Source organism: Anguilla anguilla, chromosome 6, assembly GCF_013347855.1.
Source record: "Anguilla anguilla isolate fAngAng1 chromosome 6, fAngAng1.pri, whole genome shotgun sequence".
Lineage (NCBI taxonomy): Eukaryota > Metazoa > Chordata > Actinopteri > Anguilliformes > Anguillidae > Anguilla > Anguilla anguilla.
The window spans coordinates 21,446,328-21,590,506 of record NC_049206.1 but is presented as its reverse complement, the minus strand read 5'-3'; the positions used below and the strand labels follow the sequence as shown (position 1 = coordinate 21,590,506).

Sequence of the window (144,179 nt, the reverse complement as noted above, 5' to 3'; positions counted from 1 at the left end):
ATAATCAGGCTCCATCAAGTGCACTTCCATGTAGGGACATAATATTTTGGCTTCGCCAAAAAGATAACCGTTGGTGCTAAAAAAAAAAAGGCCTATTAAGCATTTATGAGAAAAAAAATTGTAAATAAAAACCTCACAGGACAAATCTTCTGGGGACCATATTGCCAAGTAATGTCTGGGCATATATTTATTGTTGGTTGCGGTTAAGAGTCACATCTTAATCTAAGAAAGACTGACACTGGAACACAATTGAGAAAAGCCCATATTATACAGAATATGATCTGTTTTGGATGTACTATCCTTTTCTTTAATCCAGTGTGTACAGAAAGCTGCAAGACGGTTTGAAAAATGGGATGCAATCTGAACTTTGTACAGCATGGATTCTCTGCAATTGCTCATTAATGAATTCTGTACCAGAGGTGACCCTGTTTCTCCCTCGATGTTTGTGGTGGCACCAAATCCTGATACAAGGAAACGCATTGTCCCAGGAACATTTTTTTTTTAAACAAAGTGAGTCTTTCAGGATGTGGACAATGTCTGTTTCCAGGGATGTGGTTTGGCTCACAGTGTTTTATGGGGAAGGTTCCAGCAGTTTCTGAACTGATTAAAACTAGATTGACCACTGGATACTCAAAACACAGTCTGTGAATGTAGTTATGCATGCAGTCGGGAATAGCCGTGTTTCACCACACGGCATTGATCCTAAATGACAAGACTTACAGGACCGGGCTGTTTAGGGTTACTATCCTGAGTAAACCTAATGCCATTTCTGGCTGGCCTTCTGAAACAACAGGGCTATCCCTCATTGGACTTGCGAGCAGGGTTCCCCCTGGTGGAGAGGACAAATAATGGCACTCACAAGATGGGAGATAATGGCTTCTGTGGCTTGAAGAGCCTTTGCACTCAGAAGTGTTAATAGATCCTAGACCCTTAGACCCTGGGTTGTCCAACACAGAGAGAGAGAGACAGTGAGAGAGAGAGAGAGAGAGAGAGAGAGAGAGAGAGAGAGAGAGGAATATAGAGACACTGAGAGAATGCGGTTATCATTACAACTGAACAGCACTACAGCATTTTTATTTTACGACTATATACTTCAACAGTATTGCATTTGTACACCACTACAGAATCATTATATCACTGAAATGTATTTCTATCATCATTATACCTTCAGATAGAACCCTGTAAATTCCAAGGTCTCAATCTCATGAAATGGCCCTCTTCACAAGCAAGATACAGATGCCCGGCTTTACCGGCTCACTGACTGATGAGGAAGCTTGGCTTCCTTTCAATAACAGATCAATACAAATACACTCAGATCAAAGCATTGTTTTCCTCTGGAGATTGCACCTGTGCACTCATTGTTCTGTCCGGGGACTCCAGCCTCTATCAAAGCTGGCCAAACGACAGCTGTGAATCTTTGTTTGCTCTTTTAGGCAAATTTGGATTCAATCATCGACAGTCCTTAATGTTGACTTTTTCTCATCACAAACACTTTTGGAGAGTTAATTTTGGTGATTGCTGTAGTCCCCAAACAGTGAAGTTGAATGAGAAGCAGTACAACAATTGCATCTCATTGTATCTCAGGATGCCAAAGATAAATGTTGACTGAATTGAGCGTTTCAACCCGGTGTCATTCTCAACTTGTCATATATTAACACTTGGACAGAAGCCCTTAATGTAACTATAGCAACACAGAAGGAGTCCTTTGGCGTCAATGTTTGATGCCCTAGCTATCCCCATAGACTTCAGTTGTAATCCTCAGCGTCTTGTGTTGATGCCAGGGGTAGGGTGACAGTTTGCACAAAATCCCTTGTTCAGTTTTATAAAATCATTACTTTTGCATTATATAGTAATTTCAGTTACGAATAAGATCTCGCAGGACACACCGTTCCATTTTACCCTGAACGTTGATATAACATGTTTGCATTTAGCATCAACACAAGATGGGATTTCTAGGGTTCCTGAGGGTTCCTACTGAAGTATATGGAATGCCTAGGGCATCAAGAATTGACGCCAAAGGACTCCTTCTGTGTCGGTATAGTGATGCTGAAGGCTTCAGCCCAGGCGTCAATATATGACAAGTTGGGTATTAGACCACGTTGAGCACTTTGCCTCTCCTCAGCATCAGTAATTGCCTTGCTCCCATGGATGAAGGTCCCTGGAGTGACTCCTAAGACAGTCGGCTTTCCTCGTAAGAGTAATGATGCATTGGAAAAGGTCTCTGACATTTCAATGATCTGGCAAAAGCCATTCCTAATCAGACGCAGAGCTCAGACCTCGGGGCATTCCTTTGTTTCCTAAACACCGTGCGCTTGGCCCGGTGTCATGTTTCTGCTGCTCCGCTTTAGCGAGGCCCCGAGTTGATTAATATGGCCGTCAGCGCGCGTCACGGCGATTGCAGGAGCAGGGCCGAGATCCGTCCGCTCCGGTACCACCTGACCCCCCCACCCCGCCCCCGCCGCAGACTTCCCCCTGTCACTCAGTTCTCCGCGACACTCAGCCACATTTGGAATACTTCGAGTGATTGCCCCGACAGGTCAGACTCCCAAGAGACAAGCTGCCACCTGCCGAGCGTGACCAGAAGATGTAATCATATGAATTCTCTGATGTTTTTTTATTGGACTGAGCATAGATAGAAAGCGAACTTAACGTGCTGGTATTCGCCATCTGAATGTGTAAATTTGATTTCTCAAGATTCAAAAAAGTATTACATTCAAAATCTGCTCTCATTGTCGCCCACCATGCACTTTTAATCACAGCTAATTGCGGTACTGTTGAAAAAGCAGGTCTGCAGCTAGCTAAAATGGGCAATCTCAAAAGATCTCTTGTGAGGAATTCAAACATGTCATGATTAGTCTGTCTGGAGTGCTCCAGTCCTGATGTTTTCATAAATAAGTGCTAACATTACCGACTAAATCAAGTAATCAAAGGCAGTAATATATGCATTGTCCTTCAGCCCGACATTGAAGGCTATTATTTAAAGGACTGCTTTACAATTAAGCATTCTCTGGAACTCGTGTGTGTGTGTGTGTGTGCGCGCGCACACCCGCTTGCGTTCCTGTGTGCATGTGTATATATGCATAAAATTATGTGCACTTGTGTGTGCGCGGTGTAACTGAGCAAAAGTATGCGTATGTGTGTGCGTGTGTGTGTGTGTGAAAGAAGAATCGCTGTTCGATGTGTGCTGTCTCTTCATTGGAGGGTTTGCGAGGGCGCAGAATGAACAGCAAATGGGCAGATTATGCAGAGGAGATTCCTGCTAAATCAGATCTGATACGCTGCCTCACGCTGTCCACTCCAATACATCGGCTCTTGTCAAGCCTGCAGCCTGTTATTGCACCTCCTTTTCTACCCGAGCAGCGGGCTTATTCTCTCGCACACAGCAGCCGGAGAAGCACTCATTTAAACCTCGACAGCGAGGCCCGCGCTGCATATTTAAAAGACCTTGTTGCATACAGATAAGGTCAGACATCAAGTCCTCATTCCAGAGACCGAAAACACAATTTTCACCGTTAAGCTGATGTCATTACTTCATTACAATTTCATCAGACTGTTCTACATAGCAGTATTGCAAATCTTCGTTTCTTTCTGTTTTGCTTTGCTTGTTCTATTTGTCATTGATTTCATTGATTGTTATCGATTAAATGTAATAGATGTAGACTATTTAGAATATTTGGAATTTGTGTGTTAGTTTTTGGTTTGTGTTGTTAGCTTGCATTTGCGTTTTTGTGTTGTTGCATCTTTACTTGCTGGTCAGGGAGTCTGTTGTTAGCCAGGTGACTATTGGTCATATTAATAAGGTGAATGCATGTATGATTCTCCCACATTGTACATCACTATAGATAAGAATGCCTGCTAAATGTATGCAATGTAGCGTAATGGGAAATCAAGGCCTTGTTGAAACACAAAATGTGAGAACTCATTGCACGCCTAATAGATTTAAACCAATCATTGTGATTCGTTGCAAAGAGAAAATGATTTTTATTGGTTCAAATAAGTGTGATTTAACAGGTCATTGGAGCCCAATCCCATCACGGCGTTCAAGAGACCTCAGTCTCGCCGTCTCATCACTGCATTTTATCTTGTTGGACCGGCGGCTGCTGGAGTCACTTTCTTGGCAAAGCGTCGGTCCTTATGCTGACGTCTCCGAAGCGCCTTTGTAGCTGCAGCACGTTCTGCGCAGCGCCACTCCCTGCGACCACCTGCAGGCTCAGACATCTGTGCGCTCGGCTCCCTCGCTCATTTTCTTCTTAGCATTTACCCACGCCGCTCCTAAATGGCGCGCGGCTCGAATACGCTTATATCTCTGGAAAAGATCCGGTCCCCGTCACGCGAATTTCAATTCGGCTGTTTGCAAAAACAATAACGGCTATTTCGTTAACCACGCAACGATCTATGGCAAGAAGTTTTTTCCGGTGCTATCTCGGACTGCGGCTGCCAAAAACCCTTTAAGTCTTCTTACGGCGAGCGAGCCGGCCTGAGTGAAACCCGAAGCAGAAGCGTACTTATATTAGCATGTTGACATTAATAATAAAAGCACGGTGGAGCAGGGCGGAAATGAAATGGGATATATCCCGATCGTTATCGGCGTTCGAGCTACGCCGATGGGCGAGGCTGTGACCTGCCTCTTGGGAAAACGGTGTTCGGAGGTCCCTCGGGCGGGGTGCCAAATTAAACCCTGATCCTTTAATTTGTTCGCAATGTGAGAATGATTCCTATGAGCTATTGCGCGTCATGCGTTTGATTAAATTCTCATTAGCCCGCGCTTCCCCGCCCCCGGGATACCAGCGCGTCCCGGCGTTCCTTTCCCTGCCCGTCACAGACGTAAAATCATAAAGGAAATACTTTTTAAGCCGATTGGGAACGTAGCCTTAACCGTTCGCTCGTTGCAGTGGTCGAGTGTCGAGAGAGACGTATGGTGGTTTTTGCACGAGAAATCAAGAAAACAAAAATGACCAGGCCTATTTTTTATGATTCGCTCATTAAAATTCAATTCTCTTTCATTTCTTTGCATATATTGCATAACCGTTAAATTGCTGAAATATTCGATGGCCTACATTTATATCATCCCGTGTTCCCTACTACAGAAGTAAAGTACATGAAGCTATAATCGAGTCTGTATTCTGGATAATGTGAGCTCCTTACTTTTCCAGCAAACAATTGCGCCACTACATTTTTGGCAGAAACACATCCGCATCCACAATGGCTAATTAAGACAGCTTGCGCGACTTTCATTCTCTGTTCTTTGTCTATCCAGGGAAGTTGACAACCGGCCATATGGCGTGAAGCTGAAATATTTGGACTCGTTCCAGGTAGCAACAGCTACCGAAGTGTCTGTCCATGTGTATGTGTGAGTGTAGGTGTTTCTGTGTAATTGTGTCTGCGTGTACACTGGGTGTGTGTTAATAGGAGTGTTCACGCGTGTGTGTCTTTACAGTATGTGTGCCTGTGTGTCACTACGTCTCTATGTGTGACTGTGTGTGTAGTGTTTGAGTGCATGTAGTGTAATTGTGCATATGTATTTTAATTTTGTGTGAGAGTGCATATAAGTATGTATATGCATTTGCATGCAGGTCTCTCTGTGTGTATGTATGTAAATGGGGGTGTGGGGGGGGAGTGAGAGAGAGAGAAAGAGAGAGAGAGAGAGAGAGAGAGAGAGAGAGGGAGGGAGAAAGAGAGGGAAGGAGGGAGAAAGAAAGAGAGAGAGAGTGTGCGCTGCGGTAGAGGATCTTTTCTCCATTCTGGATAAATATGCAAATTCAGATCCCCATCTGCCCGGCAGCTGTACAGATCTGGCGACGCAAACAGCGGTGAGCAGACGGACATCCTCAGAACAGAGGCGAGGCACAAAGGCGAAACGTGGGCCTCGTGCGGGGGGCCCTGCCAAAACAATCCAAAACAGATCCAACCGAGATAAGCCGTCTGTCACTGCCTCTACCCCCCCCCCCCCCCGCCCCCCTCCCCGATTATATCACACAAACAACACTTCCAATTATCTCGGAGGCGTAGAAAGAGATCAATAAAATTGATCTGCGAGATTTTTTATAATTGCTAAAAGGTCAGAGGTTAATTAAGTTAACCTGCTACGTTAAGATGTCATTAACGCTAAGAGCGAGGCTTCCTCGTCTCTATTTGCAAGGGTAATTGAGTGGAGACTTTATTTTAGTCATTTAACTCGCTGGCGATATGTAAAAATAAAATTAAATATTTCTGTATATATCATGGCTATTATGGGCAAAGTGTGGAGCCTCAAATTGATCACATTTAAAGACATTTTAGATTGTTTATCTAAATTTAATAAAGAAATGTTGAAATGGCTGAGATTATCTGAAACTGTCTGAGGGCAAAAGAGGCACCATAGAGTGCAATGCTTCTGCACTAGATTGCTCCCTGGTATCTGTCAGAGATAAGTGGCTTAACTTTGATGGCCCTGATGAAAAGAAACAGCATTTCTGATGTCATCTCTATTTGTAGAAAGTCTTGCTAATGCGATTCTCCACTCCATTTTCGACAAAATGTTCCCGGTACCTACAAAGTTCTAAAAGAAAAGTTTCAAAAATGTGTCAGCTGACGAGACACTTTTACTCACATTTAAGCCACACAAACTGGCTTTTAGGGAAAATATATATATATATTGGCTGGGCTGCCACTGTAAATTCATGTTTGATTTAAATAAAACTGCACAAATTCACTGGAGTTTTATCAAAAAGTAATTTTATTTTGTTAAATTGCACACCAACATTATTTACATGTAAAAGGTTTTCTCCCGCCTTGATTTTATGCCCCTCCCCCACCCCCACCCCCTACTTATTGCCATATTTTCTTTGTTTTCACCTGGCGATTTAAAATTGGAGCACTTTATATGTATGTTAAAATAAATATATGCTAGCCTTTAGTACGTTTAATATTACATTTCTGTTCTTTAACAATGAATGATAATTGGCAAATGGAAATGATATTTGGAGCATATTGTTTCAGAAGGCTTATGTGCCCAGACTTGAGGTTTAACAGTTGCTTTTATAATACCACGTGCATTTACATTATTTGTATTTCAATTAGCAGCTATTTTAAGCCTCATCTCCTTCACCTTTCACTTCTAGGCTGTGCCTATATTAGAGTAAATACCACTGCATGCAAATGCATGGGGATAAGTGGGGGTAGAACTTTTAATATCAATCTGAAGTTTTAAACTGCCATTTTTAAACAGCCAGGGCATTTCATTGCAGAGGGACGAGGTGTGCCAGTCTGGGCACCTGAGGTGTCACACGGAAATTACGGTGTTTTTCACAGCTATGAATGATGCGCGCAGTCTCCGTACTGTGAATTCCTCCTGCACAGTACCAGCTGGGAGATTAGGCACTTGAGAACCGCTGAGAAGACGTGGCAAACGGTGATTGAGGACTGGTTTGACACACGGCACTTCTGTATCGCTGCTTGGCCTCGGTACAGCACCTGTTTTCAAGCCTCGTCTACATGTAAAATAGGAAATGCGTGCGTGCGTGCGTGCGTGCACGTGATTGAATTACTACCAAGAATCTGATTATTACTAGGTGATATTTTTGAATGTCGTACAACCCGGTAACCCATGCTTAGGGGAAAAACAATCAGTATGTTTTAACTATAATAGGCATGATATATTAAACTCCATTTCTATTTAAAAAATTTTAACATTGGACGACAGTGCCAGGGAAGTCATGTGCCATGTAGGGGCCCAAGAATCCTTGCCCGTGCAAATGTCTCTCTGTCCCCTCTGCAGAATTTGTGCTTTACGTATTCTCTCGCTGACCTACCTCGGGGGAGCACGCCCATTCAATCCTACCCTGCGGGCCCCTAGGGCACCCAGCTCAGTTAGGGAGAGGAGCTAATGTCTGCAGAGCAGGGATTTGTTCAGTCTCTAAAGCTGCGGCATGAGGGAGGGCTTACCAGGCTGTTGGTTTGCGCCGACCGTCTCGCGATCCCAAATGAAGCTCTAAGGAGATTAGGCACATTGTGTTCTCACAATTAAATACACCGGGATGAAATTAAAATGTTCCTTTGCTGTTGTTGCCGTTATTGACTAAAACCACGGCTGGGATTCAGGTCTTTACCCCATTTCTCAGGGGGAAAGACGCTCAGTTATAAGGGAACTTAATGTTCTGAATCATTAAGTACCAGGAAAAAAAAAGAGTATGAGATTTATGAAAAATACAAAAAAATATTACAGCGTGCATGATCTTTCCCAGGATAGCTCTAGAAAGCAAGTCTGAGGAATTAGGCAGCAACCAAGAAAGTTACTTACTGAAAGGCTGCAAAACGTGTAGAACGTAAAGGCATTAAAAGGATAAGTACTTAGGGTGTCCAACTTTCCCAAGGCTTCTGTGCCTCACTCTGGCAAACCTTCAGGCAGAATTAGTTCATATCCTGCATTTCACACCCGTTTTGTTTCAATTTGTTTAAAAAGGGAAAAGGCCATGAAGGTGATGTTGAAAGCGGACATTGCCTTAAATTGGTTATTGATTGAAATTTTAAAAGCCTTAACTTGCGCTACGATTGATTTGCCTCGGTGTCAAGCGGGCGTTCATGCTATACACTGTCGGCAGAGGTTGTTTTGGGGGATACATTTAATTTTTTGCAACCTAATCACGTTCGCGTCTGGAGCATTGCTCCTGTTCTGCTCTGATTTAATGTCTTGTATCAGACCCACAGATTAACATTAAAAGTACAAGTGGCAAGCAGGGAATACATTATAAGCACAGCCCACATTAAAGCCAGAAAGACTGCATTACAGCTAGGGATGCAGCCCACATTACTACTAAGAACACAGATCACATAGCTAGGTATGCGGCCCACATTACAACTAGGTTCACAGATCACATTACAGCTAGCGATGGACCGCACATTACAATTAGAATCACAGATCACCTTATAGCTAGGAACCCAGCCCACATTACAACTACGATCACAGATCATATTGTAATTAGGAACACCAACCACCATACAGTTAGGAACACAAACTACATTGCAGCTAACACACACAGTCAAAAATGCAACTAAGAGACACAAGCCTTATTAGGGACAGAAACACAGAGAGCATGACATGCAAATGATGTATTTGTCTTCTTTATTGTTTCCTTTATGAAGTGAAAAGTGGAGGAGTTCTAAGGACACCGCACCATACTTGAGTAGAGAGTGGGATTGGCAAGCGGCCAAGGCTCACGATCACAGTGGCAGAACCACATGGGCAGGAAATCGCCCGGCAACAGGGGCCTGCTCTCCGAGCATTAGACTGGGGCCCGCGGGTCACAGGGCACAGGTGGACGCACAGAACCGAGCGACCTGGGACGCCATTACGGCTCCTCCTCCAGGCGCTGACTAGACACTGGCCTGCGGGCCCCAGCGGTCCAGGGGCGCGGGAGCAGGTGGGGGAGTGGAAGTGGTTGCAAACACTAGCCCAGTGGGCCTAGGCTGGGGCGCATTTACCCAGAGGCAGATTCCCCTCTTTCGACCAGCTTTCCTAGAACCCTGAAGGTATCGGTTGTCGCTCGCTAGCGACCCGCGATGGAACGAGAGGCCAAGAGGAAACGCTGTCAATCACAGCAGCGCCGTCGCCCCAGAGCGATGGAGGGGCGGGCCCAGGCTGTGCGCAGGTGCTGAAGACTTGAAATCCCTCACCGTGCCTGTTTGAATGCAGTGGGCTCCCTGGGCTGTTATGGGCAGGCAGGGGAAACTGACACGCATTGATCCAAAGCGTCTCTTCCCATTTCACACTATGCCTGCCCACTTGCTCTTGCTCTGGGGCAGATTTAAGTGTAGAGCAGCTGGGTTTTTTTCCCGCACTTTAGGATGAATTGCATTAAACCTTACTGTATTTCTGCATTTCCATGTATGTACTATTATCACTGCAAACCCGTCTGCATGCTGTTTTAACTATAAATTTATAGTGCTCCGGTTTTATAGTGCTTCGTTCAGTGCAGTTGAATTTTACTGGACTGACCATGGGTGACCGACGATCAGAACAGTGTGAAACGAATCGGAAGAATCGTACTGCCATCGTTAAAGAAATATGTAGAGCAATAAAGTTTTACTGTACGTGTTGTGTTAGGTGCTGTTTTTATTTCAGGTGCTAAATTTTCCATAAAAGCGTGCCGCATCGAATCTCCCTAATGCTGATTCTTGCTCCCTTGTTAGACCTCCAGCCAAGAGTGGAAGATCTGCTCTCAGTCCATTGTTGGGCATATAGGACCGGGGGGCATTCACAGTACGGTCAGCTTTGTGTGTTCCTCTCCACTAGCATCTGTGGCAACTGCTTCTCATGCCTTCAAATTAGTCAGATTTACTGTGTTGTTTCCCGGCAACCAAGACCAAACCATCAAACAAACAAAGAGATGAATGTGGCTGTGTATAGGAGCCGTAACTCCATGTTGCCTAAAACAATAAATGGATAGGCTGGTGTTTTTCTGTAGTTTTTTTTTTTTTTTTCAAAGTGCCCCCAGTCCGATATTTCTAATGGGGGGGAAAATTGTGCCCACGTAATTTTTAACACATGTGTGGATTGCTATGGCCTGACTTGAAGCAGCTGCGGTCTGATTTTTCTGTGTGTGTGTGTGTGTGTGTGTGTGTGTGTGTGTGTGCATTTATGTGTGCGTGGGTGTGTGCATTTATGTGTGTGTGGGTGTGTGCATGTGTGTGTGTGTGCGTTTATGTGTGTGGGTGTGTGCATGTGTGTGTGTGTGGGTGTGTGTTTGTGCATGCGTGTGTGTGCTTGTTTGTGTGTGTGTGCGTTTATGTGTGTGGGTGTGTGCATGTGTGTGTGTGTGTGTGTGTGTGTGTTTGTGCATGCGTGTGTGTGTGTGTGTGTGTGTGCTTGTTTGTGTGTGTGTGTGCACGTGTGTGTGGTACAACCTGCATTATGCCGCTAGTGCTAAGTGACACACATGTAGAAAGAGGGCTGAGTTGGCTCCGTGACCAAACACAAGACTCTATGCAAGCCCAAAATCACATGTCCACTGATGTCATGCATGGTAATCTGTGAGGAATTGTGCTTTGCAGCAAATGGAAAAAATATGATCCAATGCAGAATGGCCCAGAGAAAAGAAAAAATAAGGCAAGAAATGATCTGAACCCAAAAATGGACTGTCATAAATCATACAAATAATGTTAAAAATAAATGTGCAGCAAAACAATCTATAAAAATGTACTCTTGCGTGTATAATTTGAATAATAAATCTTACTGCATTAGCAGATAATGAACTCTATTTTATAAATCTTAGCATAAGCATAGCAACGTTTTCAGTTTTAAACTGATTTTGGAGAGAAACTCCCCCATTCCCTCAGACCCCTCTGACAAAAAAAGCCTTCACCCTCATTAACATAAATAATAACAACTGCAAACCTTCACTCTTTCATGCCATCTATTTCCAGACTCTCTCCCCTTTCCATTCTCCACCTTAAACTTTCACATACAATTGCATTATAAAAATTATTTATTTTTATTGATGTTCAACAGTGACAGATTGCGAGTGTAATCTCGATCCCAGATTTAAACGATCAGATTTAAATGCATCAATTGTGTAAATGGAGTCTATTGAAAGTTTCAATTAATCCCTTTGTAGAGCATTTCTTTTATGTGGAAGTTATTTGTACTGACATACTAATCAAACAATGTGGATAGTTCCCCCCCCAGTTGTGTGTAAATGACAGTGAGCTTTCTGTTTTTGTCGAAAGAACACAATAGCTTGAATTGTCCCAGTGTTGTGGTCATGGAAACAACCAAACAACAACAGTCACAACATTCATTAGCAGATGTTTTCCGCGTTTTCACCGAAGATTTCTCTTTAAATTTTGGTTCATGGTACTTGTGCTTAATCTGAATTATGTCAGATTAATGAACTCAGAGGCTATGCATAAATAATGACTTCATATGTAGTACTCGGTATTTCTTTGTTCTTTTTGTAACCTCTCTCAACTGGTCCTTCGACCGACCCTCAATTTCATAAATCCCCAGACCCTCTCTGCTTCTCATTGCTCTGATTGAACCTTGGTGGCCACCAGAGGCACTGTGGAGTTCATGTCATTGGTAACTATGATCCCCTAGTCTGCAAGAGGAATATGGCTCCAGGCAATGTGGACCAGTGAAATTTTAAATGAGCCGCAGAATTTCTGATTTGGGCATGTGTCTTATATTCTTTCATACATTCGCCAAAGCTAATGCTGCTCCCTCTGGACATCTGTCAAGGGCCAGAGTTTGAATTTCTCCGTGAAACTGCTCCCTTCCTGGTTCACTGACTTACCTTTATTTCTGGAGCATGGTCTAGCATGAGGAAGGGGCTCAAGGGAAATCAAGGTTGTTCTGTCCATACCACGGTGAATGTGTGTAACATTATATTATATAAGCATTTATGCCATCATTTAGCTGCTTCTACAATGACTATGTGAACATCGTCCTATCATCATCATCATTATCATCGGTGCCATCATCACCAGTGTCATCATCATAGTCAACTGTAAATACTTAGTCATCATTTTTTCCCTTTATTATAAAAATAATTTAATTGTAATCATAATTAATAGGGCTTGTATGTTCACAAGGACTTTCCCTGAGAGATGGATCATGACTGTCATCATCATCGTCAACTGTACAGCATCACTGTGAGTATTCAATCAGATTTTTTTTTCCATTATAATTATCTCAATCTTCCTGATTTGTAAACATAATGACTAGGCTCTGAGTGTTCTCAAGGACTTTGCCAAACAGTCCTGTTAAAATTGGCTCATGGCTAGTATGACTGAATGGAGAAACACAGTCTTTAAATCTTGTGTTTGCTGCCTTTCCTTTTTTTCACTTAAGTACTACTGCACTCCATAAGTCTAATTCTGGCTTCACTTTTACTTTGCCCAAAGAAAACAAACAAGTGCTCACCAAGTACGGCATCTAGCATAATGATTAAGGCTGTTTAAAGTCTTGTTGAGGATTTGGCATAGAGTAAAAAGCTAAGCCCCTCAAACCACAATAGGGGAAGTGACTCATGGTCAATTTCAGCAAAAAAAAAAGCAATGCGCATAGATTTACTCTGTCAACATCTGGTACCCGAGCAGCCACTTTTGCCCCAATTTTTCAACTGACTCAGTGATAAATTATATCAACATAATAAGCAGCCTGTTAGGCCCTCAGAGCTGCCAAACAGATCAATGAAATTATTTAGACGGTTTTCGATAATTTTGTATTCAAGAGGCAAAATGGCGTATGGGCCTGTCCGATTTTTTTCCTTCCTTCCCAAAGTCTGAGCATCGTCATACATCGGACATGCTTCTGTGACCCAATATCCCAAACTCTCCCTGCATGTTGCACACATCTACGTCCTACACTGCAAGGGTGCCCAACTCTTGGAGATATACCGTCCTGTAGGTTTTCACTCCAACCCTAACAAAGCACAACTCATTCAACAGCTAGAGATTTTGAGCTGCTAATTAGTAGAATCAGGTGTGCCAAATTAGGGTTGAAATGAAAACTCAAAGGGTTGGTCAGCCCTGCTCTCCAGCTTTAACCTTCAACAAGCTCACGCAAGACCAAGCCTTGTTCTTGTGTTGGAAGTATTTCAGTGTTCCCCAGAGAGCCAAAGGTTCTGCTGATTTTTGTTTTCCCCTCAAAATCAGCAACTGATTTAGACCAAACTAGCCAGGTGAGGTGAGCTAATTGTGTAATCAACTACCTGAAGGTGCCCAACCTTAGTTCTGGAGAGCTGCAGAATCTGCTGGCTTTTGTAGCTACTTGTTGGCACTTTCTGGCAGTTTGTGACTGACGGGTGGTGAATGATGAAAATGTTCTGGAGGACAGTGGGGTGACAGCAGTGTGAAATCCAGCTAAGTTCCCAGGGGGTGTCTTTCGTGATTGTTTTTCTTCTGCCCCTTTCAAGATAATGAGCTGTAATTTGGTGCTACAGAAAGCTGGCATGGCACAGATGTCTGGATAATCAGATAATAGCCTACAAGAAGAAGTTCTTGAAGGTCAGCTGTGGTGGACTAACAGTTTTTGAAAATAATATTTTTTTAAATCTCTTTTCTGCTGGGCTTTTTTTTTAGTCCCTCTTCTGCCATGACATGTCAAGTGCTCATTCACAAAGACCCAAAGATGCCGTCCAGCCAATCTCTGCCCACTTGCATCTCAATCCTTTGTCCTGCCTTCTCTCTTCAGTGTTGTTTTCAACTTTATTTTGTTGTAATTTCATGCCCATAACAATGGCGTCTTTAGTGATGACATCAGTTTCTCAAACTGATCTAGATATGCGATCAAATGCATTTTGATCAAAGCCATTAGATAAACACCTCAGTTAACATGAGGTGAAACAACCTAATTTATTCCTGTAGCTGATAGAATATTACAATAGTGTATTATGCATACAGGTAGGCTATGTAGTTATTTCCATGAATCAAATCTGTCAAATGTCATGAGACATGATGTCACAGTTTCACATCATAAAGGTTACTATTAAATGCCAATGTGTCCATGATTGAGTGATCAATCAAGTTCAGATCATGAAGTGAAATCTGATTGAGTTTAGGCAGTGCACATTATAAATACAGAACTGCAGCTGGATTTGAGAAAGGCAGATTAAAGTTTATTCCTCAACCAATGCATATACTGTACATATGTGCAATACTACAGTACTACAGTTTACAAAGTGGGGAGGGGTGCTATACCTTTCCCAGATACAAACACAAGTAATAGTCTTTTAATTGGACAGGTAGATTTGAAGGAGTCAATATAAGGACAAATTTTATTTATGTGTTGCACAGGGATAGAGAATAGACTAGACTAGAGAGTTGTTAATATCCTAAATTCACCTACAGAGCTTGTATACAGTATTTCTGTATACAATGGCAGTAACGTATGTTAACATTTAAAATATTAAAAGCAATGAAAGCACTGCAAAAAAATTGTCTTAAGTGTTGTGAAAATCTTATTTCTTACTTTTTATTAGAAAATATATTATTATATTGCTTGACAAGTGAAATTCTTACCCCACTGGCAAATCCTGAAATGAATTTCACCTCATTGGCAATTTTTGTTATCTTATTTAGCAGAAATAAGGTTTTAAATCTAAATATGAGACTAAAATGCTGGTTAAGGTGACTTTTTTGCAGTGTAGATTATATATATAATATATAAAGTATATATTTTGGATAAATGTCATATTCTGCTAAAACTTGCCATGTATCACTTTCACATCAGGAAAGAAAGTCAGAAAGTGAAAACTGTTTTTTAGTGTGCATTAGTATGGGGTACTAGCTTGTCTATCATTGGAGGAACTTAATGGGGCTATTTCTATACATCAATGTACAGAGATCGTGAAAGTGGTCCAATTAAATGTCATTTTATACCTCAGGCCAACAAGAAAAGCTCATTGGTCCCTCCTATGCAACTCTCAGTAATGACTTGGAAATCAGGGTCAAAGGTTAGCATGGAGAGCCTGAAATGGTAGCAGATGTGTGTGTGTGTGTGTGTGTGTGTGTGTGTGTAAGAGAGAGAGAGAGAGAAAGAGAGAGTGAGAGAGAGAGAGAGAGAGAGAGAGAGAGAACAAGAGAGCAAGCGTTTGTGAGAGTTTGTGAGGGGATAAAGGTGCCCTATGCAAGCAGACGTAGAGGTTCTGTTCAGATTAAAACAAGAAAACATGGTGGAGGACCTGATTTTAAAGAAGGTCTTTATCCTGGAACAATTGACAGAATTGGAAGGGCCGGGGCAGCTCCTCACTGGATTGAAATCGATTGGTCAGGCGCAATCCAGTTCTGGAGTGGGAATTGAGCGTGGATAGGCCAATAGAAGACTCCAGAAATGGAATTGACCTGGGTGGCTGGAGCCCGACGGATTTGATTTGCATTGTGAGCACAATAGAAGAATATGGCTGACATTGCTCATCCCCTCCCAAAGTAATGCTGTAATGCTTTGGAAATATTGATTCCCAACATGTAGGGTCAGAGATCTATTTGAGCGTGTAAACACCAAGCACTGTCCAATGTGGAAGTTCCCGTCCAGTGTTTTTTCCTATTTTTTTATCAGTGTGCCAGCCTATTAGAACCAGAATATTTAAAACACGTTCCTTTCTCAAATTGTCATATCCCAACCTGGAATTCAAACTCGCTACCCTCACGGGATTCGGCAAGTTCCCTTGGTAGCGTGTTCGCCGCTCAAGAATTCAGCCACGATGGGGCGGGCGATTCAGAAGGAAGCCATCGACAGACAAATCCACATCCCTTGTTTACCATGTGGGCAACTGGGGAGCCAGAGGGGATTTGGGTGAAGGGGGGACGCAGGAATGGGGGCGGCGTTGGCGAGAGACGAAGGCTGTGATGAGGCCCAGACAGCATTCTGCCACACAGCGCTGCGACGGGAAAGCTTCCAGCTGCAGTAGGCCCCACACCAAGCCTGGGATTGTGCCACCACTTCCTTTAAGTAAGTGGCCAGTTGATTCGAATCAACAGCAGCACACTATTTGCACAAGCCCCTGAGGCCCACACAAACAGCCACAGCCCCTCTTATTCCTCCATCCGCTATTACATGGTTGTGAAGGGGACCACTGTCTACATGGCTCGCTGACTCAGCGACATGCTGGAAAACTTGTGTGTGTGTGTGTGTGTGTGTGTGTGTGTGTGTGTGTGGGAGGGCGGGGGGGGGGGGGGGGGGTCTGAGGTTTGTCCAAGGAAAACAGTGACCACAAATTGTTTTTTTCCTTTTACATCTCTTTTTTCTCTGTTGCTCGTAATCATTCATAAGAGTTTGGGCTCCCTGACTGGGCTCCCTCAGTCGTACACAATGTGTCCTTTCAGCTCGGCCTGCCCAGGAGAATCACAGATGGCATGTGGAGAAAACCCTGTCCTCCTCTAGTGCCAGTCCAGAGCACCGGGCCAAATCCCATAAGTCCTGAAACTGGTGCCTGGCCATTTTCTCTGCTGACAGACTCTCCACACCCAGACAAACTGCAACATGCACACAAGCATAATGAGGAAATTCACACCTGTACGTGTACACATACATGCACACTCAGAGGTATTCACGCACACGCGCGCACACACACACACACACACACACACCATAAAACTTGCAACCAAAGTGAACTTTGGTTTACTTTGCCCAGCATTCATGCATCTACCCTAGTTGTTAACATTGACTTCAGCTGATTTTCTAACTAGTTTTATTTCTTCTTGCCTTGATGCATGGGAGAGAAAAGGGACTAGACTCACTCAGATTTTTTAACAATAAATTGACAATGGACCTCAGTCAGCATCTTAAACAAAAGCTTTGCTATTCAATGGCTCTCAGACAGTATCTTATCCTCCTTACTTTATATTTACATTTGTAGTTACATTGGGAAACAAATGCTCTAAATCCCCTTGAGATAAAATTAAATTCTGTGTTTATGCAATTCAATGTGTTTTATGGAGAGTATACCTAATGGCATCTAACTTTGGCTAGTGCCAGAGTCTTCCAACATTTTAATTCAGTCACATGGCACAGTAGCTACTACAGCCTAAAGTGCCACACAGTCCTGCTTTCTGGCACCGACTTCATTACAAGGATGAATTCACACATTTCTGCTTGACTGACAATGAAAAAGCACCTGGAACCCACATCCCATGGCTCCTCCTAGTTCCAGCTCTGACAACCCAAAGGCCTCTTACAGAATGTGTTCTTTGGGTGTCGGTAAGCGATAGTCACTAAACCTTCAGAGAGACGCACTAAACTTTGTTTACTGTGTAGAAACGCAGCGTTCAGAGTCTCCTGTCTCCTCTCCTCTGCCGTTGTAAAATGTGGACCCAGAATGAATTTCCCCGAGGCATTCCTCCCGGCCCCGTGTCAACAGTATCGAGCGTGCGACATCGTCGCTGCCCGTCCAAACTGGGGAGGCCAGATCCAAACCATGCATGTAATGCAATTTAAATCTCAGCGCTCACTTTCAAATTGAATAAGGAACTTTGATGCCTGATGAAAAATTTGAAGCAGGAAATGCTTTGATAGGCAATACAAATTCCTAAAGGGAGAGGGGGGGAAAAATCAGTCTCAGGAAAAAGAAAAACAGCACAAAATTTTTCAAAGGAAGCCATGTGTTTGATTAAAATAAGAGGAAAACAGCCGAAACAAAAGGAGAGGCCTGGGGTTTGATGTGTATCAGAAATGAAAGGGAATGAGGTCGGGTTTCATAATGTCACAAGCAACATTTATTTCATTATATAAACTTGGCAGAAGGAAGGCAGTGTGCACCAAAATGGTAAAATTCAAGGCTGAGCTTGCATTCACTTATGAATTTTTAAATCCAGTAAGTATAAATAATAAAAATAACATTTCAGAATCTATCCTGGAGGACTGACTACGAGGAGGAGCACATGGACTTTCCTCTGGGCTGACGATCTGAGCTCATTAGAACTTAATGACTGTCAAACACTGATCAAGCTGGAAGCTCTACACTACCCCTTTCATCACTTAGTGAGCTGAGTTACAGTACTTACAGTATGTATTTACAGTATCTACTTACAGTATCTGTTAATTTTCTCATATATATGAAGGTGTCCTTTACAATGAACTATAATATTATAGATTTAACAAGTGGATCTGGTTTAAACAGGAACATACAAATTTGTCAATTATACTACAACTCCTACAATTCCCCTCTCATCTCCTCCACTGTTGCCAGCATGGTGATGTTGTTACTACAGTACATTCAGCAAGTTTTCAGAGCCATTTAGTGACATTGTTTCTCAAAAACGACTAATGATGAATGAAGGTATTTTTTTCTACACTACACAATAAAGATATGTACGTAATTACTGGCACATGAATGATAGAGGGTAGAAAAGGTAATGAGACCTGTCACTCACTAATGCAAATTTACGTATAGTGACCTAGCAACATTCTAGTGACTACTCTGAAGCTCAGCAGCTACTTTTGCAGAGAAAGAGTTGGTCTTCAGACTCTTCTCCTTTCTGTTTGCGTTTCTCCACTTTCCTCTCTACTCTCGTCAACTGCTCTACTGTAGATACTCTCTTCAACTGAAGTAAACATCTGCACAGTAACCTTTGACTTTGAGCCACCTGAAACTAGCTAGCTTTACAGCAAAATATTGTGTTTGCATGAATGTGTTATCTGCGCCAGGTTTTCAACTACAAGTTACATACCTATAGAGCTACCAATAGCTTGCTTGTACATGTGTGCCAGGCCCAGAGGGACTTTGTAAATACTAGCAGGTATTTCATGGTGTAAACAGAAACATTGACAGTCGCACATTATGATTTTTTTAAAAATGATAAAATTGCACAGGGGAATCCAATGGAAATGACTGGGATTGTGTCTGGGATTGCTATCCCATTTCCACCCCTGGCCAAAGACTACCCTATACACCAGCAAGTTTGGTATGCAATAATTATGGGACACTTATGGGAAAAATCAAAAGTACCAGTACTCCATACTGCTGAGTACTGGCCCAATTCAAGCATTGTTAAGCAGGAAAGAATGAACTACAAATACATGTTGGTCCTTAATATGAACTGGCAGCAGTAGGTATTGTGTGAAGGAACTGTTTCCAGGACCCCAGCACATTTATATGTCAGTGCACCATTCTGAATATGAAACTTCGAGAGCACTCTCCTTTCAGTAGAGAGCTGAGGTCTGGGCCAATTCTCTCATTGAGGAAAACACAATAATGCAGCTGGGCTGATGGTCATGTTGAATTGACTGGATCAGAAAATGACAACATATTCTTTCAGCTAAAGCCAACAGGAGCTCTTCCACAGCAACAAAGCTTCTGATTCCATGAACTCAAGACACACACAGATGCAAATGCACACACACACACACACACACACACACACACACACTCTCACACGCACATACATACACCATAGAGCATACATAGGAATTGGAGAGGATAGGAGGGGCCAGGAAGTGAAACCCAGGAAGTAACGGGAAACAGCCTCTCCTGCACATGCTTGAGGGCAAAAGCGCTTGCTGCCCATTGAATTCAATGTAGGCGTCCAAGGTGATTTAACAACCAAAAAAAAGACCTCATCCATTCCATTTTTTGTGAACACAAATTTCATTATGTGCAGCAGTTTCTGAAACAATGGTTATTTGATCCAGAAGTCTTGGGGAAATATTTATTAAAATGTGCATATTTTTATTACATAATGCATTTTTTAAATCTGCTTTTCATATGAAATGTAACGGTCGTCAATTGAGTTTCAAAATACCATAGGGAGGTTTATTTTGCCTTCAAAAGTCTGATATTCCCCATTCACTTTAGTGGGAGCTCCAATGTTTTGCCCTCAACACAAGCAGTACAGGCTTACTTTCGGGACTTCACAAGCTTAGGTTAGCTGAAGTCATGCTTGCCTGTCAAGTTAAATATGCATGTCTATGACATATTCGCGCACTCTCACACACACACACAGGCATGCAAACACACATGAACTTATGCAAACAGGCAGTATGTACACACAGTTTCCATTCCCATATGCACAAATAGTCATAGAACACTACATGTTGTTAAAAACATGTTGCAATTACATTCATGCAAAATAAAAGCCTGAAACCTCTCCATTTATATAGACAGTCATGCATGAATCCAACATACATGCTGAAACACAGGTTTACACACACACACACACACACACATACAGGGACATGAACACATGCATACACAGATGATGTTAAAATAGGGAAGCATATCTATTCGGAAGTCCTAGTCTGATAGAACAAGTAGTGCATGTTGTCAGTCCACAGTTCATTCTACCTCAAAAAATGTCTTTGCATCTGCAGTGAGAGCCATTCAACCTTTAACCGTGCTAGAAAGACACGGGGAGGTTGGGAGATGGAGAGGGATGCCCCTCCCCTGAGGTACCCTGTGAGTATGCTGTGGTGGTGTATGCCAGGCTGAAAATGCCATCACTAATTAGGTAACATCAGATTACAAATTAACAAGAGTCCCCCGAGCCATTCCGATACCCTTTTTCTGTTTCCTGTGCTTCAGGGCAGAAGCTCGAGTTTCACTTGAATACAGAAAAAAATCTGACTTAACAGCCACAAGCAATGTTATCACTATCATCATCAGTAGTTTACTGTATAGTTAGCATTCAACATGTATGTCTAATTGGTATTTGAACAGTTTTGTGAAAATAAATGACCAGGAATGTCTAGTTGGACTGTACAGTAAGTGGCACTGGCAAGGCTTATTCGCAAGTTTTCAAAAATGCTTTACGACTCTATTGCCTTTTCAGCACAAGATGCCATTTTCAGGTAATTTCAATGGCTGGAAGCCCTTTTGTATTGAAGCTCTCCAACAGAACATGGCCTTCTGTCAGAAAAAGGAGTTAAAAAATTAATAATTTATTCAGTTTATTCAGTTAGTCTGCCATTTTTTCTGGTAGGATCAACTGACCTGGGTCTTGAGTGCTGATCTGAGATACAGTTTCCCCTGTCTTTATCCTAATATTATCCATTATGAGCTAAAAGGCAAAACTGATCCTAGATCAGCACTCCTTTGCATATACTGGAGAGCGAGGCCCTTGCCAAACAAATGATCAAAAGGCCATTACCCTGGACTTGAAATGTACTGGCCCTCACAATATAATATTCCCCACCCCATCAGCCGTTCAGCATGATCTGTTATACACAATGAGAGAGAGGGGGAGTAATGTATCCTTTAATGTCAGAGAGGATTTTGTATATTTAAAAAGGCTTTATCCTGGGTACCACAGGTTATGGATTCACTTAAAAATGTAAATTGACCTCATCTGGGAAAAGTTATAAATGCATTAATAACACTCCAAGGACTGAGATTGATTGATGGAGTCCTGTGAGTCACGGATATGTGTACACACATCAACATAAACACACACACGCACACACACGCACACACACTCACATGCACACACACACTACTCTCCCATCTCCTTTGGGGGGGGGGGGGGGGGGGGGGGGTCCTCTGGCCTAATTGCCCCTATCACTCATTCCCACTGTCATCTTGACACAGTTAGGGCTTGAGTGTCCTTTAATGGGGGGGCAGTGAGATTTAAAACAACGCCAGAGCATGTCCTGCTATAAATCTGCCGTGGCCTTAGGAGGCAGGACGACTCAGGTGAATATTAAAATATATTTTCAAGTGCTAAAAGAGTGGATTAGCGCACTATAGACATTGTCCACACAGTAACACAACCTTTGTGCTTTTATTTCTCTTATACAGATTTTAGTTATTCTATTTATTTTTTTCCATAACATATAGAGTGATTTCAGTAAATTAAAGTGAAATGGTGTTCATCTGTCTTCACTTTAATCAGTTAATATGCTTCTTGTCAATTTGGGAAACATCCCTCTCTGAATCTGCATCACGCAGAAAACCGTCTGCCACATACATGGGTAGTGCTTTTAGCCTTACAGCTGTTTATCTTCTAATACCTGACATTTCTAAAGGAAGAACATTTAATCTGCTTTGTATGTCCAACCAAGCACTTTCTCTTGGTCTTTATTAGGCTTCGAAATTCCCTGTATTTGGATTTAAACCTAGTGTATGATCACTTCTGTGCCTGATCCCTTTGACAGCATGTTCTCTTGACAATGGACATTGTCGCGAGAACATTTCAGTTTGTCTGTGGACATGGCTGGTTCATGTGAAATGGTAACTGTGAATAAGGCCAGAACCCTCCACTTCTTTACAATTGCAATTTTATACAGATACTCTCACTGAACAGTGACCCACTAAAAGAGCAAAGGAAGAAGAACAGACGTGGGATTTGAAATAATGGACATTACATAGACTGGCAGCGGTAGTAGGAGTGCATTAAATAGGGTTAGGAAAACCAGGGGGTCAGCGACCCTCCTCCCTAGAAGAGGATTATAGCCACCACAGGGGAATATTCCACTGCTTCCTGCTCTTACTAGGAAGCCTGTTTGCAAGAGAGGATTAGCGAGGTGGGCACTGCACCACAGCATTGATACGTTTTCATTACTGACAGCCTGCAACAGCGGCTCGCCTCAAGACCATGACATTACTGCGCCCATAACACCTTCACACTGTAGCAACATGGTTTACACTGGAAGCAGGATGACAGGGCTAAACTCTATGAGTATATTATGTATGGCAGTGTATCATTTCCGCAATTAAGATGAACACTATATAAATCACCCATACACAAACACAATGAAGGGTGAATTTATAGCTGCGTGAGCTGGAATGAAACTGAACCGGAACAAAAGGCTGAGACACAGAACCGATGCCATTAATGTGTCTATGTGTATATGATTGTATTCTTGTACATGTTCTTTTTGTTAAGAGGCCTCCAAACGAGGAAGAAAATGTGGCTCTTATGATGACTCCTCGTGCTGACATGTTCCGTTTCATTTTTCTCATTAAATTTTTCTCAACTTTCATTTTCAAAATGTTCCATGTTGCTCCACAGCACGCACAGTCAGCCCCCCAGCCTGCTGAAATGGTGTTCTCTGCAGGACAGGCCTTATCCGGACTCTACTCCACTGCCCCCCCCCCGCAGATCGCCGCAGTCCCTCTCTCCTCCAATGGGAGCCGGCGTCGTCCGCGACCCAGACGCTGGCGGCCCAACGGACCGCGCGGGCGGCTCCCCGACTCGAGATCGTGCCGTCGTCGATAAATTCATTACGGACGGAAGCCCGTTGGCAGGCATCATTTGTCTTCTTTCTTTTTTAAAGCGATGCCAATACCCCCGCGGTAGAAACCACTTAGAGGGGCTTGCGCTGCCAGCTCTTTGATGCGGGGGTCATCCTTGTGGGATTTCGAGAGGCTGAAGCGGCCCACGTCACTCCCCAGACCAACAGGTGATATTTACATTTTCCTTGCGGTCGATTTTCTTTTCCGCGCAGATTTCCGCTGTAGTGACGGGAGACCGAGGCTTTATTAAAAAATAATGAAAGAGCTACCATCTGCTATCAATGACTCACTGACTTTAATGGATTACAGTGCTGCGGAGAGCCTTTTTGATTGGCTCTCGGGAGGCAGTGTTGATAGCAGTGTATGGGAGCTCGACCCATTGCAGGGTTCATGAAGCTTCATTCTCATATTACTAACTTACTCAGGCAACATAAATCCTTCCGTTGTTGTGATTGGCTGGTTAGTTCTAGTTTTGATTTAGATTTTCATCATTTTAATTTCACTGATGGCTTATCTCATGCTTGGCCCAGTGTCCACCATCCTAATGATATGTTAAACCATACCATCTCTCATCTTCCAACAAGCCATTGACTATTGAATGCGCTCCCAGTTAAACACATATAAGAAATCGAGGGTTTGCATTCATTACTGACAAAAAGAATATAGTTAAATGACTGAACGTTTGAAACGCAGGTTCAGACAGGATATGATGCAATCCTATGCTCTTCCCCTCCGTGCACACGGGCCAGCCTCTGAGCACGGCCAGGAATGATGTGTGTGACCAGGTGTGATCAAAGAGCAGAACATAGTCATAACAGCTCTGACAATCTTTCACTTACATCACCGAGAGCCTTCCTTTGCACTGCTGAATTTGCTATAAAGTAATTTGGAGTGCCCGGTCATGCGGCCAAGCAAGCTCTGTTGTCAGTTCAGGAGAGAGCAACCAAGCATGTGTCTCTTCTGAAGCATGTGACGTCACCTGGACTCACAGCCACGAGCTGGAGGAAGACACTTCACGTGTGGCTCAGTAGACAAGCTCGCGGGCACCCAGTCAAACAAAAGGGTTGCTGAGGGTGAGACGCCACCCTCCGGCTGACTGAAACCCTTGGTTGTGCTTGAGCCAATCAGCAGGGCTGCCGGCCACAGTCGGCGCTAGGATAGTCCGGGTTCGATAACAAAACGTACGCTAGAACAGTGCCTTAACAGGATGAGTCATCCAGCAACCCAGTTGCCCAACGACTGGGGCCATATTTTCACCACTGGATCTTAGTTCAGACGTTTCCTTCCCTACAATCTGAACCCCGGAGGACTGCGACTGCGTTGTTTGCAGGTTTAATTCAACTCGTATGCTGCACTGTCTGCTACGAATGGCCATGGGAAGTCACTTAATCAGAACTGTTGTTGCATAGACCAAGGAGGCAGCATCTGGGGTTTATGAATCCAATTTCATATATAATAAATAAGCAACATTCCCTACCCGGGATAACAGTGCCTGAGAAGCAGTGAAACATTCATAACTCATCGTATTGTGGCCATTCTCTGTATCCAGTCGAAGAAAATGTGAGACACCAGGCTGTCATGCGAAAATTAAAAGTATTACCATGTTTATAGATGCAAGATGAATTTCAGAATGTGCACACCCATAACAGGCTCATTTAATCTAGCAGTCAAGTCAAGTAACGGCCACAGGGTTCACTGAATAAGGGAATAAACTCAAAGAAATCCACTCAACTGAAGGTGAGGGGTCATTTTCTTTACTTCTTTACTTAACGGACATTTCATGCAAAAAAAGAGATTTACCGAAGAGATACAAGCGATTTAATCACACATATTGCACATTTGCTGGGTTGCCAACCTCGTACTGAAATTTTAATGTGTACTGACCTCGCATACCGCCAGCTGTTGCGTTGAAAGAAGTGTGGTTTGGCTCTCTTGATGCCTCTTCTGTGGCTGTAAAACTTGAAGCAAATTGCACATCTACTGGATGGACGAGGTTATGTGTGATAGGCTATACAGGCAACAGCCTCGCTTCCCCGTGTCGTTATTACCCTGCTGACATGAAGTGCTGAAGCAGTAATTCTCTGACCTGCCAATCGCTGTCTGCTTCGACTAAAGAGGAGGGTGTTTTTACAGCATCCAGGCCAGACTTGTTTCATTGTGCTGCTTTGAAGATTCATCTAGAAGTCCATGGAAAATCCCGAACAGATGATTTTTTAAAATAGATTTAATTCACAATGCAGAATCTAAATATTGTGTTATTATAGAGTTCCACATTCCATGATGTCCAAAAATGCTTTTCACATAGTTGTTTTACTGCAGTGAGCTGCAGGTATGGTGCCTTGGCTAAGCATTTCAAAGTTTCAAATGACTGGGATAAAATTATATAATCCAGGGGTAACAAACCCTAGGTCCTGGAGTGCTAGAGTAAGGCTGGAGTGAGATTTCTGCTCCTTCTAAACCACTAACAACATAATTGTTTTAAGCATTAGGCTTCATGAAAGCAGGTGACCACACACGGGAGGCACTCAGAATTTCACCCTTTAGACCTAGTTCCCTGTCACTGAGAAGGTGTAATTGTCAAACCCTAGAAGTAACAGAGGTTGCAAAATTAAGTGCGTCCACCTTAATTCCATGATAATAGACTCTTAATTATCCATCAAAATGTGCAATCAAGCTTGGATTAAACAGAAACAGAGTATATCTGTGAAATTCCAGGACCAGTGTTTCTTAGTGCTGTTCTGACAACACTCACCTATCATTCTTTCACATTGGTTTCTTCTTCACAGCAAGAAGGTCCTTTGCCAGGGCCTTTCTATCTGTTGTTCCAATGACCTTGGGTATGCACTTATTGTATGTCGCTTTGGATAAAATTGTCTGCCAAATAAATGTAATGTAATGTGTGGAGTTTGCATGTTCTCCCTGTGTCTGTGTGGGTTCCCTCCGGGTACTTCAGTTGCCTCCCGCAGTCCAAAGACAGGTTAGGTTAATTGGAGAGTTTAAATTTCCCCTAGGTATGAGTGTGTGAGTGAATAGTGTGTGCGCCCTACGATGGACTGACGAACTGTCCAGGGTTTATTCCTGCTTCTTGCCCAATGCATGCTGGGATAGGCTCCAACACCTCCCGCAACCCTGACCAGGAATTAGCGGGTATAGATAATGGATGGATGGATGGTTTCTGTAATAGCATTGTCTCCATTGAACTGGATGTTACCCATTAACTATGATAACTGAATGCAAGTTTGAGGATGCTCAAGAGAGTCTTAATTAAAATGAATGCACATTAAATATGAATCCTACTATTGCTGTCAAAACAAAATGAGCACAAGTGGCTCTGTGTAACTTTTAGGAACACGAGTGGTTTGCAGACTTAGTGTGTTTCTTTTTTCTCCACATGTTTTTGTGGACCCATTAACTATGGGAAGAATAAATCTTGTAGATCAATGTTTACTAGCGTTCTAAAAGCCTGAAAAAGTAATATTGTGACTTGCATCAAATGCATTTTGCATTTTAAATGAGCCTTCTGCTGTTTTTGCTTGAAAAATCAAGGGTATGAAAATATAAACGCACGCTTCAGTAATTCTGCAATTTAGGAAAGTTCACAACATATTAGCAGAACAGGGAGAAAACGTGCATCGCATATTCAATAGGCAAGGGACTTGTTCTAATAAATAATCTGGACATATAAATATGTTATTAATGTGAAAATAAGTCCGCTGCACAGGTGCTTGCTTGCTATTTTCTATGAGAGAAATGCATGTTTGAGCAAATAATAATTATAATTACCCTCCACCATCATCATAATTATCTGAAATATATCTTTAATTGGTTCTTTTCTCATTTAATTTTCTTAGCAGGGAGGGAAAGGCATACTGGTGAGCAGGTGGAAAAAGCCATGGAATTGGATTTTCTGATTCCCGCCTCTGAGGGTAACACAGCAAGCAGCGCAGTTGGAATTCAGGAGTTGTGCCATCCACATCAAATCTTGGGCCCAGATGTAACTCTGAGAGGCCAAACAATCTATGGCTTGGCTCGGCCTATATTGGCTTCCTCCTGTGATATGCGTTTAAAGCACGAGTGCCTAACCCTGGTCCCGGAGAGTGACATGGTCTGCTGGATAAAAGGAAAAGGAAAGAAGACCTGCATCTGCCACCCATAATACAAGCCTGGAATGAACTGAAGCCTCACAGCGCCCCCTGTGTACTGGAGGTGTTAATGCTGTTTTACACGTATGGTGCACACATTCCCCTTTGTACGACCCCTGTCTGAGAAGCACCACGTTCACATTTTACCTTTGTGACTGGACAGAACCCATTTGATGTACACATTGGGCCTCATTCGCAAAATCTTTCTGAAATTATTCTTACTTTTGTTGTTTAAAATGTTGCTATGACAAACCAAACATGGGATTTATGGCACTTGCAGGCCTTTGTTTTTGTGCATATCCCAGGTGTATGATGGAATTCCAACTGTTTGTAAATTTTATACGCAATCCTGTTCATGTAATTAGCATAAGAAAAAAGCCATGAACAAATACATACAAGAAAAAAAAAAATCACTTTTGAACACGAAATGTTCTTGGAAACGTTCTTACACACAGTTAACGATCCAATATGATCGTACACTTCTTTCATGAATGAGGCCCATTGTTTGGAACTGAAACAACGGCATTAATGGCCAGTGTTGGTCATCATACGAGCGAACAAGCGCACCACCTGTGCCTGTCAGCTTCTCTCGAACGGTGACTGTTGCTCAGGCATCGGCGTTAGAAGTAAGAACAGTCTCATCACAAAAGTGCTTTCACTTCAGTTTCCTTTTATTTAGTCACATTGTTTTCCCTGTAGGCATTCGACACAAAGCCATCGAACCGCCCCCCCCCCCCCTCCCCCTTCCCCTTCCCCCCCTCCCCCTCGGTCCAGCAGCCGTGGCCCAGGAAGAAAGAACCACCACAACGGAGTACATGGCACATTTTTCTGAACAAATATACATTCTATTTCGCAAAGCTTAGCCCACTCACTTCGTCTTCATTTATACTAACACTGCACTGTAGGGATATCACATCGTCTCCGGAGCGCTCTTGACATTTTTACACCGTTTTTGCTGAACTTCAGTCTGCACCTCCCTCATGCGTCTGCCATTGGGAAGAACATTAAGTACACTGCAGCTTGTTGAAGCCATTGTAAAATAACATGTCTTGGGCTTGTTATCCTGGGATCCCGATAATGACCTCTGTATGCCAGTGTTACCATATTGGGTATCTGGATGTATAACTCAGGAATTTCGAAATTGGTTTGTTTGAAACTCCAAGTCATAGGATATATACTAAATTCTATATTTTAGTTTACTTTTGGTGATTGGAAAAACCTGAGATAATCATCTGGAACAGCATAACAAACCCCAGAAATGTCATTTTGTGAAGGCTTTAATGAGCCACCATACTAAGTTAAACTAAAGAAGGTTTGCATTCTCATGGCCGCTGTCCATTGTTCACTGAATGACTGCTCTGCCTTTCCAACGAAATTGTAGAAAGACAGACAATACACATGCATCTAGCTGACAGACACGAGCAGGGTGTGGTCTGATGACACAGCCAATCAGAGACGAGGGAGACTGACAGGCATCACCCACTAGTAAGTTCTTGTGACTGTTCTCTCGTATAGCTGCACGGGGCTCTCACTGATACAAAGTTATACAACACTCTGATATGTACAGTAGAATCCTTTAACAAGGACATAGGGGAGGATGGCTATACATACATGAAGGTAAATCAACACGGTCGCTCTTCTGAGACCGAAGATAGCGACCAGGGAAGAAACGGTACACATCAATGCCCTGAAAACACGTGGGATTTAAAGAGCAGCTAACCGTATGCCCCAAAGTGAGTAAGGTCAGATATTCACAGCATATCCACATATGCTACCGGTCATACGTTTGCGCAACGTCGGCCTTCTAGAACAGATCGGAGGGGATATGGATGGAGATTTGGTCGTGGAACTACAGGGCACTTGGTAAACACCACTCTGGACAAAGAGATTCTTCTTACTTCCGAGGTGGAGAGAAAAAATTATATATATCAAGAATAAAACTGAACTGAATGGCTGTACATTAAACTCCACAAACAGTGATAATTCATATGTTGTTGTCGTTGTTTTCTTTTCCCCCAGATGCGTTAGTGGTGACCTAATGTAGATCAGTCTCTAGTTCTCCTTTTCAGTTTCAGTGGCGTTGCAGGTGCACGGACGGACGCCGAAGTGCTTACGGTACGATAACATTCAGGTCAGTTTGAATGGTGAAGCTGTTGGTTGGTAACGAGCTCTCTTTTAATTTCTCTTCCTCTCTCTCTCTCTCTCTCTCTCTCTCGTTCTCAGTCTCTCTCGCCCCTCCCTCTGTCTGAGAGGAGCGTGTTATACTTGTACGTGAGTCCCTTGTGTCTGCAGACTCTGTATACTGGTGAGGATCTTCTTTTGGTGTCCCACCAGAGTCACGCCCATGTTCCCCAGGTCACTGTGGCGATAAACAGGAGGAGAGATGGGGTCAGAGGTCAAATTCGAGGCAGAGAATGCGAAAAAAAAAAAGTATGCAATGTTGAAAGAATGAAAAAGAGGTCTGCCTCAACATTCCTTTTGAGGCAATATTTCATGTCTAGTTTAAAAAAAATGATATTCTTTTAAGGAAATAAGCACATAAGCACTTCAGAATGTTCTGTAATATCCTGCTGAAGAGCTGATCAGAGATCAGGAACATTACACATCAAAGTGTGGGATCTTGGGTGGCATATCCAGCTAAAGCACTGGTTCTTAGTGGCACACCTCATGGTCTGGAACCAAATCCTGACTTTGCCATTGGGGCCTAGGAGTCAAATGGGGTGGTTTGTACATATTATTGCCTGGGGAGGAAGGTTTTAAGTATACTCAAGGCAGGCTGTTCCCCATCTAATCTACAACTGTAGTTGGGCAGGGTCCTGCAGTCTGCCTACACAAGGAGCACGAGACGTGTTGAGCAATGTATCTCCAAATACTCAAAGGTCATTGGTAATGGAAAATGCTGAGTATTATTAAATATACATGAGTGTTGTTCGACTGCATGGTATAAGTCCCACCTTTTATATAGTCTTAAGGCAAACTACTACTGCTACGACGACCACTACTACTACTACTACTAATACTACTACTATTACTACTGCTCCTAATATTCATTCTACAACTACTCCTACTACAACTGTCTCCAGCTGCTACTACTGCTACTTCTACTACTTACTCTACTACTACTCCTACTGCTACTACTGCTACTCCTGAAACTACATTACATTACATTTATTTGGCATATGCTTTTATCCAAACTGATGTACAATAAGTGAGCTACTTATTACTATTACTACAACTTCTAATAATGATAATAATAATAATAATTCTGCTGTCTGACCTGCTGTTGATGTAAATGACTGAGTCCAGCGTGACGTAGCCCGCGTTGGAGAAATGCTCCTTGTACTGGCCCATCTTGATGGCCTCCAGCCACTCCTCCACCGTCCCGCTGCTGAGCTCGGGGGTAACGGGGTCCTCCCTGGGGGGGAGAGAGAGAGAGAGAGAGAGAGAGAGGGACAGCATGCCCGATTAATTTTCGCCACACGCGTCGCAGAGAACTCCGCCCGCTGCACGTTTCAGCGCCGGACGTCAGTCTCATTATGCGCATAGATAATTGATTTTCTTTTGTGCGAAGAACTAAGTCTCAAAGCACAAAGGCAAACCGAGGCAGGAACTTATTAAACGGTGTCGCAGGAAGTCCTCGGACTGATCCTGATTTGTTAGCCTGTTGCCCGGCGGCTCAGGGGATCGGTGCCGCAGTGAGTGACAGCACACGGCTATATCTGATAAAGCCTCCTTTGAGCTGAGAGCACACATCTGACAGCTTTTCCTGAAAAAGCCCCATAAAGCCGCGGTTTAAGACGCTAATCTGGATTTCGGCCTTTCTCTCTTTCTCTCCAGATAAAAAAAGCAGAAGGTCTTGTCAGCCTCGCTCACGGGTCCGGAGGGAGAAAGGCCACCTGCCGATACGATATTTCAGAAATCCAATCGTAGGGGGCTTCGGTGTGAAGAATGGCACTACCACCTCAGTCTCCAGTCTGCATTTCTACATCCCCTCTATCCCCCCTCTCTCTCTCTCTCTCACTCTCTCCCTCTCTCACTGTCTCTCTCCCTCTCCCCCCCCCTTTCTCTGTCTCTCTCTCTGCTTTAATTGCGGTGTAGTTAAAGCTCATGGCTGAGGCGTTGTTCTGGTCTCACCAGACGGAGCTGTTGGCCAGCTGCTTCAGGCTCCCCGGGTTACGAATCAGCTTGTCCAGGGTGTTGACGATCTGGCCGAATTTGGGCCGGTCGCTGCGCCCCTTCTCCCAGCAGTCCAGCATGAGCTGGTGGAGCACCACGGGGCAGTCCATGGGGGCGGGCAGGCGGTACCCCTCGTCTATCGCCTTAATGACCTGCAGGGCGGCGACACATGAGGGACTGCATTGACACAGAGTGTAAACACTAGCAATATGGGATAAATTAGAGAGCAAAGTGAACACAGAGAGCGAAGAACAGTGAAAAAGAGAGAGAGCGAGAGAGAGAGAGAGAGAGAGAGAGAGAGAGAGAACAAGAGAGAGAGAAACACAGAGAGCAAGAAAGTGAGCCTGAGAAGATAATGTGATGTCTATTCATCATGCTCTTTGAATGTGGAAATAATGAGAGAGATACTCAATTTATGCAAAACACATTCCTGGAAAGACAATAAAGCTAATTCATTCATGCAAACAAAAAAAAAAACAGTAAATAGTGTGCAGTCGCTCCATGTATTCTGTATATGTGCTGTTTTTTTTGTGGCCCTGACAAAGACTATCTAAAGGATTCATTTCTATGTGCCTGAAAAGGAGTGGGTTGTAAATCTATGCGATGTTGAACATTAGCCTTGGGGACTTCTTTGGTTCTTTGCATTGGAGGCTGACGTCTCCATCGGCAATAAAAAATAAAATAAAATAAAATAACTCGGGAAACGGGAGCGCGCCGCTGCCCTGAGGGACTCGGGCGCTTCAGTACCCTTGCGCTCCATTACCTCGGTGATGAACAGCTGCAAGCTTTTACCTCGCAACGTATTTAAAATTGCCTTGGCCGAGCCCGACGCGGAGGATATTTTTCCTCAATGAGGGGAGAGACTCCCGCCTATTAGCATTTCACCATTTGTGTGCGGCCATTTTGACTGCCGCGTGTCGTTTGGCTGCGTTCCCCGTAGCGCCGGCTCTGGCTGCGGACGGGCTCCCCGGCAGACGAGAGAAACGTCGAGAGCCTTCCGCAGCGGCTGGGGGACGGCGGCCTGGAAACGCGGCCGCTCCGGCGCGCGGCTAATCGCTTCGCCTCGAACGTCTGAGCGCATCTGTATTCCCTCTGCTTCGTTTCCCCGAGCGCCCGGCGTACCTCGCCGCCGCCGCTAAGTTTTTCAATTATGGCCATCTTGTGAAGGAGAGGAGGCTAAATGCGGAAGGTGGATTTGCATATATATATGTGCTGATGGGAAACGAAGTCCTCTGGAGAAGAATAATCTTGCGCTGCTGGAAATTCATGTTTCAATCGCAGTGTAATGGAAAATGCATTGTGGGAGAGAAAATGCAATGTCTCAATGCTATTTAAGAAATTAATTAAAATGTCCTGTAGAAACTCTGTATACAGCTACTTGATAAAAATGTCAGTTTTACTAAAACATTATCAGTCATGGTTAGGGCCGTGAGCTTGACCTAATGTATTCTTTAACCTGTAGCTCCAACCTGCAACGCCAACATGCTTATACAGGACTTTCTGAAGTTGCATGTTTAAGCAAGGAAGGTGTTTCCATGAAGAGAACAGGTGATGGGTATTTATGTGCACTGTACTCACGTCTTGGTTTGACATCTCCCAATATGGCCGCTCTCCATATGACATCACCTCCCACATGACGATGCCGTAGCTCCACACGTCAGAGGCGGAGGTGAACTTCCTGTAGGCAATGGCCTCCGGGGATGTCCATCGGATAGGGATCTTTCCTCCCTGAAGGAAACGATTTTTTTGTTTTGTTATGGTTCTGGTTTCATGTACCTTGCTTTTTTATGTTCCTTGCTGCCACGCTCAAAGGAGAGAACAATCATTACAATTTTAAGATCCTTCCACAATAAATATGAAGACCTACTCATACGCAACGTGTTACACACAAACACACACACTTTCCAAAGCCACACATAAACTGACTGTCTAAAGATTAGACATGTATTTTCATGAAACTTAACTAGTTCTAGGTTCAGTGCTTGGGGTAGATTCTGTCCACTCAAACAGCAGATGCAAACCCCCATTTCCTGTTGAGCAAGTGACCCTACAGTTTCCAAGTGCCTCCCCGCTCAGCAGCGATAATTGGGACTCCTGCTGATGGTGCACTTTACACATCTGAGTGCACAGGCATGTACATGCTTATCAGCCATCCCAGAATGCACTGCCCTCTCTTGTTCAGGGGGCAAATTAATGGCGGTGCTCATGGTAGTGGGTTCGGTGGGGAGGGGGGAAATGGTGCTCAAGAGGACTGTAATTATGTCATACTGTGAGTATGGGGATTCGAGGCGAGCCGCTAACCGAACATTCCCGCTCCCGCTGCCTAGCACGCGCGCGGAAATGCACGCGCAACATGCTTCCGTCCCCACATACATACAAACACAAACGGCTACGCGCGTACACAGCCGCTAACAAGAGAAATGCAGCCTGGTAGCCTTTCCCTGGTCAACCGTGTGAATGGCACGCCTGCAACAGCACTGTCTGCCTTTCCTTCAGGGGGTTGCGATGAGAAAGCCCAAAGAGCTAACGACAAAAACGCTTCTCAAAGACTAGACCGCGCTAGCCTTTCTGAGGCTTCAATAGAAAAACAACACACTGGGCAAACGGGAAGGAGCTGGACCCTGAGAGGGCACGGTTTGACTGTCGAGAGGACGGCGGGGACTGAGGTCCTACCCTGGTGGTGTAGGCCGCCTCGGGGTCGTCCTCCAGCACCCGCGACAGGCCGAAGTCGGACACCTTGCACACCAGGTTGCTGTTGACCAGGATGTTGCGGGCGGCCAGGTCCCGGTGGACGTAGCTCATGTCGGAGAGGTACTTCATGCCCGAGGCGATGCCCCGGAGCATCCCCACCAGCTGGATCACCGTGAACTGGCCGTCGTGCTTCTGCGCAGGACAAGGGGGATCGTAATGAGGACGGATCATTCGGACCGAGACAGGTCCTGTCTTTATAGCCTGAAAATGATCTGTCACTCTGCGGTGCTCGGGTTCCAAGTGTACAGTATACAACTTCATTACAACTCCCAGGACTTACTCTGTATACATTATAACCATGAGAAAATAATTCTATATATCTTCCATGACCCTATCTGTAAAAAAACAAAACTACAAGCACATAAGAAGATGAGAAAAGGTGGATGGAAAGAGGCCATAGATCTTTTTGTGGTTACATGCATGCTGTTGTTTCAGCCATCACGAAAAAGCAACATTGAACATGCTAAGATATTAACTATACTAAAGCGCAGACTGTTTTTACAGTGTGCCGGAGGACCATGACGCATCGGATTCTGCAGTTATCGATATTCCGAAAATTAAACCTGAGATCCCCTTATTTACCAAAACAACCTTATCATTAAGATAAACTGCGAGCCCGGTGTCTGCAGCTCGAAACCCGCGCTGTAACATAATCCAGTTAAAGCACCGCTTCTTTCGTAAGGTAATATCGGTCTCCATCATACACTTCTGTTCCACGGTCCTTAAGTTCATTATGTCTCATTTTCTTAAATGTACGGTATTGATTCATGTCCTCTTCCTAACAACGGGCAGACCTCCTTTATCAATCTCGGGCAACACTACCTCTTACCGTAAAGCCAGGAAAAAGAAAAATGTTGTCCCTGAGAGTGATGCTTAATTGATTTGCGCCCTAATTAAACACGTGTATTCCGGGGGGCTGGTATATGAGCTATAGCCCATAAAACTGATACCGTAATTATATTAACTTTTTTTATGTGGGCGACGGGGAATATTTACGATGCGTCATTATGAAGTCCGCTGAGAAATCCGATGTAAAAGACCAGTGTTTTTTTTTTTTTTCTTTTTGGTCAGCTTTCATTTGCACTCGCATGCATTTGTAATTAAAGGGTCCCCACTTAAGAAAAACGCATCTTTGCTTTGCGTAATGAAATTACGCGGACGATTCATCCTCGCTGACAAAGAGCCGATATAAATCTGCTGGCCAGCGGCGCTCCCGTTTGCGGAGATGATGCTCCTCCTCCTCCTCGGATCCCGTTCGCCGGTCTCCGCGATGGCGCGCGAACGACCTCGACGAAGGGGCGCGGTTTTTGGGACCTACGGCGTGTGTGATGTCACCTAGTCGCATCGTCCGCCGACTACATCTCATTGATACAAAACCAGGTCTGTGTGGATGCGGGTGACTCACCTTTAAGAAGGTGTCCAAAGACCCATTCTCCATGAACTCTGTTATGATCATCACAGGCTTACCTGTAAAAATAAAAAAAATGCAAAATTATTGTTTTATATTTACACTGATGGCTGTTTGATATACTGGCTTGGGAAATATATGAGAAGACACCACTATGTTCACCTTTGAGTGTGGTTAATAACCTGAATTATTTCAGAAAGACAGCCAACAATATGAATGGAAGATAGGCAAAAACACCAGCTGGGAAAGTTGCACTGGATTACCTACAGTTTGCCGGGACAACAAATGATAAATGAAATTAAATGTGAACGAGCAAATGTGAGCTTGGGAGGCTGTGTAAATCTGTGGATCTCCCATCAAAATAAATGACAGCTGAGGAGCATTTCATTCAGGCGTCACTGTGGGGAGAAAGGGAGGAGAGAGAGAGAGAGAGAGAAGACCCTGGCCGGTAACCTTTCCTCCTCGCCACACTTCTCTTATTAATGATGACAGACTGACAGGAGACGACGACAGCCGCCGCTCCTCCGAGGCTAGCCGTGTCAGGAGGCGCCATTAATATTAATGAGCTGCAGGGGGCGGGCGGGAGGGCGGCGTGTGCTTTAAGAGGCCGCACCTGGGGGTGGGAGGGGCGCGCGGCAGATGATGGAGAGGCTCGGAGGACCCGCTCGAGGTGGAGATTGCGGTCGAGGAGTGGAGGGTGGAGGGTGCTTAACGAGACGGTCCGCAGCTGTAGCGCGCGGCTCCTCGCACCTGGGCCCGCTTGCAAACGATCGGCGGCTTCGCCTCTGACCCGGCGCAGACGAGAACATCGTGTCAATCACTCCAGAGCTGCTCCCCCCCCCCCCCCCCCCCCACTCCCGCCTCGGTGTTCATCTGCTGATTAGGCCACACCAGACAGATCCGGACTGGATAATGCGCGCACGTGTGACAGAGACATCACTCTACGTGATTGAAACATACCCCCTCCACCAATCCCCCCCCCCCCCCGCCCCGGCCCACAACTCTGCAGGTGAGCTTTCCCTTCCTCCCTCTGGCACCAGGGATGGTGTTTTTCGCACGGTGGAGGACGGCGGATGCAGGAAGATCGGTTTACGTGGTTTTTTTACGCGGCTCGGTTGTCCGAAGGCCTCGTCAGCCGCCTCGAATCGGCCCCATTTCCCCCAGCTCAGAGGCTCTGGTGCGGGAAAGCGTGCGGTGTGTGGGGAGTAGGGGTGGAAGGGAACAGCAGATAGTGAGGGTAAAGGGGCTGGAGTTGGGGGGGCGGGGGGGGGTCGGGGGGGGGCAATAACTTTGCTGGGAAAGAGAGGCGCACGGCGGGATGACGAGTCACACAATCTCCCGTGCCGGGGCCCGGGTACAGGCTGTTGTACATCATCCAAATTAAATCAATCTGTTTCTCTGATAAACGCTGTCCCTCGACTCCCTACCCCCCACCCCTCCCCCCTGCTCCCCCCTCTCCTAAAAAAAAAATCCAATTCCCTTTCACTTTCATCCCGCAGACTAATGTGGCTGTCAGTCTGGACACTGCGAGGTGACCAGAGAGCTCCGCGGGGACCGGAGCCCGAGCGTCTGATGTCAGCCCCGCCTGCGACCGCTCTATCAGAGAGACGGATGAAAGGGATTGTGGGATTGATCCTGGCTGAAGGGGTGGTCTGAGAGCGCGGGCGCACGCCGCGGGTCGCGATCCCGCCCGGCGGGCTGCTGCGATCTGGCTCTCGCCCGGGCCCAAAAGCGCATTTACTGCACCGCGGGCACCGCGGCGGTCTGAGAAACGCCTTCAAGGGAATGTGTGCGTGTGTGTGTGTGTGTGTGTGTGTGTGTGTGTGTGCGTGTCTCCCTGTGTGTGTGCGCCTGTGTGTGTCCATGCGCGTATGTGTGTGTGCCTGAGTGTGTGTGTGTGTGTGTGTGTGTGCATGTGCGTGTGTGTGTGTGTGTGTCTCCCTGTGTGTGTGCGCCTGTGTGTGTCCATGCACGCACGTGTGTGTGCCTGAGTGTGTGTGTGCATGTGTGTGTGCATGTCCCTGTGTGTGTGTGCCTGTGTGTGTTCATGCGCGCACGTGTGTGTGCCTGAGTGTGTGTGTGTGTGTGTGTGCGTGTGTCCCTGTGTGTGCGCGCGCGTGTGTGTGCCTGTGTGTGTGTGTGCGTGTGCCTGTCTGTGTGTGCCTTTGTGTGTGCGTGTGTGCTTACGTGTCTGTCTGTCTGTCTGTGTGTGTTCGTATGTAGGGTTGTGAGTGTGTGTTGTGTGCTTGTATGTGTACATGTCTGTTGTGTGTGTAAGTGGGTGTGTGTGTGTATTTATCATTGTTCATTCACTATTCATCACTGGTTAAAGATTCAAGGTTTAATACTTTAAATATTTCAAGACATTGAAGACAATTCTCTGGAGCAACGGCCAACGACTGTCATTATCGCGGACATAAACACTGGCGCTGAACGACTTTCTCAACTCTCACGTTATCAGACCAATCGTCTGAACATCTGGCAAATTATTCTGATGAGAAACAAGAGATCAACCCCCGAAACCCCAGGCGTGCCTCGCTTCTTTGACCTCCAATCAAAACCGAGACAAAGGCGCCCATTGACCGAACCCCGTGACACAATCACATGTCCGTAAACACGGCCCCGGTCAGACAATCTACATACCATCGCCAGCCTTAAACATCCTGCGAGCTCACGACCGCGGAGTCCAGATTGAGCAAATTACTCTTTAAGTGACTTATGAAAGGGATACAGTCCGAGGGAACGTGAAGGGACCCCTGATAAGTGCATTGTGGGAATTAATCAGGGGAGGATTTTCCACATTAGGGGCTGATTGAGTGACTGATTGAGTAACTGCACAACAGGGAAGTTGCATGTTGTCAGGTGACTCTATAAAAAAAATGAAACAAACATGCTATGGTGACAACAAGCCTTGAGTGAAAGTACATTATGACCCGTCTCTGAAAGTCAAAAACCCAGGGATATGGATATGTACAGCATAAAGTTCATGTTGTATTCATATTTACCAGCCATTTGATACATCATTTGGTCTCCCCCACCTCTGCGGTCCAGCCCCTCCTTCGTCATTGCCTCCACCCTGCCCACATCTGCCGCCAACTGCTGTTCCCCATCACCGCCACCCGGCCCCACCCATCATCTGAGCCACATCACATGTCATATCTTGTGCATAAACTGGCTGACATGCTGGTCACCAGTCGGCACCCTGAGCCGACCAGAGGAGGATGGGTTTCCCCCTTGAGCCTGGTTCCTTCCAAGGTTTCTCCCCATCTGCCACAGGGAGCTTTTTCCTTGCCACTGTTGCCGTAGGCTTGCTCCTGTGGGGGTTTAGGCTAGGGTTGTCTGTAAAGTGTATTGTGACAACTGTTGTAAAATACGCTATACAAATAAAATTTTGATTGATAAAATTTGATTGATATTTGTTTCAAATGTCTACTACCAATAAATATAATAATAAATATTCAAACATTTTAAATAGAAATGTAAATAGGAAGGTTATATTAGAAGAATATAAGAGTCAATATAATATGAGCCTAGTGTATGTGGCTTTTAAAGTGAGAGAAAGCTTTAAAATTTACATTTAACATGCACAACAGCCGGAAAAAAAGAGTCCTACATGAAATGCTTCTCTAGTAATTTCAGAGGCCAGAGGAATTAATGACAACGTAAAAGCCCTCCAAATATACTTTTATAACATTATGAATCGGCATTACGGAAAATATGAATAATAGCTTTTGAAAATGATCTGTTCTGGCAAGCATGTATGATGTGGTATAGTTAGACTGTGATAAGGCACAGCCTATGTGTGTCACATTGACGCAGCATGGGTAGCATAGGAGTCAATTGTATCTCGATGAATAGAGGAATTACGGTCATAAACAGCATCGATGAAGTAACCCCTTTTGAAAACAGGAGCGGCGTGTTTCAGTTTCTGCAAAGGTCAGAGAGGCAGGTACACAGCCGAACCTCGTGTCCCTCGCTCCGTGGCCGCCTCCCCGGACAGGACCTCTGCGATTTTGGACAAACGGGAGACTGAGGGAGCCATTTGCTCTCCATTTCCCTCACCGAAATGCAGCTGCGTGGAGCTAAAACTGGGATGGCATGGTGGTTTTTTTTGGGGTTTTTGGAGCCATATCACTTGCGGTGCCTTCCGTTCAGGCGAAACTCTGAATTTCGGCCAGCAGCTGCATATGGGAAATACGTGCAGTCTGTCCGAGTTCTGGCTCTTTAACAATGCTTCATTAGCAGCATTATCCAGCAAAGCCCCTCCTCCAAAAAGCTTGCGTTGCTGAATACCAGAGCGTAGCATCACGGGGTCACTGAATAGGTTTTCCACCTAGTAGTGTATGTCAGGTCTAAGACCTGTGAAGCAACTGAGGCAACGAACATGTTTCATTGCAGTCCCCTATTGATTTCTTTTTAACAGATTTGCAATTAAAGTGATACATGCTTCACACAGATGTATCCTCAACGTGACTGATTGGATAGCAGAACGCGGTCTACGGGTTTGCAGATAACACCGTGTTTTACAGTCTATCGAACTAATCCGCATCTCACGTTCAACTTTGCTCTTGCCACTCACAGGAGAGTAGCTTTCCTCAAAAGACGTACGGTAGGAAGGAAAGATAAGTGCATTAAGATATATACCGGCGATAAAAACGTTGATTGTGCCCAGATTAGCTGATTGTAATCCGCACAAAGGGAAGATGAGAGGTAATGATAGCCCCGCACTTCTCGGCTGCGTCGTTGCTAAAATAAAGGGCAGGTTTGAAGTTGTTCTTTCAGCCGTGCGTCGATTTGCATAACAATGAAAGCAATCAAAGCTCGGCAGTGCTTTTAAAATATGATTTTAATAAGACCATGCTGACTGAGGCCTTGCGATATGTGGACACGCGCATGTGCAGGCACACACGCATGCAAACACACGCACACCACACACACACACACATACACACACACACACACACACAAACACGCACCTACAGACAATGTGCACAGATGCACACACAGGCACACACAAACATACATGTACACTTACAAGGTAAAACACAGTTACGGATGCACTCAACACAGACACACATACGGATGCAGGCACGCGGGCGCACGCACACACACAGACACACACATGCACCTACACACAAACACACAGACACTACACACACACGCACACACACGCACCTATAGACAAACGTGCACACATACATGATAAAACACACTTACAGATGCACTCAACACACACACACACACACGCACACACCGTTTCCCCGGCCCCCACAGATCCCCTATCGTTTTAATTGAACTCCGAGATTAGATCTGCGAAACTAGCAGCTGGGTCCCCGAACCGGTGCCGTGGGTGATATTGACCCGCAGTACCCTCAACCCCCGCCCCCCCCCGCCCCTCCCTGCCCCTCAGTCTCGCCTCGGCCCCGGGCTACAGCACCCGAGCTGTGATCTGTGAAATGGCCGCCTTTCCCACCATTATCTATTACCTGCCATAAATTCACTAAGGCTGCCCACAACCCCAGCAGTGCTACCCCTGCCCACCCCCCCATCCCCCCACCCCCCCATACGGACACCCTCTAATTGCAAATCTTCACAGTCAGTGGGTGACACGTCATTTACGTTCAAGGGCGCAGACGGGTGTCGGTCACGGGGTCACGTCGCCGATCGCAAATCGTGGTTTGGGCGAGAAGGCATTAGCCTGCTCAGCGCCAGCGGCTAAGAAAAATGCTTCCTTCTCAAGCACGCGGTACGCTCTTAAACAAACAAGCTTATCTGTCACAATGAGACCCGGCATTTATACGGCACTTTAGGAATGCCGCGTTCTCTTGAAGGCTAGCGATTAGCCAACATCTGCCTTTCAAAACTGAAAAGCAAACTTGATTTACCCCGGTAATAGTCTTACAAAGCATTTAAACCAAACCGTACAAAAGGTCAGAATTAGCATTTCACATTACAAAGAGAGGGGGGAAAAAGAATAAGAAATGAGTAGGGGGTTTTAATATGCATTATACTGAATATTCATGACATAAAAAAACACATCCAATTAATGATTTAAATTATTCATATCCGGTGAACTATAAATATGCATGGTCTTTTAGTTGCGGGCCATAGGTGTTACTAAGATCACTCTGTCATTGTATCCATGTGGGATGGACGTTCAACGGACAAGGACATTGTGTTTGCGCGGAGGTGAACTTCCCCCCAGCACCACAGACGTCTCTCGCTAGGGGAAAATGGCCGTGTTTGACAACGACCTGCTTCTTTACCAACATCAGGTCTTTGATAGAGGGCCCTCTTTGTTCACCGAAGTGCCACAATCGAAACAATATGTTTGCGTTAGCGCCCGGAAAAACAGCCTCTCAAGGGCAAAGCGTTTACGGAAAGGTAGGAAACCGAAGACAAAAGGAAAACGAAAAAAGAAAAGAGACGCTGAAGGCGAAGGAATAATGAGAGAAAATAAAATGACAAGAGAGAGACGAGAGGGGGGCGGCCGTCGCGGGAGCGCTGTTGTTTCGGAGACAGCGCAGGTCCGCTCGCTCGCTCAGTCACCTGTCGGATTAAAACGGCGGCCCGCTCGTACGACAAACGCGGCGCGCCGGGGGGGGGGGGGGGGGGGGGGAGAACAATGCCTCCTCCGAACGCGCCGACGTCTACAATCACCTCTGCTGTCACCGCGGCTGCTATCAGATCTCCGCTCCTCCCAATTAACAGGAAGCCTTGACTCAACTCAACTCCTCCCCCTTCAAGTGAATGAAGGGGGAAGGTGGGGGGGGGGGGGGCAGCTACCAGGAACTCATTTGCATATTCATTTTCCCGCTTTCGCCGCCTGACTCCGTGAAGGTCGACCAAGCCGAAGGGATCCGGGGTTCGGTCACTCACATCGCGTGACCACGCCCTCCAGGCGGATGATGTTGGGGTGGTCGAACTGGCCCATGATGCTGGCCTCGCTCAGGAAGTCCCGCCTCTGCTTCTCGGAGTAGCCCGCCTTCAGGCTCTTGATGGCCACGTAGATCTCCCGCTTGCTGGGCAGCTTCAGTCGGCCGCTGCACACCTCCCCGAACTCGCCTGCAACCCAGAGCCGGCGTTTAGCGTACAGGGCAGAGCGCTCGTTTGCGTGTGCTTTGACACAGTGGTACTGATATACGGGCTGGCAGCGCGCTTCAATAAATAAGGCAGCAGTGTGGTTTAATATACAGGTTCACAGTGTGTTTAATGCCCACAGGGGGCCAGTGTACTTAATAAACAGGGCGAAAGTATGATTTAATTTATAGAGCACAGGGTGTGTAATATATATACGGTCCGTATATATGTGTGCAATGTGCTGTGACTTATAGGGGTGAAGAATGTTTCAGTATACATTTACTTTAAATTAATATTGCATTCTGAAAAAAAAGAGCATTGTAAAATAAACCCCAGGGAATGTTTAGTTTGAGCTATAAAACTACAAGTAATCGTGCGGCTGTTCAATCAAGTTTCAAGAGGACATTTCATTGTGGAGGTCCGTGTTCAGAAATGCATTCCACATATAACAAAATATAATTAATATGTGTTTGTTTTTTTTTAGCTTTGTGAATGGCTGCTTCTACAGCCAAAGAAATTCACTTTCCATTTACAGAAACAAATGTAAACCTCTGAAAAATACGTATATTACCAAGCTATCGAAAGGACTAGCCATGGAGACAGACAAAGGGCAACGTGTTTGGACAAAGAAACCGGTAAAAAGAAAACGGTTCAAAGCCTTTACTTAAACAGAGAACCATCTGTCAGAAATGCATACTTTCTGTGAAACTTGCGCACAGGAACCTCCACCTGAGGGCTGAGTTATTCTTGGGAAGCTTCTCAGCTGCAGGGCACAGTGCTTCATGCGGAGAATGTTAGACCGTTAGATCAGCCCTCATCTAAACATCCGCCATCTTAGCGAGGCGCAACATCAACATGACCCTTTCGCTCTTGGAGCATTTGAGAGGCTGGATCAGGAAGCAAGCTCTCCTGGCCCATCAGCAATGGGGCGGGGGGCGGGGGGGGGGGCTAACGGTTTAAGAGGGAGAAAAACAAAGACCTCATATTTCAAAAAAGGGGAGAAATGGGTTTGCGAGGGGAAAGCGGTTGGAGGCTCTATGTGAGGCCTTTGTCTCGCGCGGTTCTCAGTCGCACACAGAGAGCCAATGTCTCGCAAGGCCCGGTCTCCGCTAAATCCTTTTAAGGAGCTCATCGTTAGCGCCAAGCCTCGGAGTCGGAGGAGACTTTTAATGAGCTGCGCAGAGAAGAGAGCGGGGTTCAGATGCAGGAACGCTCCAAAAACAAGGCCAGCGTGTCCAGGCTAAGGCTAGCATTGAAAGCTATCCAAAAAAAATGACGTGGAATGGAAACTAAGTAGGAAAAGAAAGAGCTGTATGTTTAAATAACCGAATTGAAATAACTTAATTTCTCTGAGTGATTCAATCAGCAAAAGGCATTTGCTACAAGTGTAGGCAGAGTCCTATAGCCTCAGAAAAAAAAAAAAAAAAACAGTTTTGAGCTTAGTCTGTGGTGAAAAACAACTAGCCCCATCCTGCTAGTGGTGGGCTAGATTTAATTGGCCAGGGTTCCTCTAGTTAGTACTGCAGAAGCTGCCCCATGTTCTTACAGGCTACCAGTTGACAAAGGGGTATCTGCTGATTGCTGCTAGGTCTCCAGAAGTACAGTCTGTAGTGTGACTCTAATAGTGGCTGGCTGGTAGGTAAGTATATTGGATGCATACACATGTTTCAGACACAGTGCTGTTTGCATATGCAAATGGAGCATCAGTTACTCAAGCGGCAGAGTTAACAGTAGATGTATGGGTTTGCCCGACTGGGAATAAGCATGGGTACGGACATTTCTTTTTGGAACAGATGTCTGCGGGTACAGCCAAACTGTCCAGAAATTCATACTGCAGATTGCTTAAGGTGTTTTTTTTTTTTCACTCACCAGCCCCTATGACCCTCTCGATGCGTATGTTGGAGGCCTCGATCTCCTTGGCGAAATCGCGGACGGCTTGATTGGGGTCCTCGTACGTGTGAGGGTGGATGTAAGTCCGGCTCCCCGGGAGCTTGACTGCAGAGAGGAGGAGTTCAGGTAGAGTTCAGGCGTGAGAGTGAAATTTCGTTCTCTCGCTCTCGTTCTTTGAGAAGCTGCCTATTCCCGCAATGATAAAAATATTAGAGCTCTTGGATGAGCAAAAAAGGTACGGTTATATACAGTGAATACTGGTCCGAATGAGAAACCGGCTGCCATGAATTGAGAAATTCATCACGTTTCTGCTGCCACTCGTGGCCTTGCACATATCTGTCCATACAATGACAAATATCTGTGATGTGCTTTCAAGAAAATGGCTTTATTGCACTTTAGAATGCAGGCAACCAAACAAACAAAGGAGTTGAGTTAGACAACAGCATTTTACAGCTATGAATTATGGAACAATTACACGATATACACATTTGAAAAGGCGGGTAGATGGGCTGTCATATCACACGTTAAAAAAAAGTGCCGGGACCCATTGTGGTGACGAATCACATGGGCCGCAAACAAATGCTGACCGTGCCGACGCTGACAGAAGGTAACAGGCCCACAGTGCTTCCCAGGAAGGGAGGGTTACGTTGACTGGAGTATCAAGATGTCCAAGATGAACTCCTCCAGTCAATCAGGTACCTTCAGTCTGCCCGTGCCTACAGCGTAAGAACTGTAGTCCTCCAGCTCAATGGCCGAGCAGTCCAGCAGGGGGCAGGCTGCTCGGTCCCCGTAGGGCTTATATAAGACCGGGGATTCCAAATTTGTGGAAAAAAGTGAAAGGAGACTCTTTGAGGTCAAACGTGGACGGTTCGTACCCCGTCCGTGCTGAAACTGCATCTTCTCTTCCTCGGGGTCCTGCTTGGCCTTGATGTAGCCGCAGTGCCTGGAACACAGGAGAGGCAGACGGGGGGATTTTTGAGCATGTCAAGAGCTGAGTCATTCTGAGGCATCCCGGCCGCTCCGAGCTCACATCACAGAGGACGTACCCCCCCCCCCCCCCCCCCCCGCACATCCCCCCCCCCCCGCCTTTCTGGCTCGGTGTGCTTAAGGCACTCAGCTCCGCCCTTTCCTAAAGCACTTACTCCCGTCTGCTGGTCCCGTCCCTCTGACAGCATCACTGATGCTGCCGTTGCCTGCGAGTGCTGGCGTCTGCTCAGGTGAAATGGGAAACACACTCATTCCAAACTAATCTGAGGTCTGAAATGCATCTGGCCATGTTTGTCTGCACGCGTGTGTGTGTGTGTGTGTGTGTGTCTGTGTATGTGTGTGCACGTGTGTGCCTGCATGTGTGTGTGTTTTGTGTGTGTGTGTGTGTGTAGGTGTGTGTGCGTGTGTGTGTGTATGCCTGCACGTGTGTGCGTGTTGGTGTGTGTGTGTGTGTTTACCTTTGAGGCAGACTGAGAGGAGGAAACTCCACATGATTGTTGAAAATCCTCTGTGCATTAGCCTCATATGGCAAATTATATTGTCTATAAATACTCTTTGTTCTGCTTCTCCATAGGTCAGCCAACCGTTTCTCTGACTCGTGTACCCCAAGGCACCGAGCGTGAGGCTTTCTCCTGCGCAGATCCATGCTAATTGCTTTTACAAGCCAGTATTCAAATTTTTGTACGACACACACAAAAACTCTCATCCATGAAACCTGTCCTTTGTGTACAAAAGCAAACAATCCTTTTTTTTGTGCTCGATGCAATTTAAAACATACTGTAGTTATTTAGCAAATGCTTTGAGCCAAAGTGATTTCAGAAGGCGCATTTAACATGCCTGGAAAAACACCACTAGAGTTGGAGAGGAGTAAAGCTGCAGTCAAATCAGTTGCACCATAGAGATGTGACAGTAGAGCAGGCATTACCAGCCCCGCACTTAGACAATACAGTTGATGAGTAAAGCTACAGTCAAATCGCTGGCACCATAGAGATGTGACATTAGAGCAAGAATCTCAAACTCTGCACTTTGACAATGCAGCTGTGACTTGCTCACTGACTGTGTTACAGTAAATATTAGGTCTCTCGTGTCCAGCTGGTAGGAGAGTAAGTCTAGGAGAGGGCAAGAAAATGAGGGGTATTAAGCTCTTCCATTAGCCTTGGCTTGCAATACCTCCCTCAAGAACACAAGGTCCATATCGCCTTTTCAAAAAAGCAAAGCTCACAAGAATATGAATTGCTGTGAGCTGCAATTAATCACAATACCAATTCTTTACATCTCTGAACCTCCTCTCTTTCTCATTTCCTCTGTAATTTGTCTGCAATGTGCGCCAGAATTATACATATATTATATATTATTCGGGAAGAAGAGACGAGGACCACTGAAACACTTTTTTTCAATCAAACCGCTCTATATTTTAAACGAATTTTGATTATAATTGGTTTGGAAGGATTTACAAGGGGTCAGTTCAGCATTTTGTGCTAGACTATACAAGCTGTCAGTACTGACCCCACACACCTGCCATTGGTGGAGACCTGAGGTTCCTATGACACACAAGAAAGGCTCTCGATTTCCTCAGGAAATCGCCGCAAGGCCTTGCTTAGGTCATAGTGATCATTCAGCTCACAGGACGCCATTAACCACAGCAAGTCTTTACGACAGCCCCTTGTTTACTGCACCAGTTTGATCTGTATCAGACCTGACTTGTGCAAGCCGGAGCTTAGCGTGGTATAAACATGGAGAATTTCATAGAAACAGGGTGAGGGGTAGAGATGTCGTGGGAGCAGGGGGTGGGGTTTGAGTGTATGTTACTTTGGTACTCTGTTAAACCCCCTTGTTAGCTTTGATACAGCTGAGTGAGCAGGAAAAGTCTATTTAAACGTACTCATTGGGAAATTGGCCGTTGGGCGAGCTCCTTGTGTTGGGATTGGCCTCCCCAATACATCCTGCGTAAGTGGGGTGAGGGAGGGGGGTGTATTGATAGTGGAGGGTGTCTCCTGAGAGAGGTTCCCTCTGATTGTCAGCCCCCCCCCCCTTCCCCCCCCCCCCCACCCCACCCCCACAGTTCTGCCAGGGTGTCTATGATCATTTGCCCCCCGCTGGGTTGGAAGCACGCCTTATTAAGTGCAACATGCTGCCGTGGGCATAGTGGTGAGGCGGGGGGTGGGGGTTGGGGGGGGGGGGGGGGGGGGGTGGGTGGCGAATGGCATTTTTGAGCATGTGGTTATCAGAAAGTGAAAATTGCACCTCCTACCGCAACAAACCTAGCCCCAACACTCCCCCTCCTTTGCACTTACTCTAATCACCACGGGGGTGTGTTGAGGCTCGAGGGGGTGTAAGTGAGAGATGGGCGGCGGGGGTAATTAACTCAACACAGAGCCTCATTTTTGTTCTCCAGTTTAAGATGTCACACTTTTATTTTAATGCCGAACAGAGAGGCCGTATTCATGGCCGGGATTAAAATAATCAGGGCATGGCATGAGCGCAAACCCTTTTTTAATGGAAATTCTGTCTGTTCCAGCCAACCGGCGTTTGTTTCATTGAGCTGAGTGAATGAGGACACAGAGAGAGCGAGGGAGAGAAAGAGAGAGAGAGAGAGAGAGAGATTTGTCCTGCGAAAAGGACAGAAAGCATCTTTCTCTCCGCGCAGTCACTCATAATCACGTCAGGCTACGCGGCCCCTCTCCACAGGACCCAGGCAACGCCGGCCTCCCGCCAGGCATTCTAACGCGCGGCACTTAAAAATAAATAGTGCACTCCAGATGCAGGGCACAGCGATTTCCTCCCTTTTCACACCAGAAGGGCGCGTCACCCCCCCGAGCTCCGAAAACAACGGAAGCCACGGAAGGATCATCTCAAGAGGACTGAGAAGAGGCTCTTAAATCCTGGACTCAATCAACATTTGTCCTTGGCTCTGAATTCTGAATAAACGCGAGCGGCGCTTCCGTCAGTCACAAACGGTTTGCTAAGTTCATTTTGACGATAGCCGTACCCGCCAAAAACCGCGTCTGTGAAGAAAAACACTTTCGTTTTCCGAGTGACGGAAAGCGTTGACTGAACCCGGGGCCGTGCGCAGTTTACTGCAGACACGCAGTGCGCAGACACGCAGATGCGCTCTGCAGACGTGGACGCTGCTTCCTGGGAGAACAGGAGCCTCGGCATCGACCGAGCGTCCTCGGACAAAAAGAGTCGCACCGGTCCAGCGTGTCTGATCTCCCGTTGTTTCCATACAAACGGATGGTTTAATTGAAGTATCATGTTCCTGGGAGTGCGAATTGGGGGGGGGGGGGGGAGCTGCTGAAAATGAATCAGCTCTCTCTCTCTCTCTTTCCCTCTCTTTCTTTCTTTCTCAATCTGAGTTTGTGTGCAATGCAACGTGATCTGGAGCACTTGGCAGGGGGCGCACATGCAGTGTACGCCTTCCGCCCACTCCTGAGGAGGAATGGCAATCCACCTCCTCTTCCAGTCATTCCAGAGCCGTCGTCTTTCGATTTGCATATCAATTTCTTTCTCTAATATAAAGCGCTGCCACTGGAGACGTTTCTAATACAACTAATACAACCTTCACCCTGTAGCGCTTCCTCCCTAGAGCAGGGCTCTCTCCCTAAATCCCCTCACTCTCTCCCCACCCTTTATTTCTCCTCCTTTTCTCTTTCACTCAGTTCCCACTCTGCATTTCTCCAACTACGTCCCTCTCTATCCCTCTCTCACTTGCGCTCTCTTTCTCTCATGCTCTCTATCTCTTTCCCACCCTCTTACTCTTTCTCTTTCCAGGCCTCCTTGCTTCCCCGCCTCTGCCCATCTCTGAAACAGCCTTTTCAAATCTGCATGGTGCCACTCTTTATACCTTGGAAGCTGTAATGGATCCTTTTCACAGCCCTCTGTCTTGCTGTGCGAGTGTGTGTGTGAGATATATATCTGCATGTATGCTAGTATGTGCACATGTGGGTTTATTTGTTGTGTGTGTGCGTGTGTGTGTGATCATGTGTATTTGTGCACAAATGTGTGTCCATATTGTTGTACATGTATGCATGTTTGTATTGTCGGCCATGTGCACGTCTGCATGTGCCGTGTGTCCGTGTGCACGTGCATCTGCGTGTCTATGCGTGTGTGTGTGTGTGTGTGTGTGTGTGTGTGTACGTGCGCGTGTGTGTGCATGTGTGTGCGTGCGAGTGTGTGCGAGTACGTGTGTGTGTGTGTGTGTGTGTGTGTGCGTGCGAGTGTGTGCGAGTACGTGTGTGTGTGTGTGTGCGTGCGTGTGTGTGTGTGCGTGTGTGTGCATGTGTGTGCGTGCGAGTGTTTGCAAGTATGTGTGTGTGTGTGTGTGTGTGTGTGTGCGTGTGTGTGCGTGTGTGTGCGTGCGAGTGTGTACGAGTACGTGCATGTGTGCATGTGTGTGTGTGCGAGTGTGTACCAGTACGTGTGTGTGTGTGTGTGCGTGTGTGCGTGCGAGTGTGTGCGAGTACGTGTGTGTGTGTGTGTGCATGTGTGTGCGTGCGAGTGTGTGGGAGTACGTGTGTGCGTGTGTGTGTGTGTGTGTGTGTGTGCGTGTTCTGGGGTGGGAGCATGACGCTCCATGCAGTGTACTGAATGTGCTGAAATGAGACGGAGGCGCAGTAACACCCCAGAGTTAGCGCTGACTCAGGGCTCTTTGTCTGCTGTTCGCACCCCAAGATCTGCCGGAGACCAGTTCTTGGAAAAACTGATCACACATTCATTCCAGACAAACATACAGCATGGAGAGAAAGAGAGACTGCAAACTCTTTACCATTCATTTCTCCATAGAATATTTCCTGCTGTGCAATTTTTATTGGGCTTCCCTATAACTTGTAAATTCTTTGTCTGTACAAATGTATTCATGTTCATCATGGCAGTAATGCTAATTTCATTTGAAAATGAGTTGTTGAGTGTGAGAGAGAGAGAGATATAAAGAGAAAGGAAGACAGTTAAAGTAGTGACACAGGGGTCAGAGAAAGGAAGGAGAGGGCCTCTAAACGAAAGGACACCTTTCTTTAGTGATGGCTGTGATTTAGAAGACATAAGTTGACAACAAAAATGACATCTCTTTCAGTGCCTTGTTCTGGGAACGTGAATGCTTTATCCAACATAAATACGCTTATCAGAGAAACAGAGAAACTGAGGAACTTTGCTTACGCATCAGTAAATGTAACCTTGCCCCTTTCTGAATGAAACAGCTAGAGCTGCAAATAAATTATGTCTCCAGACAGGCAGTATCACTCAGTGTATTTTATAAGATGTGCAGACATTTATTAGATTTATTTTAAAAAAACAAAAGCTCTGGGTATAGGAGAAATTGATATAGTCTGGAATGTCTTGCCTACATTCCACCCCCATTGGGAGGTCAGCGTTGCCAAGTGCCCCTCCCCCCAAACCACTGCTGGCTTCCAATTCGTCTCCATCAAAAGCTCTTTGGACCCATGCCCTTGCCAGCCATCATTTACTATGAAAGGTCGAGAGAAAACAGGAAGAATCGATGAGGAGTTGAGAGCAAACAGGAAGTATCTATGAGGAGTCCTCCCCCGCTCATGCCACTGTCTCACTGCAACCATTGCAATGGTCTCATTGCAATGTGTAAGGGATATTGAGAAAATCCACACCAACTCAGGATTACTCTGCTTAATAAACACGAAATATCATACAAGATGACAAGTAGTTTATTCCATTGGGGGTACTTGAGTAAACGCAGGATTGAAGAGTATTGTTTATTTATTTATTTTAAATTTATGTATTTATTTAAAATGTTTTAACCTTAATTTTGTTATAAATAAATTGTCAGAAAAGCACCCTGTGTTTGCAATGAAAGTGCCAAATGAGCTTGCTGTCTTGTACTGTACCACAAGAACAGTACATAGCAGGTGTGAAGGGAAGAGTGTGCGTAGCCCCAGCCTGCATGCTTATGACACCCAGGTCAATGCTAGACATTACAGTTAGCAGCTAAAGAGCTTGTAAACATTCAATAATGAACTAATTACCAGGGCGAGAGCCTGGCTAATGGCTCTCTCCACCGCTTTTAAATTCTGACGACGTGGACCGAGCCGAGGTGCAGAGCCCGAAGACCACCCCGATACGCACGTGCTAGGTACAGAAGTGAAAAAGCAGGAAGCAAGTCAACACTGCTTAACAAAAGAACATTAACAATCTTTTTACGACCAGGAAAAAAAAAAGAAAAAAAAAAAAAAGACGTGCATCTTTAATGCTTTCTTTTTCTAAAGCCACCCCTAATCCTTTGGTCACACTGTCAAGAGCTTGATTTGTATGAAAGGGAGAATTCCTTAAGGAGATCAGACAATTTCTAATCATCTCATGTGTGCGACTTACAGCTAATAGGATGGAGCCCAGACCTGTGGAATGGACATTTTATTCCCGGGCTTTAATCAGCCAGAGTGGGTCCTGGGATTAATGTTAATCAATGACACGCATTATATTCGCATTAAAGAGCTCCTGGCGAACGTCGCGTGTCTTAGCCTTATCATTATGCGCCATTAAAGCAGACCGGCGGATAACTCAAATACCTGCCGGAGGACCGAACAAAAGGAAGGGGGATGAGTAAATCCAGGCTATGCATAAATTGAGCATCGCGATGCTCCATCCGGTTTATCACTCTGTCAGCTGAGCTGTCAGTCACAGCCCTTCTCACTTCAGCCTCAGCGCACGCAATGGCTTTTAAAGTTTATATATATATATACATTCGGCAGACCTTAAGTAATGGATTATTGGATGATTAAAATATTGCGCACTGAATTATTTTTAAATAAATTATCCCCTTTTTTTTCCTCACAAGGTTTTAATTTAGCCGCTGTTCATTAGTGCAAGTGGTTGAAGCTTCGGAAGGACATGGGAACAGCGTCCTCTACAGTAGGGGGGAAATTGGGAGGTCGGGGGTGTCCCTGTGACAAGGGAAGGGGAGGGGTCTGTATTGGCCCTTTCCGATGTGATCTCAGATCAACAGGGAACATTCCATTGATACTTCCTGGCTCTGTCTCCATATTGCACAAGTAAAAAAAAATCACATTTGTTAAACCTGTTTAGGGTGTGGCACTGTGAGCACACCAGGGACAGGAAATGAGTTTGGATTGCCGCGTTTAATTCATTCATTCATTCATTCATTCATTCAGCTTTTTATTTCAGACTCATCTAAAAAGAGGTCCATATCAGGGAAAAAGTAAAAGTTACAATAAATTACAAAGGCTTCATTTATGACCCATTTAAAAAGTTTACATAAAGGCTCCTACGCCAGTGCCACCACATACTGTATGTGGCTGGAATAGAACACAGCCCTTCACAGGATTGACTAGAACCTCAATTATGCTGTTCTTTGACTCAACCAGACTCCATAACCATAACTGCTTGACAAGTACTGTAAGTACTCCAATATTAACAAGCATCAGGCTAGCACTGTGAAATCTTGGCACATGAAGTAAAAACCACATTGCATCATTGTAAGCCACTTTAAGTTTCAGCATGTAGCCTTTTGTGTAGGTACCCCACAGGTGAACAGTATACAGGGGCGTACAGAAAGCTCTGAACAATGAAGTTTTGACATCAACTGTGCACGTATGAAAATGGCATTTAAACGATCCAACACCCACGCAAGACTTTCTTCAAGCAGGGCACTTTTTAAGGCTTAAGATTTCACACACATGCAGTACACAGGGCCCGCAGCTGTAGAGTCTCGTCCATTTGGCAGAGGACAGTTCAAATGTGCATATTATAGACACGCATCAGCCTTAAAATCTGTGAAAACACAGCGATCGGACCAGCAAACGTAGGTACAGATCTGAATTTTTGGATGGCTAAACCACAGTGGAGCAGGCAATCAAAGCCACAATCCCAAATGTAATGGAGCTACTTCTTTTGATAGGCTGCTTAAGAGCTGTGAGAAACTGGGATATGAGGAGCGCATTTCCCTAACCTGCATTCATTTCACCGCATTTAAAGTGTACAGCATCTGTTTTCGTGTGTGATTTAATATTCAGCAGAAACGCGATCGCTCGAGGCTGTGCCCTTCTGCTTTTTTTCTGCACTCAGTCCTTACAGTAAATGAGCTTCTTGATCGTGGCATGTTTGTTGCGAGGATGTCATTAACTTTTAAGGATGTCCCACAGCCTCAAACAGATGTTCCGCTGTCTCTTTCCCTCTTTCTCTCTCTCTCGCGCGCGCACACACGCTGTCATGCTCAAAGAGTTTCACATGCACAAACACAAATAAACTCGAGATGACAAAAAGGTTTATCACATGCCCACAAGCAAAAATGGGAAGTTTTCCTGCCCATTTCACCTCTCATTACAAAGATGACTCAATCTCCGCCATCTTTCCAGTGAGGTAGGGAAGCCAATGATTATTCCAACCTTTCATTCCCTCCTTTCCTCCGAAATAAAGAATCACATGGAGGAGCTGGATGTTTCATTAGAACGAGAAGCAAAAAGGGGTCAAATATAAACAGGAGCAGATCCTATGTCACTCTTAATACAACGACATCCTCATATCTGCATACTTTGGTTGTTATAATTAATGCAATAACACAAAAGCCAAGCCCTGGTACCATTACTTCATGGACAAGCAATGTAACAGACGTGTAGAATCTGACAGCGAAGAATAGACTCGACATCAGACCTGGGTCAAATACGTAGTTGTTTTGGATTCAAATACGCAGTTGTTTTGGATTCAAATACTTTTCTACGCTTTACCGATCTTGTCTGGTGTAATGGAACCAGTGAAATACTCTCAAAAAGTGTAAACCCCACTTTCTGGTCATGTTGGCAGGTTCAGTTACACCAGGCAAGATCAATAGAGCACAGAAAAGTATCTGAATCCAAATAAGTACGTATCTGACCCAGGTCTGCTCGCCATGTTATGTGAATGGACGTGTTCTGCGTGCTGGTTTCAGCCCCATGCGTTTCTCTGGAGTACGCACATAGCAGCAGTGAGTAATGTCTGTGAGATTAAAATGAAGCTGGCTGTGCACTATCCTGTAGAACAGACCGTGCAATTATACAAAACCCAATTACAGCGATTGCAAACTGAGGATAAACTAATAATTTAACCCTTTTTTTCCTGACAGCGGTTCAGATTAAATTCACATCCGAATACATTTTAATGCTGACTTCATCCCTCGTCTAGCTGTATGGTTTTGAAATATTTAAACATGATGCAAAATTAATGAGATGCAATCTAATTAGAATATTTAAATGCATATTTTTAGAAAATGTGCTAAATACAAATATACTTGGTTGACTGTAAGCAATAAACCGGCAAAACATCACGGTGATATTTAAAAAAAACATCTTGTTAGTGAATAACCCTAAACCGGCAACCAAACCTGCTGATTCAGATGCACAACTGAATAACTATAGGGTTGTTTGAAAAACAAAACTTACTTTTAGGTCTGTAATTAATATTTCGCAGAAAAAAGTTAATGAACACATATATACTCTTGTGTACCTACAGTTTCCTCTGAACAAAATGGCAAGAGCAAAATTCTGAATATTCTTCCCCATCTTTGCCCAATCCTGCCTTTAATGCCTTCCACTCAGCGAAAACAGTTGCAGTATTTTTATTTATTTATTTTTTTACAGCGCACTCCATAAATAACTAGCATTTACAGGCACGGCTGCTAGTAAACTAGCAGAGTTCCTGCACTGATTATTGAGCTGGAATGCCAATCAGGCATGTCATGTAACTGTAAAAGGTTTTCCTGTGTAATGAGTGGATAGGTCAAGAGGGGACTTGCAATAACAGTTGGTCAGACCTCACACAGGTAAAGGAAGGCCCATGTAGCTGATCAACAGATTAGCATTTTAAACGCATTTGAAAAAGTGCAAATAAACAAAAAACCTGATTTTTAAAAATGTGCAGGAGAGGTAGTCCTGATGCACTACCTTATGTTCATTCTCCTCCTTCATTTTTTTTTTTACCACTTTGTTTAATTTGTTTTTACATTTTTATTTTCCAGAATAAGATGTATTATGTTGTATTTTATCCTACCAATGGTGGAATAACTGTCATGCCACTGATTCTGGTTATAGGCAGTTTTATACGGCAAAGCCTAGGATATGGGGCCAAACCTCTGCTAATATTAAGTTATACCAAACCATGTAACAATAACCTTTTTACCAAATTTGCCAATAAGTATTTAAAATCAGACTTTAAAAACCATACTTAAATATACATGTTCTACGCAAGACTGCACCATTGAATGCTTGACTTATGCTTCGTATGCAGGGGCAAATTGCCAAAGTCTGAGAGGGTTCTTTCCAATGACAGATCTCTTTAAAATCCCTTTGGTCCTGCCCTCTACTTCAACACCACACAGTCTTCCAATAATGGAGACCTAGTGGGACACTTTGAGTACAATATCGGTTTCATTCTGTCTGTCCAGGCCTCTGGCTTTGGCCTGAGAGGGGGCGGGGTTTGCGGTTGTGGGCGGGGCTGCAGGGTGAACTGACACCGTTCAGGGCTGTGTGCCTGTGCCAGCCGTACCTCAGAGCAACACAGGGTTCAGCGACAGGACACGGGACCCTGTAGCATCTACAGCATTAGGTGGGAGGGAGGAGAGAGAGAGATGGATAAAATAATAGGAACTAGTCATATGCCAGTAAAAACAAACTCATGGTATCATAGATCGCTCGATTTTATTTTATTTGTACTGTTCATTTTTTGTTTTCGTATTTGATGCATAAAATTTACTTTTTGATTTAGTTTGTTGCTTGCCTAACGCAACATCAGACTATATTAAATAAATCTTCTGCTAATGTTTGTTTTGGCATAGCTTTGGTAATATATTCAAATGTGTCATTATAATATCAAATTTTCATTAAACTAAAACTGAATTGAAACGAAGAGAGAGAGAGGGGAAAGCAAGAACATAAGAGGGTGATTGAGAGAGGAAGAGAGAGAGCGAAAGAGAGAGAGAGAGAGAGAGAGAGAGAGAGAGACCTGCGCTACATAATGAGTACCCCGCAGACCCTCCCGATTTAATGTTCTCTCAAATTCTTCAAAAGCAAAAACCCATCAGCGCAGTGCAGATGGCTCAAATTGCACCTAACTACAATCTCACTTTCTCTCCCTCGCTTCGAGGGCCAAATATATACCGGAGGATTGCTTTACAAAGGCAAAAGCAGTCGTTACAAGGTCACATTATCTGCCTAGGATTTACTAGAAGGTCACAACGGGTCAAAGGCGCCGTTGGGATGTGATTTGCATGGATTATTGCAGCGACTTTCCTAGTCGTATGTAGTGAAACTGTAGGGTGGTTTACAGAAATGTGCTCCTTATCAGAACCCCCAAAGAAAAACAGACTTTGTTTACTCTGCTGACAGACAGCCAGCAGGGTTTTGATAAAGAAACTCAGTGCTCTGTTGCAAAATTTTTAAGCTTAGTTTCTCCATAATACAGTGTCATCATGTTTGGTATTGATGGAAGGCCGATGCCATGGGGGAACAAGCTGGTGTCTGTGGTGGTGCAGTATAGTGGGTGACCCATAGGTATCAAGAGTCAATACCGAGAACAGAATTAATTTCCACCATCAGCCACTCAGCAGCCACCTACTGTTTGATCAGTATTTATATTCTTTTCTATGTCCTTTGTCAACATTACGCTGTAGGAAAGTTTTTTTTGTTTTTACACTGCCTAACATCATGCCATCTTTTCTTTTTGAAATCTACTGGTCATTTTGTTCTTCCAAATGAATTCATTTTATTTGTCATATCACTCCAAATTTCTCTCCTCACAGTTGATGCTGTAATTATATGCTGTAATACAGTGTTGAGATGCTGTAGCCTACTTTGTTAACAATCACCTCCCTTCTGTCTCTTTCTCGCTCTCTCTCTCTGCCTCATTTAGCATTACTTTCACCACCTCCTTTTCTCAAACGCCTACTAAGTGCTGTTATCATTCTCAGTCACACACACACAAACACACACACACACACACCTGTAGTGTTACACACCCTCTATAATATCTTCAAATTTTCCTCTTTGTACATACACAAACATGGTCAGTATTGCCTTCACACTCCTTAACACCCCCACCCCCACTGCCATCCATCACCATGCCTTTAATCTGGCCAGTACCGAATGCAGAAAGGAGGATGACTAATTCATGAAGATGTATCGATGTCCCCGTAAAACCTGCTTAGCACCTCATTTGCTGGCCGTCTGTAATTGCCTTCCCTTCTCCCTTCCTTCAGCCCCTGTTTTCCGCTTGCTCTCCGGTGGGATGTTTTATGTCCCCGGTGTTACAACAAACGGTATCTTCTACAACGTTGCCGTGTATTGCAAATGTATACCAAATATGGGTGTGTGCTTGTGTGTGTACGCATGACCGAGTCTGTGTATGTCCATGTCTGGGGTTTGGTGGGAAGAAGGATGGACAGTGGTCTAGTTTGATTAGATCCCAGCCCAATCGATACTGAACAGAGCACTCACCCTGATAGACAATCACCTTCAATCAATATTAATGTTTTTAGAGACTTTGGTAGACGTTTTGTTGAGGAAAAGAACAACTATTTAATTCAGCTGGAGCTTGTGTGTTATGTATGGTTTACAGATATGATAAATAATGTTTTGCTGGTTCGTGTTACATCATAAGTCTCATTGTCTGCATGAATACTCTGAATTAACTAACAGTGCATGGCTTTGTCAGCAAGGCTCACATGGCAAGTACACTACATCTTCACATTTCACACAAGGGTCTGAACCAGTTCCCATTGTCCCATTGTGACAGCGAGGCCATTGTTAACAGGGTTGCATGGTGCTGCATCGTGTTCTGCCAGGAAACAGATTGCGACGAGTCTTGGTTTCATGATTTCTTCATCTTCGTGTCCTTTATATGGTCTTCACACAAATACTAGGAGTCCAAGGCTATGACTGCAATTTCGTCAGACATATCTAACTCCCCCCACATTCAACCAATACAATTCCTTCAACTGGCCCTCAGAATTCATTCCCATATCAGTATTTGCAGCCATAAGTACCACTGACCTTTAATTTGCAGCTTTGCCATACGGTGTGTATGTGAAATGTGTACATTGAGTATGCTGCGACTTCATGGCTTAAAGGTCCAGGACACTGGATTCTAATTGTGGTTAAATTCCCCAGAAGTGGCAACTGATTGTCTTCTTAATATTTCTTTCAGGTTTCTAGCCAAATTATAATTGTTAAATTGTAATAAACACTATTATATTATTGTAACCAGCAGACAAGGACAGGGTGAGCGTGTATCCTGCGCTCACTAACATTCATATCCATAAGACATGTCAGATGTAAACCATTCCTCCTTGCTAGCTAGGTTAGAGCAGTAACCTTACACTATTTGAATGAAAGTAACATAAACTAGGCTTTATAATCGTAGCGGTTAATGCTGAAGATCATTCAATGTGTAATAGTGTTGTAACGCTGAGCTCCTGAGCGCTCACATTAGAGTCAATAGCAGTCTCAAACTCCAGACATTGCACCTGAATAAAGGTCTTTGAACCAAATATCTAAACTTGAAAGCTATTTAATCTTTGCTAGCTAACGGTAGGCCTACTTACCAATCCACGTTCTGTGCCAATTTCCAGAAGAAAATGTAACTGCAAAGGTTATTGTAACATTGCAGTGCTTGTGGGCTCCAGAAATAAAACCCATTTCCCAGTAGGTCTCTACAGGGAAGTAGACCCAGTAGGTCTCTTTCGTGAAAAAAAAGGCGTATTGCTTCCTCCTCATCTAGAGAAGGGGCATTGCTTAGGCATTTTCAACTTAGCTTGCCTGCACACAAGTGGCAATAGTGCTATTTACATATTACATGTAGAAAGGATTTCACTGGACTTAAGGTTTTTGTTATGTAACTAACACCCAGTTAACCCCGTCTCCTGAAAACCTGGAATTTAGCCAAGGGCTAAATTTTTTTTTTTTTTTTAAAGAATCATGATAAAATATTAGATATGCAAAAAAGCATGAAAACAACACATTCACAAAGAATTCACAGATTTCAATTTCCTGGACCTTCAAGTCTCACCAAATGAAGAGTGATAGTGATACTCCTCATCTTTGGCCAGGGTCTACAGCCAGGAGAGTTCACACTTTGATGTCCTGCATCTCTACCCTGCTCATTAACGCCCAATACAACTCACACCTGTTTCCCTCAAAGGGATTGTATTCCACACTAATGGCGGTAGGCAGACAGAGGAGGCCGACAACTCAAAGAGGCCAAACCTCCCCAGGTAAGCAAGGGCACACCGGAATTCAGACCCCATTAAAGGTTGATAATCACCCCATGCATCTCTTGTTCTCAAGCCTCTTACTGTGCCTACCGTACCTATGCCAAGAACACAGCCTGGGGGGATAATGAACAAATCTTACCTGCCACTCACTACGAAGCAAGCCACCAGGAATATGAGGAGCACGATGCCTCCCGCGATGGACACAGCCAAGATGGTGGGCTGGTTCGGATCCCCAATGGCCAGCATGTCTGTCGGAAGATGGTAGGCAGGAGGGCGCAGGGAATAATGGGGTTTCATTAGACCATTACCATGGGAACTCTGGGGAAAGCAAACCATCTGAGATAGTGCTACTTAGCAGGTATTACAAACACTTATCTTTTCACTTGCAGGCAAGAACGAATGAAATTAATTACTACAAATTTGTTTCCAACTTAAGAAACAGTGAACGGTTACTCCCATATACAAATCATATTAGTCTGCAAAAACATACTTTCCAAACGCTTGATATCAAAAGCATGCCAACTTACAACTAACAATTTGGGGCAAAGGGCTCAGACAAACTGAACCAGCACCAGGTCACAACAGCGCTACCCTCATGTTGCCTACATTCTTTCAAGTGACCATGGAAAATGGAATGTGGTAAATATGTGGCAAAATCAATTTCTAATAGTCTCTTTCGTTATTATTAGCACATATTTTAGAGACACATCAAATATACAATTCTTTACTCTTATTCTGTATTCTTAACAGAGATCATTCCTTCTGAAAATGGACTGAGTGGTATAACCAAGAACAACAGTGTGGCTTTTGGCATCCTGCACTGCAATATTGCACTGGAAAATGTTCCCAGAACTTTCTGTCATGAGGAAGCGTTGAATGATGGAAATAGTTGAATATCTGATGAGACGAATGTAAAAGAATCTGTATAATTATTTAGAAGCTTACGAGCTGCCATATGTCTGACAGATGGTATGTTTTCTAAATTAATTAGATAATCTAAAGTTGCAGCTGGATTATGAGTGTGTAAATGAACTGAAATGGAGCAAAGATGTTTGCAAGAACTGAGAAAGTGTTTGAAAAGTCACCAAGCCATCAGTGAATGGCACTAATTCGCTATCCTACTCTCCATAGGCATCATCATTCTCACCAAGTTATGCAGTATGGATTTATAGTTCATTCAGTGTTATTTATTATAGCTCCCTTTAATACAAGGACATTCACAAAATTTCCTTCTGGGCTGTGCCTTCAGAATTAATGTTATCATTTAAAAGCCCCAGCAAGTCTGAAGATGCTGTAGTGTGGACATTAGATAGGCCTTGACTTGATCGATTCTTTATTACCACCGAAATAAAATAACAGACAATCAATATATTTAAAATAAAGTCTGGCTGTCAGAAGAATGGGGACATTCATAGAGTAACCTGATTTCAGATTCTATGCGCATTGTCTAAAGGAAGAGATGACATGTTTACTGTAGATACCAATGGAGGAATGAACATATCCTTTTTATTTTAGTAAAATAAAATCTTGCGTGAACCTTAACATTTTATTCTTTTTATTTATTCTTTACCTTTTTTCTGTTCAATACACACCTAAATTAAATTTTGTATGAGCACAATTTCACCAGTACAATGTCAAATGATATTCATTACATTACAACAAACCCGACTGTACTGTACAGTAAGGCCCTGCACTTATTGATAGCCAACCCTGACCCAACCTGACCTGTTCCTGGTCCACAGATGAAAACTGAATCTCATACCCAACCCCATTCATGACCAACACAAAAGACAGAAAAAGAAAAAGAAAAGGAGAAAACAGGCAGGTAACAGCTTAATGGAAGAAATTCTTTGAAAAAGTTTTAGATCTTCCTAAACATAACAATTTCAGTTGCAGATATTAAAAGATTGAAATGCGTTTAGGATAGGCACGAAGCCAGTAGCAAACCATTTTTGCGATAATGGCTTAATCAAAGAGAAAGCATTTAATAGAACATTTGAATTAGAGCACTGTCTGAGTGTTGCTTTGTGGAGCAGCAAATGATTACTGCTAAAAGGCAGCCATGGAGCAAAGGGAATCCATGTCACAGTAAGCCTATAGGGTTAGCTATGGTAGAAGCGATGAGGACCATGAGCACAAACACAAATATAAGAAATAATCATGTTAACCGGAAGAGGAAGCTGCTGTAATTCTAAGGCAGTTCTTATCAGTACAGTCTGTATTTGCATGGGCAAAAAAAGTATTCCAGGTTTGTATACTGTCATATTTGGAAAGGGCTTTACAAGTTTTGTACTGAATGAAGCCAACTAGTTTGTTAGCATGATGCACAACACCTTCATCAAAATGTTCCCCTCCTTGAGATTTACCTTTCTTGGTGATATCAGTCAATGCACACTAATACTCTGATATTGCTCCAATTGTAGCAATACTCTAATAATTCAACTGCTCATGTAAACGCCTTTATCTGATTATCTTTCTCAGCATAAGGTCATAATGGGTGTATTCAAAGCAGATGAAGGCACCTGGATTTGTGCCTAATATTTAGATTTTTTGGTTCATATAGATGTCTTACTCCAATTTCTTTCGGTTTTTTTAAAAGGTATATGTCAGATGGAAGTTGAAGATCACGGATGCAAACACGCATGGCTGCCACATACACTGTTTTCGTTGAGCATACAGTGATTATTGAAAAAAGAATGCAAATGCAGCTATTGGAGTAATTACATTACTTATATCCATGTCTAGACAAAAATCTAAATACTGGCATTACTCCCAATAATTTGGGTTGGTGTGCATGTAATCGTTGCTTGTTATCCCAAATTCCCCAGTTCTCAGTTTTTGTTCAACCTTTTCACCCCCATTGTTTTTGTATCATTATTTTCAGACAGTTACCCTACACTTTCAGCAAACATTTGTTTTAATACTCTCAAATTAATTGGAAATGTCGACACCATGACTGAGCCTGATAGAAAAATAGACAAGAACCGACCCCAGCCACGGCATGCAGTACCCAGTCCCATTGAACGTGATTTAAATTGCAGGGTCTTATTGCAGAGCTTTATGATGTCATTGTGATGTCTAAATCTGCAGTTAGAATAATCCGAATACACGTGTACAAGTACATGCACGTGCGAATAGTTTTTCATCAGTTTATTCATTGACTAGATTGTTTTATCCACCAATAAATACAATAAAGCCTTATAGAGAGAAGTCGGTGCTGTAAACACACTCATACAATCAGACCACTGGGTTTACACTGTGTGATTACATCAGATTACGGTGGGGTCATCTTGGAGACATGGTTGGGATGGAAGAGATTATGGCAGAGGCTGAGTTGGGCATGGGATGGAGGCTTTGGTGAGGTTATTGAGGTTGGGCTGGGGTCGTAGGGTAGAGTGTGATTGAGTTTGGAGAGAGGCTGGGGAGAAATTATTGTGGAGTTTTAATAAATTTATAAATGTTAGTATCTGAAATCATGTTTAGTCGTCAATTACACCCACCAGGAAAATCTAGCATAGTCTTTTTTTCTGTACGCAACCTTATGTGAAACGCCAATTTAGGACGCTTTCGCGTGTTTGGCGCTGGTGATTTTGCAAAGTGCAATTGGAGATACTTTGCTTATTCAATGCGGGGCATCCTAAAAACTAATAAACGTGGCTGTAAATACTAGTAACTATAGTATTCTATCATTGTCTATTGTCAATAATGTATGGTAGGCTGTGTTGCAACAACAGTGGAGGGTGCACAATGAGCGCATTTGTCACAGTGTATAGGACCTGAGAAACAAAGACGCGTGCGCGTGTTGCGCATACATGTAGCCCAATACCACGATAAAGGCCTCGCGTACCTCCCAGCCGGCCCTGGGGTTAGCGCTGCAGCGGGGTTGGGGTAGGCACGGCGGGAACCCTCACCTTCGTGACTGGTCTCCAGCTCGATGTCGCCCCCGTAGTTCCCGTATCCGCCGTCGATGCTCGCCCTCACCCGGAACACGTAGGTGGTCCCGGGCTTCAGCCCGTCCACGGTCAGCGCGTTCAAACGGGTCCTCAGGACCGTGTAGTTCTGGTCCCTCTGGTTCTGAGGGGGGAAAAGAACACGGTTGGAAAGCATGGAAAACGAAGCTCCATCTCTGCCTACTTTTCTATTTTATATAGGTCATACGGGAAAAGAGAAAACAACTCACTGACCTATTTATTGTACAGATTTGAATGTGAAAATGAATAAAAAGCTTACAGTCAAAAATAGGTTTCCCTGCAGTGGATCTAGTAATATCTACCCCAATGAGTAATTTTGCAATAGAATGGAATTAATGTAATTACTTATGGAGATTTCTTTCAGGAAAAAAAGGTATACGCTCAATCTGACGTTTGTTTCAGTAGACGGATGGCTGGCTGTCTGACTGATGTCGGATTACTCGGTGGAAATCAGCCCTGGTGTTCTGCATTGAATTTTCACTTCGCTCAAGCGTCAATTTCGCTAACAGCTGCTCGGTTCATTATACAGCATTAACAGATACGGGAAAACGGGTCATTCATAAATGTTTGGATTCACACACGATAAACACCTCATTAATCTAATGACCAGCCGGTAACTGAATTCCACACAGTCGTTGCCAAGACACAAATCAAACACTGGATTTTGTTGACACAGAAAATACAGAAAACCAGGGCATTTTAATTCAGAAAAACAGCTGCAGAATAACTTTCCCCCCAAAGAAAGTGGCAGTCCAGTGCACACAGAAAAATAAGTCAAATAAAGATAAAAAATAACAATGCCTAATATTCATTGAAAACCACGCAGGCACACACACACACACACATTTTGTATATATTGCATAAATAGATTCATTGAGAATATAGAATGCAGCATAGGACACACAAGCAAGCATAAAGCAAGCCCCAAGTAATGCATTATGGGTACATATCTGAACTGATTTCCCAGGCTTAGAAAACCACTCACCAGGTTGTTTTGGCATGTCAAATTGGGAAACAACCCACCCTTGCCCATCCTAGGCTCTCCTACCCCTGGGATGGGATGTGGTGCCTGGGTGCTGAACACATCGGCATCTCATAACATCACATCCCATAATCACCAGCATCAATTATCTACACTCCCTGCATCACACAGTCAGACAGGCATACTCCCCAAAAAACATTCCATACATAATTTAAACCTTGAAAAATCGCAGAGTTAAATGTAAAGAGCAGTGTCATCACATTTCTATGGTACCATAGTATTTGTTCCGTTTTCCTTGAGGAAAGGAAGGGGACTAGGACGGTATGGAACAAATATGAATATTGCATATGCGGTGACATTTTTTTTTTTTTTCACAGTGGAAAATTATGCCAGTAAATCGTGATCATGTGACATGACAGTAAAAGCTCTTTGCCCAGCAACAATAAAAAGAATGCAGCATTCACTCACAGGGTTATTATGGGTCAATAAGGATGGTAATTCCCAGAAGGATGATAACAGTGCTGTTCAATTAACCAGTTACAGGCTGGCCTGGAATGGTCCAAATTGCTTTTTACTGTGGGTGAAAGAGGCCAGGGCAGGGTAATCCATGGACAGGGGACGGAACGTTCGGGGCATACCTTCTCGTAGTAGGTGACCTCATACTCCACGTTGGCCCCGTTGGCGCTCTCCGGCCCCTGCAACGCCAGCGTGATGCTGTCCTTGCTCTTCCTCTTCATCAGAGTCACGCTCACTGGAGAGACGGGGAGCGGGAGGAAGAGGGAGAGAGAGACGGAGAGGGAGAGGGAAAGACAGAGAGCGGGGGGACGGAGGGAGGGGGCAGAGGTAGAGAAGGGGAGATAGGGAGAGAGCGCGTGAGAGAGCGGGAGAGGGAGAAGGACGGCGAGAAAAAGACAGGATGATTGAGGTTGATTACAGGTGCATTAGAATGAGTGCACATCGCAGTGTAGAGTGTGCACATAATTAAAGGCGAGGTTTTTTGCAGAAGTGTGAGTGGTAGGGCTAGATGTATACAGAGAACGACTCTCGCTTTATATGCAAAGTGCTTTGAGGATGAGCATGAAAGCGCTAACACCATTCTCCCATTTGAGCCTGAACTCAAACCTTAGACCTCCTCTCATTTCAGCCATATTGAAAAATCAAGGGTTCTCCTAGAAAGGATAGCCAATGGGCTGGCTAATACTCGACCAGAACAGCTTTTGTACGCAGCGGCAACACAAAGCCATTTAAAGCAGCAACAAAGAGTTTGTTCCGAGTGGGCCCATCTGACCCTACTCAGAGAGAGCAAGGCCGGCTCACAACATGGCTGACATGGAACAGCCCTTTTAATGGCAATGGGCGACGGTTTTCACGAGTCGTCCTCGCTGGTGACACACTCTGCATATGGTGACACGCGGTAATTAGTCATCGCCACCCCGGGCCGTCGCCCGTCACCTTATCTGAAGTGCTCTCAGAAGCACTCGTGAAAAGCCAACAGAGCCCCATGCATATTCAAAAGCACTGCCTTCCAGTCTGGGTAGGGGAATGACATGGTTTCCAGGTTACCAAGGTTACGTGCCAGGCTACAGAAATGCAGAACAGACCCCCACTCTTTCCAGTCGCTTGCTTCATTTACCAAGGCCTTGTACATTTGGGTCTTCCTAGCCAATAACTGTCACTTGTTTATTCGTTCAGATACTACATCACATTTCAGTATTGGCTTTAAACATAAAAAATCCATTAAATATTGCAGTAGGCAATTTGCCAGGCTTTAGCTCTAAATGTCATTCTGGTACCAAGATACTGATGTTTTCCAGTTAAATATGTTATTTACCTTGCACAAGCAGTAAAAAAATAATTGTAAGTAATAAAATTCATTTCTCATTTACATATCTCATGTACTTTTTTCTAATATTTGGCAGTGTGCATGTACTTTATTGTAGAATTAATTTCTAGTTATTGAGTAGGTAAAAGGGGATAGATAAAATGTTGGCATTCACTGCAACATAAGAAAATACCAAAGCCGCATTGACTATGACTATTGGGAAAGTTATGATTTCTTAATGAAGGAGGTATAAATGCTTCACGAAGGCTCCAAGACAGTACACGTGTAAAACCAGACTAAAACATAAAAAGATTGCTGAAAATGTTGAGATTTTATGAACATGAATGGTTAAAATGAATCATCTTGTCATAAAATAATACTTTCAGACTCTGTAATATAGCGTGACGTTCTGCACTGCCTGTGGCGGTTAGCTCAGTGTTAGGGCCTGATTCTGCAGGAAGGGCAGCGGCCGGAAGACGCGCACCGGTCTGGCTGGTGGTGATGTTGACGGAGGTCAGCTGGCGGGGGCTGGGGCTCTGGTCGGACACGCCGTTCACCGCCTCGACGCTGAAGGTGTAGTTGGTGTGGGGCAGCAGGTCGGTGACCTGCACCTTGGCGAGGGACAGGCCGAACTGGCGCGGGCTGAAGTGGAGCCCGCTCCCGCAGGGCCCGCACTTCCTGCCGTCCCCCGGGCACTTCCTGCAGTGGACGTTGTAGGCAACGTCCCCCCGTCCCCCGCTGTCCCGGGGTGGGCTCCACTCCAGGGCCACCGAGGTCTCGTTGATGGTGGAAATGGGGTTTTCGGGAGCTGACGGAGGCCCTGGAGAGACAGAGGTGGAGAGGAGGCGGTTGGGATGGCCAGGGATGGACAAAATGGAGAATTTTCACCAGTGAAGATTCTGTCTTCACGTGGTAAAGGAATACAGCCTTAAAAATCAAATGAAAGTGGGGTTTCTCATGATGTAGCCTGTGGAGCACTGTCCACTTGCTCTTTTCAAGCTGCGATGTTGGCGGGCCGAATCCAGCAGCATTACTTGTCTCCCTCTGTCTCTCGCTCGCTCCCCATTCTTCCCGTCTGTCTACACTGTGCTGTCCAACAAAGCTGAAAATCCCTAAAACATATTTAAAAATCAAACGAAAGTGATGACTTATTTGTGGACAGTGGTATACTGCCCATTGCAAATAAAAACCCAAAATGTCTATTTTATTGTTTGAGAATAGGTTTCATTTCTCCAGAGTAGTTTTAATTCATAATCCTGTTTTTACTCCTCCACAATAGTTTAAATTCATAATCCTATTTTAATCCTATTCTCAAACATATTTTTGACTGGCTCATGAGTGCTCAATTGGTGAGGATGCTTGGAAAAATCATTGGCTGGGCTCTATAGTCCGCACATTGCAGCTTTGAGTCTTGGCTATGACATTAGCCAATGGCATAGCCGGGTCCGCAGTGGTGGAAGACAATTAGCCACACTCTGCTAGTGCTAGGGTGGAAAGGGTTCCATGGGGCACTGCTACATTATTTCCCAGCAGCAGGTACCCTAAGGCCACCAGCTGTCATCAGTGATATACCCCTTTCCTCTGATAGGTGCTAGATCTCCTGTAGTACTTTATCATCTGTAATGTGTAAAATAATCACTTTCTTGCAACCAGGTTCATCTTAGGAAGTGCACATGCATCAGTACTCCTTATGCAGGTGCAGGTTGAATGGCATTTCTTTAAGAGGCACAAGAAATTCTGAATTAGAGAGAAAAAGGAGAAACATTTTCTGAAAACGTTCAGAAAATGCACAAAATTAAATTTAATAAAGGCATCTTGGTTTTATGAGCCTTAAAGTGCTGACATTGATTGCTCCCAACAAAGCAGAGAAACCATTCACGCTCATTTGGTCTAGCAGGAGGGTACCGTGGAAAAACATGAATATGCCACGATAGTTTCTGTTTGTGTCCACGAAGACGATGTGAGATTGGCCTGGTTAGCGAGTTGCTGATGCTAAGCTGATCCTGCTCAGCTCCTGGGCTGGCAATAAAATATCTCTGTAAAGAAGCCCCTGTCACTTCAGAGGCATTAAACTCTAACGTCGTCATACTGCAAAGCAGGGTGAGCGGAGAGGGAATTTTCTTGCTGCTGTTTTTTCCCTTTCCTTCACTTCTCTCTAACATGCGCATGTGGGGGGAGAATGGGTGTCACATGGGAATCTATCTTGCCGAGTTCAGGTGGTTCATGCTCAGAATGCAACTGCGATTCTGTGTGCGCGTGTGTGTGTGTGTGTGTGTGTGTGTCTGTGTTCGTGCCTGTGCATGCACGCGTGCCTGCACACTTAAGTGGCTGTTTGCAGTGTGCGTGTGTGCATGTGGAAGCGTGCCGTACATAAAAATGTGTCCGCGAACGTGTACATGTGTGTTTAAACAGCACTATTGATCACTTTCACTGCCGATGAGCTGTCATTTATTCAGGATTCATTTAGAACAGTCGAGGGGGGGGGGGGGGGGGGGGGGGGTGGATGAGATAATGGCCATGCTTTAGTAGCCTTCGTGATGACAGGTCGTCAGCTTCCTCCCTCCCGGTGAGCCTAGCAGACCGGGTCCTCTTTACGGGGGCAGGGGGCTGTAATTGGGGTTGTCACCGATAAATCTGGTGACAGGAAATGATGCGTGGCATGAAAGCCTGATATCCCCGTCGCCTGATTAATGCTGCGAAGAGCTCCGTCTTCCAGCATTCCTCCACATCCTCAGCCGTGCCCAAGGTCGGCTGGAGGGGGGACACTGTGTGGGGTCTCATGGCCACTCATGCAGGCATGTGCGCGCACACACACACACACACACACACACACACACACACACGTTCATACACAGAGGACATGGACTATGGAGTGCCACACAATACATTACTGATGATTTTCTATACCGTCGCACAATTATCTTCGCTCATCTAGCAGCATAGTCTCTATGGTGTGATCTTTGTGGCAGTTCCAATGACACAGTTTACAATAGGTAGCCTTTTCTCCCACTTTAGCATTGTTTGTAGCAGAGGTTCTTGTCCTGTTACCAAGGTGACCTCAGACCCTTGTTAAAGGCAATAGTGTTGGGTAGTTGTGGGCTGATGGACACTAATAGAGCTATAATATCATGCTGCACTGCCTTTATTAACTCCACATATGAGATGCCGTGCTGCTTCTCTCTCGCTTGTCTCCCTTTCTCCCTTTAGAAATCTTCTCTTACGCTTCCTGTCTCTCAACAGTACCTTCCTCCACCCACCTAAGATTGCAAAAATGCTAACACAGTAACAATGAATGGCTTCCCCCCCCCCCCCACCCCCCTCCATCCCCCCTCTCTCCCACTCTCTCTATCTTGCAATACAGTTGTTTCCCAAATTTCCCATAATGCATTCTGTTTAGTCATTGAACTCTCCTGCCTCAGGAAAGCAGCAGCGAGGCTGATTGGCTGTCCGGTCGTTATCCCTCGTTTGACTAACGGACACCAGGCAGCAGAGTGCGTGGCAAAATGCCCGTAGAATGCATGCTCCTAAGTCCTTTGCCGGAAATCAGGACTGCCGATTACCCAGCGAACACGGTGTGCATTTCGGTGCTAGGAGACCTGTAATTCAAAGGGCTTTTTTATTTATACCCTTGCAGTATAGTGTGCCTAAAAGCCTGCATTCAAGAGGAATAATAACTATAACAGCAAAGATGAGCTATAAATAGCATAGCCATAGTTAGAGTCTACAGCAAAGAGCATTTTATTGTCTGTCTAGACACACCTGTCAGTCATCATGCACTCTTGCCATGGGGTGGGACGGTCGACAGAAGTGATTCTAGTTACCGCACTGAGAGTGATCCAACATCTGTTCTTATCCTTCTAGCTCATCATTACATACGTAAAATGCGTAATGCTATCGTGTAGCATAGATACATGCATTGATTTGAATCAGAATGGTTTTAATAATAATAGTTGTTATTACAGCTCTCTCTGTTGCTTAGGGCCTTTAGGGTACCCATTTCGGAGGGGAGCAACATGTGTGCGTGACCCTTCCTTGGTCTCCATTTTCAGCCCTTCGCATGTGCCCCAGAAAAAGGGACCTGTGGTGTCAGAGGGAGTGGTTTTTGAGCACGGGGGGTGGGGGGTGGGGGGGGTTCTTACTGGTGCAGGCCATGGAGCGGGGGTCCAGCTCGGCGCGGTAGTAGCCCTTCTCGCAGGTGCACTCCGAGGCCCTGTCCTGCAGGGAGAAGCTGTGGGGAGGGCACTTGGTGCAGTAGGCGTCCATGGCTGAGGCCTTGTAGAAGCCGGGCCTGCAGGCTGCAAGGGGAACAGAAACAGGAAACGCGGCTTACGAACAGGAAACAGGCGGTCTCAGCCAGAGAGCGGTGATTTTAAATTATTCACAGTTTTACACCTCATCTACTTATACATTACAGTACTTATCCAGAGCGACTTGCATTGTATCCAGTTATACAGCTGGATATATACTGGAGCAGTGCAGGTTAAGTACCTTGCTCAAGGGTGCAACAGCAGTGTCCTACCAGGGAATCAAACCTGTGAACCTTTCGGTTACAAGACAAACTCCCTAGCCGTTATAATATACTGCCGCCCCCATTAACATATATTTTTATCATTAACTATTTTACAGTGCGGAGGTCATCTATCTTATCCAGAAAATGCCGGTGCGGGTGCAGGCTTTCATTCCAACCAAGCAGTAACAGGCCTGATGCTACTAATCAAGGTCCTTAGCAAAGTCCTTAGCAAAGAGTGGTTGATTAGAATCAGGTGTGTAACTGATTGGTTGGAACGAAAGGCTGCACCCACACTGGCCCTTTCTGGATAAGATTGAGGGTCCCTGGTGTACAACTTTCAGGAGGTAGCATAGAGGCTATGTGTCATCTTTTGTCCCTGGGCAGGCTTGACTTATTCCAAATAATTGCAATGTTTGAAATGAAAAGAGAGCTAGAAAAATACATACATTAAAATGAGACGACAGTATGCACATGAGATTCTTATTTTGTGTAAAAGCATTCACACAGTTATAGAAACAGTTATGAACACAGAGATGGCTCAGGGTGATTTTCCTACTTTATAGATGTGGTGATTTTTAACATTTCTTAGATGAGGAAATACTTATTTTTGGCATGTAGCCATGTTTGCAGAAAGGCAGTCCTGCCATTTACCTAAAGGGCAATATCTGTTTTGTCTTTTTTATAATGAAAAAGAGATATCATTTCCTAACATAATAATGCCATTGTCATTGAACATACCCTTTAAAAAAAGAAATTCAGACCAATACATGGTAAAATATTATATCTGAATCCAAGAAATGCATTTGAATATGTCAGAATAATACAGCATACAGCACACATTTGTAAAAATATCCATCACTACGGCTTGAATGTGCAGCATTGCAAGTAATACAAGATGCTATATTCTGAACTTATCACTGAAATAAAAAGGAATATGATATAAAGTAATGCAACATATTGCATTTCCAGAACTATACATAAGCCCGGGGTTTGGCTGGGCCTACGGGCACTGCATGTTTCACGGTAGTTCCGCGGCTGAGTCGATGTGCATTTTGAGGGACAGCCTCAGAGCCAGGCTGCAGAATGATGGCGCATATTCATTGTGTCTAAGCCCAGGCGAATGACCCATTTTCCCCAGCCCTCTGTGGAATACAAGCAGACATTAGAGAGGAATTCTGAGCTGCCTCTCAGCTCACACAAGGGACCCGCTTGTCCAGCGCGTGCAAAAAGCGCAATGGTGTGTGTGTGTGTGTGTGTGCGTGTGAGTGCACGTGTACATGCACGTGTGCGCGCGCGTGTGTGCACATGGGTGTGTTTGTGTGCACGCACGTGCGCATGCGCATGTGTGCACGCATGTGGGAGAGGACTGTATTGTGAACACTCTTCAAGTGTGCATGCATGAGTGTATATGTGTGTGTGTGTGTGCGTGCGTGTGTGCATGTGTGTGCGTGTGTGTGTATCTGAGTGCGTGTTTACATGTGTGTGCGCATGAGAGGGGGAGCATGTTACGTATCGTGAACACGCTTCAAGTTTGCTTTTAAATGAAACGGGAGAGACAACAAAGGCCCCCCTTGTTCGAGCTGACTAATCTGCGAGTCCTTGATCGCTAACGTCGCTGCTTAACTGAAATCGCACGCCCTGCCTGTTTGTCGTCCCCCGGCAGAGCAGAGCCCCGCGCGGCTCTCCAGAGGAAGAGCGTAAATTCTGGCCGGGGAAAGGCGGGGAGCGAGCGAGACGAACGCGCGGGGGCCGGCGGGTCGGCCCCGTCGCGAGCGCGGGGAACGCAATCGGGCTGACGGATCGGCGGCGAGATGAATCCGCGCCCGCCTCGATTGCGTCCTCCGGACGCCGAAGGTCACGGATTTAATCAAGGCGGCCGCGCGTCGCCCCGGGCGCCGACCGTAAATAACCGGTCCGTTAAACTGCTCCCCGAGGTCTCCCCAGACCCCCCGCACAGGATTATGGGCTTTAACCGCGGGGGGCGGGGGCGGGGCCGGACCGTCCCGCGATCTCGGCTGGGGAACGGAGCTCCCTCATCACGGGTTATTGAGCCGAAGCACGAAGCACAAAAACGGAAAGGGAGAGCGGGCCGGTCCTTGATCGGCCGCGGGACGGGGGCGCCGGAGAGCTTTGCCGGCTTCGAGCCGGGGGCTTCGGCGGGTTCCGCGCGGCTGCGGGGGTTCGTCTCGGCGTCGTCGGGTTCGCCCGGCTGCCTGACCTGGTGGCTCTCCGCGGCTGTGCGGTATCTCTCTCCTCTCGGGCAGTCTGCTTGCGCCGGGCGGACCCCCCCCTTCCCCCTCCAGCGCCACGGGCGTGTCCGCGTCGCTCTGCTCCCCGCGTCCCGGCGAGCCGCTGGTGACTCAGATCGGCCACCCGGATGACCTTGCGACCGACGGCGTTCGCGTCCGGGCCCTGGAGCCCCGCTGCGTCCGCACCAAAACCAGACGCTCGTATCAGCTCACTGTTATCACCGTCATCCGGGGCCGCTCGCGCGTCGCGTATTATACATCTGCATAGCGGGGTATTCCCTGCAGCGGTTTCGCATTGAAATAGCTTATTCACGGGCACAATAGCGGTACTTCCTACCAACTTGGATGCATGATTTGATCTGAATCTGCAGCTCAGGGGTAGCTATGAAGTGAAATGCCAACCAACCCATGACATTTAGTATTCAAACTGACAGCTGTCTGATTGCATCTCAAACTTATAGAAAACACAACGCCAAGGGGGGCGAAACCACAACACTCTTCTGCCTGATATTCCAGGGTGCTCTGAACGGAACCCCCGGGATTAGAGTGCAACAGTTTGTGACGTCACAGCGGCATCGGGCATTCCGCGGCGACGCGCGCCGCGCCGCGCGCGCCGACGCTAGCTAGCGCCCGCGTCTGTTAGCGGCTCATTGATGGCGCAGAGCGGCGGCTCCAGTGGCCGCATTAGCGCGCTCCGCTCGTTTCGCTGCGCCGATGCTAAAGCCCTAGCCTGAGCTCCAGCCAGGCCTGGCAGAGCTCTCTGGCCTTTGTTTCTATTCTCGCCCCTTCCAGCCCTCGCCGCCTTCATAAAGACCGCCTCTGTTTCTGAGCCTCCATAACGCACGTGCCAGCCAATGAGGGCGAACGCAGTGACTGATGTCAGAGAGCGCTGCCGACAGAAATCCTTGGGACTGAAAATGAATTTTTTTCGAGAAACGACTGAAAACTTTGACTGATTGACTAACATGTCACGATGAGACAGTCGGTTTAAAATCCATGCAAAGAGGAAGAGGACACATTCTGTCGTCTAAATCACCCTTTCGGAGCTGGTCCGTAGAACATCAAAGATGAGCAATCCACTTTCCTGCTAAGGGGTTAACTCAATCGTTCTGCTTCTGCACACGCATCGATTTGGGTAGTAAATCGAGAGAGAAGGTAAATAATAAAGAAAAATGCATCTCAAATATCTTCAGGAGGTCTGTCCTATCAAATATTAATATACCTCCGACTCCAGTCCCTTGGACGTGGCGATCAATAGCTTTTAGATATAATGTCCTAAGGCTACTGTCAGTGGCACAGAAAGATAAAATCAGGAGCTGGTTTACATGTGATTTTCTTTTATCACTTACTTTTATCAACCGGCATTCATTTTTCACTGTTGCTCATTATTTTGAAGCTGTAACTCCCAATGACTTCATCAGCATTTAAGAGGCGTGAGAGCCAGTGAGAGGGTGTCTATGTGCGTGTGTGTGCGTGTGTGATTGTTTGTATGTGTGTGTGCACGTGTGCGTGTGACCATTTTTTTCCCATTTTCAGCGCTGATATCATAGCTAATGGCCCTGGGTTTAATCAATTACTGTATGAATTATTCAATGAAACACACACTCTCGCTGTTTCTTCAGTTCAAAGTGAACAAGACTAACATGATTCACTTCCTGTGGCTTACAAAAGGTCAAATCAAATCCCTGCCTTTGAGTCTCACTGTGAGAGAACTCTGCCCCCCCTGAGTGCTCTCCGTGAAAGTCAAGTCACATCTCTTCGCAGCTATACGCTGCAGACAATACAGCGAGAAAGAGCTTAATGGCCGACAAAAGCCGTAGAGACGGGAAGGGCACTTACGCAACGTGGCTTATTATCGTTATGTCTTAAGGAAGAGATTCAGTGTCACGAGCTAACAGCCGCCATTTGGCTAGTTCCTCCCCACGAAAGATTTAACAGCTTTGTCTTGTTAAAGACGGGATGACATTAACTGTGTGGTACGGAAAAGTAATACATGCCCAGTACGTAACGGCCATTGAAAGGAATTGCCGGTGTAAAACACAGCCGGAGATATGGCTCACGAGCAAACGAGATGAAAAATAACAGCAGATGCGATCGTCCAACCTTTAAATAAACAATGCGTTCTTTGTCACCCCCTCCCTTAGATGTGACACGTAGAGTGAAATTAAGTGGGCAAGAATTATTTCCAAGTGTGTGTCTCTGTGCACGGTGTGGGGGGGGGGGTAATATAAGGAACGTGTGCAGGAGGGGGCATGCCCATGCCTGGCCTTTCAGTGCCCCTGAGAGCTTAGGAAAGCAGAGACAGTAAGGCACATAAAAATAGAGACCTGTCAATCTTCATCAGTTCCTGCAGCCTTTTACCAAAGGTGTGATATTGAATAAGAAACACCAGTCTGTGATATCTGTTCTGAGAGTACGACTCAAAAATAAATAAATGACCTGTCCCTAATCCCAAATAAATAAATAAATAAATAAAGCCCCGTAAGCGGGCGTGAATTAGTCTTTGGGTGGATTATTGGGACGGGATGAGAGAGGAAGTGAGCTGTGTGACATCATCCTCCCGAATTAGGCTGTGCTGCTCGCGGAGCGAGCCGCGCTGTGCCTGCTCCTACTGTACTCTCCTGCTCTCCGCGCGATAAGCGACCGCGAGAGGAGTCTCCGGCGCGGCGCAGCCGCTTTGCTCGCGGATTACCCGCGGCAACAGCCGCCGCGTCGTGTAGCATTAGGAAACGGCGAGAGAGAGTGGAATTGCTCCTTACGCAGCTTATGAAGAGCTCCATCTTTGCGTTACACAAATTCAGCATTTGGGGAGAGAGGAGAGGAGAGGAATACACGCTAATGAAGATGTGACATCGTCATCCCAACAGCTGCCCTATATTCATTAGACAACGGTAACTCCGCAATTGTAGCTTGAATGCAAGTAACGACACAAGCAAAATAAATGTAAAAAAAAATGGGGGTGGGGGGGGGGGTTCGAGGAGGTAGCAGAGATGAAGTAATAGACCCAAGCATCTTTATAGCTGTTCTTTGCAGAAATGTGTGTGTGTGTTTTCTCCCCCCTCAGTTACATAAGCAGTTGACTGCTCCTGGGGAGAGGGGAGGAGGGGTGGAAGGGTAGTGTCACAATGGTTACCAAGGCAACAAACTCCCAAAAAGGGAACCCTTTTTTTTTTTTGTTTTGTTTTGTCACCGCGAGTCCTTTTCCAGCGCCAAGATTTCACGGGATTACCCATGCGTCCGCTCTGCTCCGCTAGCTTAAAAAATTGATGCGCGGAACAGCAGCGGGGAAGGGGGGTTGACGTAATCGGGCCTGACGGTCAGCGCTCCGCCGAGACCGAGGGCGGCGGGTTCCCGGCGGGCAGGCGGGCGGCTGAGCGAACGCCCGCGCCGCTCGCAGGGCGTGGCCCGGGGCGGGCCGCGAGGCTCCGGGCGGAGGCGGTCCCGAACGCTAATCCTAGCGCCCCGAGCGCGTTCAGGGCACGGCGCGCTTCGCAGACGTTCTGAAGCGTCCTCGCGGAACGGCGGAATGTTCCGGTTGCGATGACTTATCGCCGAAGGAGAGGAGCGGGACACGTTTCACCGACAATGAATTGCGACCGCAAGCCGACGTCCAAATTGATACAGAGTTTGTTTGCCATTTTATGAGTGTTTTGTCATCGTTGATGGCCATTCCACCAGGTATCACGGTTACATGATGGGCCTTGAGAGAGACAGGAAGAGACAGAGAGAGGCAGCGACAGACAGATAGAGAGAGAGCGAGAGAGAGAGAGGCAGACACAGACATAGAGAGAGAGGAAGAAAGAGGCAGACACAGACAGAGAGAGTGCTCCAGGAATGAGTCTGCCTTTCTGATGTCTGGTTAAAGGTAATCCGAGTAGAACTCTCCTCTAGATGTGATTAACAGCTGAGACAGCAAATTCCATCTTCTCTGCCTCTGTGGGTGGTGCGGGGGAAGGGGGGGGGGGGGGTGATTGACAGCACAGGCACTCATCCCTTCCCCATTGCTCTCCCATTGCCCTCCTGTGCCCAGAAACGTCCCTTTTAGACCAGAAACCCTGCCCCCAATGCCCACTTCCATTTCAGCCTCTTGCAGTGAGAGCCGATCTAAATAAAAACCACGCAGAGTTTCCCATATGTATATCTGACAGCTTTTCAAATTGATTAAAAACAGGTGATGTATATGCGATGATTCACTAATTTGATTAGCCAATGAAATCAGAATATTGCTTTGTGCAGCATACTCATTTGCCTGTAAATGAGGACTGGGGGAGGGGAGGGGAGGGGACGGGATCATGTCATCACCCCAACTATGCCCGAGCAGCACCCCGTACACATCATTCCAGCACAGCCCCAACGACCTGACAGCACACTTCCCTTACTCACCTCCACAACAACGCCCTTGAGAATACCGGAATGAGTCACCACCGTGCCACAACAAAATCACTTTGTGAGCCACTTGAACACCATCGAGACGTTTGGGGAAAACTACGCTAAAAAGTGAAAGTTTTCTAGCCAGCTAGAGCATAGCCAGGCTGTATCTGGGTAAAACCGTAACTAAACAGGAGCTAACCTGAGCTAACCTAGTCCATGTCAAAATCCACTGTGATTTACACCTTTCTAGACTAAATCTAAATTCCATCTAAATTCGGACTTGTGCTCACTGGGCATTGTGAAGCTGGCAACAATAAACAAGCTCCCAGGTTCGTATCCACGGTTTCAGTCATGAAAAAAAACGTTTTCTCGAAGACCAATCAGAGTTTGAGTCATTATGCCCCGGCCAAATGCTCCTGATAGAGTTACCATTTACCATTTACCCCCAGCCTAACTCCCTCAGAGATATCTGAGTGGGGTGTTGCGTAAGACCCTCTTTGGCTCTTCAGACACGGGATTCCCATTAAAGTCCAGCTCCGCGGCGGACTGCCCCAGACGCCATCACGGCCAATAAAAAGCGACGGACGTCTGCCGGGGCCCTCGTCGCTCGGGGAGGCACTGAGGGGACGCTCGAGCGATAGACTGGTTCGATAATGGAAACTTATGTCAATATGCTTTTCTCTTCTTCATGATATATATATATATATATATATATATATAAACTCTCTCCTCCTACTACATGTTACACAACCACTGCTCCTACAATAGCCTGCCAGACTACAACTACTGCTATGAGTATAGCTTCTGCCGCAGCAGCAGCTGCTACTACTACTGCTACAATTTCAGCTATTATAGATACCTCAAATAATAACTGGTGTATTTATGTGTACTTATCTGCAATAAGACTCTCGATTAATGTAATGTAATGTGTAGTAATAACCCGTCATATGTGGACGACATCTCACTCTGAAGTGCTATTAGAGAAAAGTGTAGTCTTCCCTCAGTGTGAGAGGTAAGAATTCAGTACAAATAACCTAGTCTACAAAAACGTCCTTCCAGTAGTTCTACCACACAAACAGTACTCTCTAAGCTCTGTCCACAACGTGTGTGCGCGCATGCTTGCGCGCGTGTGTCCGTGCACGCGTGTGTGCGTGTGCACACGCACGCGCGCGGGCGAGCGTGACCTCTATTGTTCAGGCTAACAAGGCAGCACCGACGGCCGCTTGCAGCAGGAGGCAGACACAGACGGACGAGACAGAGAACAACGTCTTAATTATTTTTGGACAGTATTCCGGACGGAGCGGCTCGCACAGAAAAGCTCCTCCCGGCTCCCGCTCACCTGGGAGGCACCGGCGCGGACGAATCCTCCGCGCCGCATTGACTTTGTGTCACGCGGCGGGCGGGCGCACATTTAAAAAACCGCCTCCGAAGCATTCTAACTGTACTTTACGGAGCGCCGCGTCGATAGGAAATCAGCACGCAACTATTCCGCATCGCCGAGCATGGGGGGGGGGGGGCGGGAGACCCACCGAAGTAAAAGTGTTTCGACTTAACGGTCAGACCCCGGCCTCCATTTCTCATCTCCCGAACAAGCCGGAGACCGTCGCCGCGGACGCACTCATCGAAGCGGCGACGTTACGGGAACAGGGCCGCTGAACGACCGCGGCCGTCGGCGACAAGCTCGGCTCCTTAAAGGAAGGAGGGAACGCCGCTCAAGAAACAAAACACGACGACCGCGAACGCAGTAAAAAAAAAATCCGTATGGCCGAGATCGCTCGTCATCGTTTTCGCTCTCGTTTCGCGAGCGCTCGTTCCACAAAGCGAGAGGGGAGGGCAGCGAACAGTTCCTCAGAGCTGTTTAAACAGGAGTCTGGAGAGAGCCATTTTGATCGAGCGGCAGGCCGCTCATTCTCACGCTGATCAGCGGCGTCGGGCCGAGCGCGCCGCCGCCGCGTCCGCTCCGCCGTCTCCCCCGGTCGTCGGAGCCGCTCGGCCTTTTCACCGCTTCGGCCTTCTTGACCGAAAACGCTCCCCGTGATTTTAACCGAAGTAGAGAGCGGAGGTAAACCAGATACGTTTCGGCCCCGCCGGTCAAGCTTTTCCAGCCTTGTCCAAAGCCAAATGCGCTCAGACAGCTGACACTCTCAATTACATTCTGCGTCCCGGGGTAGCAATCAGCAGGTCTTTTTTTTTTTACACTAAGGTGGGTAGGTGTCCGAATGTCAGTCTCGCCCTGTTTCATTAAATTTTTCTAAATAACCCCTCAGCTCGGTGCGCTCCAGACCTCCTCTCTCCTGGGGTTGGTCCATTTGACACCCTGGTAAGAATTCTTTTCATATATGACCGTCCCAGCTGGTGAGCAGCAGCCTATCTCTCCTTACATTAGCCAGGCTGGAGCGCATCTGGTACAAGCGTTTGTTCTTTTAGTGTGTGTTAGTGTTATTTTCCTCACAAATAGCATGTATATGCCAATTATGTAGGCTACAAAAAATTGTACCAGATTTTTTTTTCTTTTTTTCGGTAGCCCAGAGGACTAGTGTGTGTGTTTTGGTTTGTCTGTCTCTTGCACAAGCAGCCTCTCAGTATTGGCATTCCTCTCTTATCACTGGAGCCAATGAAAGTGAGCCGTAGGGCTTTTTTGTCCACCATGGCTGTCCATCAGGACTCACCTCATGCCTCACTGTGAGTCCAGCAGTAACCCTAGCGACATGCTGTGTGCGCTGATCACTCTGCAACTTCAGGATGTCTGCCGCTCCCACCACCACCCCAGCATCCGTCTGTGGGCTCTACTTCTCATATGATCCTCATGGAGGTTGGGGGGGGGGTGGTGGGGGGGTGGGGCGGGTTGTAGTGATCATGCCCTGTTATCATTTTGGTTGCCTTGTGCAACAAGGAGTGATAAGAGGCAGAGCCTTCGACGCCAAGGTTGCATTCACTTTAAATCTCAATAAATATTGCTTAATTCAAATGGTGAGATGGCTGACTGAAATGCATTTATGCACTGTAATTCCAGGGACTGGGGCTAGTCATTCGTCTGGCACACATGCTACCGGTTAACTGCTGACTTGTATTACAAGGATGGACTTGCATCAGTCTTCATGATGAAATTGAACATAAGCTTAGAATTTGCTGGCGATGAGAAAGCTGGACCAGTCTGGATGGATTTTCCTGCACCGTGAGAGATGGCTCGTTCTCTGAGTGGGGGGTGGTGGGGTGGGGGGTTGAGGGGTTGGGGTCGCCCCCCTTCCCCTGCTCGTCATCTCCAGGTGGCCGCAGACGCCGAACCGCCGCGGAAAATCCGCGGGGGGTGAAACGACCCGCGCTTCTTATTCCGCGCTGACCTTCGCGATCGGAAGGAGCCGATCCGAGATAAAATAAATATTAGCGCGGGAGTCCTGGGGAAGGTCAGGGCCGGCCCCCGACAGCCGCGGGGAGGAGGGGCCCAATCCGTCCCCGCCCTCTTCTGCTTTCTGCGCACGTAACGAAAACGCAGTTCTGTGTTCTGTGCCACAGCAGGAGCGCCAAAGAGCGTCTCTTTTCTGATGCCGTTTGACTCCTTGGAAAAACACAGAGCTTTGATTGGCCCATTTCCTCATCTGACAGGCCTTGGGTGACGGGGGGAAGCATGGGGGGGGGGGGGGGGCAGCATGGGGGGGAGAGGGGTGAGTGTGGGTGTTTGAGGGGGAGGGGGGGTCAAGGGAGTCCCAAATGGGAGGTTCTGTTACACAGAATTACAGATACCAAACAGAAACCTGACCCGGTCATACTAATTTCACGCATTCCTACAATGTTATTATCTTCAGGAAAAGATTAAGACCACATGTACCTTTTTTCTGTGTGTGTTTATGGTCTTTTGAGTAGATGGGGCGGAGGTGGGGGGCAGAATCAACTGAAGTCATGACCTAGATGGAAGACTTTCTTTTTTGAAATAGTTTTTTGCAAGCGGGATGGGAGAGCTGCACTGAGCTCTGAGCTTTGAGGTGTAATCGCGTTGTGAATTGCTTTGGTGCGCTACAACTCTAAATGCTTTCTACCTGTGGAGAACTGAACTCTCTGTACCCCTGGCAGACCACATCAGTCCTGCAAGACTGCTTGAGTTTCAATGCGCCTGGAGGAGTGTAGAGAATCTGCTCTGTGTGTTTGTGTGTGCGCATGTATTTCATAACGGGCTGGATCAGCTACACAATCTTTGTGAGAACTATGGCATGTGTTGACATGTACACAGGGTAGACAAGTCTGATTCCTGATCAAATATTTCCTTCTTTGTGTGTGTGTATGTATGTACGGATGCATTTGTGCATGTGTGTGCATGTATGCATGTGTGTGTACGCATGGATGTGTGTATGTCCGCATGTATCTGTGTATGTCAATGTGTGTGCATGCGAGTCTGAGTGTGTGTGTGTAGGCGTGTGTGTGTGTGTGTGTGTGTGTGTGTGTAAATGCATTTGCAGTGCAGTTTAGTCATGGGGAGGTAGGGGAAATGAAACTGTTAGCAATGCCCACCAACATCCCTGTGTCAGAGGCCTGCCAGCACTATCTCCACTTTTCTGACAGAGACAAGGGCTTTGTCCTTCAGCACACCCACTGTAGATGTCAACTGTTTGCCTTTAACCATGCTCACTACAGACAGGGTTAAACCAGACTGATTTCTCTACACAGTAGTGCCAAACCAGAACTAAACAGCTATCTTAACATTGGACTAGGTTACTGTTGGCTTTATCTGGTTAGCTTTGACTACAACTACGATGTCTGACTTTCCCCAAGCCCAAAGGAAGTGAAATAGGCTGGGCTTTACATGTACAGTTGTAAAATATAATTGTGGCCATGTAAGTGCATTCAAATGTTCCAAGGATATCCTATTATCATTAGGCATTTGCAAAAAAAGCACTTCATAAAAGCTTTATCCATCAACTGCTTTAACTGCCAGTTGCCAGATTAGTATGAATGCAATATCTTGTAGGTACACTTTTAGTGACTGTCTGGAATGTTCCCAAGTGATACAAAGAACTACAGCACTATTAAATCTCTATTAAAGCTCAAGAAACTGAACAATCTCTCATGAGTTTTCTCCTTTGTCAGAGATTGCAGAGTAGTTACACAGCCCAAGCTCCAAAAAAGAGCTCATGAGTGATGGGTAGACTCTGAGGCCTGGAATAAGCATGGGTCCTCCGGATGGGCCTCGTCAAAGGTCGGCATACGATAAGGATAAAGGGTTTGAGGGGTACTGCAGGTATGTATGTATGTCCTGCTAGGCTCCCAAAAGACATCGATACCTATCTACAGTTTACTACAAAGTTTTTTATTCCTTCTCAGGGACTCAGAATTCACCATTCTTCCAGGACTGGAATGGGTAATTAATATTAGATTCTCTAACCAGAAGGTCCTTCTGACCTCTCCATTTCCTACCTACTGGAGGTTCCAGTTGATAATATGAGTTTCCAGTGCTGCATTACAGTTTATGCAAGGTGCCTAAGGATGAAACATCCAGAGTGTTATCCTTTGTCATGCCTTTCCATGAATATTTACATTTAATTAATGTTTAAATACACTTAATATTTAAGTTTAATCAAACTGGAATGTTTTGGCTTTAGTGATAAAAAATATTGGGAGTTAAGAATACAACACTGAGTTGGGTTGGGTCTATAGAGCATGAAGGATCTTTTTGAGAAGACGTGGACATGATGTCTGTTTTCATGGATAACACAGGAGTGATGGAGGGGTACCTTCCTTATTGATAAGCTGTCTAATATCTAGGTCTCACTTTGGCCACTTTCATCAAACCGATTGATCGCTACACCGAGATGTCACAGGACATCATTCAGGCAATGAATCACGAGTATTACTTTGTCAAAATGAATCTGCCCCGAAATGTTTGTGTTTAGCGCCAACGATGCCTAGAGCTCCGCGAGAAAGGTCAGCGCCGAGCATAATGTGTAGATTAATTACCCCGTCACTCAGCCCAACGTAAACCGTCTGATTAAAGGATCTTCCCAGCATGCCGATAAACCCTGAGACACTGGTCTATAACGCATCCGTGTATCTGTGTACTTGTTTACATCACGTCTATCACATGCCTATCAGGACTGAGCAGTAGAACTGATTCACTACACCATTAAAGCTGATAGGACATTTCCGGGCTTGCTTATGAATGGCAAAGGCATATAGCTTTCCTAGCCAATCATAACAGCCAAACGCAGGCTGCCCAGCAAACAAACATGTTTAATGGGGAAACAACTTTCCGTTTGGTTGCAGGCCACCAGACCTGGGTCAAATACGTATTTGTTTTGGATTCAAATACTTTTCTGTGCTCTGTCGATCTTTCCTGCTGCAATCGAGCCTGCCAATATGACCAGAAGGCGGGGTTTGCACTTATTGAGAGTATGTCATTGATTCCAATACACCAGACAAGATCAGTAAAGCGTAGAAAAGTATTTTTATATCCAAAATAAATACGTATTTGACCCAGGTCTGCAGGCCACACGTTGATGTCTAGGTCAAAAAGCAGACCCCCTTTCTCCCTGTGCCCCCAGGTTAAGGCCCAGTTGGGGGGACAGGGCCCCAGAGTGCCTCCCTGGCATTGTCCCCCTCGCAGGGACTTCAGCTGCCGGCCGATGCTGATGGATTGGGCCGTCGCCCCGAGGGCGCGACGCCCCGGGGGCAGTCACATGGCAGGTGGCCGCCGTCCTGCTGCTGGAGACGCGCGCGAGACACAGACATCCATCAAGAGCCGCCGCGCGTCAGGTGAAACAATGGTACGAGGGATACGCCCCCCCCCCCCCTCCCCATCTCTACCTCTCACTCACTCTCTTTATCACTCTCCTGCCCTCGCATTTCCCATCCTTCCCTCGCTGTCTCCTGCTCTCTCTCTCTCTATGTCACCCTCTCCTTCCCCCTCCCTGTCTCCATTTCCCTCTGTCACATCCTTTCTATCTCTCTGCTGTCTCCCACTCTAAATTCTCCCTCCCGCTCCCCTCTCCAACAAATGCTCAGGGCCAGATTTACTAAGGGAACGGCAGCCGCGGCACAAAACATTTGCTATGTTGCAGCTCTGTTGCGCTCGCAAACGCCGACATATTAACTACCGATGTACCAAGATTCGTTCTACTTACACAATCAAATAAATTCAAGGCCAAATTCAACAGAAGTCTTGCGTCCTTTCAATAAGACAAATGTCATTTTGTATTATATCTGAAAATAAATGAGCGAGTGATTAGTAGAAATGTGCGAAACATGTTTTAAAACCCATTTCCTTTTTAGAGTGTCATGCATTAGATAATGCATTTGTTCATCTCCACCCCATGCAGGCCACAAGGGAAACTGATCTGACTGCTGAGGATATGTGTGGCTATGCCCCGACACCCTTCTGCAACATCCTGTGTATGAGCAAAATACATCCTAATAGCAATTTTGACCCATTGTGACCACTTAGTAAATCCGACATGAATATTGTAACCTCGTAGCAACTTCCTTTTGCATCGGAAAAGCAGTCTCAATCCTTCAGTAAATCTGGCCCTCTGTGAGTTTGTACAAGCAGAGACGCTGGCCTATGCAGAATGAAGTAGGACCAGGGCTGCCATCCAATCCCAGCTCTCCAAACAGTTGCCATCAATTTGCTCCACCAATGAAAATGATCAATTTGTTCATTCCCACACTACAGTCCACATGAAGTCCAGATCATGAGACCACAGAGTTTGCAGAATAACCAGATGTGCACCTCCTATGTTCCTTCCATCCACTCCACCCTCTCCACTTCTGAATGACAGAAGGTCCCATATTTCGAGCGAGGAGAATCCTGCGCTATATTACAGTACCGAACACCCATAGCCATAGTACTGTGCCTGGCCCCGCCCCTTCATAAATATGCATACGATGATTAGGATGGAACGTTTCAGCTTCAATACTAGGGAGACTGAACATTACTCAAGGTTAATCCGGGAGCACGATATCGGGTGAGTCTACAGTTGCTGTGAAGAATGAGCAGTCAGTCCTCTCTCGCTCATGCCACAGGCTCCCAGAATGTTTTCAAGATGGGAGGGGGGGGAGTCTTGAGGACCCCTGTTGCGAGCCCTCGCACAGACGCGATCTGGCGGTGGCCAGAGAGGCTGCCATGATGGATGGCAGCTTGGTGAGCTCCGGACATGGCTCCGGGCCTCCGACACCCCTCCCCCAAACCCCCGCCACTCCGCCCCCTCAGATCACTTCCCCAGAGTCTGTGCTGCATGGTGATGTCATGTATGTTTTGCTGAGGCAACGCCGACAGTCTATTGCAATGTTGGCGTGTGCCTTCTGGTCCAGGATGCTTCTAATGGTGACCATGGCATGTTCATTTACATACATTTCAATATACATTTCAAAAACCCTATCATCCAGCATGAGTCCCCGTTTAAGGGAACTCACTGAGGAATTCAAAGACACCATGGCACAACCCACGTGTCTGTACACGAGAAAGTGGCTGTTAATGCACTCCTGCTTCCCTAACCATTCCAAACGAACAGCAGACTGAAGTCGTTGTTCCCTGACAGAAATTTAAATTTGGGGTAAAGGCACAAGGCTGGCCTGCCCTCCGTTAAGAATGATGCCGGCTGCGAGAATGATTTGTTAACTGGTTCACCTGATTGCGGTGCGCTTTGGGGTATGTCGAAGACAACTGTGAGGAAATTCTTAAAAAAAACAGCAGGCTCCAAAATTAAAACAGAGGTCCCCCCCCCACTCCTCGCACCTGAAGAGGAATTAAACAGAGCATGTCTGCTGCTCGATCCGCAAGGCCCTGCGCTTCTCTCGCGGATGAAGACATGAATAATTGAGAGAGCTGAACTGAAAATACATCGGGGAGGAGCCGCCTGTGTCACGAGTCAAGCTCACCGGTCACCAGGCTGGAGGACACGGGCACGTGCAGTCTCCCTGTCGCTTAGCTGTACGCCCTCACTCTTTCTTTCCCTCTCCTCCTCTTCCTCCTCCTCATCTCTACACATTTCCTCTCTCTGTTCCTGCTGCTTTCCCTCTTTCTGCCCCCTTTCTCTCTCTCCTCTTTGCCTCCACATTTTCTCCCACCCCACCCCGCTCCCACTCCCCTATGCTTTCTCATTCTTTCCCTCCCTACCTTGCTCCCCTCTCCCTCGCTCTCAGTCTACTCTCTCTCTCTCTCATTTCCTCTGTCACTGTCACACTCTCTCTCTCTCTCTCTTCCTCATTCAGAACAACTCCTCTCTGTAAATTCTCTCAGTCTCAAACACGCTCTCTGTTTCTCTAGTTTCTCCCAGTGTCTCAGGCCGCTCAGAGATCCATATAAAACTTGCATTACCATGGCTGTTTACCAGCCTTCACAAGCAACGCAGCAGGGCCCGGTGATGTTATGCTCGATGATGCCCTGGCTCGGCGATGCCTCGGAGAGAGCCGGCGAGGAACGCGTCTTCAGCCGATGCACAGAATGACGTTTAGAGCGCCAGTGTTAACAGCAGGATCGCAGCAGGGTGTTCAGTGCAGAGCAACACAACGGCTCGCTTAAGAAAGGTAAATGGGAACCAAAGTTAAGGAAAGGTAACATAAGGTGAAACTGTATCTAGGTAATATATTCATGTGCAAGAGCACTGTACATTTCTATTGTGAAAAATATGCAAAAATTCAAAGCTACTGCGCTCAGATTTAAATCGGGTGCATAAATGCACAAATAAAGTAATGAATCAATGAAAAAAGTAGGCTCCGTGCACCGAAAGATGACTCAAACTTGCTTAAAGCGTTCAGTATTAATAGGAGATGTTTTCAGTGTTAGCTTTCTTCAGTCAGTATTGTGAGAAACATGTAAGACTGGAGTCAGTTCCTGAGGTCGCAGAGACCAAGGCATCATATACACGGTACACTACCATCATTTTTTAGTGTATGAGACACATCTGCCTATAGGTTTCTTCATAATTCTAAAGATGGCCAATTCAGCACGCTACTGTACGGTTTTGTACAGAGGATGGCATGCAAATGATACTCTGTGTGAGGTTTAGGCCAGAGGATTCCCTGAGACCCTGACTTTAACAAGTCCCAACCACACATTTACAACTGATGCTGAATGCGTGGCTGGCACTTTACAGCAAAGCGGGGAAACTCACCTCAAAAAATACTCATTTGAGCAACCCCCACTCCTCAAAAAAAAAAAAAAAACTGCCACCAAGGCAGTTGGGTTTCGAATCTACCCAGACGAGCGAAAATATGTCCAGCTGTGAACGCCGGTGCGATCCAAGACAAGCGTGTGCGAAGGCTCGCCCGTCAATTAGCGCGGCAACGCCGCACTTATCGCCGGGCTAAAAATAGCCGGGGGGCGCGGCGATAGGCGACGCCCCGCCGGTGGATCCCAATCTTCTCAGCAGGCGCCGCAGAACGCCGCGGCTCATTTGAGGTGCCAGCTCTTCTCGGGGTACGTTTAGCCCAGATTAGCCGAGCGGCTATTAAACGTTCGGGTCCTCGATTGACAGATGTGGCTACCGCTGCCGTATTCAACATTGGTGGCGAATGCCGCCATTTTAGAGTGCACTGTATACAGTGTAAAACAAAAAAAATCTGTTCGTGGGCTGCAAAAAGCTAAATCATGTAAACAATGCATCGCTATCGTCGGGAGGGGAAGATAGTTTAGGTAATCTTAACTGCTTGAAAAACACAGCCACGGTGAATGTCGATGTCCCTCTACGCTTTAAAAGCAGATCACAATACAGAGCAGAGGTCAGCGTAACTTCAGCCGCGAGATAGCGAGAGTTAAAGGGAGCACAATATCAGCAGGGGCACAATAGGAATGGGTAAAGCCCTGAATAGGGTGTTGTGCTGTCCCTATGCCTGAGTAAGCAGTCCTCAAGGCGTCAGAGCAATTCTAAGAAATAAGAGATGACTGAAGCACAGATGCAGTCTGAGAATAATGCAGTTTGCCCCTGACTTCTGACTTATTTAAGCAAGCGATGAATTTTGCATTATCTCATGTACATTGCATTTTAATTCATTTATGAACATCTTCACACAGTGCCTGAATACTGTGTGTGAGTTCCCCTTTCTACTCAAGAAATCATTGCGTACACAAAGTACAGAGCGCCAATGGTCATTACTAGTCCAATTAGTACTGTTTTCCTATTAGCTTTAATGGTAGTTATGTGTATTACATTCATAATACCCGTTCCCATATTCCAACCCTGATCATTTACAATATATTTTGAGATACAGATGTTAAGCAGCACCTACTATTCCCTGGTGACACTGAGCACTGTGGATCCAATCTTTGATGAGCACATCAATTGCTAATGAGAACAATGGTGTAAGCATGCAGGCACTTCTTCAACATCATGTAAGCTAAGCTCTCAACATCTTCATGTTTTCACAGTTCTCAACCACTGAAATGCAAAATTATGTCAGACCCATTGGTAGCATCACTGCTTGTGTGATATTGTGTCGTAATATGTTTGCGCTATAATATGCTTGTGTATGAGAACAAACAACACTGTTGTTGATCAAAAGAGAGACATACACAAATGAGGTCAATTAACAGCTGAAGTTACACCATTTTCACAAGAGAGAGAGACACTGCATGTCCAATAAATCACTCAACCCCCCCCCCCCCCCCTAAACCACCCTCCTCCCAAAACTATAAGTTTATATAAGACAGGTGCATAATGAGTGAAAGAATCTTCCAAAAAATGAACTCATTTGAAGGAACAGAGAAATTAATGTTTGGTTTTGTGACCCACTTACTGGCAGAAGTGTAATCAGATTTAATGAATTTGGGGACTGTTTATCACCTGCCAGAGGTCTCACTGGGGCCAGAAGTAGTACAGGGGTGGAAGGAGAAGGCTAATTAATGAAGAAGAGCCTACCAAATAATCAACACAAATACATTTAGAATGTCATAACCCACACTGATTATCTATTGATATGGTAGGTAAATATGGCACACTTCAGAAGGTGACTTTTTTGGCAAATATGTAAGGCCAAAAGTCAAGTCCTAGTAGACAGGCTTTTGCTTCCTATGTGCCACAAGTATGAGCTCCAGACTGTATACCAGGGCACGTAAACCATGGTAATTAAAGTATACTCAATTCCAAAAGACTGGAATTAAAGTGCATTCTTTATAGTCTAGTTGGTTATAAATTTTGGTCTTTAGCCCAACCCCCTCATGCCATTCTGGGTCCCTGACTCATCTTGTGTTGACTGGATAGAGGTCAATGTAGAATCAAGTAAAAGTTGAGGGCCGAAGGAAGCCCTGTGTGCCTATGGGATGCACCCTCCACAGGGCCTGAGGTGTCCTTAGATGGCTTCCTCACTCACAGGCTGCAGGCCCGGGTCACACTTCACTGTTCTCTCACAGCCCTTCAGCTGCGTGTGATAAGGGCTCGAGTAAGAACTGTGAGGGGTGATAAAAGAACACAAGGCCTAAGAACACCGAGCACAAAAGTAGCATGGGTCTCAAAGCACCACACTGTTTTGCAAAATAACATTCCATTCTAAAACTCCCATAGACAAACACTTACACCCTCTCAAGCACACCCGTACAAACTGTCAAACAAACACACACACACACACACTCTCTCTCTCTCACACACTCACTCACTCTCCCGCTCTCTCCTTCTCTCTACATGCGTATTCCATCTCTGTAAAGCCATAGGGATTTCAGAGGCTATATTTGGATCCGCATTTCTTTTGGAGATGCACTTTCTCCGAGCCTTTTTTCACTTTCCTTTGTTTTTATCGCAAAGCTGACATTAGTTCCAGCAGCTTCCATCTCAGTTTGTTTTTTATCGATTGTTTACGCACTGGAACTGGCGCGATGGACAATGTGAAGTGAATTATCAACCACCCGATCACTTCTGTCAATACCAGGGCATACATTTTCGAAACACATCTCTGCATTCTGCTCAGTTACAATCCAATAATAAACCTCTTTTGTTCACATTCAAAAATGTGTATTTGGAAATTTCCAGTTTTCCATATATGGTTTTATTTAATACTGTTATTATATACACATACAGAATACAATTTAAAAAAACAGGTACTTTTCTTTATGGTGCACTGCACATTATTTTAAAATTCCTTTCAAAACAAAAAGCACCTGGACAATAAATGTTTGACATCATGTTACAGCTGTGTTTGTGTCTTCAATTTGTACGTAACACAATAATTTGGAGTGTTTTTTATTTATGGAACAGGTGTTCAATAACAGCCATTCATATAATTGTGTATTATATTGATGGAAATTTGATTTTGAGAAGTGTTCATTGGTTTAGGTTACAACGTTTCGTTTTGCTAGTGACTGTGAGGTTCTATCAAAAAAAGTGAAAGTTCTTTCGTTCTGGGTTAATAGTATTGAGACCATGTGATATTGTTTCACAAAATGTGCAGAAACAATTGAGGAAAAAAACTGTGCCAAAGAAAGGAGCATCAAGCAGCGTGAAATGATGTACACCTGTGCGCTTTCCTATCTGGCATGAACAGATTGGTACTAAGAGACCTCTTGACACCCACTGCTCCCAACTGCCTCAGCAGAACATCTGGATCCCGGTAATGTGGTCCCACCACTTCCCTCTCACTTCAAACGATCCTTCTCCAAACCCCACACTGAGTGTTGCGTGTGTGTGTGTGTGTGTGTGTGTGCGCGCACGTGTATGATTGTGTGTGTGTGTGCGTGTGTGTGTGTCTGTGTGAGAGAGTGAGAGAGATAGAGAGAGATAGAGAGAGAGAGAGAACGATTGAGAGAGAGAATGTCTGCTGTTGTTCATCATGCACTTGACCTTCAGCAAAGCGCTGCTTTTCAAATGCACACAAAGGCAGCCAGGTGGGCCTGTCTGAATGCAGAGCTGACGTACTAACATGGCCACACAAGAGCTCTGTTAATGCAAGCGCACAGCACCGGGGAGCCCTTTCAAATGCATTAAAAGGAGATGTGATTTCCCTGCAGAGTCCTAAGAATCCTGCTCATAAAATGGGGAAAATGTCTCCAGTAGCTAAACTGATTTACCTTCTTCCCATATCTGTGGACTTCTCTCCAAATATCAAAGTATATTACAAACAGAATTTTTAAAATAAGATTATTTAAGAAAATATTATTTGAGATTCTTTTAAGATCATCTAATATTCTAAGCAAGATTTCCGAGTTGAGCCTAATTTCTCAAGTTTTGTATAGCCTTTCCACACCAACACACTGCTCAGTCAGATAATCAATAATCAATAAAACAAATCATATTTGGTTATATGGTTGTGTTTACATGTATGAGCACTGTTGCTTTCAACTTGTGAGCTCTCAATCATGGTTGATGGCACCACAGTGACTGCCTCTCACTCTGCAAAGAGCCTGGGGGTGGTCCTGGGTGACCAGCTGGACCTCAAGGAGCACATCAAGGCAACATCAAGGTCCTGCAGATTCCTTCTGTACAACATCAGAAGGATTCGACCATACCTGACTACGCACTCCACCCAGCTGCTTGTCCAGGCTATGGTGACCCCCCGCCTTGATTACTGCAACTGCCTGCCAGCTTGTGCCATACAGCCATTACAGATGATTCAGAATGCCGCTGCCCAACTCATCGCATCTCTTCAGACTATACCTGGACTAACTACCACCACTCTGTATACTGTATCATTTCACTTTAAATCCCCCCCTTTCATGACACTCATGTTACATGTACCCCCATTCCAGCACTTTTTGGTAATTTGTATTTGTCCTAATATTGTAACTTGTTCTTCTCCCTAGTATGGCTTGGCATAAGGTTAGAATAGTGTTCTCTGTGTGAACTAAACTGTGTTCTTGGCTAGAAATAGCTGTACGAAATGAGTATTGTATCTTATTGAACCTGTGTTTCGTAGTTGTCCATGACCATGAAATGCACGTTTGTACGTCGCTTTGGATAAAAGCGCCTGCCAAATAAATGTAATGTAAATGTACTTGCAAGCCTGACATAACATGATGTCCTATATTTGAAGTAGAACCTCACTTTGTGAAATAACAGAATTACAGATATTGGGTCAATATTTTATTTTCAGAAGCTTATTAACAACGACCAATCAGAAAATTTGGGGAGGGATTTCAGTTGTGCATGTCATTTTTATTTATTTTTTGGCTTGTTTTGTACCAGTCATAATACAGACTGGCACTTCCTGAAAATGATGGAGGAGTAGCACGTCATTGGTGTGTGATCATCTTACTGCAGGCTTCGAGGAACAAAAAACAAAACATTAATTTTGTGAACAAAATCAAAATGTGTTTTTCAAACATCTGTGGTTCTGTTTGGTGAGTGCAGTATTTTTTGATGGAAACTGAAAACTTTATTTCCAGAGGCATATTCAGGAAATGACTTGTCCAGTCATGATGGACATGTTTTGTTTGAGCTTCTTTTGTCATTTAACATGGCTTTGGGATACCAAGTGTTTTTTTGATCATGGCCTACGAGAGAGGGACAGTAGATTTCAATGTTAGACTATTGTTTCAGAACCCTTGCAACATCTCATTCCAGAAATCTCCTGTGTGTGCCGTTTTCACTCTTTCCACTATCCCTAAACATCTAAGGGGATGCCTTGGGAAATTAAAAACATGCTGAGGCCCATGCTATGAAGACATATTCTGCTGCCCACTATCAGTGAAATGTTTTATAATTTCTCAGAAGGAACACCAGAGAACCAAAGTGTTTACACTATGCAAGACCACCATGTCCAAAGTAACTCAGAGGGCTAACACTGTTGTCTGTGCTGGGTTCCCTCGAGTTTGATTGCCTTGAGCTCATATGAAATAAAAAGAGCAATCTGCGATGTTCAATTGTCCCATGGTAATGATATTTGCCAGGAAATTGAGATTTCATTTCTGGATGTAGTTTCACTGTAAAATATTATTTACAAACATTGCCTCTAGAAGGAGTCATTTTTCCTTTTTTGGAAAAGTCATTCAATAGTTAAGCTGAATTATTTCCTAATATAATATGTTTGGTCTGAAGAGGCTGAATTATTGTTTAATAATATCTCGGTGCTCAACTTTGCTTTGGCCTGCACAGAGCAACTTTGTTCCTCTCATTACGTAAGTTAGATAAGCAAGATCTTGCTGTACAGTGGCCTCCAGAATTACTGGCAGCCTCAGTTAATATGAACAAAAATTGGATCGAATTCACTTTTGTTTATCAAATTGTTTACCAAATGTTTTCTATGGTCAGGCTCAGAATTAGAATTTATTGCGATACCATTGCTCTGATTTAAAAAAAAAAAAAAACACAATCATTTTTAATCTGAAAATGACACATCGTAATCATTGTCACCTCTGCATTTAGTAATCTGTTCACCCTCCTTTTTCCAAGATAACAGCACTCAGTCTTCTCTTAAAATGGCTGTTGAGGCCTGAGAACACATAGCAATGGATCTGAGATAGTTCCTCCATGCAAAATGTATTCAGATCCACAGGAGTCCTGGGTCTTTGCTTGTGGGCTCCCCTCTACAGCTCACCCGACACACCCCCCTGATTTTATGTCAGGAGACTGGGATACACATTGCAAAAGCCTGCTTCTGTGGTCAGTTCAGCATATTTTATGGATTTAGAGGAATGCTGGGGATCATTGCTCACTAATGGAAGATCCAACCATGACCCAGTTTTAGCCTTCTACAGAGGCAGCCAATTTTTGGTCTAAAATCTCCCAGTACTTGATGTTGATTATGCCTAACAAGGTTCCTAGAGCCTTTGACAGCAAAACAACTGTAAATTAGTGGAAGCCCTTGAGATACTTAACTCAGCATCAACATCAGGTATCCGTATCTTCAGTCCACGCTGGGTGAAATATTCATATGACTGCCAAGGCTGTAGTTGGAATTATTCTGAATCTGGGACTCGCTTAGAATAAATGTTTATCTTTTCTTTTGATTTGTGCTGGTTCCTTGGCTCTGGGTTCCAACTTAACCTTGCACTTTATTTCTGTTCCTGTTTCTTTGCGAAGGTCAAGTTGTGTATTCACTAGCAAGTCTGTTTTCTTTTAGTTAATTACAAGTAGTGAGTCTGCATTCATAAGTGAGCATATTATTTCTCGTGTGTTGTCTCATTGCCATTGCTTGGGTGTAACCCATATGCTAAATCCAATTATTCACAGTTGGTTTTGAATTGATATTTTTTTCCAACCTTTCAGAATATGTACAGAATTCAGGAGGTTCCTTTAGGTTAACTTTCAGAAATGCAACCGTTTATGATTTTTTTCACAATAGACCATGGTTGGATTCACAGCTGCCACATGATAAATGTCAACAACCCAAAATATTAATTTCACTCAATCCTTTGCAAATATATAGAATTTAAACTGAGAGACATGCTTCCATCTCTCGTCTGACCATCTCTCATCTCAAACTACCAGGTGAGGTTCCTCAGTCCCCCTCCTAACCTGACGTGAACCTGACCGCGCGCTTCCTGTAGCCGTCACGGATATCTCCGCTAGAGACTTGGCGGCGGGCCCTGCCTGCGTTCTAAGCGATCGGTGAGTGAGCAGGACTGGCCTCGCGGGTGCGTCCACCTCACAGGCTCCGTCTCGTAGCCGTCAGCCGCCAGCTCGCCAGCAGGAGTTTCCAGCCGCGCGGCTCTAGCCGAAGCGTCATTACCCCTGTTTACACGGCGGCAGCTGCTGGGGCCACTCTCCCTCAGCGTGAAAATTAGCTCGGTTCTCAGGAAAGAGAGCGGGAGAGAGCGCTGGCAAGCGCGCAAAAGAAAAGGCCATCACAATGCCTTTTTTTCAATTAGGTGGCCTGAATAGATGAGGAAAGGGGGGGCGGGGGGGCGTGTGTTGAGGGTGTGTGTGCATGCCTGTACGTAAATCTGCGCAGCTTGTGTACATAGCGAGCATACACAGTTTGTACATCGTCTACATGTTATTGTGAGTGTGAGTCTATGTATGTTTTTTTGTTTTTTTTTTTGTCGATGATGTATTCCTTTCTGAAAGCTGTTGCAAATATGAGATCGTTATCATGAGTAGGGATAAGCTGTGGAATGGAAAAGCCAGACTGGGTATCTGTATGCACGCATGGTATAAGATAAAGGAATACGCTCCCCGCATCCAAATTGACAGAGACCACCAGGAAGATTCTAAGGGGGTCTGCTCTGACATTATACCACAGTAATGGCGGTGGCTCAAACCAGGCAGGACAAAAGCGTTTTGGGTAAATACTCAGTTGCGTGCTAATTCGGCTCTGTGGTTTCTACGTGGTCATATGAGTCAAACGATGCTACGTCTGTGCAGACGCAAGTGCTACAACCATTAGGACATCAGCTGTATGCACCGCTGTCTGCTTGATCGTCAAATCCATCCTAAATAGCTTCCAAAGACTTAACCATTCGAAACCCGCTTGGCTAAAGCCTGCTTTACGGCTGTGTCAGAGCCACGTGAAATAAGGTGTAAGGGACCATTATGGATTTTCAGCAGAACAGCCATTAATCCCGCTATCTGTGTATAAACCAGCACAGAGTTACGTGAAAACTGTAAATTCCACGCCTTCAAAACTCCGGCGCGCCGGTCATCATTATTTTCATTTTACTTCGCTCCTGGGAAAGATGGGAGCTTTGGGGCTGAAACTATTCAAAACAAAATATGTCAATTATCGTCTTTTTTTTCGCCCTGCTAGTCTGTGCATTTCGCATTTCAGAAAATGCATTTCTCCCACGCCTGTCTGTTAGCGTGCCGCGCAGCGCCGACATTGCCATTCACGTGGGCTAGCTTGTGCCTTTGAATGCTTTTTTCTCCCCCCTTTCCCGAAATGGCAATCCAATCTTGCTGCTTCTCAGAGTGCAGGAGGCTGCTGATTGCAAAACTAACGAGGCTGTCTGCATTCTGAAAATAACAACACTAAACAGAGCTAAAAGAAGCAAATGCTTTTAGACTGTGACGTTTACATTATCTGAGCCCACTAGCACAACGACATCAACATGCCTGTCTCTTGGGAAATATATTTGTTTGGACTGGATTCTTGGCTTAAGTTATTCAATATCACTGAGCCCCTACACCCACCCCCTTCTTCCAACCACACCACCGCCAATGACACAGAACACAACACGTTCCATTGCATTTGAACCAAAATCAGTAACAAAAAAAAAAAGAATTACATTGATTGTATGCTAATATTATATTCACTCAACAAAATCACTCACTAACACGTTAATCTGATGAGAGGACTGATTGCTGCACTCTTTAAAACCAATATGTGTTTTCCACAGTAAACAACTGTGTGCTTAATGGCAGAGGGCCTGCTTCACAGCCAGCTCCCAGGTGCCACGGATATGATGAAGCAAAACCAATCATTTTAAGTTCTTCTTAAGGCGCTTTACGTAAGGCAGGCTGCTGGCAACGCTTCCCAGAGAAGGCAGGAAGTCTGTCAATCAGGGCTTTGCAAAAGAGGGCATACTACAAGACCGTCGCTGCTGCTACCTAATTGCACTTCCACTGCAACAGATGACAATGCTCAGTTTAACAGGGGACATTTTAATAATTCAGCGCAAGGTGAAAGCATCGATCATTCAGGACGACACTTGATTTACCCAAGTGGGTACAAGGGGGACTCGGGCTGTGCCAAGGCCGCAAACATTTGGCATGTTTTCTTTGTCTGGCAACATGGCGGGACGGGGAAAGAAAAGGGAGAGTCAGTAAAAGGGGGGGGTGGGTGGAGCAAGAGAGGGAAAGAAAGCATGAGAGGTGAAAAGGAGAGGGAGATGCGGGGGGGGGGGGGGGCAGGAGGTAGAGGCTGGAAGAGGGGAAGATGACAGGTGTCTAAGCCTTGCTGTTTTCTCTGCTCCAGTGCGGTAATAGGTCATGTCACGAAAACAGCATGGAGGAACCCTGAGCTTCCAGACGGGAGTCACGTATGATCAGCATCAGGGAAAGAGAGAAGAGAGAGAAGAGAAAGAAGAGAGAAAGGGGGGAAATGGCTGTGGTGTAGGGCAGCCTAATGGTCAGGGGCTTGCAGCTCCAAGTTTGTAGATTTCTGGGCGGGGCCGCTGCTGATGCACCCTTTCGAAAAGACACTTAACCTCAATTGCTTTAGTTAATATCCTGCCACATAAATGGATTGCATGTAAAAGAAAACAAGCGGTGCGGGCTGCTCTGAATGGGGGTGTCTGTCGAATGCCAACAGTAAATGCAATGTAAATGGAGACGGAGAGAGCAAAGAGAGAAACAACACAAGTCTGGCCGAGATAAAACACGTCGTGTCATCACTGAAATCTTCTTCTTTAGGCAAGAGAATAGAAGATGAGAGAAAGAGGGAATGAGAAAAAGACTGACAGATCAAGAAACGAACACCGGGGGGGGCCGCGTGTGGTGACTCCTTATCTCGCTTTTATCGTTATTCTCTTTCATTTCTCTGACATTTCAGATCAGGGCATTTTCTGAACATGTAGACAGTTTCGCAGTATGGTGAGCTGAGGTAACACCTTAAGCAGTTCAGTTCACATTGCGAAGGATTTGGAGAGAAAAAAAAAAAAACACATCCTCTGTTGCCACGACATCGATGCGGTTTAGAGCTCAGCAAGCAAAAGCACGAACACACGCAAACTCAAGTGCAAGCCCACTAGTAAACACACGTACACAGGAAATCAGCTGTGCAAGCAAAACACTCCCGTTTTATATTAAAAATGTATAGGCTACATTTCTTTGCCTTTTTGCCTGTGAACACAGCACCTAAGAAAACGGGTTTAAGTATACGAATCAACCCTACGCACTGGTATCAAATCCTGAAAGTTCTGACAGCAAGCCTGCTGTTAAAATTATAGATGCACTGATATCTTTTTCCTTTGCTGATTCTGACGTTGAGTAAAAGAATGAACCAATATCAAGTACTGATGCTGATGGTTTTTTTTATGAGGAGAAATAAGCAGTGTTGGATTATGTTGGGTGAAAATGCATTATATGCCCTGTTGTAATCCCATAGCCTAGCATAACTGCATGTGAACTGTTGTATCCACCATCCAGTGTCATTATTGACATTAATAATAATAATATAGGTATAGGGCATACTGCCACACCAAGGCGTAACTTGGCAGGATGGCATACCTGCCATAATAATAATAATAGCAACATTACTACTACTACTAATACTACTACCACTACTACCACTACTACTACTACTACTACTACTACTACTACTACTAATAATAATAATAATAATAATAATAATAATAATCATAATAATGTCAGCCCAGAGAAAATGGTATCGCTGTATGTTAAACGCCATTTAAAATAGAAATGGGAAATTGAATGAAGGCATCCAGAAGCAGCTCCTTTCAAACAGGCAGCCTTCAGACACAATGGCAGCCTGGAGTCCCTTCACCCTGAAAAAACAGCCGATGCGCTCCCATTATCCCAAACAGCACCTGGGGGGCGCTGATAGCCCGAGCGTACCTGGCTGTCACCTGCGGGAAGTAGCGAAGTTATCACTGCGCCCCGAACGAGGCCTGCAGAGAAAGGGTAGACTGATCGCCGCCGTCGTCACGGATATAAGCCACGCTCATCGTTCAAGCACGCCGTGACCGAGGAGCCGAACCTGAACGGGCTTAAGTGCCATGATGATAAGGCACAAAGGAGGAATAATGAATTGATTGCGGTCGTGGTTCACTGCGAACGCCCCCGGTCCAATAGGCTTCTTTGCTTTTGAAATGGTACCAGGGCTCTTTCACAACAAAAAAAAAAACATTCCGGGGGTGGATAGTGCAGGAACATTCCCAACACTTACAATTCGGCTTTACAAGGGCCGGTGAAGCTTCAGTAGTGCATTCACCTGTTTTCCCAACTCATTTAATTGAACTAATGTCAACTAATTTCCTTTCATATATCCCAAATTACAACACGTCCAACGATTATGCTCAATTAAATTAAATTAAATTAAATTAAATTAAATTAATGTTTTAACAAATAATGCAATCAGCTATGTACAGATACACTGCTTGCTGGTGGAGCTAATAAATACTATATTTCAAAATGTACTTTTATTTCTAAGAACCATTCAAGAAGTTCCATTTGCAGGTTCAAACAGTCAAAGGCATATGCTTAAACATCCCTGAGCCTAATTAAAAACTGTAATATGGGGGATCAGAGTCATAAAAAAGACATCAATTGTTAGTATTACTACTGACAGCATTGTATTTAATTCAGTGCTGATTGACAATTAATCAGTCCATTATTTAAATCAGCTGCAATTTATTCTATGAAAAAATCATTTATTAGTTTCAGTGACTTTGTCCCCTCATACTCTTCAGCTTTTTAAGGGAATCAATTCACATTTGTCAAATATATTTTCAGCTAGGAGAGGTTCTTTTATTCTTTGTTCAGCACGTTACTACTGCGATGGCTGAAACACACGGACATCTATGTACTTACGGCTGTTTGAGTTCTGAGATCCCATACACACCTGTTTCTGAACCCCAGTCACTCAGAGCACAAGGGCTACTTTGTGAACCTCATGGCCGCCTGCTTGCCAACTGATTTACTCTAAGCCCCGTGGGTCACATTACTGTGAGAGTCCCAGGGCAGGATCTTGGTTCCCCTCACTAGTGGCATTCCCTGGCTGTCAAACACACCTCTCATGCAGATTGAGTTATCCGGTTAGGCCGCATAATGAACGTTAGCAAAAGACCTACTGTCCTCGGAAAGGGGGGCGCTAGCAATTCCTTAGCGACGAGCAGGCCACTTGCGTCCTGAAGCGATAACTCCTCTCTGCTTGAGTCATGCCTGTATTTACATTAGGGATGCAAATAACGAATAATTCAATAATTGGATACACACTTTCTTTGCTTGAATAGTATTCGGATACCTTATTTTTTAATGGGGTGGAGGGTTCTTACTGTGTGTAAATTACAGCAAGATAAACTTCAGTTCAATTTTAATTCAATGTTTATTAAATTCAGACTGTTACCACATGAAACTTTAGCATATATTTATATTTAATATATATCTTTGTGGCAATCATTTTCTTCATTTTGGCAAGCAGACCAGCTAATATAAACATTATGGGTGGTAGCCAAGCTTTGCTCACACAGATTTGTCACCCTCTTGTATTCAGGAGGTGAGGCATATTTTCAGTGTGGTTCAAACAGCAGTTTCAACATAGGCCACAAAATTCCACAGTAATAAGACTTAAATGAAAATTAAACAGGCCTACTCTTTGTTTGCATTACCCGAGTTTTTAATTTCAAAAGAATATCTGAGTACGTGTCTATTCATTTCCATCTCTCAGCTAAGTAACAAATGAGCTTGCTAGATGAAGTGGTCAGCCCAGAGAGGTCAGTGACTCATTTCCCCAAACTGAATATAACTCCTCTCTGCTTCACTGTCTGTGATCTGGATTCCATTGTCACTACGCCCATTAACTTCTTCTGATTGGATGCACCTGACTTGGACGCATCTAATTGGATTACGTTGTGTCAAGTCAGGCGAGGCATGTTCGTTCCATGGACACAGGGCCGCTGTGGCTCAGGCCTGCGACAGAGGCTGTGAGCGTCACAGAACTGCACCCACAGAGAGGTTCAGTCCAGCTCCACGAGCTAACCAGAAAGGAAACCTGGCAGCCTCAAAAAAAAAAAGAGAGAGAAAAAAAGTTGAAAATAAGACCACACAGAAAACGTCCGTAATTACAAATGATTGTCGTTTCTATTGGAGAGCGGGGCATATTAATGAGTTCATTAGCACCTCCAGAAGCACATGAAGGGAGAAACCGAAAGGCTGCAGTTTAAATAAATTACAGCACCTGTCACTGCACAAAGGAAATTACGCTGCGAATCCACCGTCCTCTCAGGGCCTGTTTTTTTATTTATTTTTTTATTTTTTTTATTTCAACAGAGAGGTCTCATGGAACCGTTTCCTTTGAGACCCAAAGGACACGGATTCATTCCTTTCCAGGGAAATCAGAAATGACCATCGGAGCATTCCCGTCGCGGCCGCTGGAGCCAAAAACATGACAGGGCTAGCCGATCCCATGGTAATAAAAACGTCTTTCCGAGAAAGGATTTCCCTTGGCGTGTGAAGCGGACATTTAAATGCTACCAACAGAAAACACACTTTTTAATGTTAAATGGCTGATGTTACAGCAAACAATCTGCATCTGCCAGCAAGTATCAGTACAAATAGAAATCTACAGCACCTGGAGGCACTGAATACAGTGTACCCCCCCCCCCACCCAATGAATAATACAAACAGTTAATGGTTATATAACAACAAAATCCACTTTAAAATGAAGACCCACAAAGCTCAATGCTATATGCTATGAAAGCTTTATACTGTAATAAATATGTGGGGGGTTTTTTCATATGGCCACAGAATGCAAGCAGTGACCTCTGGTGTGGTCTGGGCTCTTTTCATGGCCTAATGGACAGGTAGGCAGTTCACTCCCGGGGATTATTGTGGTGCTCGAGTAGATTTAGTAGTTCAGTTCCACTGGGAAGTAAACACAGTGTGGGGGCCTTTATTTAAGCACCCGCTGTTCGGCAACGAGGCACAGCACTCTCCCGTCGAGTGAGCCGCCCACGGGAGCCGGCCCCCACCCCTCGGCGCTCCGAGAACCTCACGCGCAGACGCCACATCATTTCCCCCATTTCAGAAGCACATCAATCGCACAGGACAGAGTGGATTAATCAATAAACTGGTGAGGTGTGCTCGTGGGGGGGGGGAGGGGGGGGGAGGGGGTGGATTTGGGTTGAGGTTGAGTGAGGCACACCCCATAATAAACAGCACTCGTGTAGAGGTTGAATTAAATGACACAACACTAGCCAGCAGCACCACCCGACCTGCCCACAGCAAGAGCAGGAGCAAGGAGCCAAGCTCACAGGGATTTCAGCTCTTATTACAGAGAGAGAAATAACTCTCCCCGTATTCACATTATTACTGCAAAACCCTGAAATACTATATATTGCTATATTACGTTAAACCCTTAAATGCTATATATTACCGTATTATTTTAAATCCTTAAATACTAGATGCTATATATTTTACACATTTTTTGTGGTTTGACATTAGGGACTATATTTCAGAAAGTAAACAGTCTACAATTACGGTTGCTGGCTAAGATTAAAGAAGCAGGCACTGTTGGGGTGGCTTATCCTGTTAAGGCATTGTTCTATGGACAGACCCCACGATTTGGGAATCCCAGTCATGCCAGAGCCAGCTTTGACTGGTAGCTCCACAGGGCGATGCATGATTGGTGGTAGTTTCGCTCAGGGTTAGGGAGGCCATCAGAGATCCATTTCTCATCCCTCTCTAGCAAACCCCCACTGGCCCTGTGCCTGCTTGCTAAAGCTGCGCATGAAATGCCGTCCTCCAGTTCATGTTCAAGTAGCTGGCCACATCACATGCTTTGGAGCAGAGCGCGCACTTGTCTCTACCCTCCCGCATTGGCAGAACGAGCGTGAAATGTAGCGTACATGATTGGACGTTTCAAACAGGGAAGAAGGGCTGAGTTTTTCATATACTCCATGTAAAGAATTAACCAAAAAACATCAAAACACCTGCTGTTATTTTAGTTCTACATTCATACAGGATGGGTGTATGTTCTGCCTAGTGTAAATATACACTGTGATGCCACACAAATATGTTGAATACCTGCAAAGCAAGTAAAACTGTGTTTTATTAACTTTTCTCTAAAGATGGTATTGACAAAGCTGTCCAACAGGTACCCAAAATGCCATAATCTGTGACTACTTCTGTCTGCTCATTTGTACAGCTTATTTCACCACATTTTTTATGAAGGAAAGCTACAAATTATAGCTTGTTGGAACACATTGCTGCCACAGTGAAAAAATATTTTATGCTCAGTATCTTGTTATGACGAGAAACTTTACTCATTTACAACAAGAAACATAAAATGTCACTGTGTCAGAAATGTGCTGCTGTATAAATCTCATATAAGCACCTGTATTATAAGCATATTTAAAGATTATAGCCCATCCCAGCTAGTTCCCATGGTAAATGTGATGTGATTCCATTTGATATCATGTCAATGCTTATTGCATTGTTTCATAATTGTTTCATAACATGAGCTCACAAACCCAACACCACAATATTTGGCTTATATGTTCTCTATATGTAGATGTATGATGCATTAGCCTATGTAGTTTGTAGTATGGCGAATGGTACATGAGATCCACTTCAAGTAGTCTTGTCAGATTAGGGAAGCAGCCTTTTCTATGCATCAAATGTAGCCCCATAAGCTTAGCAGCTAGGGACTGGCACACTGCTGCCACAGAGCTACAGATCTATTTTCTGTCTCTCCAAATTGTAAAATATTGGGTACCTTGATCTTGAGACAATCATTGTTGATTTAGCAGAACAACTGAATCAATTATTTGACTGTGCCTTCAAAGGGAACAAAAACCAGAATAATAATTACAAATCTGCCACACTCATTACATGGAGGCAGTAGTGATAAAAACCAATGCTAGGGATGAATAAGCCTAGAGTTGTTAATCCTCATAGAGCTGTGTAATACCTCCAACGTGCCTCCTATTGAATTACCTGAGTGGGTGGTCTTAGAATATTTTCCTAGTTCAGCGGTTAGCTGATATTAGCCTCCAGCTCACTGCGACTAAAGAAGGACCCCACTGGCTCAGAATTATACAGAACCAGGAACGCACTAAAAAGAACATCAGGCTTTGCCTTCTACCGTTGCGCTCTATTTATGTTTTACGATGAGGAGGTCTGAGGACTTCCCTCTCAGTTCTGTTTTTAAGGCTGATTCACACATGACAATTAAGATACACATACCCAGCGTGTGCCGTTCTAACAAAAGGGAAGTTGAAACATCATTGACTATATCCATACAGGTTATTCGTTTCCAAGCTTTCAAATTAATGATATCTTGCCTTGGAAAAAAAAAAAAAAAAAAGAATAAATCAATTTTTCATGTTTCCTCAAACTAGAAAATAAATGACAGCTAATCGAGCATTAAGGATCAACAAAAAAAAAAGAAAAAAAGCCACTGAACAGCTGGCATAACAAATCAGATCAGAACGGAGCACTACACCACATGGTCAGTGTGAAAAATGAGCGTTTTTTGAAATTGAAGCATCTGTTGCATTTGCGGATCTCTTTTAAAACCAGACCTCGTACTGTACCTTGCATGCACGCTGTCAGCAATGCAAAGCGCACGTCTTACGCGAAGGCAAACGTGTCTCTGTTTTCCACATGCTGGGGAAGGGGCTGGAGGAGATTGGAGGGAGGGGAGCGGGGTGTGGTCGGTTTCCTGTTCTTTCAGCAGAGTGGCACCTGCAGTCGCAGCATCTTAAGCTTCATATACAGTACCTTTTCCTTTCACTAGCCTCACGTGCTAGTGCGCAACCCACGGATGACTTTTCCGCAGCCACGGCGCTAACCAAACGTGCGCAGGTAATCCTTAAGCACGCTATCACAGCCCTATGCAGAGGATTTCTGCACATTAATCCAGCAGATGCACATACCCAGAGTAGCTTACTTCTTAATAAAAAAGTGCATCCACATGGGCTATATGAGCAACAGTATCAGACCCAGAACACTCAGACCAGCGAGTGTACTGTATTTACACCATTCCTTAAGCACTACTTTCAAGTTAGCCATGCCAACGAAGAACCATAACACAAATTGTAAGTATACGCAGAGAAACCCTCTGGCCACTGCACACGTAATCCCAGGGTTTCTGGCAAAGCCATAGCCGCACGAGGCAAATACTGGCACACCCATCTGGCCACGCCCACACACAGGTAATCCCAGTACCCCGCACCTGTTCCTTCCACTAAACCCAGTGCCTGAGGAGCAGGGACCGATGTTTTCTCACTGGCACGACTGGCCCTAACCTGTTAATACATCCACATCACTATCAATTGTTCCATTACACAGAGGAAGGCAGTAAAATATTGGGAAGCGGGCCAATGTCCTTTTTCATTGTTTGCCAGGTTTGTGAAGGTAGGCTGGCAGGTCAATTTTTTTCTCTCTATTCACCAGGGCTGTTTCCCACGAAACAACCTTCCAACAAAATCGAAGAAAAATGAAAATAAAATAAAATAAAATAATGACAGCTTGAAGAAGCATCAGAAAATCCTGCCGCAGCAGTCTTATAACACAAGTATTAATGTACTGTTTTCTTCTAATGCTCAAATATGCTTTGTTTTATCAAGCCTGACAAAACAAAGCATAAGAAGTTTGCATAAACTGACAATAAGTATACACAAACACAAGCAAGCTCAGTACAACCAGTAATACTGTTAAATAAAACACGTAAGCTAAGTAACAACAAGATGAAAAGGCTGCCCCATTTTCCATTTTTGAATCCTCTCCCATTCTCCATTTAGGACCACAGTGGCACTGTCATTAATTCCTTATTTCTGAATCTACAAGTCATTAGCAGTCAAAAAGAATCCACTCGGTGGCCATTAATGATAATGGAATTAGACAGCTGCGGAGTAAAGTGAAGCGCACCATCCTTCTCTTTAACAAATCTAGAGACCTTCAGCTTGATTCCCTGCCCTCTCCGAGAGTCAGGAGGCTGCTGGGTTTAGTTCCCTGAAATTGGTCCTTACAGTCACGTGTTGCACTTCGCCCAGGAAAGAAAAAAAAAAAAAAAAAGAAAAAAAAGCACCCAAAGAAGAAAAATTTCTCCAGTACCAAAACTAATCTCCCTGTCAGCCACCAGAGACAGTGGGAAGCTAACTCGCTCCAATTTCCATGTGCTTTCAGGCTAAACAGCGAGCGGGACTGATAAGAGGCTGTGCTGAAACAGCCTACGTACTTTTGGTGGGGGGGGGGGGGGGGCTACAGGAGGGATGACTTCATTTACTGTATATGGGAGAGCAGCGGCAGCACTGCTAATTACCGAGACTTGTTGTGAAACATGATCGTATCACAGGAGACAAAGAAAGCTGCAATGCGATACTCAGCAACACAGGCACAGCAAGAAGATTTCTTTTCAAAAATGCTGAGCTCTCGCTGGCATAGCAGGCCCGCATGCTAAAACACAGCCACACGCGTATGCACTCAATTGATTTTACACACAGCAAGGAGTCTCAACTTCAGGTAGATATTTTTTGTGGAGAAATAATAATAAATAATAAAAAATAAATACAGCAATATGCTCTATCTGGGAAACAATGTACCGCATCGTCCTCAAACGCGGAGCATTGTGGATCAGAGGACTGGAAAAGCGGCTAAAAACTGCATCAGATATCGTGCTACGCTAACAGGCACGGACCCCGAAGAACGCCGCCGTCGACACAGTGTGAGAAATCCATTTGCCCAAAAGAATGTTTTGTTCACTGTAACCCTCCGCTCCCATTAGCCGCTCTATCTCGTGTTCCAACCACAACATTCATGCTCCATCTGCAGTAACCGGAGCCGCTGAACGCTACGGGAATGCGCCGCTACGGCTATCCTACGCGACTGAAGCGGCCGAGGTACGACGCGGCGCGGATAAAGAGGGGGGGGGGGGTGTGGGGGGTGGCGAAAGGAAGGGGGTACTCACGCTGGCACTGGCCCTCGCTCTCCTCGAAGCCCGGCTGGCAGACGCAGCGCCCGATGGGCACCAGCCAGCCGCCGTCGGCGCTGCAGTACATGCGCGGCAGCTCAAACTCCTCCGAGTCGTTGACGCAGGAGCCGTGCACCTCCACCAGCGCCGAGTCGCCGCCCGTCACCGTGTCGGGGAAGCGCGCCAGGTTGAGCACGGTCAGCGGGCACTTCTTGTAGAAGACGCGCACCGACACCAGGGCGATGCAGGCGCCCACGTCCTGGAAGGCCAGGTAGAAGCCCTTCTTGCTCAGGTTGCTGACGTCCCGCACCTCGGTGTTGAGCTTCATCACGCGGTCGCCCACGTCCACCTGGGTGAAGCTCTCGTCGGCGGCGATGGTGTCGATCTTGACGTACTGGCTCTCCTTGATGAACCACAGGTTGGCGTTGTTGGACTCGTAGTAGTACATGTTGAAGGTCTCCTTGCAGGTGCCCGGCACCCCGGGCAGGCTGTTGCAGTCGCGGAGGGTGAACTTGATCTCGATGTAGACCCGCTGGGCCCCGTCGCGCGGGATGTGGCTGGTGCGCAGCCAGTTGTTCTGGTTGGCCTCCATCACGTTGCACACCTGGTAGGTCCGCATGGGCGTGTTCCTCTCGTCCATCACGCTGATCTCCTCCCACTGCAAGGGATCGCAATACGCATCAGGCACCGTGCGCGTATGTGTGAGCGTGCTTGTGCGTGCATGGCGATATATACGTCTGAAATGTATTGCGCGATTTTTGTAGCTCTGTGTGTGTGCGTGTGTGTGTAGGTGTGTGATTGCGTGCTTGTGCCTGTCTGCCAGTGTGTGTGGCTAAGCCTGTGAGGGTATGCACTTCCATCTGCGTTTGAGAGTGTGTGTGTGGGTGCATTCTTTGTGTGTATGTTTGTGTGCGTGCGTGTGTGTGTGTGTGTGTGTGTGTGTATGTTTGTGAGTGCGTCTGCGTGCTTGATTGTGTAAGTCTGGAGAGAACAACTGTCGTTTAATTTTAGACCATCTGTTTTCACTTCTATGCATATCTGTAATTGAGAACGCTTCTCGCCTGAACAAAACACGTCTCTTTCCTTATGGAAAAAATAAACAAACGTGCCAGGGAGGCTTAGCCCAATTCCTTGAATTGTGCTTTCTTTTTTTTAAATGACGGATCGCTGAAATAATACGCGGCACTGTCTTTGCACGAACTCCGATCGAGGGTGGAAATATTCAGGACCACCTTGCTCGTTCAGAGTTCAGCTAATTCAAGGGCTCTTGTGAACAGTGAGTAATAAAAAACCATTGCAATAAGAAACGATTGACAGACATAATGCTCCTGTTCTTCAGGCAAGGGGGGCACAGCCACTTCTTGGACCTCGCTCCCTGTCATTTTCTAGAGTCAACATGGTAATTTGCCGAGACTTGTGTATATTGGACATGTTCTCGGGAAAGAAAAGGGTCATGTTGCAATTTCAACAAAACCTTTACTGAACATACAGCAAGCCAAGCCTCGGGACCTCAAGACTGAGTGCCTTTTTGTCACGTTCTAGCAATTAAACAGCCTTGAATGCTTCACTTGTTGTTCAGGCAGAAGCCATTTCTTAATTTAGCTTGAATTTAAGAGCGCGTTATTCCTGAGACTCTCGAGTTGAATTATGACAGCTCGTGCGTTCTCAGTTCAGGCTGCGTGGGGACTGTCGGGCAGCACAATGATTTGGTCACGTGACGCGACGAGTGCTTTGAGGTCAATGCCGTCCCGTTAAAAAAAAAGAGAAAATATGTTAAAAGGAAAGTCAGGCATGACTGCACAAGACTGAACCGTCGGTGGACCACAGAGCTCAGCTTCACTAATGAGAAAGAGGCAGCTAGAAACAATTACCGTCCTCCATATATTGTTTTCCACCCCCCCGTGAGCAATAACTGTGGCATTTCCAAAGAGTGCTTATAAAGATAAAGACTGCAGTACAGTCCTTTTCCCATTGATTTCTTAAGCACAATGCTTAAGATCACTTTGTTCCAGAGTCTAAAGATGTCCTGAAGGAAGGACTCATTTACTGTTGAGACATTTTTGAGGTGGGCGTTCGCCGCTAATATTGATATGTGGAGAAAATAAAAGGTTGTTTTTAATAGAGGAAAAGCCACTCGTGTTCACAGTTCCTGGTATGCAGGCAACACGGTTTCACTTATTACTGGGGTCCCTGCAGAATATACCAGGAGACGCTTCATTCGCGAAACTGTACTCCATGGAGCCAATCCATTTCTGACAGTTTTATTGCTATGAAGCCAAGCCAACACCTGGGCTCGTGCATTCATTTAAACCTGTCATTCGTTAAGCTCAATTTTGCCCAATCATCATCTTGTGGCTTAAGACACTTCATCATACCTGAAAAAAAAACATAAAAGGACGTAGAAAATGGCAAGAACGTCTTTTGGTAACACCTCTGCAAAAGCATGGCTTTTTTTAGCTTACTTTTTCATTTTTACTCCCTATTTCCTCCCTTCCCCCCTCGATTGATTAAAGGAAGGTCCTGGGTCACCTTAATGCCGATCCACAGCAAACATCTGGTCCTGGAAGAGCTGAGTTCAGCCCTGACCTTTGGGTCAAGTGGTGGGCAATTGAGTCAATAAGCCAAATATCCAGAGGAGGTGAGGGTCTTCCAGTGGAAATACACATTCCCCCCCTTAATTCCTCTAACAACACTTCTATGTGCAGGCTAGGGGGGGGTCAAGGGTGAACATCTTAATCCCATTGTACAAAATAAAAGACTCCTCAGAGTTACTTTCTGTGGCTCCCTGCAGAAACAGAAAGGGATTTATTCTCCGAGGTCTCCCTATCTCAACATGGTAGTTCTTCAAAGGCTAAAAAAGGAGAAAAACACTCCCATCCTCCCCCTCTGAAATGCGCATGCCATTTGAAGACCCGATCGAGAGTCTCTCAGGAGCATTTCTTATACCTACGTCAGGCAATTGGCACAGGCGGAATGTTTTCCACTGAAACTCCATGTGTCTCCATGTGGGGGTGGAAGGGTCATCAAGAGGCTGGCCTTAAACCCTGAAGGGTATAACTCCAGTCCAGCGTTACAGTAAAATACCCACAAGGAGGCTACGTTACTACTGCAGGCAATAGCTAGAGACCAGGACACAAGAAAGACTGCTCCTGTTCTACCGAGGGACAAACCGTGTAGGCCCAGGGTAAACTACAGCTGCACGGAGCACCACCAAAATATATTGCCGCCCATAAGCTCCAGCTGTGAGGCTGAAGCAGGAAGTGACAGCGTGTCAGAAATGCCTTCTGAGAGGTTGTAACGTCTTCTCATACCCACTCACCTCACACTAAACAATCATTTGGAAGAGATCTGCTTTCCAGTTGACAAAATTGCACCCATGTAATCTTCCAGCACACCTGTTGTCCTAATGTGTGCCCTAGTGTGACTATTTCGAACCTCACCTCAAACAAGCTCAGACTACCATGTTAGATTGCACATATCAATTTATCACTGCATGATTTTAAATGGAGGCAAGTACAGGAAGTGATGTCATGTGAAACCGGCAAATTAGATGAAACGAGCAGCCCTGTGGCTCTGTCATTCTTCCCCATGGTGGTCCAAATCGCTTGTCCTCAAAAAGGCTTCTGGCTTCAACCCTATCTTGGCTGCATGATTGAGCTGGGACCTAGGACATTTATATACTATAATGCAAGAGTTATGCAAGCTTAAGATTCCTCAATTTCCTAAAAGATTTACGACATCCACTGCCTGTCATCAACACGGCTATTTCCAGTTCAGCAGAACAATTTGTAAATTCAGTTTTTGCTCCAGATTTAGCCGACTCAAAAGTCATTATTTTGCCATTCCATTTATACGCGCTGCAGAGGGGTGTAATGTGACGCTATCCAATACCGGTCTTGACAGCTCTGTTAAATCATTTAGCAGGCTGTTCTAAAAACCCAAAGATTGATTTTCTTTAAAGCTCAATATGGGTTTTTACAAACTTGATTATTTTTAGGCCGCTGTGGGTGGAACGGCGAGGAATGATGGAGGTGACGCTGTTTCTTTTTCCAGCTGCACTTTCTGTCATTTGCAGCAGAGCAGGAGGAGAGCAGGGCCTATTGGATTCATCTTCGCTCAGAGGAGAGAGGGGAATATGCGATGCTGCGGGTTTGTGTTTACTGCAGATTTAATCTGATGTGGGTTTTGCGTTTCCTGTATCCACTGAGGAGTTATTGTGAAGAGCACTCTCGGACTCTGCACTCATGAATATTCATGAGCAGGCGAGCCTGGAATGTATTTTAACTGGGAATAACTGGCAGCTAAAGGGACTCAGCACATATCGATAGCAAATGCGGTCTGATTCAAGCCGGTGACGGCCTCTCTACAAATGCATATTCATTAGCACCTGTCTTCCTGAGGAACTGAAGTTAAAGGTACAGAACACATCAGTGCCGAGAGTTCAGCATCTTTGTTGTGGTGCCATTGCAGTCCCAATTGCAACACCAAACAGCTGTTACAAACACTCTAGTGTCAGGCCAGCACTGGCCATTAAGTTTCTGCTCCTGGACTCAATTTCTACTGGACACAATGTGACCACAGATGGACCGTCATTCTCATGCAACAGTGTCTATCTGTGTGACTTTTATTGGATTGACGCAGCCCATATCCGAATGTGCGAAACTAGCATCATTCCCAACATGTTTTTCAGGATGTGTGTGTGTGTTTGTGAGAGATAGAGAGAGAGAGAGAGTGAGCAAGATAGATATATAGATATATAGAGGTCATACAGGAAGTGATATCACAGAAAAATATAAGATACTCACGCCCTCCGCTGGATACGCCTCCCAGCCCAAGTCCCCCAGTGCAGACATTGAGTCCAGCAGCGTAACTGCATAAGGAGAAAGCAAGGGATAGAAATAGAAAGACAATAAAAGCATTAGGTTGAGAGGGAAAAACAGCAAGTGTCGAGGAAGGGAGTGACAAAAGCACAGTGAGAGTGAAGGACAGCAAGGGAGTGAGAGAAAGACGGAGTAAAATCACAAGAGGCAGAAAGGGAGTGAGAGGGAAAGGGTGAGGTGAGGTGGGAAAAAAAGAAGAGTTTGACACGAACAGACACACAGAGAAGGCAGAACAGGCAGGAGAGGAGAAAGAGCAATAGAAATTGAGGAAGAGCAAGTGAGAGACTCATAGAAAAGTGTGAGTGGCCACAAGTGGGACAGGTCATTGTATGAAGAGAACAGAATATTTTAGACAATTACATATCTAATTTGGAAATTCCTGTGGCAGTTTCAGAAACGATAGCCTGCTGACGGGGCAGGCGCTAACCTGCCGGCAAGCCCTGGGGCACTGGCCATCCACAGACAATTAATACTACAAATCCCACAGTTCCCTCACCAGTGACAGGCGATTTCTTCATTTTCGCTAAAAGGTCTCTGCAAAACACGTGCGCGCACATGCACACGCACACACACTCACACACATACACCCACACACACACACACACAGATAGACGCACGCATACATGCGCACCTGCACCCACAAACATATCCTCGTGGACGAAAAGAGCACACAGAATAAAGAACGCACACAGCTGGATTAGCGACAAAGCGCAGGAGAACACTGGCATTTGCACAGCACTCTGAGAGGAGGACTGGAGAGGTTAAAAAGATGGGTAAGCGGCTATTTAAAGCCTGGAGATCCATTTCCCACAAGCCTCTGAACTGCGCTTTCCCACTTTGAGCTCCATTCCAAGCCAATTAAAGCCCAAGCCCTGTGAGCAATTAATTTTTAATTACATCCAACCTGCAGATGTTCCCTCCATCTTCAACCATTCGCCCCCCTCGCCAGCATTCTGGAGCGGCGCACCTCCGTTAAATCAAACTAAATAAAACATTTAAACGTGTGAAGATTCACATTACGGTCTAACTTGCCACTTTTTTGGACACATTTACAGATGCTATGAAATGCCTTGCATTTCAGTCGGGGGCAGTGAATCATCGGGAAACGAAGAACAGCAATTAAAACAGGCAAAACGGCTCATACTCTCCGCTCCGTAAACCCATCGCTGCCGGCCAAAAATAAACCAGAAACGCTGAGCTAGCACAGGCTGTGAAAGGGATGTGAAATGAAAGAACAGGAAGTCAGCGCGGTATGTTGTTGATAGTCTGATATCAGCATTATCGTATCTTTGCTCAAATTAACAGAATTATCATGCGTAGGTTATTCGTTCATCATTTTTTCACAAAACACAAACTAATTTCTCCATGTGAAAATGGCTTAAAGGACAACAGTCACTGAACCTATAGTTCTAAGAATGAATCAAACACACACACACACACACACACAAAGTTAGAATGTTAACCGATATCAATTTATCAGTTTATTAATTTATTCAAAAATCGACACCCACTCATTATTTCATAACTCAAATGGTTTCACACTACCTCTCACATTGATTTCCTCTCCCTTACTTTTACATATTAATATCCGCTCAGGAACACACAATATGTGACTCTCATAATCTCCCTCAGTTAAGAATTCTCTCCAGCACACTCACTCATGCACTCACCCTCTCATTCCTACACATTTGCCTCAAATTGTCAACGGACTGCATAAATCCCTGTCACTCAAATCACAGCCCTCAAGGTCCAAGAACTTCTGGTTTTCCACCCTTCCTTTACCTGGGAGTCCTGTGTGAAGACACCTGGCCAATCAGTAGCACTAATTATTCACTTAATTACCCGGGGAAAAGAAAACCTGGGCCGGATTTGGATTCGAGGTCCGGATTTCAGTATCCATGGCATAGGTGATGTTCAGAGATGGACTCTGCTGCCAACCAACCTGCTAAAGAAATCTGCCTTCTGTCCTTTGCTTAATTATGAAAAAGTTCTAAAAAAGCTCTATACAGACCACTATTTGAGGGTAGCAGTCTTTTTTTTTCTTATGCTCAACTGTGTTGAGAGATTCAGAGAGTGATTTCTGACTGGAAAAATATCACTCTCTGAGTGACGATGAATGACCCTGAAACACGACCCCAATGTTGGATGCTGGGAAACAGAGTCATACTGAACAACCACAAGGTTGCATTCTGGGAACCAGAAGTGTACAGGTTCACTGAAAAACAGTGCCTATCTGAGTGTCGTTCTTTTTCGTTTGCTCTCCTGTTTCCTCCCCGAACCACAATAAATCTAAATAGAAATTTATTTTCAAATCTGTCACAAATGGGGCAGATTATTCATAATGTCAATGTCAAACTTACAGCCATTTTGGAAATTTTATGCATACGTAACGACACATCTGCTGCAAAGGAAATGCGTAGTGGAGATGTGGACTGTCTGAACTGTATTGTTGTGAATGCTCAGGGGTGAGAGACTGTGAGAAAGCTAACCTACCTTCTCACACTCATCTGGGGCCACATTTGCAACCCAACCCCAGGCTCAACCCCTCCACCCGGAGATAAAGGCCGGACCGTTTAGTCATTTTACCCTGGATCGTGTTCAGTATTACCCAATAAGCATAACAAAAGGCCGTCAATGGGCACCGAGCTCAGCTGCGAAGCCGAGAAACCGAAAATAAAATTATTCGTCGTGTTCGAGGGGCCACAGCAATAACAGATGATGTCACCCGAGCCCCGTGTTTACGCAGTCGCGTGGGGTCGGCGCGGACGAGGCCTTTTCATTACTACTCCGCGCTTTCGGGCAGGAGCGCGCGCCCAGCCCGCAAAGCAGACAGGACCGCCCACTGGAAACATCACGTTACTGCTAATCCCATTAATAAATGTGCCGTATTGGCTTCCCCGAAGACGCGGCGCGCAACTTCGGGCGGATCGGGTTTCAGGGAAAACGGTTATCGATTACGATCGCCAGTCTTGCATTCTCATTTTTTAAATAACGTCCAGCGACAGGCAATATTTTACTAATGTCTACCATTCACCCATATTAAAACAGTATCATATCTGGGGGGGCGGGGGGGGGACTGATCTTCCGGTATTGGTGCTCACCATTACCTGCAGGGGTTAGACTGCTCTGTGTCTTAGTGTACGTGATGTGAGGCTGTTGCATCTGTTTTGCTATGAACTTTGCGTGACCCATTTTCGTTGTCATTAAGCACAGCTGATAAGGTAAACCTTCGCTGGCATGGATCATCGACTGCTTTTTTCTGTATTTCGATACATTATTAATGAAGTAAACAAGAGTCTATACTTTAGAGCCATTGGTTTAAAAACAAGGTATACCAGAATCACAGTGCTCCTGCAATCTAATCCATCTAGTCTTGTTAATTATCACCATTAAAAAAAGACTAACATACCATGTATTTTGTGTTGGAAAACCAACTGTTCTCTCAAAAATTGCACTAGAAGAGCTATCCTTAGTGCAGTGGAAACTGCAACTGATAGCCACAGACTGTCATCATTGATGTGAAACTCCCCTGTGATGGTCTTTCTCTACTGTTATGCTATGGCAGCATTTGGCTTTTCATTTTGTTGAACGGCGACACAGGACTTCCCATCTGACCCTGTTAAGTTGGCGATCATTCAAAGGCAGGCCTGTATTGACAGGGGTGGGAGTGCTCTCTGCTTCTCAAGCTCCAAACTGCTGCACCGCACAAGATTTTTCCTGGTCTCTAATCCCCCAAGCCCTGCCTGGGCAAAAATGTCCTTTCATCTACCTGCCAAGACTCAAGCGCGCTCGCCAATACCAAAGAGTGAGGCCAGGACCCCACAACAGCTCCTCTTGCTTAAACATTCTTCTCTCCCTCTCTCTCTCTGAGTATGTTCACTGCATCTTTTTCTCGCTCTCTCAAAAGAACTGTGCTGATGACTTGTTTTATTTCATTTTCTTTTCCTTTTTGATGTTGCTTTTGGTTTGATACGGAGTGTAGTGATGGTGATTTTTTTATTTTTATCTTTTATTCTGGCGTAATTAATTGACAAGGATGTTCCAATGAAGGGGCATCAAAGTCTCTCTATCTCTCTCCCTCTCTCTCAAACTCTTGCTTTCTCGCTTACTCTCTCTACTTCTCTGACATCAGCACCAGGTCAAACAGCAGCCAATGGTGTATTAGCATTCCCTAATTGCCACAGTGACTCCAGACACTTTACCTATAAGCAGGGCAACATGACTCACATCCTCCACTCATCTACGAGATGACCCCACAGCGATTCCCTCCTCCTTTCTCCCAGCTTGCACTTGAAGGCAACTCGGTCAAGGAAATAAACATTACACGTTAACACTGGTCTTATTACTTAAGTTAAACCGGTTACAAAAAAAACAAGAAAAAAAAAAAAGAAACTTATACCACTTAAAGGGTCACTATTATCCCTGGGTTGTTTTTGGCTGTTGCGTCAGAGTGCAGGTGTTTGTAATACCACAGCTGATCATTTTTGAGGGCGAATTTTTCGGGTAAACGTGAAATGATGGCAGGGTTCAACCGAGGGGATTGCGCCAGGAAGTGGATACACGGAACCTCCGGGAGGCCGGGCCCACCGGATTCTTTCCCGCCGGTCGCAGAAAGGAGAACGCGGTGCGCGTCGCAAGATTTGACTGACCCTGTTGTGGACGGCGGTAACCTGGCAACAGGGTGGCCTGGAGGAACAGCGCACCTGCCGCCAGATTGCCGCTGCCTCATTATGCGAATGTCAGAAACCTCACACACACACACACACACACACTCCGCACGCCCGTGCAACATAACTACCTTTCGTTCTGTTCGGCTTTCCTTTCACTCGGTTTCGCTCTCTCTCTCTCATGTCCTCTCTCCATTGTATTATTTCACCTCCTTTCCCCATTCTTCTCTCCATCATTTTCTATCCCTCTCTAGTGCTCTCACACTCTCATACACCTCCCCCATCTCTCCTCCCCCCCCCCCCCCCCCCCCCCCCCCCCCCCACTGTCTCCTGTATGTTTCACTCCTGAACATTTCTCGGTGTTAGGCCGATTGGCCTCCCTGTGCTGTTGGCGGGAGGGGCTGCTGGTGCTCACCGGCTCCCCAGAGAAGCTCACTGAGCAAGGAACCCTGTCCAGCCCCGTCAGGCCTCGCGCCAGGGAATTAACACCCCGACACCCCCATCGAAGGGTGCGGGGCAGAAGTCGTTTGTCCTCTCAATTAGCTACAGACGTATAGATTTTTAACCCTTTCACTGCAGGCTGCAGTCCTCATTCCTGGAACAGCTTTGGATGCTAAAGCTGAAGAGAGGGGCAATACTGTATGCAGCTTCATAGGCAAGAAGCTGCGGTTTCAGTTCTCTCACTTTTAAATTGTTTCATTCTTTTAATTGGAGCCTTCAAGATTTTTGTTTTGTTTTGTTTTTGTGGGTCAACGAAATCTTGAATTGCTGATATTTTAAAATTATTCTCTTATCAGCAATTCTTATAAGCACGCTTCATTACACGAACACTAGCTTAGGGCCACTGAATATGAATTTGCATCTGCATTTGAGGTATTATTTCCATTCTGGAAAAAAAAAAACACTCAGGACAAATTTCAAATGATTAAAGCAAAACTTGAGCAGGGAGTCCATCTAAGCACCTTGTGAGTATGCAAAGTGTCTCCATTATCTGACACAAAGCCAACAAGGTTTTTTCAGCCAGTGAGCACCACTGAAACGAATCATCTGTGATCAAAGGCCATTGTTAACTGCACTTACCGGATCCTCTTCAGGCAGAGGCCAATTTAGCCAAAAACAGACACTGTGCAGCGTAAGAGAAAGACGTTGCACATTAGCAAGTGCACACACTCGCGTCTTTACAAAATATGACAATGAAATAGCTTTCACCTGTTACTTCCTGTTACTTTCTGCCTTTGCAAAGTACTGATATTATTTCTAAGAAGTTGCATTAGTCACAATCCCCAAGAAAAATGACAAATAGCTTCTTTCCAGCATAGTAACAAAGGACATAAGCAAGCCACTGCCTTTAAGATATGAATTAAACATGAATACATTTTATTTTACTTATAGATGGCTCATCCATAACTGCTTTATTCTGCAACATTCTGGTTATTGGCCAAGTCTAGGGATGCACAATGATGTCAGTGTTGTATCACTATCAATATAATATGACGGACCAATATTATGATTCAACATACATGCACTACAGAGGCGATGCGTTTGATGTGCTGCTTATGCCATAAGTAAAATTCCTCACTGAAAAAGTAGCTGAATCACAGTCATCCGAATCTCTTGTATTTCTTAGTTTTAATTTATCATTTCACCAGCCGAACTCACAAGTAAAGCTATGTATGCAGACTCGCTGGACTGATAGAATCACAGATGTCAATTTTTAAAAGCAAAATATTCAAATTTTATTGCATAAATAAAATTTGTTATATTTCTCTTGCTTACTTTTAATGTTGTATAATTTGTTCGATAATGGTGTCTCAAATAAATACATCATAAAAAATAACTTGAATTATTTTGCCATGTTTGAATATCTTGACTTCAAGGCTGCCAGCTTCCAATATGGAATTTTTCAAATAGCAGTTGGCCCTCGGAATACTTTTTCAAAAAACCCATAAAGCCCCAAGGCTTCAGCTCTACATACCCAAACGTTAGCGATGCAAGCCAACCAGATATTTCACCAACGTGAGCAATAGGCTTATACAAGCTGTATTGTGCGGGGACATTTTCTGCATTTTGAGGGAAAAAGGGGGAATATCGTCGTCTCGGGGCGACGCTCGATTGTCGCTGTCGCCGGAACCTTATCTCGCCGACTTCGCGTCAGAGAGCTGCTTGAACGCGCCAAGAAAACGATCGGGCGCGGTGCGCGGGCCGGAGCATTTACTGGTAACCACCAATATCCTTGTGGTGCATTATCGTATCACTTTAACACCGTTCAGGGGCTTAAGAGGATGAATTACGGCGGGGTTAACGCTTACAAAGGGATCTGTGTTTTTTTCTTCTTTTTTTTTTAACAGCGGAGGGCGGATGCATTGGACGACAGTGGATGCATTACTGAAAAACAATTACCGCCGCGCTAAATGCAACTTTATTCCTTCTTGTCAATTAACCCGCGGTAATATTAATTGCGCACTATCGTAATTGAAACGCTGCGGAAAAGGCAACCGTCGTGCCGCACCTCAAGTGCGGCGTGGAAGCGAACGGAACGGTTATTGGTCGGTCGAATCGTGGAACGGTCGTCCGTTTCTATGCGTGGGGAAGAGCGCAGGCCCACTTAAAGGCTGGTGCCTCGGGAAACTGACGGTCGCGGTCATCTCCATGGATCCACCAGCACCGGACCAGTCAGACACATGCGGTCATCGCCGGAGGTCTGTCTAACAGCCTGGATTCTCCAAGCAAGACTGCTGGTGCAAAGCTATTAAGTCAAAACCATTACAGCCATTACAATTCTTTTTAAGAATCCCTGGTGTTTGCTTGACCTTATATTTCATTAAGATGGCCACTGCATGTGTGGATTTGACAAGAGCAAGCAGAGAGTAAAATGTAGCTGAGCAAAGAGATGAATTGAATGAAGACAAGTAAAGGTCATGCAAAACCAGTCAAAACTTAAGATTTGAGATTGGCAGACATTTAGACTGTAATTTTAATAAAGCAACATGGTTGACTGGCTGGCAAAAGCCCTTCGTGCTAGTGTAACACAAGGTACCAAGTGAATTTTGTCTGAGCTGGCCATTTAGAAAGGTGTCAGAATGAAGGCCCAAATGGTACAGTGGCTCATTGCGAGCACAGTTTTGGAACTGCCCCTTGCACTAGGGGTAAAACACTACACAACATTCAGCAGTGATGGTAGGGGAGTGATGGTAAATTAAGTCTTTTTATGGGAATTTTATGGGAGGATAAAATATGCCACACGCTCCACCAACTGACAGCATCACCAATCAAAACTGTGGAAAGAGGTAATGACAGGATGTTTTCATGAAAATAATAGTGCATGGCATTTCCCAAACTAAAAACCATGGATAGATAAAAAAGGCAGCTTCTCCGTGTTTTCTGTTCATTAAATCTATCAGGTGAAAAAGATTCAATGTAATTGAAACAACAGTGATGGATTAAACAACAGTCTGAATCAACACTGCAGACTAAGCACATTTTCCTCAACGTCCAAAAAACACAAGCAACTAAAAAAAAAAAGTGAACAAAACTGTCCACAAGCAATTCTAACTTGAGATCCATTTGGAGAAGGAACTACTAACAATTGCTGACTTACGGTAAGTTTTGTGTGTAAGTTTGTGTAATGTTCTCTACTGCTGTTGGGTCTTTTTATTTTATTTTTATTCTATCATTATGACATCACCATTAAACATAAAACTGGAAGAAGGAAAGAAAGCTTGATTTCAAGGCAGAAGTGGGAGCGAGGATCAATGTGGCGCACGAGTCAAGGTCACAGACAAAACAACGAGGGGGACGTGATTTAATTACATGAGCTTGATTGATTAGGCCCAGCTGAAATATGTATCTGCCGATAAGAACAGCCATTATGAATTAAAGCAATTAAAAATATAGTGACCTCTGCCTCCCCGTGGAGAATTCCGTAATCCTGCAGGATTAGTAATGGAGTGGGGGGAAGCATGCCTGCAAGCGCTTACGGTAAAACGGCCAGTGTTAATTCAACTCTAACAGAGTACGTACGAGTCCAATCGGGACCAGGCGTGCTCAGTAACAGCCGATTTAACACCGAGCGTTTTACTGCGTGCCGCTGCACGAGACTCGCGGCGTTGAGGGCTGAGCTACGAGACTGCACACAAACCGCTGCTCAACGCCTGGAAATGGCACCCAGCAGCAAAGCAGGGGCAGACAATGCTGAATAAAAAGTCCATTTGAAACTGGAGCATGAGGACCTTTGAGTAAAAGAGAGCCGGCAGCATCACCTCGCTCTCCATCTCAAGTGGCTGAGAGAGTGAGAGAGAGAAAGAGAGAGAGAAAGCCTGTCCCGAGCCGCCCACATCGACAAGCAACGCGCGCAGCGCGCTTATGCAAATCGGACGAAGCGCCGCTAGCTTAAGTACGCGGTTTACACCTCCGAACGGCCGCGCCGAGGAACGGTGACGAGAACCCGAGCGGCGCGGGTCCCCGGTCTCCCCGGTCTTGCGCTAGCCCCCCCCCCCGGCTCCGCCGGCGATCCTCCGCTTGATCCGCCGAGACGCGGCCGATATTAAAAGCGCTACGTTTACAGAGCCCGAGGAGCGGCTGTCGGCGGCGTCTTGGGTATTGAGAATCCATGCCATTAAAAACGAAGGGGGGAAAAAAAAGCACACTGAATAAGAGCTGGCTGCATGCAGCTGAATCAATACCGCCCCCCCCCCCCCCCCAAACACATTAAAGAACTCTTGAATTGCAAACACAGCTGCCGAGTGAGAACCGCGACCCAGGGGAAGGGCAACGCTGATGGCGGAGCGTCGGAGGAAAAAAAAAAAAAAAAAAAGGAAAGGGGATCCGAGTTCAGGCTCGGCCGGCTTTGGTCTCCGCCCGAAAACGCGGCCCGCGAGCGAGAGGAAGCGCCCAGCTTAGGCAGGGGTCAGAGCCGGAGAAAAAGGGCTTCGCTTTCTCATGCTAATGTTCTCATAATGCACTCTGAGGCGTACGGGGGGCTACACCCCCTTGCGTGCAATGTCAGAGACCTGGCCATCGCATCCACGACTGCTTAGCTATCGTCTTCGTGGATTTCGTTTTATTTTATTTTATGTTTTTTATACTTTGACTTTTATATTAAAGGTTTGGAAACGAAGAGACTGTAGTCCGATGCGTGAAGGCAATATTTCCAGCGAGTTTGTAGTGGCAAGGAGCAGCGCTGGCTGAATTGATTTTACACGCATTTTATTTGTATTTTATCTGTTTGCAAGAATGACCTACATTAAAAAAAAAGACGTGAACAACATGAAACTGACTAGAGGATGAAGGCAGACACAGTTTTGTTTCTCACGGAATGGCTGTTCCAATAAACCAATCCTGAACTTTGTGCACAATCAGGCAGCAAAAGTTTACTGTGGAAGAAAGAAACCCACTTTAACAAACTGAATGGGAATACTGAACTGTATCTCTCTTCCACCTGTCCATTTATCTATGACCACAATTTGAGTTACAGCACAGTTTGTGTTTATTTTTTTAAACTGTTTTTTTTACCTTCAGCCATAGCCATTTATTGGACCTGTCTAAATCTCATTGCGGGCAAATAGGGCTACTTAATCAGTCCACACAGAGACCCTTCTTGTTAGCATGAAACCCTTCTCTTTAACTGGCATTCATGTGTTAAATAATGTGGATACGCTCTCAGTAGCTCTGAGGAACACTGCAAAGAGAGCAGATCCAATGGTGTCCAGCTGCCCCGATGGGCAACTCATCAGGGTGTGAGGGTAGGCTACTGCTTATCCTGTGCCTCCTGTAACCAGTGGATACATGGGACATGTTTATATTCCAATATTATTCTGAATAAAACAATATTCTGAATAAGATGTACATCATGTAAACAGCATATGCTCATTAAATATCCTGAATAAGGCCTTATTCCAAATATGGCATATTCCGATTAAGACATGTGGCATATGCCGATATTGTTCGGGTTACTGGAGCACTATTTGGACATGTACACAGCTCATTCAGAATATCCATCTCAATTCGGGGGTTTTCACAACAGTTTGCAACACATATGGCCTGAGGGTGTTGTTTTCGGTCAGCCCTGCTGTTACTAGGCTACCCATTGCATTTTAAACATGAGTCAGACAGCTAGCAGTTTGCAGGGTGCAAAGATGGAAGGCCCCGCATAAAAAGACACAACATTTTTGGACGGAGGGAGAAACTATCCCACTTCTTAAAATTTTGAAGGGTAAATAAAGAGCACAAGGTTATATGGCCGTTTTACATCTAAACTATGTATGACTGCATGCAAACAGGAATATTAAAAGTGCATTCATTTCTCTGTAGTCATGTCAACAGCTTATTCGGAATATTGTCTTATTCAAAATAGAAGCAATAACTGGAATATTGTGTTCATGTAAAGGCAGTCACTGGCAGCAGGGCCAGTGTAACAAAGTGATATATGAACTCAGGTGTTCCTCCCTACAGTAATGAAGTAATAAATAAATAAATAAATAAATAAATAAATAAATAAATAAATAAATAAATAAATAAATAAATAAATCCAACACTATGGTATCAAAAACAAAATGTAAAAATAGCGATTGTGGCGCCATCTGCTGTTCAAAGAAAATAAAACATTATTGAAACAGCTCCCCCTCATTTTGGCGGTCCCAGTTGGGTGACCCCAATAAATCTTAAGACATAAAATCATCAAGCTGTAAAAATATTTAATTGTATTCCCACCTCATTTAATACATAGGAAGCGTTTACCTCATATGGATATATTATGCAATTATGGAAAATGGGACAATGCTTCTGCAGCTCACTGTGGCAATCACTATAGATGACCATGGGGATTTTATTCACAATAGGGGTTTGATGTAACGAAAGTGAGGTATGACATAGCAGAAAAAAGCTAAATATACATATGGATTTCATATTGCTATACCTCCAACTAGACTGTGCCTCCAGCTGATCCAGGACCACTCAAAACTCCCTAACTCTAAACATTTTGGGCAGAAAGTTCAGTGCTTGAGGCTACGATTAAACTACACGACCCTACATAGACCCTACATATAAACTCTAAGTATATCTATGCAAGCTGAATAAAATGTTAAATGTATAGGCCTACCTTCCCTGTGAATAAAAATAGATTCCGCCCAGCCGTTCTAATTCGATAACCACAATTCAGTGAACCATTTAGGACATTTGTAGTTTCTGCAACATTTATAAAAAGGCTGCAATTGAATCGCCATTATAAGATGTAAGCTATATACAATTCCAGGTGATATGCACATTTGTGTAATGGTTTGTAAGACTTCGCAAACCGATGTCTAACGACAACACTTCACAAGAGAAAGGTAGTAATTTACACATGTCGGTGGCGACATGTAGCACAGCACATTTTCAACTCAACACAACGGTCACAATGCTTTGTTCCGTCACCTAAATGTAACAGGAAAAGAGACAACCGCACAGTGAAACCTGCAACAGCAATGAGAGACAAGTTTTCAAACCCATTCAATTACAGCCTCGTGTGGTTAGCCTACTGTTACGTTTGTGTGGGTGTAGTCTAACGCACGTCTGAATGCATACAGTAGACACCAGGAAACGTCAAACTGGCAACCAATATATTTCTAGATCCGTTCATGTTGTATTTGCAAGCAGTTGTGTCTTATTTTCACACCGCAATATAGTTTACGTGATTATGCAGTTAAGTACTTTAGCATAAATACTATCCGTACAATGTGGAATGACTTAGCTTTCGCGTATATGTACAACAACAAACACTAGTCTGTCTGTGGCATCAATGTAGTTTCGCATTTTACTCAAATATCGTTTGATCTGAAACAGCTACGTCTAACAACTGAAATTGCATGGGCTTGCGTTTAATCAGACAGCGTGTTACAGATTATATATTAGCGACCTGTATTGCTGATGCGAAACATTTTTGTAGTAAGTAAACCACGTTGACATAATAATAATAATAATAATAATAATAATAATAATAATAATAATAATAATAATAATACATTCAAAAGTTTAATGTCGCGCGACTTCTCTAAAGGACAAAGAATTTATAAGTTGCACTTATAAGTTGCGGCTGAAGACTTCATTTTCATGTTGTCTAAACCTTATCCACAAAAGATTCAAATTTAATGCAAGCGTCCCAGAAAAAAAAAATGTTGAGCAATTTTCCATGTTTCTTGTCCCTTCCCCTAGCCTAATACATGATTCATACAAACCACAGCATCTAACACGAGAGAGGCTGCACTTAGCTATGGGGACTGAATACATGGTTTGTACGCTTTCTACCACAAACCTCAGTAATTAATTTTCAATTATTCAAAAGCTATTTGAGTTACCCTACCTTCATTTTCTGGGTAATTCCTTAAAGCCTGATTCGGCAAAAGGAAGTGAAGAATGAGGAGGGATGGATAAATCCAGTCGCGAGCCATTTTCAGGCTGCTGCGTGCGCCTGCCGCATCCCTCTGTTATAAAGTTACTGAGCCTGGAGAGCGCGAGGAGAGCAGCAGGCAGAGCGAAGGAGGATCCCTCTCTAGCCCAGTCTGTCAATCACAGTGGAGTGGCTAGAACGCAAGACCCTGGGAATTCAGGCGCATCCGCAATTTTAAAGGCACACGCGCGTGCACATAAGCGAGAGATGGATAATAGTCGGTCTAGGACCAAGCAATCTTTCAGACAGCGGAGGATGTCACATTTGGCGAAGTGCAAGTGATGATGCTAAGGGAATCTATTGAACAACATTGGCTGAGCGTAATACAATTTTTTCCCCCTTACTTTTCCCCAAAACGCCCCCTGTAATTCAGCTTTGAATTAAAATCTTTTAAACAGGCTGTCAGACGTCTACTCCGTTATTTAAAATGACACATTATCTTACATTTGTAAATGAAATACATGCTTTACAACTGTGTCTTTAAAAAATGGTAGTCACTCTATTCAAACAGCACTGAACTTTTACCTTGGCTATGGCAAGATAAAATTCGATACAGCATCTATTATTACATTGCACTTTTACTGACCTCTGTTTAAGTTATCCTCAGGTCTCCACTTTAAAGAACACTAAAGAGGTTCTGTTGATGGACACATTTCAACAAGCAACTGCATGCGAGGTACAGTAAATGTACTACAATTGCATTGTACAGGATCTCACTCTCAGCAAACTGCTATAGCAAAAAGCTAACTTGTCATGCATTTTTTGCTACCCAGAATTGAGCTGGAGGACAACTACATTTAGTATTTGTCCACCTCTGTCTTACTTTTATTTTGAATTATATATAGCTACTGAACATTTTGATAATGTGAAAGTTTGACAGCACTGGCTCTAAACTTAGTGATATACCTTACTGGTGCAATATTATATGATCAAAGGTATCTGGGACACCCCTTCATCTGAGGCTGTTTTTCATGGTTTGGGCTAGGCCCCTTAGTTCCAGTGAAGGCAATGTTAATGCTACAGCATACAATCACATTCTAAACAATTTGGTGCTTCCCCAACAGTTTGGAACAACCTTCTTCTGTTTTAGTATTACAATGCCCTTGGGCATGCAGCGGGGTCCATATAGAAATGGTTTTGTTGAAAATGGTGTGGAAGAAGTTCATTGGCTTGCACAGTGTCCTATCCTCAAACCCATCCAACATCTTTGGGATCAATTGGAAAGCCAGCTGCGAGCCAGTCCTAGTCGCCTGACCTCATTAATGCTCTTCTGACTGAATGGAGGCAAATCCCTGCAGCAATGCTCCAACATCTAGTATAAAGCCTTTCCAGAAGAGTGGAGGTTGTTACTGTATAACAGTAAAGGGTGGACCACCTCCATATTAATGTTCATCATTTTGGATGAGATATTGGATGTCAGATGTCCACATACTTTTGGCCATGTAGCGTATATCTAATCTAACTGGTATTATAACTAAGGGGACTATCCTTGTCGGTTACAGTCAGTTACAGAATCATCTCACTGTAAATTTGTCAGCCATAAATCACTTTGTGATGAAATCACATTCCATCTAATAGCTATAACCATGCAAAAGCTATTTCATTTTTCCAGGGTAGAAGGTAGAGTAATGTTTTATTTAATTTCTTTAATTTAATTTTTTATTATTATTATTTTTAAATTAATTTATATTTTTGCTTTGGAGCAAACACAGAGTCACTGTGATTAATTAATAGTGTATATTGAAATCACAGTTTTTTTTCTTGCTCTTATGGTATGCACAGTGCGTAGGCCAGTGAGCATCTGGCAGTGCCATTGCTGTAGACAAGGAAGGAAGGTGCCAAGGGACCTTGAATTAGTGGTATTTCTTCTGTTGCGACACACTTTTTGTCTGTGAGGCTCAGTACAAGCTATGAAAAGCTGTGTAAATTTGTCCCCTGTGGCTGAATATCTCAGGCAGTTAAATAAGGCACTGCCCTGCTCTGCTGAAACATGTTTTAGTTAGATTGGAAAAACAGAATATGTTCAAAAACTAGGTTTGTCACCTTTTACTGACCATTTTGTGGTGTATTATTACTGGGAAACTGACTGAAACACAGCGGATTTCTGTATGCTGTTAACCTTTGTACATTTAGAGACTCCACAGTGAAATTCACAGTTGGCTGTGGGACAAAGGGATTTCCCCCACTACATAAGGCCATGGCCAAAGAGCAATGTTAAATGAATGAAACATTTTTCTTGTACATTACATTACAGGCATTTAGCAGACACTCTTATCCAGAGCGACCTACACAACTATTTCATAGCATTTACATTGCATCCATTTATACAGCTGAATCTATACTGAAGCAATGCAGATTAAGTACCTTGCTCAAGGGTACAACGGCAGTGTCCTACCTGCGAATTGAACCTGCGACCTTTAGGTTAAAAGATCAGTTCCTTACCCATTATACGATGCTGCCGCCCTCTTACACAGCGTTGCACCTCATCTGACCTCTGGTTACGCAACTTTTTTGAGGGAACACCAGGACTTTACAGTACATTGTTAAAGCACGAAGGTTGCCCCAACACTTCATCAGATTTAGCTGGCTGTGACCTCTGGTTATGGGTGTCTTACATGAGCTCTATTAGTCAATGTTGTTGTTATGTTCAGACCAGATCAAGATAATGTAACAAGGTAAGATAAGTCTGTTTTGGGTTAAGGTTAAGGTCAATGATTCTTAACTGGTTGAACACAGTCAGCCACATAATAGCCTCTGATTTGGAATCTCTACTAGGGATGTGACAAATCAATTTTTTATACATAAGTCATTGTCCAATTTATTACTGTGTACTTAAGTAAGTGATGCCAATTTTGTAGGGTGTAGGGGTGGGGTTTTTTTTCACCAAAAGCTAGAGTATGCTAAACTTCAGAACAATGGTGAAATGTTCGTTGAATTCAGATTGTTACCGTCTGAAAATGTAACATATTTTGGAAAAGGGTTTGCAGGCCGTCTCTGTAATGACCTCAGCGCACTGGGGATCGTATCTCCTCAGTGTTGTTACCAGGTCAGAGAAATATTTACAGCTCAATGGTCCCAATTTCTTGTGCCATACATTGTGTTTGACCGGGTCCATGGTACATTAAAAAAAATAGCAACCCACGGGTTTGATTTTTCACCCATCATTTCACCTTTACAGTAACCAAATCGGGTGGAAAAACTGCAGACCTGGCGACACTGCACATCCTCCTCCGAACAAGCGAGGTCTCTGCTGAACCTGGAGATGGGAGGATAATTTGCCTTCGTGTGATTAACTTAACATGCTGAATTGTAGGCCTGTACGCATGATTTGCATATTCTCACTGCTTGCGCAAAATCATTCCACAATGTGCAACAAAGATGTCGCTTCATTTTTGCCAAGCTTGATAATTCTTGTACTTAGCTACACAATACACTGTTTAGAAAGCTTTTTTTTTTTAAAGGTCTCCATTAATCTAGATAGTATCAATAAATATCTTTGTCTGTACAATCAACATTTATCAGACCACTTGTATAAGTTCTGTGATTTCATCACTCGCTACTCTTATCATGTTTCTTATGTGTTAAAACACCATTCCTTTACTGCTGCAGGTCTGTGATGCTGTAGCACTGGCATTCATATCACTTGCGTTTTTTTGTGGTCCCACAGTATGTGCATCGTGTTTCCTTATTAGCAGGTGCAAGGTGTAATAGCATTGTTGTTCCGGCATCCTATTTGTTTAATGTATTTTTTCATTACACAAACCACACCAGTGATTTTCAAGTAAAGATACTTCCTAAAGGATAAAGACTGAAATTATGAGCACTCCTTTACTGAAATGCGCGTTCCCATCCCTATGCCTACAACCTGGTCATTGGCTTCAGCGAGGCTTATGCCCTGCAATCTGGCCCCTGTGAGCACACGACCCTGGATTTGTCCGTCTCAATGTCACTTTTATACAAAGGCTCAGTGTAATCGCTTCTCAGTACAGCGTGCAATCCCTGGAATCAAAACTCCCTGCTAGAAAAGCCCTCATCAGATATAATCCTAATCGACTGGCATTTAAAGATGAAGGTCAAATCAATACCAATCCACTTCCAGGAGCAACAAGCTCTCTCTAGGGTAGCCCCTTCGCGGGCACCAGCCAAGGAAGCCAGGTTTAAAGAATCCATTACGCGCGTCATAATTCCATCAGACAGCGGGTCTACCGAAATGCGTCAGACGCGCGATCCGCTTTCGAATATTTCGTAGGGGGCGAGCGTTTTTGCGTCGCCTCGGGCTCAACGCCGTGCGGCAGACCCAATGACGAAGCGCACCGGGGCCAGCCGAGTGACAGGTGACAAGAAGGACGCGAGCCAGCAGCCGCCCTCTTTTCCACGCGACGCCCACAAATTTCAATAAAAGCTAACGAACGGGGTTAATGCAGCGTGTTTTACTGGCGCATCTCGCCTAGTAGGAAACGTGCGGTGTGCCCCGGAACGAGCGTCGCGCTGTCCGTTGCAATAGAACAATGAGATTAGATTACACCGCATATAAACCCGTCCGTCCATTGAAAAAGAAAGCTGCACGCTGCATGTTGATGAGGACTACATTTTCGCTTTTCTTTATTTAGCATTTTGTCCACTTGTCTCAAGGTCATAAATCTTTGAATTCTTTCCACCCTTTCTCCTGTCGTCCTTCTGTGTGTTAATCATTATGCCCCTTATGGACCTTCTGAACACAATACGATGATATCAAGATTTGGTGATGGAATTTACAGGTTTTAAACTGGTGTTGCTGCTGTGTCCTTGATGAAAGTGCTTAACGAGAACACACCGGTGAACAGCCAACATCCATCAATTTTATCCATCCATTATCTGTACCCGCTTATCCTGGGCAGGGTCGCGGGGGGTGCTGGAGCCAATCCCAGCGTGCATTGGGCGAGAGGCGGGAATACACCCTGAACAGGCCTCCAATCGATCGCGGGGCACACTCACAATTCCATCACCATTCACTCACACACTCATACCTAGGGACAATTCAGAGTCTGCAAAATGTACCTACCTTTGGACTGTAGGAGGAAACCGGAGTACCTGGAGGAAACCCACACAGACACGGAAAGAACATACAAGCTCCACACAGAAGGGCCCAGTGTTACCCACTGCACCACCGTGCTGCCCTCCATCTATTTTCTATTTCATTTTTTTTAAGCAATATAGCTGAGGTACGGCCTAGTCTCCTATCTGAAAAATGTTACATACAATTCATGTCAACTGTGTTTTGACAGCTATACTCTCTCCTGAAACATTACAAATCTTCCATTTCCAAAGTGATAAAGAAAATAGTGACCCTGAATACTTGCAGAGTGATTGTCAACTGATTCAAGATAATTTAATGTTTAAAAATAATATTCTGATCATTTTCATGTTGAATTATGCAGTAACCTAAAGGTGCCATATTTAATTTACAACCTTTGCCTGAGTGTTCGAGTCCAGGTTATGTGTTCCTATTTAATAGTTTGTGTTGATAAATTCTAAAGTCTCATGGGTTTCCCTCTGACTCACAATTACAGAAAAAGACAGAATTTTAATAACATGCCAGAATCTGGGGTGTTACTGAAAGAGTTATTGTAAGAATGTTATTGCTGTGGGGGGCAGAGATTAGACAGAGTAAGGGAAGCACAAGCGGAGGTCACCTACAGAAAATTAATTTCAATAACAAGCTGGGGAACAGTAATGGAAAATGGATAAAACCTGAGAGAAGATGTGGACCATGCAGTGATAGGATCTGTTCATGGTGGGCAAAGAGCATAAAGTACATCACAGAGGATAATGTTAGTATGCTAAAGCCATCTTGTTGTCATGGCAACAACACTTTATTTAAACATAGAACAAAACAATCAAAACAATCGTTGTCATTTTATAACATAATAACTGTAAGGAGGGTACAGTATTTACACAGTATAGCTTTGTTTTATTTCTGAATTTGAGTCCCAGCCTTTTTGACCTGTCATTCACTGCATGCCCTCCTGCATGGTGGTATTTGTTTTCTTGAATTTAATTTTCTTTTTCATCATCAGTCATCACCATCATAAACACGCATGAGACCAAGGCTGATGTCTGTTTGAAACTGATGTTGTAGTGAATGAGATACCTCTATGAAGCAAGATCCATATGTGCCGCACTAAGGAAATTAACGTGAGAGGCATTATGGCAACATTAACGTCATGTGTGTCTATGCATGTGAGCTGAAATTGGTTGCAGTATTGCTGTCAGGGCGTGGTCGGGGGGGGGGGGAAATTGTTTTCAGCTCAATTATGGAGTTTGGATTATTCTGCTTGCTCATTTGAGTTGCTAATGAGCAAGAGGAATAAGAACGGAAACATTTTTGTGAAACAGATTGAAATATGGTTTCGCTTTGACACATCAACACTGGCAGATGGCAATTCATAATTACTCTGTGTAAGCAAAACTAGATGCTGGGTATGGTCTGTTAATGAGCCAGCTAGTTTGTGTGCAGTCATGAAGTCCTCCTGTCAGGCTCTGCAAGCTGTACCGAGTGCTCGTTGAAGGTGACGTCTGGGTTTTTGCTGATGGTTGGTACAGCCCCCTAATGCCGCACCTTTTTGTCACTATTGCAATTTTTCTAAAAGAAAAAATATAAATGTATATTTAATTGTGAAATTTAATGGATCTCACAAGCCAGCTCGCTGTAGCTTGCTAGATTTACCTTAGTCTTAGTTGTATTCAGATCTCACACTTGTAGAACTTCCACAAGCTATTTTAAAAAAGAAACAAATTTGGGAGATAGACACATAGGGTATTATTTATAATATAAGGAACCAAAAAAAATACATATTACAGAGATGGCAAGAAGGAAAGGCATTGTAAATTAAAGGTGAAAATACCATAGATAATGTACTTGTGTTACAGGTTCAATTATAACAGGAAAATTAGGAGTTACACAGGAATCTGAGTAATTTCATTGCTTAAAGGTCTGCAGGTTGTGGACCGGTTCCCTTGTGCAAAATGGAGGGTGGTGGGGATAATACTTCCCTTGTTCTGTTAATGGATTGGCCGCACTCAGTATGAAAAAAGTGAATGAGTGAGTGTAAGTACGTGGGGGCGTGCCTTAAATGAACCGGACCGCAACGCCGTTCTCAATCAGAAAGTGTGTCGACTTCACGCCGCGCTGCAACGCACCTCACAGGCTGATAATTAAACTTCAGTGAACCCAGCAAGCCCACTGCTGCCTTGTTTTGCTCGCACCTTTTTTCTATTTCTCCCGTACTGCCTGATCATGTTCTTAACTTTGAATTTTCTCTCCGGCGGGACTCCGTGATGGATCAGTAACGGTGTTTTTCCGGAGGTTCGTTGAGAAGTGAAAGCCTCTGAGGTGCAAGGTTTGCTGATGTTTTCATATTCTGAATACCTACTGGATACAAAATGTGTATTTATTCCAGGCTTAATTGTGTTTCAGTTAGCTTTCCTCTGTTCCTGTCTCTCTCTGTCTTGCACACCCATATTCACTCTCTCTCTCTTTCTCCCTTTCTATCCTTTCTGTTAATTCATCCTGTTTTCCGGTCCTAATCACTGACCCTCTTGGGGCAGTATGCTTACTAAAAGCCAGTACAAACGCTGCTGTCTCTGCCCACACTCCTGTTCCTTTTAAAGTTTTGTTTTTTCCTACTCAGTTGATTCACAGCATGATGGGGATAAAAAAGTCAAATGTGAGAAACGCTCAGTCAGAAAATAGTGAAGCATAGTAGATGTCCCTTCAAATGGCTCTCGCTGTTTTTAAGCTGGCCTGTTGTATCCTAGCAACATCTCTGACATGCCCTCTTTTTTTGGCACTTCTCTTTCCTCCTTCAATTTCCAACTGACTCGAACTTCAGAGCTGAGACGAGTGGCAAGGCCAGAAAGCACCGGAAACTGCCGGAGAGCTGTCAGCTGATGATTTTCCGGACTTGCTAAGCCATCATCCAGGTGATGCCAGGTCTACCATTAAAAGTTGAAGGAGGGGGAAGGGGGGAGGGGGGAGAGGGGGGCAGGTACAATGAAAGGACTGTCTGCCTTGCCCAGCCTTTAGAGCTTATTCCCTGCCTTTCAGAGTCACTCACTCGTGCGCTAACCCTCCATTGAGGGCGGACGACGTTTAATGGCTGACAGGTTGGTGCTCGCATTGAGGGAGACAGAGAGACTCGGGGAGGGCATTCAGAGCAGACGCTGCTCACAGCTTGCCGCGCCTTCATGCCACGGCCTGGCAATGTCCAGTGGGCTGGAGGTGGCTAATGAGGGGCCTTTTCTCCTGAGGAGAAAGGGACATAATGGAGAATAGAGAGAGGGAGAAATAAAGGGGGAGAATGCAGGAAAGTGAGAAAGAGAGGACAGAGTGTTGATTTACCAGTTGTATTACCATTTTTAAGGATGTGTGTACGGGGAGGGGGGTCAAGACTGAGAGACAGAGATAGATAGACAGGGGGGAAGGAGAGAGAAGCCATATTAGTTCATGTTTAAAAGCAAGCGCATTCTCACATACCCAGACTTGTGCCTTCACTCTGGCGTCCCCATACACGCACACTCATTCAGTCGAGCGCACCTACTTCTCAAGGCTGCATCTCTTCCTGTAATACATTTTAAAATACATTACACAAGCAAGGCATATGCTTCCCAACAAAACAAATCTATACTGTTATGGACAAATGGAAGGTCATTTATAAATGTTAAGGTGATTTAATTGTGTTCCTGTTAAACTTCTGTTCCAGTGCCCATACTATGATGTGTACAATTTGTCTATGACTTGCGCCTAAAAAAAAATAATATCCCATAATCACACATCCACATCGATTAACCTTATGCTTACTCATAATATGAATTATGAATCACAACATTTGAATTTCTGTGAGCCATTGGGTTCTAAACAGAATCTAGACTGGTGCAAATAAGGCTTTAAAAAAATATCAAACCTGAACTAAATAATTAGATGAAACAGTACTAGCATGGCTAGGTTAGTTTCTTGGCACTGGGAATGCAACTATTAATAAGTATTTTCTGTTTATTTTGGATGTTATTTGTACATTTTATGGCCAGCATTATACTATTTCTCAATTTTGCTAATAATATCTTTACTTAAACACTGTACCTTTAAAATGCACTTTCTACACTATAAATATCAAATCAGATCAGGGATTCCCAACCCCTGTCCACAAGAGCCTCAGGGTCTGTAGGATGGTGTTTTTACTCAGCACTTAATTGGTCAATTAAAGTAGTTTAAGGTGAAAAAAACAACAGACCCCGCAGCTATGCAGGACCTGGGTTGATTGCAGATTATCCAGTGTCTATGCGGTCTAATTTAGGCGTACGTCGTGAAAAGGTTTGGAGAAAACGACGTCAATCACGACCACACCGTGTTGCCCTGAACAGCACCGAATCGCGCATAAATTCTCTCGCCTCTTTAAACTTACGTTTAACCCTAGATTTCTCTAACGGCAAAACGGAATGACCCACCCGCAGCGCCGGCTGTTGACGACCGCGATTGCCCGACCCGTCACCAGCCTCCCTCGCCGAACGGCCTGCGATCTGTCATCCTTCCCGCCCGGCCCGGTCGTCAGGCGCAGGAGCCGCGGCGCTAATGGCCGGTCCCGCCGCGCGCTAAACAAATTATTCGGCTGCATTATGGAGAGAGATGAGAGGGCTAATGGTTGCAAACACGCCGATGCAGATATTGATTGCCAACACGGGTTTGCCTGCCCCGGAGGTAAATTTCGTAAAGCCGTTCTGGAAACAGACGTCTGAAAGAAGTGTCGTGCTCCCGCGGGACCACGCGTACATTACCGTCCATCAAGCGCAGACGCCCTCAGCGCGAGTGGGAAAGGCGGTCTCGCCGAACGCTGCGTGCGGGAGGAGGAGGAGGAGCGGCGGACGCGTCAGACGCGAGCCTGTCCTTCCTCTCCTGTCCTCGTGCGCTGGGCCAGCACAGCGAAACCGTTTCGATCTTTCATCCCTGACCTGCTTTGCTAACAAAGTTACGGGGTAAAGAGCACTTTCATTTCCACATATCAGCGCGAGCTGTTTCACCCTTTTGTCTCTGTGCAGGGACTGCTCGGAGGCATAAATTTGGGGTAACGTTGTGAAATGCCACAAATTTAGTCTTGTAATTACCCCTCCGCCGTGAGCAGAAACGCGAGCCGCTGAAGAGCGATGGTGTAAAAGCACATTGTGCCGAGGGGAGGCGAGGGAGGAAGTAAATCTTTCTGGCTCCTGACGCGGGAGCTAATTGGATCTGCCTCTTACTGGCGCAGGTAGGCGCTCGGCTCTCCCGCCCCGCTGTATAAACACATCATTTTCCTCGCATGCTGATTGGATTACCTGCATTAGTGGTGTGATGGAGAGGGCGGATGGAAGATGGCCCCTGGGGGTCATGGAATCCCGGTCAGGGCTGGGCTGTGGGCTCTGGAAATGGACGATCTGCTGCCTACAGCTGCCAGAGAGGGAGGCCACCAATACAGCCTCTGGAGAGAAGAGCACCAGGGAGGAGAGGAGAGGGGGAGGAGAAAGGGAAGAGAGGAAAATAGAGACAAGAGAAGAAAGAGAAGAAAGGAGGGAAAAGAGAATGTGTGTAAATGAGAGGAGAAAGGAGAAAAGATAGTGATAGATATCAGGAGGAGTGGAGATAGAGGATGGTGATGGAAAAGAAGAGGAAATAGAACAAAAAAATGAAGGAAGTTGAGGAGGGAGTCATAGATCTGATGAAAAGAGAAAGGGATGGTATTGGGAGGGAGAGGGAAAAAAAAACAGAAGATCAGGGGGAGGGAAGAGGGCAGTGGATATCACCAGCCCATGAGATAAGCATGTGACGAGAGGAGGGGAGTAGAGATGAGGAGCAAATAGGACAAAGAGGAGAAAACAAATAGATACTGTGACTCTTCCCATTACAATTAACATTGTGAAAAAAACAAGGGTTACCAGAAACAATAGCTTCAATAGATATTCGAAATATTTCACGATAAGTGTTGTTTCTCATCAACAGAACACTTTCAGACAGCTGCTTCGTTCTTACCTGAAAGTGATCAATACTAATCTGACATAATGTGATCATTCAGATAAGTGAGGAACATTACAACACTGCTGGCTCTATATTTATTAAGTAAACACTGAAAAATGCCTGGTCTAAGATGGCAGCCAAATCCACAGGTGTATAACAGCCAGTCAAGGTCTGTTCCATCTCAAATTTACACAGGGGGGTTAACCAGCAGCTCCAACGAGGCCCTCTGGGGTTTAAAAATAAATAGAAAGGAGAGCCCCCGGATATAAAAGGTGCCGCGTTCCGCAGAGGGGACGTTACTGTGACCGAGAGACACAATTGCAGGCTGCGTCTCCAAACACGCCACAGATCTCATCAGGGGCAGGTCAAGCCCGGGGCATTGTTCGGCACAAACAGACAGAAAGGGAGAGACCCCTCTGTCCAAACCCAAGGGCTTTGGTGGTGACCCCATTTAACCCCGCCTATCTGAGACAGCCAACCCCCCTTTAGCAGCTGAGGGACCAGGGTGCAACAAGACAGCTGCCTGTCACAGCTGATCAGCTCTCACATCGGAGCTGACGGGGGGGATTAAAAGTTTAAAAATAGAAGTGAGAAAATAATGGAGAAACAATAAGGAAATATAATTATGATGATCAACTGGAAAATCCGAGACCAAGCTCTAATAAGTCAGTGTTTTAGTTTATTATTTTATCTGACAGGTTGAACTGATGTCGTCTAGACGTTCCATTTGGCAAGAATTGTGCCTTTAGATGAATATACGCCACCCAGTGGCAAAAGAAAGAAGCAAGACAGGAAGCTTCATACTTGACAACGGTACTTTAATGTGAGCCGTCTCATTTTCAGATGTAATCTACCTGATTTGCCTTGGTAAAATATGGTTTGATCTCGAGAATAAGGTTTTGGTTATCGGATTCGTGATCGGTATAATTTATTAGTATTTCCAGGAACTTTTCAGGTTTGTGGATGAAAGACTAATTGTGCCGATAACTTTTTCTTTCAAAGCGGGAAAGTCTATTATGCACTAAAGAAATAAAACAAATGAACAGAAATATGTTTTTTTTTTCAATATTTTTGTAACGATGTACCTGAATCTGGAAAAAAGAACATGAGCTTTGACTTTTTATAGATTCGCAGGGCCAAAATGAAATGTGTGAAAAGAGAAGCAGATGAAGCGGTACACCCCCTTATCTAAAATAATCATTTCTGGATCAGCTGCTGCTTTTAACGGCGGCGAACCATAAAATCGTTGCCGTCGCGCTCCAAATTAAATTTCTCATTGATTGCCCATAAGTCAGGCGCACCGTGACCGCTGCGGATGGTCGTGTGCAGTGGGGGGCCGCCCACCCCCGTCACTCGTCGCTCTGTCACCTGTCACCACGACGGGACTCGGGGTGTCATCAAATCTGTGCCTATTACACCGTGCAGAAGGAACCCCCGCTCTTCTGTCCGTCGAATGATTGAATGACACCCAGTCTACTGGAGGACTCGTATTGACGTTCCATTCGAAATCAATATCTGAACAGCGGGAATGTTTTAAAATACTTTCCAGCGTTGTCAAAGAATGTCCCGCTCGTGATGTGTCTCTCTTTCGTCAGAAGATCGATAATGTCCCATTTGTGAGACATACCGCTGACCATTCGTTTTCAGAACGTAATTTTATAATACATTAATCAAAAATCATGAATGCATATTTAAGAATTTACTTGCTCTTTTTATTAATTATCCTCTCTTGAATGTCAATGTTTTATTTTTAAAAACAACCAGATTGTATGTACAATTCCTTCAGGTACTAATTTTCTCGCATTTTAATTTAGGATATGTTACATAGTGTGTGTGTGTGTGTGCATACATGTGTGCGTGTGTGTGTGTGTGTGTGTGTGTGTGTGCATGCATGTGTGCATGAGTGTGTGCGCATGTGTGTTCATGTCCTGCAAGCACCTGGTAAATTCATAACCCAAAACTTGGAGTTCAGCTCAGTAGTTTGTTGCTCGCTGCAGTGGGAAATGGGCCACTACAGAAAAGCAGTCACGACAGCAGCAGAGCGTGTGTGTGGGTGTGGACGCCGACGGACTGACGGGCGTAATTTGCTTCTTAAGAGCGAACGCAGCCGGCCTGATTACCGCTGCCTGTTGTTCTCCTCAGACAACCCCGTCAGGACAAACGCGGGAAGACCAGACAGCGCAGACACACGTCGCTCCACCTGCAGATGTTTCAGCGCTGCTACCGGACGACGGCCAGACTCGACTCGTCTGGCTTTGTCTGCCATCGCCTGGTCCCCTCTCCAAGCCTGGATCTATGTTCATTTGCACAAAAAAAAGAGTGTGAGCACACTCCTCACTCAGACCTTATTTTATATATACCACCGCCCACAAATCACACAAAGAGAGTCTCCAGACCTCTGTTTTTTTTCTCCAGACCTGAACTGATACGGAGGCAGGAATATCACACTTCATCGGCCTGGAAAATGTCCTTATTCGGGCAGTTTGCGTTTCCCGGTTCGGTGCTCACTGAAGGAGTGAGGTTAAGTGCAGTGTCTTGCTCGGGGGCAGCCTGCAGCCCAACGGCGGTCCACGGCGTGGGATTAAGGTCCGTGACCTTCAAGCTACCGGCCCGGTGCGATTTGCACTGAGGCCCTCGGGGGCGCTTCGGAACAGGAGCCCCAGACGGGCAGCTCGTTCTCCCAGAATGCCGCGTTTCAGGGTCGATCTCTGCTTGTGCTGAGCTTCGTTATCAGAAGCAGAGGTCGGATTCCCTGCAGCAGAAACGGTTCCCTTTAGGGTTAGGGTAGAGGCAAATTTTCTGGCAGGCATGTTATGCGGATGGAGAAAGTGGTGGACCCCCAAAGGAAACGATGCAGTCAGGCCTAGACTAACTCCCCACAACGCTAAACTACCCTGTTGTATCAACTAAACAGCATCTCATTACCGGTGGGGCCACAGGGGGGTTAGGGTGGGGCAATGGGGCATGATTATATCAATCACTCACACAGAGAACTCTCGAAATGTCATATCTCATACAACTGACAAAAAACACTTTCAAAAAAAGGAAGGGGTTCCCCCCCCCCATTACTCTGCGAAATCATTTTGAATTCCACAGATGTGTCCCTCACTCATCAAGAGGAAACTCAACACAGAAGTTCCTGGCTCCTCACGTGAGTCAATGCATGTGGAATCCCAGCTGCAGCTGTAATTATACATTATAGTTCGAACAGGATAACTAAAACCATGAACACCAATCTTTCCTTCTAAAACATCTCTGTGCATTTTGTTTCCTGTTTATGAAGATAAGCCTGAATATTTTGGAATTAAAATCACTTTATGTTTTGCCCTGCGATTGAAAAAAATAACTGTTATGTTTGCAGTTGCTCTATCCTTAACAAAGCATATCGGATAAATAACTGTTTTTGTAGAAGAGCATAAAAGCACAGCAGTGCTTTTTTAATACATCAAATAGTAATACAAATTCACGATGAAATAAAAGCTTCACTTGGCAGAAAGGAGATGACAGAGAGAGAGAGAGAGTAAGAGAAAGCGAGACTATATCATGTTACACTGTAATGTACTTATGTTTGATGGAGTACCGTATACAGTATATTGTATATGACCACTTTGGAAACACTGCTTTGCTCTGTCCTGCCTAAACGCACCACTGTAATGAAATGTAATCCTGTCAGTCTGAGTCAGAGAGCCCGGATCCAAATCTGCGTAAGATCGTAAGAAAAAAAGGTTACACAGCCCGTACTTCACAGACACTGTATTCCACTGACATTCTCCTGTTCAAGTGAAAGGGGCTCAGCGGTTTTTCTCAGAAATCTCGACTTTAATGGCTCAAAATGAGACGCGTATTGATTAAGTAGAGGGGGGAAATCTATTTCCAGGATTTTTAGACCCAGGCTTGCTGGGAAGGGAACATGATTGAAGAGCGGGATAGCGGAGCAGTGCTAATTTACAAGGGGCATGAGGGAGGATGTGAAAAAGAAAACACGCACTCCCTAAAATTATGGCACATGCATCAAAATCATCTACACGAAACAGCAATTCTGCACAGCTTCGCGTTCGTTTATTCTGTTGGTGGACAAAATGCATTTGTAATACCAGCGCAATAAACGTTGAAGTTTACTTCAAAATTACTTCCTCAGTTTTCCACCAGCCCCAAGCACGACTCTCTTTTCCAAATTAGGGAGCGGTGCAGCTATTAATTGAAATTCAGTCCTGATATATTAATTGAAACTGCCATACAGTGATTGTACCTTGCATGCAACCTGGCGACCATTTCATGCTGTTGATTCTGGGTTACTGCTTTCTCTAAGGGATCAACAGCAGGATGCCACCTGGGATTCAAACCCACAGCCCAAAGGGTGTAAAGCACAGTGCTCAGCCAATCACGCCAAATGCTATCAAATGCTTTGATGCAGCAACGTTTCAGTCGATTAGAATATGGACTGTAAAGTGAGAGACAGTTTCGAACGGTGTCTGGAAATCACAGCACAAAATCCAGTCTTTTGGGCATCAAGGCAGCAATACACTTCAGAAATAGATATAATGGGCTCTAACAGCCTTCATTACAAGCTCATTATTGAATTCAACAATTCTGAACTTGAATTCATGCCAAAAGGTTTTCGGAATAAAAAAAAAACTGGAGGCTGAACATTGCTGCTTTAACACATCAGGTACAGTACTTATCCTGGATAGTTTCAGAACACATATGCAGTTTTAATTGACGCATGTAAAATATGATCTTCTTTAGGCACAGGAGAAAATTCCACTGTTCAATATGTTACAGATCATACTGCATAACTGCAAAATTAACAATGGTTAAGATATTGTAGTTGTGATTTTTTTCCCCCATTACTAAGGAACAGGACACTATAACATATATTACTCCAGGATATCTTACTTAATTGAATTTCTCATTGTCTTGGCATACCTTCCTTCTATTTCACTATTTTTGGGTCACATTAATCTTTTTTTGTCCCGCAGTGACTTTTGGTGTAGATTATTCTTCTAAGTACACATGACACCCCAGTACATTCCCTTCCACTCCCACCAATGCCCTGGCCAAGTCATTTTCACCCTGCGAGGATCATCCAGAAAAGTAATCACACATCCACTCAATGCATTATGCAAATGACAACTGTCTTTTGAACAATCATAACTCACGTTAATGGAGAAAGCTTCTCTCCATTATTTCCCCCTATATCCCTCACGGCAGATTATAGGCGGGACCCTTTCCAAATCCCCTTACACTTCACCCACTCAAAACAACAGCCCCGCCTCTGGGGGAGACCTCGTCCAATCAGGAGGGAGTCATTGTCCTTTCCACGGAAATAGCAGGGGCTAGAATTGCTCGACTAATTAAAATCAACCGTTTGGTAAAAGGGCCCTGCCAGAATCTGTTGCTTGAATTCAAATGTTATTTTATACCGACGTTCTATGTTCACTCTGTATGTCCATTTATGGTAATTTTTCAACTTTTTTAAAACACAGAGCACACGCACACACACACACACACACACACGATTCAGTACATTTTCTCAGGCTACTGAAGACACAGGCAAGTAAGTCTTGCTCTTTATTTCATGCTCTTTCCCTCCAGGTGTGTGTGCCTCCTCACCTTCTGCCACCTTTCGATTGGCTGGCCCGCGCAGGCTCCTGGATGTAATCTCCCCTTGGCAGATCCGGCTGACCTCTGACCCCACACCTGCTCCCTCTCTGCGTTGGCTGGGGCGACGGATCTCCCCAGGGGGGTTTCACCACGCTGATGAGAGGGAAGCATGCAGCAGGTGTGTCATTTCACAGCCCTCTCTCCCCTTAGACGAGGAGCAGGCCTGGAGGCTGGCCTTTGCCAACCAGAGTGGGGAGGGGGAGGTAAGGGGGGTTTCTGAGTCACGGCCCAGTGCTTAATGACAAGGACTGAGTTTGGACACAGGCGATGAGTCGTCTGCGGACACCACTCCATCTCGCTGTCCCTGTCTGTTGTTCGTCTCTGATTCGTTCAGTCCTCTTTCTCTCTCTCTCTCTCTGTCTTTATTTCTCTCTCGTATAATTTTTTTCTGTTGCTTTGTTGTTCTCTACTTTTAGTTTATTTTTATCTTTTATTCCAGTGTAATTAATTGGCAGTGATGTTTTTATAAAGGGACATCAAAGTCAAGTCTCTGTCTTTCAATCTCCCTCTCTCTCTCTGTCTGACACTCTCTCTGTCTGACTGTCTCTCTCTTTTTCTAGATAAATAAATAATAAAAATAATAAGTTAATAAATAGATCTAAAATAAGACATTTGCTGTTTTTGCACTTGTGTGTTCTTGATGCAAAATTTGGATTCCCTGCCTTGTTATTGTTATGAATTGGATTTTCATTCATTTATAAATTAGATGGTTAAGGCTGTCCAAAAAAGCTAATTTCAAAATGAAATTCTCCCTCTTTGATGCTCCGTTTCTGTCGCTCTTATTCTCTTATTGTGACTGGAGGTCTGTCTCCTATTTGTTTGCAGGCCTGTGGTGGGTATAGCTGGTCCGGTCCACAGTTTGATGTGGTATTTCCCACTGGTCGCCAGTAGAGGGAGTCAAAGCACTGACCACTGCCGTGTTAATGCACTCTTTCCCCTGGGCCGCCGGGGGCCGAGGGCTGGGCGGCGGGGAGGGGAGGGGAGGGGGGGCATCCACCTGCAGCCCAGAGATTGGAAAGGGGAGACAGCAGTTAATCATATCAGTGCTATATTATTATCATATTTCACATGAGACTGAACTGCGGATGGTAATTACCCCCACAATGTTATTAAGTCCTGTTTTATTAAAGGCATTCTCGCCTGGTCACAGGAAACAAAGGCGGTTGTCATTCGTTTTCTTGTCTCGAGATTTATGTGACACAGCAATGGGCCTTTGGCCAACAGAGCCATAAAGTAACAGGCAAATAAAAGGCCATGCATGTCAATGTGTGTGAGAGCGTGTACGCATGCGAATAGATTAAATTGGGTTTAAATCCAACCCATAAAACACCACATTTGTTTCAAAAATGTCTTGAGTTCTACACACAGTGTGCACACCCAACAAGTAAGTTAAATACACTTAATTCACTTTAATCATTGGGTATTGTCAGACTACACTGTTAAACCTTGCCTGGGTCTTCAAATGTACACATCCATTAGCCAGCATACCAATCAAATGCAAAGCATTCTGAGAGCGATTCATTCGGCTTAACCACCACATATCTCGCACAGAGGCACAACATATCTCTCTTGCAGGATTTGAACCCTGGTGACCCCCGTAACATCAGCCCATCATGACCTGCTCTCTACTGCCCCCCTAGTCTTGTCTTACATGAAAGTCCTGGGTTTGAATCCCGGCCTGGGCCTTTCTTTGTGGGGTTTACATGCGCTCCCTGTGGCCACGTGGGTTTCGTCTGGGTACTCCGGTTTCCTCCCACAGTCCAAAGACATGCAGGTAGGCTAATTGGAGGCTACTTTGCCCTTAGGTATGAGTGTGTGATTGAATGCTGTTGGTGTTGAATAGATTGGCAGCCTGTCCAGGGTGTATACCCGCCTCTTGCCCAGTACA

The 144,179-nt window shown here is 44.9% G+C and overlaps 1 protein-coding gene across 1 annotated transcript; it reads right to left on the bottom strand.

Moving 5' to 3' along the window:
- Positions 1-28,539: 28,539 nt before the first annotated feature.
- On the bottom strand, positions 28,540-125,815 carry epha4b (eph receptor A4b). The gene is made up of 17 exons (XM_035423887.1): positions 125,521-125,815; positions 112,444-112,508; positions 107,636-108,296; positions 71,209-71,364; positions 67,554-67,889; positions 65,886-65,998; positions 64,206-64,368; positions 60,434-60,542; positions 45,965-46,032; positions 45,069-45,194; positions 42,999-43,184; positions 36,117-36,178; positions 34,634-34,843; positions 33,539-33,688; positions 31,919-32,112; positions 31,062-31,199; positions 28,540-30,143 (listed from the first exon to the last, which is right to left on the bottom strand). The coding sequence occupies exons 1-17, from the start codon at positions 125,606-125,608 to the stop codon at positions 30,044-30,046; spliced, it is 2,925 nt and encodes a 974-aa protein (XP_035279778.1). The 5' UTR covers positions 125,609-125,815; the 3' UTR covers positions 28,540-30,043.
- Positions 125,816-144,179: the final 18,364 nt, after the last annotated feature.

Bases quoted from the DNA above. Each gene is read 5' to 3' on its own strand.
- epha4b (XM_035423887.1), bottom strand. From the start codon at position 125,608: ATGGCTCGCGACTGGATTTATCCATCCCTCCTCATTCTTCACTTCCTT. The intron at 65,999-67,553 runs GTGCGCGTCTTC...CCGTCTCTCCAG, and splicing joins CATCACCACCAGCCAGACCG to TGAGCGTGACTCTGATGAAG. The intron at 34,844-36,116 runs GTGAGTCACCCG...TGTCCTGCGCAG, and splicing joins CTTTGGACACCTTCTTAAAG to AAGCACGACGGCCAGTTCAC.